The sequence below is a fragment of the Anguilla anguilla genome, chromosome 15 (assembly GCF_013347855.1).
Source record: "Anguilla anguilla isolate fAngAng1 chromosome 15, fAngAng1.pri, whole genome shotgun sequence".
NCBI classification, from domain to species: Eukaryota; Metazoa; Chordata; class Actinopteri; order Anguilliformes; family Anguillidae; genus Anguilla; species Anguilla anguilla.
In genome coordinates, this window is record NC_049215.1 from 33576209 (window position 1) to 33720387 (window position 144179).

General features: G+C 40.4%; 6 protein-coding genes, 1 long non-coding RNA gene, 1 other non-coding gene and 2 pseudogenes across 12 annotated transcripts; 7 read left to right on the forward strand and 3 right to left on the reverse strand.

The window, feature by feature from the left end:
• Positions 1–3815: 3815 nt before the first annotated feature.
• On the reverse strand, positions 3816–14161 carry LOC118214416 (GTPase IMAP family member 9-like). Its single transcript, XM_035394341.1, has 3 exons — positions 14119–14161; positions 11904–12636; positions 3816–4146 (listed from the first exon to the last, which is right to left on the reverse strand). Exons 1-3 carry the CDS (start codon positions 14159–14161, stop codon positions 3816–3818), a joined length of 1107 nt encoding a protein of 368 aa, XP_035250232.1.
• A 4002-nt stretch (positions 14162–18163) lies between these two features.
• On the forward strand, positions 18164–52866 carry LOC118214417 (annotated as a pseudogene).
• An 11420-nt stretch (positions 52867–64286) lies between these two features.
• Positions 64287–75392, forward strand: LOC118214418 (GTPase IMAP family member 9-like). The gene is made up of 3 exons (XM_035394342.1): positions 64287–64997; positions 73221–73249; positions 75071–75392. Exons 1-3 carry the CDS (start codon positions 64287–64289, stop codon positions 75390–75392), a joined length of 1062 nt encoding a protein of 353 aa, XP_035250233.1.
• Positions 75393–78990: 3598 nt separating this feature from the next.
• LOC118214419 (GTPase IMAP family member 9-like) lies at positions 78991–87866 on the forward strand. The gene is made up of 2 exons (XM_035394343.1): positions 78991–79846; positions 87637–87866. Exons 1-2 carry the CDS (start codon positions 79030–79032, stop codon positions 87864–87866), a joined length of 1047 nt encoding a protein of 348 aa, XP_035250234.1. The 5' UTR covers positions 78991–79029.
• Positions 87867–92084: 4218 nt separating this feature from the next.
• Positions 92085–93633, reverse strand: LOC118213816. Its single transcript, XR_004762518.1, has 2 exons — positions 92645–93633; positions 92085–92609 (listed from the first exon to the last, which is right to left on the reverse strand). It is a non-coding gene; the product is annotated as an uncharacterized LOC118213816 (long non-coding RNA).
• A 1857-nt stretch (positions 93634–95490) lies between these two features.
• Positions 95491–142656, reverse strand: LOC118213814 (GTPase IMAP family member 9-like). Of its 5 annotated transcripts, none has more exons than XM_035392992.1 (3): positions 131271–131477; positions 98546–98860; positions 95491–96463 (listed from the first exon to the last, which is right to left on the reverse strand). In XM_035392992.1, exons 2-3 carry the CDS (start codon positions 98550–98552, stop codon positions 95592–95594), a joined length of 879 nt encoding a protein of 292 aa, XP_035248883.1. In that variant the 5' UTR covers positions 98553–98860; positions 131271–131477; the 3' UTR covers positions 95491–95591. The 5 variants fall into 5 exon arrangements, with proteins under 5 accessions (XP_035248883.1, XP_035248882.1, XP_035248879.1 ...); XM_035392991.1 differs by lacking the exon at positions 131271–131477 and adding an exon at positions 99485–99546; XM_035392988.1 differs by lacking the exons at positions 95491–96463; positions 98546–98860; positions 131271–131477 and adding exons at positions 127459–129018; positions 130160–130262; positions 142281–142656.
• On the forward strand, positions 100583–116035 carry LOC118214021. Its single transcript, XM_035393386.1, has 4 exons — positions 100583–100709; positions 101169–102191; positions 114618–115351; positions 116030–116035. Exons 1-4 carry the CDS (start codon positions 100703–100705, stop codon positions 116033–116035), a joined length of 1770 nt encoding a protein of 589 aa, XP_035249277.1. The 5' UTR covers positions 100583–100702.
• LOC118214340 lies at positions 119358–120141 on the forward strand (annotated as a pseudogene).
• Positions 134348–137631, forward strand: LOC118213810 (GTPase IMAP family member 4-like). Its single transcript, XM_035392984.1, has 2 exons — positions 134348–134509; positions 135658–137631. The coding sequence occupies exons 1-2, from the start codon at positions 134491–134493 to the stop codon at positions 136767–136769; spliced, it is 1131 nt and encodes a 376-aa protein (XP_035248875.1). The 5' UTR covers positions 134348–134490; the 3' UTR covers positions 136770–137631.
• On the forward strand, positions 139942–140015 carry trnan-guu. Its single transcript has one exon. It is a non-coding gene; the product is annotated as a tRNA-Asn (tRNA).
• Positions 142657–144179: the final 1523 nt, after the last annotated feature.

Consider the following 144179-nt stretch of genomic DNA (forward strand, 5'->3'; position numbering starts at 1 on the left):
TAGCTATGTAGTTTGCTTTCATAAAGTAATTTCATCGATAATGTTAGCTAGCTAGTTTGCTTTCATAAGGACGTTATAGTTGTGGTTTTATCTTAACTTGGCTGGCTAGCTAGCTAGCTAGCTAGCAAAAATTATTATTGGATATAAGTCAACGTCCTTAGCTGTCGATTCTTGATATACTAAGTTAGCTAGCTTGTGAAAATTCAGTCTCCCAAGATGAGCGCGTATCATGGAGGTAGCTATGGTAAGGGGCACAGTCTGTCAATCATAGTTAACTGACAGTTCTCATTACCACGCCCAGGCAGTTCAGGTAAACTTTTATAGTGGGAAATTTAGGCTTAGAAAAATACGTTTTAAAATAAATTTAAATGACTGAATAATAAAAAAATTATGCATTTGTTTTGTTGTTGCCTAAAGACAACTGGCAAGTGTCACACCACCATGTTACTCCTTTAACATTGTTGCACTTCTTTATAAAATTGAAAGCTATGTACTAGGGGTGTACAGAGACAACACTGTGTATAAGTTCAACCTATAAAATTCTGTATCTGTAATCCAGCACACAACTGGTCCCCTGATATAGTCCACTTGTGTTTATTCATTATTGAAATGCCCACTGTCAGTGAATTGCTTCTTGGAATAATTCACAAGTAATCAAAATGTCATTTGATGTCATGTTTCCGTGGAGAGGTGCACGCCCTAGGCTACACCTCTTTTCTTGAGATACAAAACATATGATGATATACAGTAATGAAAATACTCTCACTATGTTGATTATTGGTTCGGTGGAGGCTTCTGTGCACATGTATTGAACCATTTATTTAATGCATTTGTTAACATCTTGGGAAATTAAAACATTTGTCTGCACAATAAATTACTTTTGGTTTATTGTCTCTTTAATGCTCACTTTTCTACTTTCCACCAAACTACTCCAGACCTGCCAACCTTAGGAAAATATTTTGAGTACCACAATAGTCAGTGTAACGCTTAGTTCACATGCTTTCGCACGTACCACTTCGCTTTGCAGGAAGGCACACTTTACTCTCATGTGTAGTCATCGCCGGTCACAGCACCTAAAACCACCACGATACTAAGCTATTACCTCACCAGCAGTGAACCACTGAACCAAGCGGCAAAGCTTCTTCACTAAGGGCAGGTTCATGCCTCTGCGAGACAGAGAACGTTAAAAACCATCCAGTTTAGTAAATCCTGCTCTTCATATAGCATTTTATGTTATTTTATTTATTTTACTGAATCTCCAATATGATGTGTCTGAATAGGAAGTATTGCATGTTCTATGCATTTTTAAATTGTCTTCATTTTCCCTTCAATACATTTGTGAAAGTCACATTGTCAAAAGAACAATAACCACAAAAATTACATCGAACTGAATTTCATTAATATTTATAAAATGTTTGAAGTATTGTCAAACTAAAAGCTGTTCTGGATTTTGTCTGTTAATTGCATTAATATCCTTTTTCAGGAAATCCACCCAGAGCTTTTGGAAAACAGGCCTTCTTTGCAATCAAACTAAGAGTACAAGCAAATATAAACTCCCAATGTAATGTGAAAATGCTTCACATTCGTTATCTGTATTTTAATTTAGCAACTCTTACATTAAAATATGTTTACAATGAATCTTTGATTTTGATCTATTACCTCCCTCAGGCCTTGATGTTCACCACTAGGTGGTGCAATACATCTATGTGAAACTGACATTTTCCAACACTTACATCACACCACATACAATCTCTGAGAAGTGTTGTGATGCCTGCAGCACACAAGGACAACAGGACGCCCAACACGGGGCTTGAACCCACAAACGTGAGATTCAAACTCATGCGCTACAGACTGAACTAACAGAGAGCTTTTTAAAAACAAGTCATCCTTGCAAATCAATTAAGTGTAAAAGCAAATGTAAACTTCAAATGTAATGTGAAAATGTATAACATCCATTATCTGTATTTTAATTTAGCTGCGCTTACATTAAATTGTGTTGTGTGCTTGTAACAATGAATCTATGCATTTTAGCCCTTACATTTTTCAGGCTTTGATGAAGTTCACCAATAGGTAGTGAAATACATCCATGTGAAATTGACATTTTAATGTGACATTTTCCAACAGTTTGTACGCCGCATGGTGTTTCTAAGACGTTGTTGCCGATGGTTGTTGCTCTGACCTTGGTTCTGGATAAATAATAAATGATCTAACTGACCAAAGGGGTTAGACAAATATAAACAGCACAGGAACTTTGTCTCTGGATCAGGACTCTTCGAGGTCGTCTCCACGGCAACGGCCGTGTCCTCGTCATCAGTATCAGATGGCAGAGACAATGTTGAGACTGTGGTGGAGATGAAGTCCATAGACTTACACACACACGCACATGAAGATAACACACACACCACCTCCTACTCAACGCTTTCTTGGCTCCCACCCCCCCTCCCTCCCCCGTTACAGTGCAGTCTGCTGAGGGTTGATGCGATGCGCCTGAGCGGCTGTGCGCTCCCCCCAGTGTCTGTGCTGCGACACTTCCCCTCCCCGACACCCTACCCCCTACCACATGTGCAAGTCTTTGAGTTTTGTTGTAATGTTTGTAATGTTTTTATGATGTTGCTATGTGCTGAGGTTTTTCTTCGTTTCAATGAAACGAGTGCCCTCTCGTTTCATTGAAAGGACTGTTTTTTTCCTCCTCCTTCCTCCTGTTCTCTCATTTCTCATCTAATAAGTTGGCGCCGCAGATGGCTGCCTCGGTGTGTTGACCAAAACAAATTCCTCGTATGTGTAAATGTACTTGGCAATAAAATACGATTCTGATTCTGAAATAAAATAAATGTATTTCAAATAGAAAAATGTCTGCCTGAAATACTTCATTAGAATAGGTGGCACTTCAAACAGTATGAATAAACTCTCCCTGTGCTGTTAGTGCAGTCTGAAGCTATGGTGTCTGTGTTTGTTATATCTGCACTGTCATGTTTTACCTGGTGGTGGAAAATCAATAAAATTCAAAAGGGAGATATGGCTGGATTTGTTTCTCATGTACTATTTGTCTGATCCATACCATTAACACTGACTGTGCATTTATATTGTCCATTAAGTCCACTTCCTCAATAAATAAGCTCTACAATAATGACCATGTAATGAGAGCTCAGCTCAGCCCTGAGTTGGAAAATCATAGCACAAGAGAGCCCCCAACACTTCCTTATACTTCCCCTCTCTTCAATTTCCTCATTGCCTTGTTGTGGGAAAAACAAACAAAAAAAAAAAAAAAACAACAACAACAACACACAATTACAGACCCTTTGCTGTTGATAAGCTGGGATTTTGTATGACCGTAAATCACAAACAGGTGAATGTCTGCTGTTTCCTCCAATGATGTTGACTCCCCATGTTCAAAGTTGACTCTCAAAGTGACAGTTCAGTGCAAAATGAAAACCAGGTCCTGTTTTATTTCTTCAAGATATTTATTTGACAGTGTGAGAAGGTTCAAGGCATATATCATGGATCCAGGCTGTTGTCTACACCACAGGGCCAGTATCTGAAATGAGTGCAAATTGCGAGTGAAACAACTGAAATATATTTTGCATATCCATGAAACTTAATACATATGGACGCAGTTATTCATGACTATTAACCACCAGGAGGTAGAATGAGCCCATAGTCATATATCCCATTAATTATTGTCTCTTCTGCTACATAAGTTCAGGTAATTTTACTGTAATTCAATTATTCATGTGTGGCGTGGACCGGGGCATGCCCCCACAGTGCCCCTCCCAGCCTTATAGGCATCAGCTAAAACCTGCCACCAGGCCAGCTCTTCAGGACCCGGGACAGCGCCCCACTATGAAGCCCAGCCACAGGACCCTGGAGAGCGGCAAACTGGAAATTCCCCAACTCTCTCCTTTGCAGTCAACACACCTGCAATCAATGAGGCAACACAGCTGCCGCCACTCCAGGGAAATGGCTGGGAGCTTAAAAGGAGGCCTTTTGTCTCCCTTGAGGAGAGGGGGTTTTGGGCTGCAGGAGAGCTGCTGAAAACTGTTGATAACTTTTTCCCTACTTTGCAGAATCTGGTGGAGACGCAGGACCACATCCCTCTTCCTGCTTTGAAGAGGGATCCCCTCAGCGGTCTCCCGGACGCCGTTACTCCTAATTTTGGTTGCTTTACTTTAAGTTAATTCTGACAAGAGACTTTAGTTGTTGAGTTTGGTTTTGGTTTTTTTGTATATAATTTTTGGTAAATAAAAGGCCCTGTTGGGCTATTTTTCCCCAAACCTCCAGTCTGTGTATTTCTGTGCCGCCCCGCCTGCACCGTGACGCCCAGTGCGGTGCCACATATGGAATCCTGTGAAAAAAATGTACTAATAATTTACTATTAGTAATAATAGTCCTAAGTAGAAATTTTGTATGCTGCAGAAATATAATTTAAGCATACAATAGTTTACTTGACAATACTTGTAGTATAATAAAAGTTTATCAAAACTTCAATTATACAGAAGTACACTATTTTGCATTGGACAATGTAATTGATATAATCTTTCATATTCAAATCACTGTTATGATGGAACAGTACATCCACCCCCTCAATTCTTATTTTCTTTTTTCTTTAATCACATTCCCAGCTAATCAATATAAATTACAGAGGTGATTTTGACACGGTTAAATAGGTCAACTGTGAGACAGAGCCATGCATTTACTACTGCAGAAATACACTCAATCTACAGCAATACATTTACATGTGTCTAGAATACCATCTCAAATGGAAAATCATGCACTGTACAGCAGTTATGGCACTTTCTTGGTATAAATGCGTTCAAGAGTTCCTCTTTATTAAACACCCAGCAACACCTCAGTCTCTCAGACCTTGGAATGATTGATTGGTAACATTATGGCACATGGTAGTGAGAGCTTCATCTCTAAGGCTTGGGGGATTAAGAGTTAAACTGCGCAGAGCAGCCAGCTAACAAGCCAATCAGATTGCTCTATTCAGGTGGTGAAGGTTTCTTTATGATAAATCACGTGCGTTTAACAGAAACAGGAAACTGCTTGGGGGAAAAAAAACTGGCTAAGTTTATTTTCATAAAACTTCATGATTAGAGGGGAGGGAAAAGATCTGTAATGTCCTCTTCTGTACTCTCTCTGTCTCACAATGGCCAGAATTCAATCAACATTTCTTCTTCACTTAATAATTAAATAATAATAATAATAATAACAACAACAACAATAATAATTTAAAACTGAAATCATTCACAAACACACATCGGCCAGTTCAGCTAAAACCAACCGTAAATGTATTAAATTGTATCAAAACTATTGCATTCCTTTCTTAAATTAAAAGCCATGTATTAGGGGTGTGCAGAGACAACTCTGTTCAACCAACAAAATTATCTGTATCTGTAATACTGCACACAACTGGTCCCTTGCTATAGTCCAGTTGTATTTATTATTGTCTTTTGCTGTACTAAAAGATTAAAGGAAACATAATGCTGTGACTCTTCTTGTCATGATTACTGAGTAAGTGAAATGTCATCTGATGTCATGTTTCTGTGGGGAGGTGAATGCCCTAGGCTTCCACCCCTTTTCTTTTCTTTCTTATTTTCAGAATCATGAATAGTGCGGATGGCATGAACTGAAATGTACAGTATATAGCCGCGTTTCCACCGCAGGAACTATATCCCGGAACTAGGAACCTTTTGAGGAACTCAGTGCGTTTCCACCGCAGGAACTAGGGTCTAAATTTAGTTCTGGGGGCTTTGTTTTACCCCCCAAAACGTTCCTGCTCGGGGGGTAGTACTTTCCGAAAGTACAGGAACCTTTTGGGTGGAGCTTGCAGCGCTGAACATTTCCGATTGGTCGAGTACTCGTAGCATTTGTGTTGTATTTATTTTCCGCCATTACCCGCCATGTTTGAAAATATGCAGCGGCAAACCAATTTATTTTCATAATAACTTCAAATCAAACTTGTATGTTATGCGGCGCAGTAGCCTACTTTTGGTTATAGCCTGTCAACGTCTTGGAATTATAACGTGTGCTCTTCTGTTCTTTTCTTGCTTTAGTATTCGTTTTATAAAATGCTAAGCATTCGTGCTGGGACAGCATATTACGTAGGCTACCAAAACATTCAAACGGATTAATTCGGTTGCTGAATATTTTCTTCCGGATTTTCTTTGTTAGCCCGTTGTAATTGACTCAAAACGTTTGATACAGTTATGTGAGGTGTGCGGTAGTTCTGCATAATTAACATTGGTGATACAGTACAAGCAAACTGGAAATCACCTTCCGCACTTTTTATCCGGGTAAAATAACAGGTTAATTCTAGTAATCTTCCCTTTAGCTTTTTCAGACTGCCGTAATTTTACTCAATTTTACTGCCATTTTTCAATTTCACGAAAAGACCAGGAAGACTATGGACTCATTTATGGTGCATGGTTCGCATCTGGAGGGCACACTTCGCTGCTCGGCTAGCAGTAACTTCGAAGGAAAGCAAACGGTGGCTGTACCACTACTAATTTACATTTTCACGCAAGTCCGAGTTTTCGTTCTATTCTTGTCATTTTGCGATTAGCCTATATGGAATTGACGACGAGAAAGTAATAAAACAGCAAATTGTTTACAACGTGTGCATGTTTTCTGCTGTTAATGAATGTGTTTGAGAGGATATATGAAAATCAATAAATACAAAAGTAACCATATATAGTCATTGTTGGTAACCCGTTGTATATATGTGGAATAAACCCCTCCGGGCTGTCCCGGTTATTAGAAAATAATGTAGGCTACTTCGGTGGTAGTATGGGGTTACAGAAGAAATCATATGACAGATGGACCGACGACAACGTCAGTGGGCTAATTTGCCTAATCTTCGCGGTACTTTAGACCCCGGTGGAAACGCAGACAACCATTGGCTGAAGGAACCTTTTAGTTCCTGGTAAAGTAGTTCCTGGGACTGAAAGTTCCGGGTAATTTTGGTGGAAACGCGGCTTATGACTGCTAATAGACAAATGATGATATATGATGAATTACTCTTGGTATTGTCTTGCTACTCTTTGTTCCTTACACATTTATTGAACTATTTAGCAAATACATCTGGAAATGTATTAAAACATGTTTTACTCTGCACACAAATTACTCTTGGTTTTTCCCCATTAATGTTCACATTTCTACTTTTTTTTTAACCAATTCTCCAAATATCTTGGCCACCTTTGTGAATAAAAAATATATACTTATTTATTTTTTAATTGGTTTATTTGTAAGGGATAATCACAGAAAACATTTGTGAATACACTGTCTGATTTACTACATCTACATCGAAAAATAAACATAACTGTCAAAATGCCCAACAACATATAATATACAGTACTGTGCAAAAGTCTTAGGCACCCTAGATTTTTAAATAGAATATATAGTATATATTTGGTCTTAGATGTTTATTTTTTGTTTTCTGCATTAGTGTGTCAGTAGAAAAGAGCACATTTGAGATTTCCAAACATGAATTTTCCAAAAAATGAAATTTTACAGATACATTTTTGTATTTTGTTAAATAAAGTAATATTTTAAGTAATAGACTACTTTCCAGATAAAACCTTGATCACCTTGGGTCGCTGGGATTACCTGGACAGCCAGAAGCAAGCAAAACAGCCAAAATCTGCAGAAGAATTGTGGCAAGTTCTCCAAAATGTTTGGAACAACCTACCAGCCAATTTTCTTATAAAACTTCCGGACAGTGTACCTAACAGAATTGATGTAGTTTTAAAGGTGAAGGGTGGTCACACAAAACATTGATTTTATTTTGTTTTTAACTATTTACTGCTCTTTCTATTATTTTTTTTCGATATTTATAACCTTTCATTTCATTATTTTTAAAAGCATCTTAGCTGCACAGCATTTTTTTATAGGTGCCTAAGACTTTTGCACAGTACTGTACATGACTTTTTTATTTGTATTTGAGGAGTCTCTTATGTTTGAGTGAGAGCCACATTACATGTTATCTGATTGAAAAGAACGCATACAGTGCATAAATAAACTTACATCCAGTTTTTTTTTTTCACACAGTTTCCCGTATCTGTTAAACCCCCGTGATTTATCATAAAGAAACCTTCACCACCTGAATGCTGTTTACTGTGCTGCTCCTTTCAGCTCCTGTGTTGCCCAGCGTGACACCCCTGGGAGGGAGACACGGCAGTTCCGGGAATCACCGTTGGTTATCTCATGGAAAAGGAGAGAGAGACAGAGCGCACCCACACAAACATGACATAAAATAAATGATCTTCAGCCTTCTCCCTCATGGGTTCCAGGTAAAAACGAATAAGCTAAAATAACAAAGATAAAAGGAAGTAAAACAGAGTGACCACGTAGCTGGCCTGCTTTCCAGCAGACCAGCTCCTCCTACTTTCACATGGTGGTTTACTTTAGTTTTGTGCCGTTAAACATGTAAACTAAAACTAAACAAAGGAAGGCACTCTCGGTGTGAGCTCCCGGTTTCGGCCCTGAACTCTGGAGAGCAGCACACCTTTAAGCACCTGGGCTGATTAGCGAACACAACCCAGGTGCGTGTGCTCTCTCCACCAGCCAGCGTTGCCGAGACCAATCCGCTTCACTGTCGAACCGAATGCCGCAGTAAACCTTTTTGAAGAAACAATATAAACAAAGCTGTGCACCATGTGTGTGCTAAGAGTGACACCTGCTGGTTGTGCCCTGAAACTACAATGGGCCATGAACATGGTGAAGATGCACTATCACCATGCAGACTTGCTAGTCAGCAAGGTTAAGAATAAATTGTGCAGCAATTGATTTATGAATGTGGTGGAGGGGGAAAGGGGTGGTTAAAGGGGGAGAAGCAAAGCAGGTAAGAGTCTACAAATTAAATATCGGCATGGTGATAATACCTGGGGTACAATTAAGAGGTCCAGTGATCCGTGACATATTTAATTTGTATAAATTAATTTCCAGCACCACCTTGAGCATAAGAACCACAAAGAAAGGGCATTGGTAAATGGACTGCATTTATATAGCGCTTTTATCCAAAGCGCTTTACAATTGATGCCTCTCATTCGCCAGAGCAGTTAGGGGTTAGGTGTCTTGCTCAAGGACACTTCGACATGCCCAGGGCGGGGTTTGAACCGGCAACCCTCCGACTGCCAGACAATCGGTCTTACCTCCTGAGCTATGTCGCCCCTATGTCGCATTGCTCCAGGATTGAAGTGCAGCAACTCAAGACAGACAATTTAAATAAGTAGAAGAGACAGTGAATTGAGCAGAAGAGACACTGAGTGTGAGGGTATATCGGAAGTACTGTATATGTGCGTGTGTGTGCATGCATGTGTGTGCAGATGTATTGAGAAGCTTTGAGAAAGTTCTTTTTCGGTTTCCTTGGCAAACATCAATCCTTGAATCACAAAGGGAAGTTACATAGTTATATAGTTAATAATAATAATAATAACAACATAAAAACCACAATCTCGATTCATACCTCTATGCAATCTCATTCCTAAATGACAATGATTCTGCCCCCTCCTCAAATGAAGGGAGGGGGTCATGAGGTTTGATTATGATTGGCTGAGCAGGAGGTGTTCTTCGTCTGTTTTCCCAGTGAATGTACTGCTTGTTACATCATTTCCATTTTCCAGAACTTTGTGCTTGTGAACTGTTTGTGTAGGACAGCCCTGTTCCTGTAGGTTTTCATTCCAACCCTAGAGATCTCATTGAGCTGCTAATTATCAGGGTCAGGCGTGCCAAATGAGGGTTGCAATGAAAACCTACATGTTGGTACAGTACGTCAGGTCAAAGCGTCTTTGGGTTCATGAAAAGCGCTACATAAAATAAATTATTATTATTAGTAGTATATTTCCAGGGGCAGGGCTGGTTACCACTGGTGTAGGCCAATGCAACTATTAAGGTTGCAGTATTTAAAATGCTTGAACATTCTATTTACCCATGCCTTTATTATTATTGTCACGACTGGAATGCAAATTGACCAATAAGAACAATCGACCAGATATATGATTTTATAAAATGGATATAACTGCACAGTAACAACTGGTGAGCTCAAAATGGACCGGCTGTAAAACTTCCCTTGAAACTGATCATTGGTGTTTTCACTCATTTTTCTTGATTAACCAGTGTGCTAACAATGTGAAAAATTGGCAAGTAAACAGTGTCCTTCTTTACAGCATGTTAGGGAGATTAAACAATAAATTAAATCTAGGAAAAAAAAGTGTTAGTCACCAAGTGCACGAAAACGATACACCACTCTGTTAACACCATGTTAGCTTTCAGCACAACCTACAATAAAGGCCAACCTGCTCTTTAAGATCATTTAAATGACAAGTTCTGCACATTACAAATATGTGCCATGAATATTCTCAGTTTGAATGCTCAAAACAAAGAGCACACATATCCACAATTATAAATGATGTAGATAAAATGCACAAAAAACTGTATTACACCAGTGTTTTTCAACCCTGGTCCTGGGGACCCACTGTCCTACATGAGATGTTTCCCTGCTCCAACACACCTGATTCAAATGAATGGGTCGTTATCAGGCTACTGCAGAGCTTGATGATGGCCCATTCATTTGAATCAGGTTTGTTGGAGCAGGGAAACATCTAAAACATGCAGGGCAGTGGGTCCCCAGGACCAGGGTTGAAAAACACTGTATTACATGACCAATGCCCCATGTTCGATGTGCAATATTAAGTTTATATTATGTTATTTGAAATTTTAAAAGCCAAACCTATCTCTCTCTCTCACTCTGTCTCAAACGTGTGCACATAGTCGCTATCATAATTTCTGTTATTTTTCTGTCTGCATCAAAAGACTATTCTTATTTAAAAATGTCAGTGTCCCAAAGAATCGTGATCTCAATTCTAAGCAAGAAAATTGTGATAGTCATTTTATCTAGAACCATACTGCCCTATTCCATGTGTCAGAATGCAACTGAGGGGAAAAGGGTCAACGATGAACAAGAGTGGACCCACTACTGACCCCTGGGGGACACCATGTGCAACAGGGACATGGCTAGAGTGGTGGTTTTTGAGTGAGATAAACAGCTGTCTGTTTCAGAGGCATGAAGTGAACTAAAGGTGAGCAGTTCCAGTTTTTTCAATTGAAGATACTCTTTGATGGAGGAGGGAGTGAGAGATGTTACCAGAAGCCGTGCTGAGGTCAAGGAGGATGAGGATGGAGAGTAGGCCAGAAAGGTCACTTGTGACTTTAACAAGACACTTTCTAAGGGGTCAAGGGGTTGTCTGAGTCAAGGTGGGAAAAGTATGCACATAGTGCTAGCCACTGAAACGTATGAAAAGGCAGCCAGCAAGATAGTTGGGATTAAGAAGTAAGCAGGTTAACATTTACTGCAAGTAAACTAGCTAGGAACCAGTGCTGTGGTAGCTGTCTAATATGACCAACAAACACTGCAGATTGTGTAGTATTTTTCAAAATTCTATAGGAATTTGCTTTCTTAAGTTGAAATGTCATTCCCTAAATACAATGCACACTCCTAAAGGGATCTATAAAGGTATCTTAACTATTAATATGAGAGGGTAATTCCTGTAGGATTTTAAAAATCGGGCAAGATTCCTGCAGGTCCCCTTCAGTTATGAAGTAGACAATCTTTAAATGACATTAGAGAAAGTAATTCGGTAAATGAAATTTTAAAAAATAAAATCGTATTCTTCTTACTAATAAATCCAAATACTACCACTGGTCAATAAATTATTAGTATTCTGTCTCTGCTTCTTTTCCTGTGACTTACACATCATCAGTATTGGGTTTAGTTGCCTTTTTCCTTCGGCTTTTCAGGGAATAAAATGGGTATAGTTACATATGCCCCAGCACCAAATATTGCCATTAACAGAGCTCCCTTTGCTATGGCCCGACATGTATCATGAGAAATAGTCGTATGTGCGTACCATGCAGTAAGAAATAACAGAACCCCTGCTCCTGTTTTCAAAAACATTTTCATCACATTCTGCACTGGTTTTGCTTGACCCCCAGACTGTGCCTTTTCCACAATTCTGAGCATCTCTTCGGTGTAGTCCTGTCCTCTGTTCTGCTTCATCATCTGATCAATCGTGTTCAGCAGCTTTTTGATTTGAGCAGCGTTGCTTCTCTCATCATTGTGGCCTTCAGTGGGATTGTTCCAGTATTTGTTATCGATGACATAAAACCGGTTTCCACACTTTTGGACAAGTGTTTTCAGGCGTTCATTTTTATTCACACACTGCTCGATGGTCGTGCGGTCGTCGAGCTGGTCTCCGTGGGTAAAGAGGACAATAACATACTTCAGAGCCTCCTCTCCAAAGCAGTCCTCAAACCTCTTCATCACTCGTAACTCCTCTGCTGTTTGCTTGGAAGTTTTCAACACCATAACAAAGGTGTGAGGTCTGGCGGAACATTCTCTGATGCACTCCACTATTTTGGGGTTCAGTGCTTCACCAGGGTTCTTATTATCAAGAAACTCTGGTGTGTCAATCACAGTGATGCTCCTCCCACCAACCGTTTTTGTTTTAGCCTCACATCCTACTGTTTGGGAGTTGGCAGAGCAAGAGGTCTTGAACACCTTCTCTCCCAGAATGCTATTGGCTGTGCTGCTCCTTCCAGCTCCTGTATTGCCCAATAGGACAATCCTCAGATCAGCTGACCCTAGAAAACATGCCAAGGATTGTCATTTTAAATCGGTATAACTTTGTATTGGTTACCATGATGATTATGATTATATTTGTATTTTTACGTTAACACTTTATATTGAGTGTCCAATGCTGACACTCAACTTTAAATCAACAGTTTAGCATCTATTAATAGTAACAACTTGCTGAGAGTCTGTTGATAGTCAACACGTAGACAACCAAGAGATGGTGCTTAACTATGACATTTTGATGATGTCACTTGATGATGAAAACGTGGGTAAATGATATGTTGATAGTCATGCCATGATTAGTTGACTCTTTTTGAAACTGAATTCATATTTACTGAAATGTCCGCAGACAGGCCATTTACAGTAGATAGCAATATTTCATGCTCAATTGATGTCTGCTCACTCAGTGGAGCGTGAGCAGTCTAGAACTTTATTGAGTGTCAATAGATATTTTTTAACAAGACTGAGTGTCAACAGAGTGTTAATTGACACACAAATGATATTCGCTTGATATGAAGTTGACTATCAACACTGGACATTCAAAATAATGTGTCATTATTATTAGACACAACAACAACAGCAACAACAATAACAACAACAACAACAAATATAACTGCAAGTAGCGATTACGGGGGCCAAGCAGCAAGCACAACACGCCATTATGGAAAGTTTGGTGACAAGAGAACAGGAGGTTGCATAGTGTAATCAAATCATACAGGATTAGTAGCATTTGAAGCATTTTTCAAAAAAATCTCATTTGTGGAAGATCTAATGGGTGGAGCTTATGGGTCCTTATGGGAAACGTGTTACGCTTGACGAGTTGCACATATGTCCAAAATTTCATGACTGTAGCTCAAATGGGGCAGGAGATATACTTGTTCAAAACTGTCCAAAAACCACACCTGTTCGCTCATGATAGCACCACCTTATGGCCAATCGCCTTCATATTTGCTCCTGTCCATTTGGAGTGCCCCTATACCAATGTGCCGAGTTTAGAAAAAATCGGCATAGTGGTTATGCCTAAACCGGAAATGAGCTCTCTAGCACTGCCATTTTGTTTGATCGGGCCAACAATGGAGGGTTAGCCTCCACGTATGTGAGCTGATATGCCTACAAAGTTGTGTGGTGTTAGGTCAAACCGTTCAGAAGTTATACACCTTTATGTAAAAAGCCATGCCCTCCTCAGACTACGACAGTTGCCCTCATCAGAGACTATTGGACTTCACTGAGCAATCACAGTTACCTCGGGGTAACAGTGCATTATTTTGACCAACAGTGGGAACTTCGGTCACATGCTTTGACTGTTATGAAGACTGGAGATAGGCATTTTGCTGAAGCGTGCACCAAGCACTTTATGTAAGTAGCCAAACAGTGGAATTTACTTTCCCCATGTGAGGTTGGACACAATTACATTGTGTGATTTCCTTTAGTAGTGCGAGGGATCCAGGGAATGATCTTTGAGTAATGGAAAATTTTGCTGACCAATGTACCTGTTGTACAACGTGTCCGTTGTTGCGATGCATTGAGGTCCATCGTTTTGTGTTAATGCTTAAAAAACGAGATGTTTTAGTGAACCTTTATAAGTGTAAAGTTGGACACACTACATTGTGTGAGTACTCATATTACTAAGTAATGTTAAATTTAGCAGGTCAATATGCCCATCTGTTTTTGCCTGTTGGGCTTGAGTTTGCCTTGTTATGATTTGAGCATTTTTTTTATTTTTATCTTTTTTCTTCGAGATATTTGTTTGACAATGTGAGAAGGTTCAAGACATCTATCATAGATCCAGACTGTCGTCTACACCACAGGGGCAGAATCTGAAATGAGTGCAATTGCGAGTGAAACAACTGAAATATATTTCTCATATCCATGAAACACATATGAATTTATTGAAGTTATTCAAGACAATCACCTGAATTATGGTCCCCATTGTTAAATAGGTTAAGGTAATTTTACTGTAATTCAATTATTCATGAGATCCTATGTGGAAAAAAAAATTGTACCAATAGTTTATTAGTAGTAGTAATAGTCCTAAGTAGAAAAATAGTACGCTGCAGAAATGTAATTTAAACATGCAATACTTTACTTGAGAATACTTTTACTTCTGTCAGGACCACTGTCATCAAGTAGAACTTTATTGACAATAAAGGCAATACAGTTATGTTTGGCGGTATGGCTCTGTTCTGGAGCTCTCCCGCCAACCACACAGCCCGCGTGGATAAAGCCGGGAGGCCAGCAGCCAAACCCCCCTAGAGGGGTACACACAGAACAGATCCAGCAGCAAAGCAGTTTTTAGCACATATGGATGGAGCAATGCAATTTCTTAACGCATAGGGATGGAGCAATACAAATTCTTAACACATAGGAATGGAGAATGCAAATTCTTGACGCATGGGGATGGAGCTGGGGTGGTGGAGGGGATTTACGAAGCAACGTGCAGCGCTTGCATGCAGGAGGAGCAGCCGAATGAGTAGAGGGAGACAGTTTAAATAGACCGCCCTGTTAGTGAATGTACTGTGATAGGTGAATATCACTCAGCTGAGCCATCAGCTGATTCGGCCGGAGCGCTTGACTCTCGTGACCTGCCAGAACTACGCGATGCTCCATTTCTGCATAGTTGAAGTTTAGATAAACTTCAACTATACAGAAGTAAAAGTATGAACACGATTGATCAGACGGTGTCAGAAGCACTACACCAATGAGATGCTCCAGGCTGTGGCACAAGCCATTGAAGAGGAAATGGCAAAGGGAAAATCAAGAGAAAAGGAAAAAGAGAGCGTAATGAAAATGTTTCTAATCCTGTTAGCAGGCATAACAGCAGGATCTCTGTGTAGTGCATTGCTGGGTACTGATGCCGGATCAGCTGCAATTGATATAGCAAAAGTGATTCAATCATGTGATACTGAAGCTATAGCATTAGCCGGAGCGCACACAGCAACTATGCTAGCATCAAAGGTAGGGAAGCAATTGGCACTGGGACCTGGATTTATAGATGAGTAAGTGCCACTGTGGGTGCGATTGCAGGGGGGATAATTGGGGCAAATGCAGTAAGTGAAGTAGAGACTGTAGGAGAAGGCATAAAGAGAGCCATATTTGCTGTAACAGGCACAGCTGAAGGGGAAAACCACAAAAAAATCATTATTAAATCAAAATACATAATTTAATACAAGAACCGAAGGCCATAAACAAAAATTTCTAATGATATAGTGCCGTTCGTGACAATGGCTGGGATTTACTCAGATTTTGTTCTTCACTTTGATTAACAATTAAACTGAATTGTTTAACTGGTGCAGTATCAGCACCTCGCCCCCTTGCCACAGGAGTTCCCCAGGGCTCTGTCCTTGGTCCCCTCCTATTCTCCCTGTACACCCAATCTCTTGGTCCTGTAATCTCTGCCAATGGGTTGTCCTATCATTGTTATGCCGATGACACCCAACTCTTTCTCTCCTTCCCGCCCTCTGACACTCAGGTCTCTGCTCGCATCTCTGCCTGCCTGAGGGACATCCAGAGCTGGATGGATAACCACCATCTTAAGCTGAACCCAGGCAAGACGGAGATGATCTTCATCCCTGCTCCATCCTCTAACCTTCTTGACTTTTCTATTTCCCTGGGGGACACTGTGGTGTCATCATCACCCACCGCAAAAAACCTTGGAGTGGTGATGGACAACAGACTGTCCCTCTCCCAGAACATCACGGCGGTGAGTCGAACGTGCAGGTTCTTCCTGTACAACATCCGGAGAATCCGCCCCTTCCTCACCACCTACGCAACCCAGCTCCTGGTTCAAGCAATGGTCCTGTCCCGCTTGGACTACTGCAACTCGCTACTGGCTGGTCTGCCAGCATCCGCCATCAGACCCCTGCAGCTCATCCAGAATGCTGCAGCGCGTCTGGTCTACAACCTCCCCAGACATTCCCATGTCACCCCCCTGCTCACTGACCTCCACTGGCTGCCTGTTATGGCTCGCATCAAATTTAAGTCCTTGGTGCTTGCATACCAGGCAGCTAAGGGGTCAGCACCAGGGTACATTCAGAGGATCATCAGACCCTACACACCAGCCAGACCTCTCCGTTCTGCCACCTCTGGACGCTTGGCACCTCCCCCTCTTCGCGTCTGCACTTCCCGCTCCCGTCTGCTGTCTGTCCTGGCCCCTCGCTGGTGGAATGACCTCCCCGTGATGGTCAGAACAGCAGAGAATCTCACCACTTTCAAACGCAGACTGAAGACTCATCTCTTCAGGCTGCACCTCTCCCCACCCCTCCCTAGCCTATAGTTCAGCTCATTGTACCTAGCTAGGATAATTTGATTATGTTAGTGTATCTGGCAGGATTGTTTTTGTATGATTAGGTGGGATTCCAGTGCTAGTTTGTACTTGGTAGGATTCTTGCTTGCTGAACAAGCTTACTCTACAGGGTTGGAGTCCTGATCGATGTGGTCACTTCTGGCACTACGATCCTTACTTCACTCTAGTGTTTCTTTTGCGCCTCTACATCATGAAACCTATGCACTTGTTGTACGTCGCTCTGGATAAGAGCGTCTGCTAAATGCCTATAATGTAATGTAATGTAATGAATTGTTTCCAAACACACTTTGGCTGAACCTATCCAAAATGTCATACATTATTTCATTTTCTTTCTTAAATTGAAAGCCATGTATTAGGGGTGTGCAAAGAAAACACTGTGCATCTGTTCAACCAACAAAATGATCTGTACCTTTAACAGGTGGTCCCAGTTGATATAATCCCTGTCCTCGTGGGTTTCCACCAGGTACCACGGTTTCCTCCCACAGTCCAAAGACAAGCAGTAGGCTAACTAGAGTCTGCAAATTGCCTGTAGGTTTGGATGTACGAGTGAATGGTGTGTGGGCCCTACAATAGATTGGCGACCTGTCCAGGGTGTATTCCTGCCTCTTGCCAACTGCATGCTTGCTATTCAATGAAATGATCAAAAACCCACTCTGAGGGGACCAGAAATTCATTTTGCTTTTTTAGTTAACCCCAACAAATATATCAGGGTAAAGCATAAAAATATATCATAAAATATGAACTCAATCAGTTGTGTGATATTTACATAAAAGAAAAGGCCTGGATGCAGTGAAGAAATGAGAGAATCACTGGTCTGGGTGTGTGAGCCCTGCACATGTGCTTCATAAAAATACATAAAAAATGAAAATAAGTTACATTTAAAAAACAAACCATCCATTCTCATATACCAATGGAAGTAAAATAGAAGCAATCTGGCCCTTACACTGTGGGTTACAAAATAAGTGCACAACAACATACACCACCAGAATGTTATGGCATGCACATCTTTGTTATAGTGTTGAAAACTTACAAGCAAACTGCAGAGGAGTTACGAGTGATGAAGAGGTTTGAGGACTGCTTTGGAGAGGAAGCTCTGAAGTAATGTTATTATCCTTTTTACCCACAGAGACCAGTTTGACTGATCAACTATTGTTTCACTTCCTCTGTAATCTGTAAATTCATAGCAGGTACTGTCATTTTTCTGATAAACACGTGATTTACCATAAAGACATCAGACCAGGGTAGTCTGATATGCTGGAATCCACTTGTTACGTGTTTGGCTAAGAAAGCAGGTAATTTCCTCAAAGAGCTACTCTTGACTTGCTAGAACAGAAGGTCTGATCAGAACTGTCCTTTTCCAGTTCTTCAACTGACAAGATATGGGTATGACAGGAAGTAAGCAAGCAGGAGGTAAGCAAGCAGGAGGTAAGCAAGCAGCCATTTTTCCAACCTTTGCTTCGTGTTGTGTTGTGTGTAGAAGATTGATTTCTAGACAGTTATATTAGTGTGTAGATTACATATATCCATGCCTATATTTGTAAATGAAAATCTAATAAAGGTGCAATGATAATCTAAACCTGGTTTCAGATGCTAGCTGTGTAGCACACAAAGGTGTGAAAGTCTTCTTTAAATTGGGCAGTGTTATACACATTGGCCACCTGGTTACATACAATTCATTCAAAGCTTCTGCAGCCTCAGTTATAAATCCCAAATACCTCATGGATTTGGGATTCAAAAAAAAGAAACTTATCATCAAAATATGCGCACATTTACACAAACTACAACCCATGAATGCACACATTTTGTAGACTGTGGGAAACGGTGACTCCAATGGCAAAATAGTGAAATACAAAAAAAAGTCTGACTTGTTTCACTCAATTCCTTTCATTTCATATCGAAGTACACATGATCATATCCCTTGTCAGAGGAACATCTAGGCTTATTTTCGGTCTTCCATGCATAAAATTCAGAGCTTCAGCTTATGCCATCAGAGAAACGGTATACAGTCCCTCAGTAGATGCATACGATTAGAGTACTCTTTTACTGCAGAATGCTGAACGTGAGGTCCCACAACTTGATAGTGAAGGGTTCAATCTGGAAGACATTTTCTTGGATATCTGTTAATATGCATGTTTTGTGTCAATGTATCCGACTTTCACGTTTGCAACTGTCATTTTAAGATGCAAGATAAAGTCCTGCGTAATCAGACAATAAAGTGTTATCATATCACATTGTATACTTTGAATAGTGCCTCATTACAGGCTGATAAGTGCCATAACTTAGTTATTATTAATCACTGGCTATGGCAGTGTAACCTTAGGAAACTGGGGGGGGGGGGGGGGGTGGCAAGAAGTCTATTTTGCTCCCCAGCGAGTTAGGCTTTGCTCCTCGCATAGTGTACATCTTTAACGTAACGTAATTCAGTAGGTGAGAGTATAAGCTTTCTAACCATGTATAACACATCCAATTTTGGTTTTGATATATCATTTTATAGGTCAACTGAAAGTTCTCGTCATCGCATTCACTCTGTGTTAGCAGTCAAAGAAGCTGCACCTGACAAAATGTTGTCAACAATGTTTCGTAATTTCTTGGGAAATGCTATTATTATTGAGGACTTCTGTGTATGCCTAAGCCATGTTTGTTGATATACCTAGCCTATATAGTTTTCATTTGTAATTTTGCATTTGGAATAGTGTTTTTATCGCATTCACTTCTGCATTAAGCTATGACCTGTTGCCTGTGCTATATCATTTCTGGTGGCCACATCGCCAGGAAACCTCAATGTATTTAGATATTTGATAGTGAAATTGGAATTGATGGTGCCTTTGTTACTTTTTTTAATTAAACCGAATTTGTATTTATACCATAGTTTTCACTCATACATACAGTATGTTAGGACTGTGAACAAGTTAGTTTGACTACTGTATTTTTGTCATGTCAGCAACCCCTGACAAACATAACCATACTAAATAATAGTACTTTTTACTTTAGGTATTTTTAAAAGTAGGTAACTTTTGTACTTTGACTCAAGTAGAAATTTAAATTGAAGAGTTCTACTTTTAGTGGAGTAAAATATAACAAGGGTATCTGTACTTTCACTCAAGTACAGGATTTGCATACTTCGTCCACCACTGGAGTTAACAGGGTGGGATACAAGGCTTGTGTGCATATGCAAAATGTCAAGTTCATTTTGATTTATAAAAAGAAACTTGCATGCAAGTGAGCATACGGATGGTTTTAGGCTATTCAGGATATTTTTGACCGTACACATTTCTTCTTTCGTGCATTCTCAAACAAAGTTTTATAAATGAGGCCCCAGGAGTATGCTCTCCTGTGTATTCTATAAATACGACATTTTCTTATTGTAATGTCATCTTTCCTAGGGTCAGCTGATCTGAGGATTGTTCTGTTGGGTAAGACAGGAGCTGGGAAGAGCAGCACAGCCAACACCATTCTCGGAAAGAAGCTGCTCAAATCGTCATGTCGTGCAAACTCAGTTACAGCTACATGTCAGGCTGCAACCAACACTGTTGATGGGAGGAAAATCACTGTGGTTGACACACCAGGGTATTTTTCTACTGGGTGCACTGATGAAAAGCTAAAACCTGAGATAGCCAAGTGCATCATAGAGTGTTCCCCTGGACCTCACGCTTTTCTTATCGTGCTGCCTGTGAGGAGAAACAAAGAGGAGGAGAATAAAGCAGTGGAAGAGATTCTGAATATGTTTGGGGAGGGGGCTCTGAAGTACGCTGTTGTCCTGTTTACTCACGGAGACCAGCTTGACGATGACATGACCATCCAGCGGTTTGTGGGTGATAATGACCATCTGAAAAGACTTGTCCAAAACTGTGGAAACCGGCTTCATGTCATTGATAACAAATACTGGAACAATCCAACTGAAGGCCCCGATGATGAGAGAAGCAACGCTGTTCAAATCAAAAAGCTTCTGAACACAATTGATCAGATGGTGACACAGAACAGAGGGAAGCACTACACCAGTGAGATGCTCCAGGCTGTGGTACAAGCCACTGAAGAGGAAATGGCAAAGGAAAATACCAGAGAAAAGGCAAAACACAGTGAAATGCAAAAGTGTTTAATCAAGACAGTAGGCATAACAGTAGGGTTCATGTATGGTGCATTTGTGGGTTTTATACGATCAGCTCCAGTTAAACGTGCTGCTGAAGGTACAGCAGCAACCAGACCACAGACAAAGGGAAAGGGATATGCAGCAAGGGCCCAAGAGTGTGCGATTGCAGGGGCGATTGCAGGGGCTAGGGCAGGAAGGGAAGCACAGACTGTAAGAGAAGCCGTAGAGAGAACTACAGCTGCTGTAGATGAGATAGCTATAGCTGCAATGGGGACCAATAAAACGTTAACCAACAAAAGTTAATTTAATGAAAAAAACCTAAGGCAGACAAAAATTAACATTTCTAATGATATATAGGATTTTATCAAATGTTGTTGATAACTTTGACTAACAATTAAAAGAAAGAATTTTTTCCAAACACACTTTGGCCAGTTCAGCTAAAACTAATCATAAGTGCCTTCCATTATTTCATTTCTTTCTTAAATTGAAAGCCATACACAAGGGATGTGCAGAGAAAACACTATGTGCATCTGTTCAGCCAACAAAATGATCTGTATCTATAAGTTATCACACAGGTGGTCCCAGTTGATATAATCCAGTTGTATTTGATTGTCTAAATGCACATTGTCTGTTGCTGAGCTAAAACACAAAAAAAGACATAATTAAAGTGATAATTAAAATGATCTGACTTTTTGTGTATTGTGATGTTAGATGTTCAGTGAAATTCTACGACTCTTCTTGTAATAATTTGTGAGTAATAAAAATGTCATCTGATTTCATGTTTCTGTTCTGAGGTGAAAGCCCTAGGTAACATCACTTTTCTAGAGACACATATATATGATATACAGTGGTGAAAATTATCTTGCTGTTTTGATCATCCCTCAGTGGAGGCTTCTGTACACATGTATTGAACCATTTAATAAATGTATCTGTTAACATGTTGGGAAATAAAAACATACTAGTTATTTTGGGGTTCTCAGACTGTGAGGCTTATTTAGATGATTTAATCATCCACTCTACTTTGTGGGACTAGCACACTGGGTCAAGTTTGGACTCTTTTTAAATGTTTGGCCAGTCCTAAGTTGACACTGAATCTGGCCATGTGTGAGTTTGGTCACCTACCCTTTTGGGCGAGGACAAGTTCGGCTGCTGGGTTCTAAAATCGAGACCATCAGTCAGTTCCCTGTCCCGACAACACAATGTGAATTATGTTGGTTCCTGGGAATGGTTGAGTACTACAGGGGTCTTTGTAAAAATTTCTCAGCTGTCACTTCTCCCTTAACTGGCCTATTAGTCATAAGATCAGCTTTATGTGGTCTTCTGTCAGTAAGCTTTTGAGTGAATGAAAGCTCTCCTTGTTCCCTCTTTGGTTTTGTCTGCTCCCAATTTTGCTGTACCTTTCAAAATTGATGTGAAAGCAAGTGATGCAGGTGCTGATGCAGTCCTTCTTCAAGAAGACGTTCAAGGCATAGATCATCCCGTTGTTATTTCTCTAGTAAATTTGATAAACATCAACAGGTTTAACCTACTATTGAAAAGGAGGCACTCACCCTCATCCTCGCTCTGCAGCACTTTGAACTGTACGTTGGGTGTGCTCCCGATCTGGTGGCGGTTCACACTGATGACTCCGGATGAAAAACACCAATCAAAGTCTTATGCGTTGGCGTTTGATACTCTAATAATATAATTTGCATATATGTCACATCTGTGACAATTACTGTATTTATAGTAGACATCTGCTTATCTGAACACTGATTTACTGGTTTACTTTTAAGTCAATTGAGTTTCAGAACAAACTAAACAAGCCTGGAACCTTTTAAATGACTCATGTGACGAACCGGCTCGTAGGTCCGACACATGAAATCACGCGACAACCGAGTGAAGGAATAACAAGAATTTATTACACAAAAACAAAAAGTTACCAACAAAGAACTGGCTGGAAATGCCAGAATGTGCAGCGCAGTGAGTTGGCAAATTGACAAGCTGGCTAGCTACTACGCAGGTGAGTCAAAAAGGCAAGCGGGTGAAAATGAGAAGAGAGAGCTCCCGCTGGTAGAACTCGCAGCCTTTTTAAAAAGCATGATCCCAGCTGACCACGGTTAAGCAATCCGCGGCCTCGTCTCCCAGCTGGAAGCAATTAAAGGTAATCGCTGGCTTCCACGAATGGCGTCCATAGATTACCTACTCAAATGAATATAAGAAAAAAGGTGAAAAAACACAGGGCGGGCGCCAGGCGTGACACGCTCCCCCCAAAAGACGTCACCAATAGGTGGAGGCACGGCCAAATCATATTTTACACAATTCATACAATTCATTTTTTTACACAACAACAAGTTTTATTAACTGTTCCCTCCACCATCAGGCCCATCATACCTCCTCACTCATCATGTCACCTTCTGTTCAGCACCTCCTTTAGCTCCGGCTTTCTTCCACCCTGTGGTGCCCGCCCCCACAGGATAAAGACAACAAGATACATACAGAGACACAGAGAGAAAAGACAACAGGCGGAGAGGCAAAGCGAGCTATAGGCCCACTATACAGGTGCACGGCTAAGAGCATCTGCAATTAGGTTTTCTTTTCCTTTAATATGTTTAACTTCTAGGTCGAAGGGTTGAAGAAATAAGGACCATCGCATTAAACGGCGATTGTGATTAACCATAGAACGTAAATATGTAAGGGGATTGTGGTCTGTATGCACCACTAACGGTCCTGGCACCGAGCCGACATACACTTCAAAGTGGCGGAGCGCTAAAATGAGAGCTAAGGTTTCCTGTTCTATGACCGAGTACCGGATTTGACAAGGGGTGAATTTTCGTGAGAAATAACCAACCGGATGCTCTACGCCCACATCGTCTGCTTGTAGCAAAGCAGCACCAGCACCTACCCCACTAGCATCCACTTGTAACACAAATGGACGATCGAAACGAGGAGCAGCAAGTACTGGCGCACTGCAAAGCAAGGCTTTTGCCGATTTAAAAGCCATTTCACATTGGTCCGTCCAGTGGAAGGAAACTTTGCCAGGCAATAAGTTTGTGAGCGGAGCTACCACTGTGGAAAAATTCTCACAAAACCCCCGATAGTACCCGATCATCCCCAGGAAACGCATTAGCTCTTTTTTTGAAGACGGTACAGGGAAGTTGGTATGGCAGCAACCTTACTTGATACCGGCCAAACTTCCCCTTGCCCCACGACCTTACCCAGGTAAGTCACCGTCCCTTTAGCAAATTCGCACTTTGCTAAGTTGATGGTTAACAAGGCCTGTGCCAGGCGGTCAAACAAGGCCTCCAACCTTGTCATGTGTTGTGGCCAGGTGTCGGAACATACCACCACATCATCCATATAGGCCGCACAGCCTTCCAAGCCCTGCAACACCCGATTCATTAGCCGTTGAAATGTGCTAGGCGCATTTTTTAAACCGAATGGCATTACCAAATAGGAAAATAACCCATTATGGGTAATAAATGAGGAGATCTCCTGAGCACGCGGCGTAAGAGGCACTTGCCAAAATCCCCTGAGCAGATCTATTTTAGAAACAAATTTAGCTGACCCGACCTGATCTACACAATCTTCCATTCTTGGTAAAGGAAAACTATCGGTTTTAGTGACAGCGTTCACTTTACGGAAGTCGGTACAAAAACGATATGTCCCGTCAGGTTTTCCTACCAAAATACAGGGAGAAGACCACTCGGAAAACGAAGGTTTAGCAATACCGTTTTTAATCAAATAATCTATCTCCGTGACCAAGTACCTTTGCTTGGGTAACGGGACTCTATAAAAATGCTGTTTTATGGGAATTGCGGAGCCCACATCAATATCATGAGTTAAAACATTCGTACCACTAGGGCCATCAGGAAATAAACAAAGGTATTTTTGAACCAGGTAGTCCAGGTCAGCACGCTGTTCATTTGGCATGTATCTAAAATAATCCTCCAAAGACTGCAGGTACTCAGAATTTTTTAACTTTCCTCCGAAAACACCTTCTGCCACGATGTCTTCCCCTTCATCACTGGTCGGGGACATTTCAAGACTGGCTAAGTCACGGCCCTCTGCAATCTGGGACAACAGAACAGACTGAACCGGAAGGGCAGGCTTGGAAGACTGTGCAGGCTCAAATAATTCCCCCGAATGGTAAGGTTTAAGGAGATTAATATGACACAATTGTACTTTTTTCCTACGGTCAGGCGTAGAAATTAAATAATTCATTAAATAAAACACTGCGGCCAGTATACGAGTCCGCAGAGAAAGGTAAAACGTTAGCCAATATTAAACTTTGGGAAGATCCCGTAACTCGCAAAATATTCATTGGCTTCTTATCATTTTTCAATGAAACTACTCCACTGGAAATGAAAGGAGTGTAATCAGAGGCTTCGCCTCAAATCAATGACTTGTCTTTTTGATCAATTGAGCGAGGAGGAGAAATTAGCTGAGAACTTGACTTTACCATAAGACCTACATATTTAGGGTCTTTACGGTTTTTACTAGGACATTCGTTTATCCAATGTCCTTTTTCGTGACACCCATGACAGGAGCGAGTGAGGATCAATTTCCCATCAGTGTCAGCTACTTCTTTCGCCTGGGATGAACTGCCTCTCTTGGAGGTAGACTGACTAAAACCAGACTCGGAAGACTGCGAACAAGAACCAGAACCCCCTTGGAAATCCCCCCCAAGAGGAACCACCCTGGCGGGAACCACCACGGAAGCCTCGATTTGCAAAACTACCTTTCCTAATAAGAACGAATTCATCGGCTAATACTGCCGCTTCAGTTGCGGCACAGGCTTTACACTCAGTTACGTAGGTGGCAACATCCTCTGAAACAGAATTTTTAAACTGTTCCAAGGTTATTAAATCACGCAGTTTCTCATAAGTATCGGCTCCAGTTGCATTACACCACCGTGTGAAATGGAGTAGCATTTCACGGGTAAACTCTACATGGGTGTTACCCTCTCCACGCCTCCATTTTCAAAACTTTAAATGGTATGCCTCAGGCACCATCTCATAACTATTCAGAATGACTTCCTTAACGGCATCATATGACAATGTTTGTTCCTCACTAAGAGCAGAATACGCCTCTTGAGCTTTACCGACCAAGACAGGCTGCGGCAACTATTTGATTATAGGCCATTTACAAGTTTTAGCAAGTCGCTCAAATAAAACAAAAAAAGTGTTCGGATCTTTCTCTGAAATTTCCGGAAAGAGTCTTAAATTACTGGCTATGTCAGCGTGATTACCCATGGTCGGATTCAAAGAATGTCTCCGAGAGCTTTGCTCTTGTTATCGGTCATGCTCTAAGGTCAGATTAGCTTGTATGCGGACTTCTTCAAGCCTCAGTTTCTCCAATTCAATTTCTTTCTCTCCTCGTTACATTTCCATTTCTCTCTTTTTCTTTCACTCTCATTTTTAATTCTAGTTCTCTTTCTTCTTGTTTCATTTTTAATTCTAGTTCTCTTTCTTCTTGTTTCATTTTTAATTCTTGTTTTTTCATTTCGAAATCATATTTCATTTTTTTCAGCGAAGTCTGTTCCTGAACTTTACTAAAGGTCAAAAACACTGTATCTGAAGGTTCTTGAATAAAATTTTTAACCTTCTCACTCTTGACTTTTGTAATTTCCTGCGCCATTATGAAATTTTAACAGTTTTCACCGCTTTGAAAAAATGAACACTCTAAATGCAACACACGCCACCAGCACAAGGGGGAGAGAAACACCATTCAAGGCAAACTAGCCTTAACCGAGCGGCCCAGCTAACTAAGCTTCGCCTGTACGTGCGACTTTACGGGAGGATTTAAGCCAACCAAACAAACATTAGACACCCCTTATTGGTGTCGATGGGTCCAGCCATTCCCAAGTAGCCTAACTGCGTATTGCCGGGGGGGCTCTGTGTCACAAAGCTCGTGTTGATAGTGAGGGAATGTGCGCAGCAGAAAAGCCAGCTAGTTCTCCTAACAACTTGCCATCGTGCTATGAAATGTATTTGTAATAATGGCGGATCAAAGAAAAGGTTTTTATAACTGTGACAGTATTTGAAGTGCTTGAAAAAGAGGATCTCAATTAGAAGCTTCATTTTCATGTTTATAGTGGAAGTTTGATCAACGGTGGGGACCTAGACAAAGTTCACTAAAAAAGGGAGTTCAGTGTTCTCCTTATTTCTTCTTATTCCACATCAACCTTCTGCACGCCACTCATCCAACATCTTTTCAGCAAGACCACCTAGACTACCAAGTTTTGCTAGTAGTTCACCTAGTTGCATGTGCTCTTTGCAAATAGCGCAGATATTTTTTTCAGATGTTTACGATTTCACACAGGATAATTTCCCATCGATTAACATGTTTAGAATGTAAACAACAAACTTGCAGATGCAAGCCACAGTCAGACGCAGCCGCTGCCATAGGCACAGACCGTCTCTCTCTCTCTTTTGCAAAGCTTCCAATGGACGAGTTCTCTGGGAATAGGTAAAGCACATTCAACCCAAACTAATATTAGTTTTCAGTTATAATTCATGCCAGCTAACGCACGTATTTCAGCATTGAACATAATGTTAAATCTTTTAAGATATTGACACTTTTTAGAATTGATTCTCCTCTATTATCTGTTCAAAATATGTGATTTTGAGTGAAGAAAATTTGTTTTTTTCATGTAGATTATGTGTTCAAAACATCCAAAGTGTGCAATTTGGAGATGTTTTGGGACTTGGTAAAACCCTTGCAAAATTTCACTGCTTTTAGTTATCAACACAATTTATTTTGCTGTGATGGGAAAGGTTGGAGGTTTTATAATAATTTTGATTCTAGGGGCGACATAGCTCAGGCGGTAAGACCGATTGTCTGGCAGTCGGAGGGTTGCCGGTTCAAACCCCGCCCTGGGCATATCGAAGTGTCCTTGAGCAAGACACCTAACCCCTAACTGCTCTGGCGAATGAGAGGCATCAATTGTAAAGCGCTTTGGATAAAAGCGCTATATAAATGCAGTCCATTTACCATGCTAGCTTGTGAATTTTGTGAAATAAAAATTTGTTGCATTTTTGTGTACATATTGCATATACCATTAATAATTCTTCACATTTCCTAAATTTTGATATGAAGTTCTGGTGGCACACATGTGACCAGGCATGGACTGGGCCTATATTCTACCGGGCAAATGCCCGGTGGGCCGACCTACTTTTGGGCCAGTGGGCCTTTTGTTCATACTGACACTGACCTGGCCCAATTTCAGTGGCCCATTGGTTCGTTTTCTATACTGACACTGGGCTGGCCCAATCACATGTCTAGGCCCCACCCCTCGCTGTCCGTTTCTGCCCTTGAGACTCGGAGTCGACATCACCTCAGCCTCGTAGTCCGTGCGGTGTGCGATGGAGAAAGGAAAGCGTAAAAGTGGTGCTGAGAAATTGCGGGAGAAAAAAATAAGAAAGCTGGCGGAGGATGCCTCAAAATGTGTCAAAATAACTTAAATGTTTGCTGGAACGACTGTGGGGGCTCCTGCAGTGCCTGCTGCTGGCAGTCAGCACCAGCAACAGGTGTTTAAAATCAGAGATGTGAAGGTCCAAGATGAGGCAGACAGCGAGACAGCTCTGATAGTGAGTTCTGAGCAGGATGAACCCGAAAGGGCAGACGAGGGACAGTCACAAAATGAGCAGGATAATGAAGCTGAAGTGGTAAGCAGCAGCATGTGGTTAGTCTAGTGTCAAGCAAAACTATAAGCTAGTAATGACGTTAGCATGGTTTGGCCGCAAGCTAGCGTTATCATTATCAGTGTTGGGGAGACACTATGCACTGTCGTTAGCTTAGCTCTCTTGTGTTTTTCTTGATGAGCTAAAAATATTGTACTGTGGTTCTTCTGCCTCTGATAATACCATTGCCTAAAACACATTTAATTCCGCTCTGCAGATCAGTCTGGTCACTCAGGCTAGTATTAAATGGATTTCTCTCGTCCTGAGATATGGCGGGCCAGTCACAACCGTTTGTCTAATATGGGGCGGGTTTAATAAGATTCATACATAAACAAGTCGATCAAAAATGCTTTTGGGCTTTTTCTTTTCTCTGAATATTTTAACAGAATGAACAATGTGTTCTCAAATTCTTATGGCAAAAACGGAAACACTCGGGACACATCACTACTACACTATCAGAGGTGTGAGCAGAGGAGCGAGAGAGAGGTGCACGTCGAGACTAGTCAGCGCGAGCGAGGTAGTCTACGAATGAGGAGGCAGGAGAAGTAGCTAAATTTGCAAGGATATAATAAATAATTGTATGGACTAGGGCTGCACAATTCGTTAAAAAAATCACGATCATACATCAATGCGATCTCATTTCTAAATGACGACGATTCTGATGCATTTGCGTTAAATGGAGAAAACTAAACCAAGGGAAAGCGAAGTTGCCTTAGCATTTAGCATGTTCCATTGTACGTTGTCTACTGTAGAGAGTCTGTATTGTAGGCTATTTGTTTTATTTAAGACCTTTATTCTTTGCCTTTGAATGGCAATCAATGTACAGTGAATGTGTTTTTTTTTTTTTTTTTTTACATAAAATTGTATTAAATCATTTGAATTATTCATACAACAGAGTTTTTCTTTAATAATTACTTTTTGAGTATGGGTATTGTTTACTCCACAGCCACCTCTGATCACCAGGGTCAAGAGTGAGTGAGTACACTGCTCCACTTGCATTGGTATACTTGACTTGTCCATAACACTCCGCTCTGTAGGGGCTTTGGCAAATGGTTAGATATATATCATATACATATTGAACGGTCTGCGAGGATGTTGTTCTGATGGGCGGTGTCCGACCGATTGCGGTGGGCCCGGTCTGAGCCAAAAATGGCAGGGCCTATTTTTTGTCCCAGTCCAGCCCTGCATGTGACCATCAAATAATGCCACAGCTCTCTGCTGTGTGTTAGCTTTATTAGAGAGTAGTACATTCAGGTGAAAAGGGAGAAAGAGTTAAGCAAAATATGCATTTTTTTCTGGCAGAATAACTAGGACAAGAAGAGAGTATACATGAGGATATTACAGATCTGTCCCCATCCCTTTAATTATGTAGTTTTACTGCATAGAGTTTATTCAGTTTCTGTTAAGTCCACGTGATTTACCATAAAGAAACCTTCACCGCTTGTATAGAGCAAACTGATTGATGGTCAGCTGGCTACACTGCAGTTTAACCCTAAAACCTTCAAGGCTTAGAGAGCGCTCACTACCATGTGCCATGTCACCATTCAGTCATTCCAAGGTCTGAGAGGCTGAGGTGCCGCTGGCTGATTAATAGAGGAACTCTAGAACCGTCCACTTATCTATACCAGCAAGTGCCATATCTACTATAGTGCATGATTTTCCATTTGAGATGGTATTCTAGGCTCATGTACATTTATTGCTGTAGACCAAGAGTACTTCTGCTGAAGTAGGAACATGCTAATGTCTCACAGCAGACCTACAAAAAGCCCTTCAGTAATTTGTATTGATTATCTAGCGATGTGACCATGACCGATGTTGATCATGTTTCTTGAACTAGTCGAGTAGCACAGCCTGTATTGTCTGTGCATCGATTTCCCATTTTGTCAAATAAATTATAATTCATTGAAAAAAAGAGAAAAAAACCAAGAAGAACTGCGGAGGTAGATGTACTATCTTCCGTATTAGCAGTGATTTGAATTTGACTATATCATACTTTGTTGATATATTGCTGATTATTGATGATTAAATAAACATGAAATATACTTTAACTATTCTCTATTTTTTTATTTTAATTTTATTTTAACTATTTTTTATTTTTGTTCAGTGTACGTATGTGGGCTGACATTCTATTGAACAAAAGATGTGTTATGCAATGGGTGAAACACGTGATAAAGAACTAACGGTGATTCTAGCATAGGAAACAACTGCATTAAATATAAATTATTGCTCAAAATCAAGTGTTCTATTTTTACATGTGCACCCACACCTGCATTCTTACCACACGGGCACTATTGCACAGATTCCATCCTGACTGTAACAGTGGCCCAGGAGTTGTCTTTAGCTGTAATTTTACATTTCATAGCGGAAATTTAGATGATTAACATGCAAAAATGTTCGTGTCTCATACAGTGCAATGTAGCTCTGTTTATTAGATTTAAATATCAACTTTTTCTCCTAGGGTCAGTTGAGCTGAGGATTATTCTTTGACCTGCCATAGTCAAATGCATTGTAGAGTGTGTTCCTGGACCTCACGCTTTTCTAATCGTGCTGCTTGTGAGGAGACATACAGAGGAGGAGAAGAAAGCAGAGATTCTGAAAATGTTTGGGGAGGGGGCTCTGAAGTACGCTGTTGTCCTGTTTACCCACGGAGACCAGCTTGACGATGACATGACCATCCAGCAGTTTGTGGATGAAAATGACCGCCTGAAAACAGTTGTCCAAAAGTTTGGAAACTGCTTTCATGTCCACCATAACAAATACTGGAAGAATCCCATTGAAGGCCCCGATGATGAGAGAAGCAATGCTGCTCAAATCAATAAGATTATAAACACGATTAATCAGATGGTGAGAGAACGGAGGGAAGCACTACACCAGTGAGCAATTGGCACTGGGACCTGGATTTGTAGATGGAGTAAGTGCCAGTGTGGGTGCGACTGCAGGGGGGATAATTGGGGCAAATGCAGTAAGTGAAGTAGAGACTGTAGGAGAAGGCGTAAAGAGAGCCATATTTGCTGTAACAGGCACAGCTGAAGGGGAATACCACCCAATTAACAATTAAATTGAACTGTTTCCAAACACACTTTGGCTAAACTAATCCAAAATGTCATACATTATTTCATTTTCTTTCTTAAATTGAAAGCCATGTATTAGAGGTGTGCAAAGAAAACACTGTGCATCTATTCAACCAACAAAATGATCTGTACCTTTAACAGGTATCAAACAGGTGGTCCCAGTTGATATAATCCAGTTGTCTAAATGGGCTGAGTGAAAACATCAAAGACATAACTAAAGTGATAATTCAAATGATCTGAGTTTTTGTGTATTGTGATGTTATAGATTCTGTGAAATTCTGCGACTATCCTTGTGATAATTCACAAGTAATCAAAATTTAATCTGATGTCATGTTTCTGTGAAGAGGTGAAAGTCCTAGGAAACACTACTTTTCTAGAGACGAAAATATATATCATATACAGTAATGAAAAGAATCTTTCTATTTTGATCATTCCTCAGTGGAGGCTTCTGTACACATGTATTGAACCATTTAATGAATGTATCTGTTAACATGTTGGGAAATTAAAACATATTATTCTGAACATGCCTGTAATGAACAATAAATTACCTTTGGTTTATTGTCTCTTTAATGCTCACTATTCTACTTTCCACCAAACTAATCTTCCAAACATCTTTGGTGAAAGTCAGATGCCAGCGTGACACCCCTGGAAGGGAGATGTGGCAGCTCTGGCATCACTAAGGCTGGTGACACCCGGTGCGGTCGATCGTTGGGGTCACCCGCTGTTGTCGACCAGGGGGGTGCTGGTGGGTGTGGGCGCAAGGAATTGTGTGTTATGCATTCAAACGACAAAGCACTTCTCGCCACATTAATACCGCTAATTCAATCAACCGGCAGTAAACTGCAACGGAGAAATTAGCTGTTTCAACTCGTCGCTACACAAAATATTGCACACAAAAATTGTGCCAGTCATTTCGGTGTCACCCCCCTCTGATGGTGTCACCTGGTGCGGTCCGCACCCCCCGCACCACCCTAGTGACGCCTCTGACACCGTTGGTTACCTCATGGAAAGAGAGAGAGAGAGAGCACACCCACACAAACACAACATAAAATAAATGAACATCTTCAAGCCTTTGTAAGAGAGAAGTTAAACTGGGACCCAGAAAAGGCTGGAATTCATATCCAGCTTAAAACTGGCCTGAAACGGATCAGTAGCATTCTGGTTACTCTCCGTTCGTAAACGGGGCTATGCTGTCGTCAGAGATATATCCGATCTGTCGCCGGACTGTCAATATCCTAATGGGAGCATCAGAAAATTCACAAATGCGCGGAACAACACAACAGATATATCCATGACCACAGCAAGAAAGCGTAACAGTTACTATGTTTTACTCTCGTATTAATCTGACTCCATTTTACATGATAATTTAAAATTTGGCTTTAACTATACGTGGAACTTGGGAGTGGTTACACTCGACTCTATCTTGTGCCATCATTCCTCAATATATGCTCCCGGGCTTTAGCATTATTGTTAAATCTCAGTTCGGCGAGGAATCCAGAGGGTAGGAGGCTGACCACCATAATACATGCCTTCCATGCCTGGCTTACATGGATAGTGCATCGACAGTTATGAGCCCAGGACGGTGCGTATCTATCGGGCTCCTTAAGGCGAATTTGACAAGAACCGGCGTACTACGCCCATGGGTTCTCTTAAGCCAAAACACCAGAACCAATACCACCAATCCCTTAACAGGCAGATCGTGGTCACCTATCTAACTTGAAGACCCCACTACAGACGTTTACTGTACTAGACCCCTGATCAGTAGGTCCTAGTCAGAATTGCCCCCCTGAGTATTTAATCGGAATTTCGGCTGAAAAGAAGATAAAATGGATTAGAGTCATGAAGACCACGCAAGTTAAAAATAAGAATTTATTGAACAGGAAGGTAGGTTATTATCTTCAATTCCAAATCAATTATAAGGGTTAAAAACATAAATACAGAGTAAAAGAGTTCTTACCCAGCCTGTTTAGCTACACACAGAACACAGAGTATGCGCAGTGCGGGAAGTCGATTGCGATCTTCCATGGCTATCTACACACAGCGCACATAGTATGTGCACGGTGGGAAGTCGATTACGATCTTCCTCGATTGCTTTGTCTCCCTTCCTTTTAAGCCAAATCCCGCGTTTGGTCTAGGCGGCATTGCCATAAATTAACCTGTCCGAATCATAAATCTCTAATTCCGGCCCCCACCATTTGGAGAAGGTTGTTAAAACAATTGGTGGGGAAATGGGGAAAAGGAGATGATTACCAGAGAGGACATTCCATTGTGTTAGGTTTTTCCTGAGTTATTGAAACTATGTTTTTTCAAATTCTATTTGGTATGAAACATATTTCATTCAATGGCTTGATTATTGTGAACATGTACATACCAAACATTCCAAGTGGATGTAATATTATGGTGCAGTTGTCATGAAAATACCCTTCTGTTTAACCATTGTACACGCAATCCATGTTATTATTACATAAGGCATAATACAATAATACAATGAACACATGTGCATGGTTTGTAAGGTTTTCCGGGATTTGTAAATAAGATATACAGATGGTTTATAGTCCAGATCCAGAAAAGAAATACAAAGTGTAATGTCAGAGGGGTCCATATGTGGGCAGTGTGGTACTGTCCCGTGTGGTGCCCCCACCAGGTGCCGGTCGCTTCACCCTTTACGACCCCAAAACACCCACACCCACAACCACAGACAAAGAGACTAGTTCCCCTTATCTTGGTTGTGTCCAGGTGGTAACATTCCAGAGAGCCAAATGGCCTGCCCATTCAGAGGAAGTCCGAGTGACTTATTGTTTTACCACAAGGCTCTCGGGTCCTTTGAAGTACACGCTGCGTCCCAGCATGCTGGCTCGTTCAAATGTCAGCCTTTTCTGGGTCCCAGTTTAATTCCCCTCTTACAAAGTGTTATCATATCACATTGTGTACTTTGAATAGTGCCTCATTACAGGCTGATAAGTGCCATAACTTAGTTATTATTAATCGCTGGCTATGGCAGTCTAACCTTATGAAATTTGGGGGGGGGGGGGGGCAAGAGGTCTATTTTGCTCCCCAGTGAGTTAGGCTTTGCTCATCACACAATGTGCATCTTTGCATCCACTTTAATGTCTGACAACTTCTAAATTTCCAAAATGTTCTTTCATTAGTTATGCCAGAGCTATTTCCACCAAACATTATAGCCTCTTCCTCTGTACCGAGCGTCTTGTCACAGTTCGTGAAGTTTCTCTTCTTCGTTTTGCAGACTGATTTCCCCATTCTCTGGGATAATTCAGTGGAATGATAAACTGATTTATATGCATATCAATATTCACAATGGGCATTCCATATTATGGTTAGTTGTGAGAGTTAACAGGGTGGGATACAAGGCTTGTGTGCATATGCAAAATTTCAAGTTAATTTTGATCTATAAAGAGAAAATTGAATGAAAGTGAGCATATGGATGGTTTTAGGCCATTCAGGATATTTTTGACCGTACGCATTTCTTCTTCTGTGCATACTTAAACTTTTCATGTAGAACCTCTACAAAGCTTTATAAATGAGGCCCCAGGAGGGTGCTCTCCTGTGTATTTTATAAATATGACTTTTTTTTATTAGAATGTCATCTTTTCTAGGGTCAGCTGAACTGAGGATTGTCCTGTTGGGTAAGACAGGAGCTGGGAAGAGCAGCACAGGCAACACCATTCTCGGAAAGAAGCCGTTCAAAACTTCTTGTCGTGCAAAATCTAAAACCAATAAATGTGAGGCTAAAACAGAGACTGTTGATGGGAGGAAAATCACTGTGGTTGACACACCAGGGTATTTTTGTACTGAGCACCCTGATGAAGAGCTAAAACCTGAAATAATCAGGTGCATCATAGATTGTTCCCCCGGGCCTCACGCTTTTCTTATCCTGCTACCTATAAGTAGACACACAGAGGAGAAGAAAGCAGTGGAAGAAATTCTGAAAATGTTTGGGGAGGAGGCTCTGAAGTGCGCTGTTGTCCTGTTTACCCACGGAAATGAGCTCGAAGATGGCATGACCATCCAGCAGTTTGTGGATGATAATGACCATCTGAAAACACTTGTCCAAAAGTGTGGAAACCGGCTTCATGTCATCGATAACAAACGCAGGAAGAATCCCACTGAAGGCCCCTATGATGGGAGAAGCAACGCCGCTCAAATCAAAAAGCTGCTGAACACGATTGATCAGATGGTGGAACAGAACGTAGGCCAGCACTACACCAACAACATGCTCCAAGCTGTGGCACAGGCCATTGAAGAGGAAGTGGAGAACACAAGGAAAGAAACTCGAGGACAGTTATTTGTGAGCACTGTCAAAAATATGGCAAAAGAGAAAGTAATGAAAAGGTTTTTAATCCAGGCAGCAGGTGTGTCAACAGGGGTTCTGATGGGTGCGTTACTCGGTGCTTTAGCATGTGTTGGTGTAGTTGCGGCATTACTGGCAGGTGTTATAGCAAAGGTGTGCACTTCACCTGGTGCTGCTGGTGCTGCAGCTGCAGCGGTGGCCGGAGCAGAGGGTGTAGCTGCAGCAGCCGCAGGGATAGGATTGGGAGCAGCAGCTGGTGCTGCAGCTGGAGTAATAGCTGGAGCAGGGGCCTGTGTGGGTGCGATTGCAGGGGGGATAACAGGGGCAAGAGCAGCAAATGAAGCACAGTCTCCCGGAGAGGCTTCAGAGAAAGCCTTCCTTGCTGTAACAGAACCAGCAGTGAATTATGTTAAGAACAAAATTGAAGATAAAATGCCAAAGGGTTGCAAAAAAGTGGGCTAATCTCTTATGTAATGCTACAATACTGTTTGCAAGCAATAACGGCTGAGATTCATTCAACAAGAAGCAAGAAATCCCCCACCCCCCTTATCCTGCGACTCCTTGACAGGAGGGGAAAGGGGAGAGGGGGGGGAGAGAGAGAGAGAAAGTACAGAAGACGACATTGGAGATCTGTAGATCTGTCCACCCACCCCTACCCAGATTGCATCCTTTCACTTCATAGCCACTTCCTTTATTCAGTTTCCTGTTCATGTTAAACCCATGTGATTTACCATAATGAGCAAAGCAATCTGATTGGCTCATCAGCTTCCCGCACTGCAGTTTAACCCTGAAGCGCTCAAATTTTGAGAGAAAGCTCTCACTACCATTAACATTGTTGCTCTTCTTTCTAGAATTGAAAGCTATGCACTAAGGGTGTGCAGAGACAACACTGTGTATATGTTCAACCAATAAAATCTGGATCTGTAATCCAGCACACAACTGGTCCCCTGATATAGTCCACTTGTGTTTATTCATTATTGAAATTCCCAGTGTCGGTGAACTGCTTCTTGTAATAATTCACAAGTAATCAAAATGTCATTTGATGTCATGTTTCTGTGGAGAGGTGAACGCCCTAGGCTACACCTCTTTTCTTGAGATACAAAACATATGATGATATACAGTAATGAAAATACTCTCACTATGTTGATCACTGGTTCGGTGGAGACTTCTGCACACATGTATTGAACCATTTATTTAATGCATTTGTTAACATGTTGGGAAATTAAAACGTGTCTGCACAATAAATTACTTTCGGTTTATTGTCTCTTTAATGCTCACTTTTCTACTTTCCACCAAACTACTCCAGACCTGCCAACCTTAGGGAAATATTTTGAGTACCACAATAGTCAGTGTAATGCTTAGTTCACATGCTTTCGCACGTACCACTTCGCTTTTCACACACACGCACACACAAGCCTTTCTTCATAATTCTAGTTTTGACTGTTGAAGTGATCAGGCAAAATTGTATATTTTGACCTGATTCTAAAATATCACTTGCACTGCACTGGGCTATATTATGATATACTTGCAAGTCAAACATTTGAGTACACCTGCTTAAAACAATTTTTTTCAAGATTAATATTTCATTATATGATGTGTGCTTATATAAACAGATAACCATAAGTGAATTGCATAGCAGTAGCAAGAGTAGTAGTAGCAGTAGTAGTAGCAGCAGCAAGAGCAGTAGCAGCAGTAGCAGGAGCAGCAGTAACAGTAAGAACAGCCAATCTTAATGGAGCTTATAACAACAGTCATAATTCAGTCAATAAAGTTCTCATATCATTTGACTTTTACAAAACAGTCACATGTACATCACAACTAAGCAGTAGGAGCAAAAAAAAGGAGAAGGCTGGCTCACGATTTTCTCACTGAGTGATAAATTACATTTGCAAACAACATTTAAATCCAGAGGCATATTCAAAAATCATGTCTTCAGTTATGTGAAAATAAAATTGATCATGGCAGGACAAAAGTAGATGGTTAAAACTTTCCCTCATTAGCAGATTTCTCCGATACATACCACTCTTGTCACCGGTGTTTCCCGGTCTGCCCAGATCTTGGTTCCGGCCATTTTGGGTGGGATTTGAGAGACCATTGGCTAGAAATATTTCTGATCTGTCAATACTGCCTGTCAGGGGACCAGCAGTACCAGCATTTCTACAGCTACCACAATTTGTTATTGTTTTATATCTAAGTAAAACATTATTGTTTATAAAAGATTATTGTGGTAGTAGATACTGCAATACTTTCATTTTCAGTATTTGAAAATGAAGATGAAATGCAGGCAAATCTTGAAGCATGGTTCTATGCTGGGTTTTTTTTTCTTCTTTTGACTTCCTCAGATGAATCTCCCACTTGAACATTCAGACATCGTTTTCCGTACTTGCAAGCTTTTTTTTTTTTTTTTTTTTTAAATCTGACTATGGGTTTTTTATGTCAGTGAGTGCATATATGTAAGAGGGAAATTAAACTGGGACCCAGAAAAGGCTGACATTTGAACGAGCCAGCATGCTGGGACGCAGCGTGTACTTCAAAGGACCCGAGAGCCTTGTGGTAAAACAATAAGTCACTCGGACTTCCTCTGAATGGGCAGGCCATTTGGCTCTCTGGAATGTTACCACCTGGACACAACCAAGATAAGAGGAACTAGTCTCTTTGTCTGTGGTTGTGGGTGTGGGTGTTTTGGGGTCGTAAAGGGTGAAGCGACCGGCACCTGGTGGGGGCACTACACGGGACAGTACCACACTGCCCACATATGGACCCCTCTGACATTACACTTTGTATTTCTTTTCTGGATCTGGACTATAAACCATCTGTATATCTTATTTACAAATCCCGGAAAACCTTACAAACCATGCACATGTGTTCATTGTATTATTGTATTATGCCTTATGTAATAATAACATGGATTGCGTGTACAATGGTTAAACAGAAGGGTATTTTCATGACAACTGCACCATAATATTACATCCACTTGGCATGTTTGGTATGTACATGTTCACAATAATTCGAGCAATTGAATGAAATATGTTTCATACCAAATAGAATTTGAAAAAACATAGTTTCAATAACTCAGGAAAAACCTAACACAATGGAATGTCCTCTCTGGTAATCATCTCCTTTTCCCCATTTCCCCACCAATTGTTTTAACAACCTCCTCCAAATGGTGGGGGCCGGAATTAGAGATTTATGATTCGGACAGGTTAATTTATGGCAATGCCGCCTAGACCAAACGCGGGATTTGGCTTAAAAGGAAGGGAGACAAAGCAATCGAGGAAGATCGTAATCGACTTCCCACCGTGCACATACTATGTGCGCTGTGTGTAGACAGACAAGGAAGATCGCAATCGACTTCCCGCACTGCGCATACTCGATGTTCTGTGTGTAGCTAAACAGGCTGGTAAGAACTCTTTTCCTCTGTATTTATGTTTTTTAAACCTTATAATTGATTTGAATTTAAAGATAATAACCTACCTGCCTGTTAAATAAATTCTTCTGATTTTAACTTGCGTGGTCTTCATGACTCTAATCCATTTTATCTTCTTTTCAGCCGAAATTCCGTTTAAATACTCAGGGGGGCAATTATGACTAGGACCTACTGATCAGGGGTCTAGTACAGTAAACGTCTTTAGTGGGGTCTTCAAGTTAGATAGGTGACCACGATCTGCCTGTTAAGGGATTGGTGGTATTGGTTCTGGTGTTTTGGCTTAAGAGAACCCATGGGCGTAGTACGCCGGTTCTTGTCAAATTCGCCTTAAGGAGCCCGATAGATACGCACCGTCCTGGGCTCATAACTCTATGCTATATCTATGTCTATGCACTATCCATGTAAGCCAGGCATGGAAGGCATGTATTATGGTGGTCAGCCTCCTACCCTCTGGATTCTTCACCAAACTGAGATTTAACAATAATGCTAAAGCCCGGGAGCATATATTGAGGAATGATGGCACAAGATAGAGTCGAGTGTAACCACTCCCAAGTTCCACGTATAGTAAAACCCAAATTTTAAATTATCATGTAAAATGGAGTCAGATTAACACGAGAGTAAAACATAGTAACTGTTACGCTTTCTTGCTGTGGTCATTGATATATTTGATGTGTTGTTCCGCGCATTTGTGAATATTCTGATGCTCCCATTGGAATATTGACAGTCCGGCGACAGATCGGATATATCTCTGATGACAGCATAGCCCCGTTTACGAACGGAGAGTAACCTGAATGCTACTGATCCGTTTCAGGCCAGTTTAAGCGGGATATGAAGCAGCGCCTTCATATCTAACCCGTGGAAACGGAACCAGTGCATTCTTAATTATAATTGTGCCCTGTTCTTACGAACAGAGGAAAAATAACTAACATCTCCGGTTTTGAATCACACCAGCCAAGGGAGAACACGCGATACCTTCCCCTCCAGCTACAAACCCTCATTGGTCTAGCTGTGAGGTGTTTACATATACACTGCTTTTTTGTGAATATACTACAGTCCACAGAAATACAGCTCTGAAAAAGATGCATACTGTAAGCTAGCCATCCAATTCACTAATGACAGCATGGTGGATTGTTTTAGTAAATCTGTTATTATTATGAGATCTGTTTTTCTTTCTCTCCTTGCCCCCTCAATCCTGGTGGCCCTCGGCTGATTGCTGACTGATCTCAAGCCACCGTCAGGCACAGAATGAGAGCCTAAACTGAGTTCTGTCTGGAACCATGCCCATCACCTACCCCTCCCCTGCTCACCTCCAGAATATTTACCGGTCTCTTGGTCTCACTATCGTGACCCTGCTACCTAGGGTCACAGTGCAGGACCAGTCGCCATCAGGTTTCTCTTCATCGCATCATTAGCCGCCATTGCTTCCCCACTTCCTGCTTAATTGCGTATTTGGCTCTGCGAGGGCTAAACACAAAAGAGACAAAATCAGACTAACCCAGCGATAATTCCAGCGATGCGGCTGGATTATTTAAAAAAAAAAAAATTTCTAAATATTTTTTGGGGCTTTTTTCAACTTTATTTGGACAGAACAGTGTAGAGAGACAGGATGAATTGGGAGGAGGAGAGAGAGGGAGAGACGAGCGACAAAGGTGCACGCGGCTCGCATCGAGCATGTGGATAGCGCTCTACGGACTGCCCCACTAGAGGCCCCATGCAGCCGGATTATTACTGGGAATGGGAGAGTCATAATTCCAAACTATATTCCTGGAGGACAAAGGGGAGACCGTGGGCACAAGACCAGTGAAGTCCAAAATTGAAACACACTCATGACACGACGCACACGTGCAAGCGATGCTTTGTCGTCATCCTGGATACTGACCAGGACATGCTGAGCGATCCCTGCTCAACGGACCGGTCCAGTCCAATCATCTCTCTGTCATGTGACTGACTGACCGGTCTATGAATGACCATGTGTGTGAGCCGTTTTGGGGGAAATTTGCAAGCTTAGAATTTTCACATTTCGCTTCACTGATTTGCTCTCCAACGGCACGTCAACAAACCCTCTCCGATTTTCTGTGGGACGTTTATTTGTAGGGCTCCCTCGCCGCCTGCGCCAGGCTCGTGTCGAAAGTTACAGGAGTGTGCGTCACGGGGGGGGGGGGGGAAGACCCATATCCGCACGCGCGCCTGTTCAAAATGGCTTCCACGCCTTCAAGACCAACAGAGTGTGAACAGGAGCACCTTCACTGAGGAGGATCAGACAGGAAACAAAAATGAAAAAAGAGTGACACTGGGCTGGAGCTCCAGAGCAAAGCTGCAGGCATAAACACTCCATGCAGTCATTTAGGGCCCCAGACATCCCCGGGCCACGCGATTCGGTGGGCCTGATTTATGCTGGAGCGTTTTGTTTTTTGCTCAGGACCGCCGAACCCCCAGGGCTGGCTCCGCAGAGTTGGCTGGCGCAAGCTTTCACATTTCCTTTTATTTCATACAAGTTTGTGCTATCTCGGCCCTCTCATTTATCAAAAAAATCACAGTATACATGAAGCACATGACTGTTGCATCATTACAACTTAAGATTTAATCAGTTAGGAGATGCTTTTAGCCAAAGTAACTTAAAAAAAGTACATTTCACATGGCACACAACTAGATTTTGCTGTTGTTGTTGTTTATTTATTAATCTCAACATCTTTATTTTAGGCATTTAGCAAATTCTCTTATTCTGAGCCACTTACACAGCTTACATTCTTTCACATACAATCCATTTATACAGCAGAATATTTATTTTGAAGAAATTCCGGTTAAGACCATAATCAGTGTTTGTGCGCTAACTGGTGCAGGATTTGGTGCAAAAAGGCCAGTACAGGTAGTGACCCTGCCACACCACTAACTGACCTGAGGTCTGTGACCCTGCCACACTGCTAACTGACCTGAGGTCTGTACTATCTGGGAAAGACTGTGACCCTGCCACACTGCTAACTGACCTGAAGTCTGTACTATCTGGGAAAGACTGTGACCCTGCCACACCGCTAACTGACCTGAGGTCTGTGACCCTGCCACACCGCTAACTGACCTGAGGTCTGTGCTGCCTGGGAAAGTCTCAAATTAAAGCTGACAGTCTGCACTTCAATCTCAACCTCATATTGATTGTTTTATTTAACAAAAACACAAAAATGTTGTCGTCGCTGTCCCAATACTTTTGCACATACGCTTGGACACACAATCATATGCACACACACACACACACACACTTGAAAATCATGCTTATCAATTTTGCCTGTAGAGAGATTCCTCAGAAGTTGATAGCATTTTTGGCTTTACTCAAATGACTCAGCTTTTCCAAGAGGGTACAAGTAACAAAAACTGAAATGAAAACATGACTATGGAATAAATATTGTAAGAGTCACTGCTATCAATTTTCCAGAGTCATTCAACTGCAACAGTTTCATAGCAAGTCCAAGTTCCAAGTTCTCTCCATGTAGACCTTGGCACACGTGCCCTCTGCACCATGTGTGCGCTAAGAGTGACACCTGCTGGTTGTGCCCTGAAACTACAACGGGCCATGAACATGGTGAACATGCAGTGCACTATCACCATGCAGACTTGCTAGTCAGCAAAGTTAAGAATAAATCATGCAGCAATTGATTTATGAATGTGGTGGAGGGGGAAATGGGTGGTTAAAGGGGGAGAAGCAAAGCAGGTAAGAGCCTACAAATTAAATATCGGCATGGTGATAATACCTGGGGTACAATTAAGAGGTCCAGTGATCCATGACATATTTAATTTGTATAAATTAATTTCCAGCATAAGAACCACAAAGAAAAGGCATTACTCCAGGATTGAATTGCAGCAACTCAAGACAGAAAATTTAAATAAGTAGAAGAGACAGAGAATTGTGCAGACGAGACACTGAGTGTGTGGGTATATCGGAAGTACTGTATATGTGTGTGTGTGTGTGCGTGAATGTGTGTGCAGATGTATTGAGAAGTATTGAGAAAGTTTTTTCGGTTTCCTTGGCAAACATCAATCCTTGAATCACAAAGGGAAGTTATATAGTTATATATAAAATAATAATAATAATAATAATAATAATATAAAAACCACAATCTCGATGCATACCTCTATGTTTGCAGTATTTAAAATGCTTGAACATTCTATTTACCCATGCATTTATTATTATTGTCACAACTGGACAAATGTAAATTGACCAATAGGAACAATCAATCAGATATATCAATTTTATAAAATCATATAACTGCACAGTAACAACAGGTGAGCTGAAAATGGACAGGCTGTAAAACTTCCCTTGAAACTGATTGGTGTTTTCATTCATTTTCCTTGATTAACCAGTGTGCTAACAATGTGAATAATTGGCAAGTAAACACACAGCATCCTTCTTTACAACATGTTAGGGAGATTAAACAATGAATTAAATCTAGAAAAAACTGTTTTAGCACACATAATGAAAAAAAGATACACCACTCTGTTAACACCACGTTAGCTTTCAGCACAACCTGCAATAAAGGCCAACCTGCACTTCAAGATCATTTACACATTACAATGACATTTCAATGACAAGATCTGAACATTGCAAATCTGTGCCATGAATATTCTCAGTGAGTGCTGAAAATGAAAAGCACATGTATGCACAATTTTAAATAATATTGATAAAATACACAAATAAAGTGTATTACACAACCAATGCCCCATGTTTAATCAATGTGCAATATTTCATCTCTATGTTATTCAAACCTACCTCTCTCTCACTCAAACACGCGTGCATACACATGTATGTGCGCACACACATAAACATACACACACACACACACACACACACACACACAATCGCTATCATAATTTCTGTTATATTTCTGTCTGCATCAAAAGAGTGTGCAATAAATGTTCTTATATAAAAATGTGTCCCCCAAAGAATCATGATCTCATTCCCCAAATACAATGCAGATTCCTAAAGGGATCTATCCAATTATTAATACAAGAGGGCAATTTCCTGTAGAATTTTAAAAATCGGACAAGATTTCTACAGGTCCCCTTCAGTTATGATGAAGTAGACAATCTTTAAATGACATTCGAGAAAGTAATTTGGTAAATGAAATTTAAAAAATCCCATTCTTCTTACTAATCAACCCAAATATTACCACTGGCCAATAAATTCTTAGTGTTCTGTCTCTGCTTCTTTTCCCTGTGTCTTACATGCGTCATCAGTATTGGGTTCAGTTGCCTTATTTTCTTCTTGGGCATGTGTAGTTGCAAACACCAAAGCATAATTTATTGCTATAGCCAAAAATCTAGATGCACGTGTGCGACATTCATAAAGAACGCCTGCTCCTGTTTTCGGATACGTTTTCTGCACTAGTTTTGCTTGACCCGCGGACTGAGGCTTTTCCACAACTCTGAGCATCTCTTTGGTGTAGTCCTGTCCTCTGTTCTGCTTCATCATCTGATCAATCGTGTTCAGCAGCTTTTTGATTTGAACAGCGTTGCTTCTCTCATCACCGTGGACTACTGTGGAATTGTTCCAGTATTTGTTGTCAATGACATGAAGTCGGCCTCTGCACTTCCTGACAAACAATTTCAATTGCTCGTTTTTATTCACAAACTGCTCAATGGTTGTGTGGCCGTCGAGCTGGTCTCCGTAGGTAAAAAGGACAACAACATACTTCAGAGCCTCCTCTCCAAAGCAGTCCTCAAACCTCTTCATCACTCGTAACTCCTCTGCTGTTTGCTTGTAAGCTTTCAACACCATAACAAAGGTGTGAGGTCTGGCGGAACATTCTCTCATGCACTCCACTATTTTGGGGTTCAGTGTGTCAGCCGGGTTCTCATTATCAAGAAACCCTGGTGTGTCAATCACAGTGATGCTCCTCCCACCAACCGTTTTTGTTTTAGCCTCACATTCTGCTGTTTGGGAGTTGGCAGAGCACGAGGTCTTGAACAGCTTCTCTCCCAGAATGCTATTGGCTGTGCTGCTCCTTCCAGCTCCTGTATTGCCCAATAGGACAATCCTCAGATCAGCTGGCCCTAGAAAACATGCCAAGGATTGTCATTTTAAATCGGTATAACCTTGTATTGATTACCATGATGATGATGATTATATTTGTATTTTTACGTTAACACTTTATATTGAGTGTCCAATGCTGACACTCAACTTTAAATCAACAGTTTAGTATCTATTAATAGTAACAACTTGCTGAGAGTCTGTTGATAGTCAACACGTAGACAACCAATAGGTGGCGCTTAACTATGACATTTTGATGATGTCACTTGAAGATGAAAACGTGGGTAAATGATATGTTGATAGTCATGCCATGATTAGTTGACTCTTTTTGAAACTGAGTTAATATTTACTGAAATGTCCGCAGACAGGCCATTTACTTGTAGTAGATAGTAATATTTCATGCTCAATTGATGTCTGCTCACTCAGTGGAGCGTGAGCAGTCTACAACTTTATTGAGTGTCAATAGATATTTTTTGACAAGACTGAGTGTCAACAGAGTGTTAATTGACACACAAATGATATTCACTTGATATGAAGTTGACTGTCAACACTGGACATTCAAAATAAATCATTGTGTCATTATTATTATTATTATTATTAGACATATAATTATAATTATTAACAATAACAAAAACAATAATAAAAAGAACAACAACAACAACAACAACAATAATAATAATAATAATAATAAATATAGCTGCAAATAACGATTACGGGGGCCAAGCAGCAAGCACAACACGCCATTATGGAAAGTTTGGTGACAAGAGAGCGGGCGGTTGAGTAGTGCTTTCAAATCATATAGGATTAGTAGCATTTGAAGCATTTTGCAAAAAAGTCTAATTTGCGGAAGATCTAATGGGTGGAGCTTATGGGTCCTTATGGGAGATGTGTTACGCTTGACGAGTTGCACATATGTCCAAAATGTCATGACTGTAGCTCAAATGGGGCAGGAGATATGCTTGTTCAAAGTTGTCCAAAAACCACACCTATTAGCTCATGAGAACGCCACCTTATGGCCAATCGGCTTCTTATTTGCTCTCTGTCCATTTGGAGTGCCCCTATACCAATGTGCCGAGTTTAGAAAAAATCGGCATAGTGGTTATGCCTAAACCGGAAATGAGCTCTCTAGCACTGCCATTTTGTTTGAGCGGGCCAACAATGGAGGGTTAGCCTCCACTTATGTGAGCTGATATGCCTACGAAGTTTTCTGGTGTTAGGTCAAACCGTTCAGAAGTTACACACATTTATGTGAAAAGCCATGCCCTCTGCAGTATTCATTGGCTCACAGTGGCATTGTTTTTTATCTTTTCAAAAATCTGAGATGTTTATTAGTAGACATTGCTTCTTAGATCGGTGAAAAATCCTAGGAGGAGTTCGATCGTTTATAGTTTTGCATAAAATTCAAAATGGCGGAAAATCTAAGTAACCGGAAGTATGGGTCTTTGAGACAAATTTGTTCCTCATGAGGAGTGGCATATGTGTGCAAAAGTTCATGATTCGAGGTCAAACGGGGCATGAGATAAGCCTATTCAAAGTTTGCAATTTCAATCACTTTCTATAGCGCCTCCATCTGGCCAAGCAATGTAAAATTTGTTTCATGGCCTGTCGGCAAGATCCTCGACCATTCTGCAAGGTTTTGTAAAAACCGACCAGTCGGTTATAGGGGCTGCCATAGACTTCCTGTTAGCTCATGATAGTGCCACCTTATGGCTAATCGCCTTCATATTTTCTCCCTGTCCATTTGGAGTGCCCCTATACCAATGTGCCAAGGTTCGAAAAAATCGGCATAGTGGTTATGCCTAAACCGGAAATGAGCTCTCTAGCGCCGCCATTTTGTTTGAGCGGGCCAACAATGGAGGGTTAGCCTCCACTTATGTAAGCTGATATGCCTACAAAGTTTTGTGGTGTTAGGTCAAACCGTTCAGAAGTTACACACCTTTATGTGAAAAGCCATGCCCTCCTCAGACTACGACGGTTGCGCTCATCAGAGACTATTGGACTTCACTGAGCAATCACAGTTACCTCGGGGTAACAGTGCATTATTTTGACCAACAGTGGGAACTTCGGTCACATGCTTTGACTGTTATGAAGACAGAAGAGAGGCATTTTGCTGAAGCGTGCACCAAGCACTTTATGTAAGTAGCCAAATAGTGGAATTTATTTTCCCCATGTGAGGTTGAACACAATTACATTGTGTGATTTCCTTTAGTAGTGCGAGGGATCCAGGGAATGATCTTTGAGTAATGGAAAATTAAGCTGACCAATGTACCTGTTGTACAATGTGTCCGTTGTTGCGATGCATTGAGGTCCATCGTTTTGTGTTAATGCTTAAAAAAACGAGATGTTTTAGTGAACCTTTATAAGCGTAAAGTTGGACACACTACATTGTGTGAGTACTCATATTACATGTTAAATTTAGCAGGTCAATATGCCCATCTGTTTTTGCCTGTTGGGCTTGAGTTTGCCTCGTTATGATTTGAGCATATTTTTCTATGCTAAATGCAGTACCTTTGAGGGTTTCTGGACAATATTTGTCATTGTTTTGGGTTGTTAATTGATGTCCAATAATAAATAAACGCAGCATATTTGCATATAGCATATTTGTCCACTCCCATGTTGATAAGAGTATTAAACATTTAAAAAATATCCCTTTAAGGTACATTTTGAACAGATAAAAAATGTGCAATTAATTTGCGATCAATCGCGATTAACTATGGACAATCATGTGATTAATCGCGATTAAATATTTTAATCGATTGACAGCCCTAATAATAATAATAATAATAATAAAAATAATAATAATAGGGTGCCATCGCACCTTCGGTGCTTGGCCCCCTAAAAATAATAATAATAATAATAATAATAATAATAATAATAATAATAAAGCAATCATAGAACATGACACTATAAGAGGACCAACAGAGAAAAGATTTATATGGCTAACTTAGCTACACTGCACTGTACAAGAACATTTTTGTGTTGCTCATTATCTGAACTTCATTGTCACTGTTTGCCATGATACAAAATTACAGCTAAAGACAATCCCCGGGCCACTGTTACAGTCAGGCAGGTGTGGTAAGAATGCAGGTGTGGGTATACACATTTAAAAATGATACGCAATAAACATATTTATTGCCAGTTTTTTCCTCCTATGCTAGAATCACCATTGGCTCTTTATCTCTCGTTTCACCCATTACATAACACATCTTCTGTTCAATAGAATTTCAGCCGACATATGTACACTGAATTAAAAACAAGTTTAGTTGAAACTGTAATCTGGTAAAACACAACATTTTGAAAAGCACTGATGAATTTTCTTACCTGCCATTCCACTGCACTGTATCAGACAAACCTGAAGGAGATACTGCTGAAGAGTAGCTGGTGTTAATGAATGTCTGTTTTTGATAAACTGAGATCTTATATGACCATAATCACAGAGGTGATTGGCTGCTCCTTCCTCCAATGACGTTGACTCCGCGTGTTCAAAGTTTCCTCTTAAAGTTACAGTTCAGTGCAAAATGAAAACCGGGTCCTGTTTTTTTTATTTTTCTTCAAGATATTTGTTTGACAATGTGAGAAGGTTCAAGACATCTATCATAGATCCAGACTGTCGTCTGCACCACAGGGGCAGAATCTGAAATTAGTGCGATTGCGAGTGAAACAACTGAACTATATTTATCATATCCATGAAACACATATGAATGCAGTTATTCAAGACAATCACCTGAATTATGGTCCCCATTGTTAAATAGGTTAAGGTAATTTTACTGTAATTCAATTATTCATGAGATCCTATGTGGAAAAAAAATTGTAGCAATAGTTTATTAATAGTAGTAATAGTCCTAAGTAGAAAAATAGCACGCTGCAGAAATATAATTTAAACACGCAATACTTTACTTGAGAATACTTTTACTTCTGTATAGTTGAAGTTTATCTAAACTTCAACTCTACAGAAGTAAACTATTCTTGCATCGGGCAAAGTAATGATATAATCTTTCATATTCAAATCACTGTCAAGATGGAATAAATCTACCTCCTCAATTCTTATTTCCTTTTCTCTTTTTTCACATTCCCAGCTAATCACCATAAATTTCTGAGGTGATTTTGACACGGTTTCGTAGGTCAACTGAGACAGAGCCATGTGCTTACTACTGCAGAAACACACTCTGTCTACAGCAATACATTTAGAGTACCATCTCAAATGGAAAATCATGCACTGTACAGTAGTTATGGCACTTACTGCTATAAATGACTTCCAGAGTTCCTCTTTATTAAACAGCCAGCAGCACCTCAGTCTCTCAGCCCCGCAGGGAGTTTGCCAAAAGGCACCTAAAGGACTCTCAGACTATAAGAAACAAGATTCTCTGGTCTGATGAAACCAAGATTGAACTCTTTGGCCACAATGCCAAGTGTCACGTCTGGAGGAAACCAGGCACCGCTCATCACCTGGCCAATACCAACCCTATGGTGAAGCATGGTGGTGGCAGCATCATGCTGTGAAGGTGTTTTCAGCAGGTAGGATCGAAGAAACTAGTCAGGATGGAGGGAGAGCAAAGTATGGAGGGATCCTTGATGAAAAACCTGAGCTCTCTGGTGCAGGTTATGTAAAAAATAAAAAAAAAACTCAGATCCTGTTTTTTTTCCCCCACACATGCAGTTTCCTGTTTCTGTTAAACCCACGCAATTTACTGTAAAGAAACCTTCATCACCTTCTTGTATAGAGCAATCTGATTGGTTAGTTAGCTGCCTGCACTGCAGAGTTTAACCCTTAAGCCCTCAAACTTTAGCGAGAACTCTCACTACCATGTGCCATGATGTCACCAATCAATCATTCCAAGGTCTGAGAGACTGAGACTGAGGTGTTGCTGGCTGATAATAACTGTGTCCATATGTATTACATTTCATAAATATGAGAAATATATTTCAATAGTTTCACTCGCATTTTTCACTAATTTCTGATTCTGGCCCTGTGGTGTAGACAACAGCTGATCTGAGGATTGTTCTGGTAGGTAAGAGAGGAGCTGGGAAGAGCAGCACAGCCAACACCATTCTCGGAAAGAAGCTGCTCAAATCGTCATGCCGTGCAAACTCAGATACAGCTACATGTGAGGCTGCAACCAACACTGTTGATGGGAGGAAAATCACTGTGGTTGACACACCAGGGTATTTTTCTACTGAGTGCACTGATGAAGTGCTAAAACCTGACATAGTCAAATGCATCGTAGAGTGATCCCCTGGACCTCACGCTTTTCTTATCCTGCTGCCTGTGAGGAGACACACAAAGAAGGCGTAAACACCTCACAGCTAGACCAATGAGAGTTTGTAGTTGGAGGGGAAGGCACCGCGTGTTCTCCCTTGGCTGGTGTGATTCAAAACCGGAGATGTTAGTTATTTTTCCTCTGTTCGTAAGAACAGGGCACAATTATAATTAAGAATGCACTGGTTCCGTTGCCACGGGTTAGATCCCGCTTAAAACTGGCCCGAAACGGATCAGTAGCATTCAGGTTACTCTCCGTTCGCAAACGGGGCTATGCTGTCATCAGAGATATATCCGATCTGTCGCCGGACTGTCAATATCCCAATGGGAGCATCAGAATATTCACAAATGCGCGGAACAACACATCAAATATATCCATGACCACAGCAAGAAAGCGTAACAGTTACTAGGTTTTATCCTCGTGATAATCTGACTCCATATTAATTAATAAGTTATGTTCCAAATTAGAATTTAGGCTTGATTTAGAATGGAACTCAGTTCGTCTGAAGTTCTACACCGAGGGTCAACGCAGTTTCACCCGGTACGCACCGCGGATGTGCCCGTAACGACAATTTAACTAGCTGTTTGCAGACGACACAGCGGTTGTGAGATTTCCCTCATGGGGAGTATAACCTAATTAGGGTTCAGGGACTCCGAAAGGGCCAATATTGGTCATCCCAGGATCAACTTGGTTCTGCTGACGGTCCCGCCTTAACTGAAAACTTGGTGCTCAAACAAGTCCAACGGGCAGTTCCCTAGTCATAATTGGGGGAAACTGACTTAGAGGGCTGTTACAAGAACGAAACATTGACCAAGACCACACAAATCAAGTCATTAACAGTTTTAATGTCAGGTAGGTTATACACTTAAAATAGTCAATTTGTAGTTACAGAATTTAGAAAATAGTCTAACAATCAAAGATAAAGATGAGCATACCTGACAGCAGTCTACACACAGAAAGAGTCTTGTGGGGGAAGTCTGATTGCAGACTCCCAGAGGGCCCTGTTCCTCTCCTATAAGAACCCAGCGCAGGCAGGTGGATGTCGCCACAAAAGGGTCATAAAACCATAAATTTACTTGGAGGGGGAAGATTGGAATTTGGTTCAGACAGGATCAGACAGATGGATTTACTAGGAGGAGTGTCCCAAAAATACAGTTTACTTACAAATTTATTAAAATAGATTTTCTATAGGTTTGCTGGTTTTAAAACCTAAACCAGAGCATCACTCGCACAGAGACCATAAAAACCATACCAAATATGAATATTTGTTCTTGTGATTGTCATGAAAACTCTGAAAAACATTAAATAACTGTACAATCTCTTACATGAACCAACTGCCAACTCTCAATGTCTTTCCACAGTGTATCAAGATTGCATAGTGTAGTGTAGCAATGTATTCAACCCAAATCTGGATTTATTTCCTAACAAAAAGTGTGCTTGAGTAAATTTCTTTCCTTATGAAGGTAGGGAGACAAGTTACCCAGTGACACCAGGTGAGGGCACTTTGGCTGTCCCTCAACTGTCCTGAGCAATTTGCCCCATTTCTATCATGTGATTTTATTATTTGCAATCTGAAACCTCCAGGACGTTGGGGTAATTTTAGAATTGCTTTCCCGTAGAAAAGAGGTGTCACCTGTTAACTGTCGCAAAACCAGATGCCAAGGTCTTACGGGCCACTCTGTCTCGACAATATCAGACTCTGCACCTGGCGAATTGCTTTACGACAGTCAGAGAGGAAATTCCACTCTATGCCTGTTCCTGTGGGCCTTACAAAGGAGAATAAAGTAGTGGAAGAGATTCAGAAAATGTTTGGGGAGGAGATTTCAAAGTACGCTGTTGTCCTGTTTACCCACGGAGACCAGCTTGACGATGACATGACCATCCAGCAGTTTGTGGATGATAATGACCATCTGAAAACACCCACAAAAGTTTGGACACCGGTTTCATGTCATTGATAACAAATACTGGAAGAATCCAACTGAAGGCCCCGATGATGAGAGAAGCAACGCTGTTCAAATCAAAAAGCTTATGAACACGATTGATCAGATGGTGAAGCAGAATGGAGGGAAGCGTGGCACAGTGGGTAAGGAACTACGCTTGTAAACGAAAGGTCGCAGGTTCGATTCCCGGGTAAGGACACCGCCATTGTACCCTTGAGCAAGGTACTTAACCTGCATTGCTTCAGTATATATCCAGCTGTATAAATGGATACAATGTAAAGTGCTATGTAAAAAGTTGTGTAAGTCGTTCTGGATAAGAGCGTCTGCTAAATGCCTGTAATGTAATGTAATGTAATGGAAGCACTACACCAATGAGATGCTCCAGGCTGTGGTACAAGCCACTGAAGAGGAAATGGCAAAGGAAAATACGAGAGAAAAGGCAAAACACAACGAAATGAAAAAGTGTTTAATCAAGACAATAGGCATAACAGTAGGGTTTCTGTATGGTGCATTTGTGGGTCTTGTACCATCAGCTGCAGTTAAACGTGCTGCCGAAGGTACAGCAGCAACCAGACCACAGACAAAGGGAAAGGGATATGCCCAAGGGTGTGCGATTGCAGGGGCTAGGGCAGGAAGGGAAGCACAGACTGTAAAAGAAGCCGTAGAGAGAGCTACAGCTGCTGTAGGTGAGATAGCTACAGCTGCAATGGGGACCATTAAAAAACATAATAGTTAATTTAATGAAAAAACCAAAGGCAGACAAAAATTAACATTTCTAATGATATATAGGATTTTATCAAATTTTGTTGATAACTTTGACTAACAATTAAAAGAAAGAATTTTTTCCAAACACACTTTGGCCAGTTCAGCTAAAACTAATCATAAGTGCCTTCCATTATTTCATTTCTTTCTTAAATTGAAAGCCATACACAAGGGATGTGCAGAGAAAACACTATGTGCATCTGTTCAGCCAACAAAATGATCTGTATCTATAAGTTATCACACAGGTGGTCCCAGTTGATATAATCCAGTTGTATTTGATTGTCTAAATGCACATTGTCTGTTGCTGAGCTAAAACACAAAAAAAGACATAATTAAAGTGATCTGACTTTTTGTGTATTGTGATGTTAGATGTTCAGTGAAATTCTACGACTCTTCTTGTAATAATTTGTGAGTAATAAAAATGTCATCTGATTTCATGTTTCTGTTCTGAGGTGAAAGCCCTAGGTAACATCACTTTTCTAGAGACACATATATATGATATACAGTGGTGAAAATTATCTTGCTGTTTTGATCATCCCTCAGTGGAGGCTTCTGTACACATGTATTGAACCATTTAATAAATGTATCTGTTAACATGTTGGGAAATAAAAACATACTAGTTATTTTGGGGTTCTCAGACTGTGAGGCTTATTTAGATGATTTAATCACACACTCTACTTTGTGGGACTAGCACACTCGGTCAAGTTTGGACTCTTTTTAAATGTTTGGCCAGTCCTAAGTTGACACTGAATCTGGCCATGTGTGAGTTTGGTCACCTACCTCAGAAAAGGTTTTTGGGCGAGGACAAGTTCGGCTGCTGGGTTCTAAAATCGAGACCATCAGTCAGTTCCCTGTCCCGACAACACAATGTGAATTATGTTGGTTCCTGGGAATGGTTGAGTACTACAGAGGTCTTTGTAAAAATTTCTCAGCTGTCACTTCTCCCTTAACTGGCCTATTAGTCATAAGATCAGCTTTATGTGGTCTTCTGTCAGTAAGCTTTTGAGTGAATGAAAGCTCTCCTTGTTCCCTCTTTGGTTTTGTCTGCTCCCAATTTTGCTGTACCTTTCAAAATTGATGTGAAAGCAAGTGATGCAGGTGCTGATGCAGTCCTTCTTCAAGAAGACGTTCAAGGCATAGATCATCCCGTTGTTATTTCTCTAGTAAATTTGATAAACATCAACAGGTTTAACCTACTATTGAAAAGGAGGCACTCACCCTCATCCTCGCTCTGCAGCACTTTGAACTGTACGTTGGGTGTGCTCCCGATCTGGTGGCGGTTCACACTGATGACTCCGGATGAAAAACACCAATCAAAGTCTTATGCGTTGGCGTTTGATACTCTAATAATATAATTTGCATATGTCACATCTGTGACAATTACTGTATTTATAGTAGACATCTGCTTATCTGAACACTGATTTACTGGTTTACTTTTAAGTCAATTGAGTTTCAGAACAAACTAAACAAGCCTGGAACCTTTTAAATGACTCATGTGACGAACCGGCTCGTAGGTCCGACACATGAAATCACGCGACAACCGAGTGAAGGAATAACAAGAATTTATTACACAAAAACAAAAAGTTACCAACAAAGAACTGGCTGGAAATGCCAGAATGTGCAGCGCAGTGAGTTGGCAAATTGACAAGCTGGCTAGCTACTATGCAGGTGAGTCAAAAAGGCAAGCGGGTGAAAATGAGAAGAGAGAGCTCCCGCTGGTAGAACTCGCAGCCTTTTTAAGAAGCATGATCCCAGCTGACCACGGTTAAGCAATCCGCGGCCTCGTCTCCCAGCTGGAAGCAATTAAAGGTAATCGCTGGCTTCCACGAATGGCGTCCATAGATTACCTACTCAAATGAATATAAGTGAAAAAACACAGGGCGGGCGCCAGGCGTGACACGCTCCCCCCAAAAGACGTCACCAATAGGTGGCGGCACGGCCAAATCATATTTTACACAATTCATACAATTCATTTTTTTACACAAGTTTTATTAATTGTTCCCTCCACCATCAGGCCCACTATACCGCCTCACTCATCATGTCACCTTCTGGTCAGCACCTCCTTTAGCTCCGGCTTTCTTCCACCCTGTGGTGCGCGCCCCCACAGGATAAAGACGACAAGATACATACAGAGATATAGAGAGAAAAGACAACAGGCGGAGAGGCAAAGCGAGCTATAGGCCCACTATACAGGTGCACGGCTAAGAGCATCTGCAATTAGGTTTTCTTTTCCTTTAATATGTTTAACTTCTAGGTCGAAGGGTTGAAGAAATAAGGACCATCGTATTAAACGGCGATTGTGATTAACCATAGAATGTAAATATGTAAGGGGATTGTGGTCTGTATGCACCACTAACGGTCCTGGCACCGAGCCGACATACACTTCAAAGTGGCGGAGCGCTAAAATGAGAGCTAAGGTTTCCTGTTCTATGACCGAGTACCGGATTTGACAAGGAGTGAATTTTCGTGAGAAATAACCAACCGGTTATTTCTCACGCCCACATCGTCTGCTTGTAGCAAAGCAGCACCAGCACCTACCCCACTAGCATCCACTTGTAACACAAATGGACGATCGAAACGAGGAGCAGCAAGTACTGGCGCACTGCAAAGCAAGGCTTTTGCCGATTTAAAAGCCATTTCACATTGGTCCGTCCAGTGGAAGGAAACTTTGCCAGGCAATAAGTTTGTGAGCGGAGCTACAACTGTGGAAAAATTCTCACAAAACCCCCGATAGTACCCGATCATCCCCAGGAAACGCATTAGCTCTTTTTTTGAAGACGGTACAGGGAAGTTGGTATGGCAGCAACCTTACTTGATACCGGCCAAACTTCCCCTTGCCCCACGACCTTACCCAGGTAAGTCACCGTCCCTTTAGCAAATTCGCACTTTGCTAAGTTGATGGTTAACAAGGCCTGTGCCAGGCGGTCAAACAAGGCCTCCAACCTTGTCATGTGTTGTGGCCAGGTGTCGGAACATACCACCACATCATCCATATAGGCCGCACAGCCTTCCAAGCCCTGCAACACCCGATTCATTAGCCATTGGAATGTGCTAGGGGCATTTTTTAAACAGAATGGCATTACCAAATAGGAAAATAACCCATTATGGGTAATAAATGAGGAGATCTCCTGAGCACGCGGCGTAAGAGGCACTTGCCAAAATCCCCTGAGCAGATCTATTTTAGAAACAAATTTAGCTGACCCGACCTGATCTACACAATCTTCCATTCTTGGTAAAGGAAAACTATCGGTTTTAGTGACAGCGTTCACTTTACGGAAGTCGGTACAAAAACGATATGTCCCGTCAGGTTTTCCTACCAAAATACAGGGAGAAGACCACTCAGAAAACGAAGGTTTAGCAATACCGTTTTTAATCAAATAATCTATCTCCGTGACCAAGTACCTTTGCTTGGGTAACGGGACTCTATAAAAATGCTGTTTTATGGGAATTGCGGAGCCCACATCAATATCATGAGTTAAAACTTTCGTACCACTAGGGCCATCAGGAAATAAACAAAGGTATTTTTGAACCAGGTAGTCCAGGTCAGCACGCTGTTCATTTGGCATGTATCTAAAATAATCCTCTGCAGACTGCAGGTACTCAGAATTTTTTAACTTTCCTCCGAAAACACCTTCTGCCACAATGTCTTCCCCTTCATCACTGGTCGGGGACATTTCAAGACTGGCTAAGTCACGGCCCTCTGCAATCTGGGACAACAGAACAGACTGAACCGGAAGGGCAGGCTTGGAAGACTGTGCAGGCTCAAATAATTCCCCCGAATGGTAAGGTTTAAGGAGATTAATATGACACAATTGTACTTTTTTCCTACGGTCAGGCGTAGAAATTAAATAATTCATTAAATAAAACACTGCGGCCAGTATACGAGTCCGCAGAGAAAGGTAAAACGTTAGCCAATATTAAACTTTGGGAAGATCCCGTAACTCGCAAAATATTCATTGGCTTCTTATCATTTTTCAATGAAACTACTCCACTGGAAATTAAAGGAGTGTAATCAGAGGCTTCGCCTCAAATCAATGACTTGTCTTTTTGATCAATTGAGCGAGGAGGAGAAATTAGCTGAGAACTTGACTTTACCATAAGACCTACATATTTAGGGTCTTTACGGTTTTTACTAGGACATTCGTTTATCCAATGTCCTTTTTCGTGACACCCATGACAGGAGCGAGTGAGGATCAATTTCCCATCAGTGTCAGCTACTTCTTTCGCCTGGGATGAACTGCCTCTCTTGGAGGTAGACTGACTAAAACCAGACTCGGAAGACTGCGAACAAGAACCAGAACCCCCTTGGAAATCCCCCCCAAGAGGAACCACCCTGGCGGGAACCACCACGGAAGCCTCGATTTGCAAAACTACCTTTCCTAATAAGAACGAATTCATCGGCTAATACTGCCGCTTCAGTTGCGGCACAGGCTTTACACTCAGTTACGTAGGTGGCAACATCCTCTGAAACAGAATTTTTAAACTGTTCCAAGGTTATTAAATCACGCAGTTTCTCATAAGTATCGGCTCCAGTTGCATTACACCACCGTGTGAAATGGAGTAGCATTTCACGGGTAAACTCTACATGGGTGTTACCCTCTCCACGCCTCCATTTTCAAAACTTTAAATGGTATGCCTCAGGCACCATCTCATAACTATTCAGAATGACTTCCTTAACGGCATCATATGACAATGTTTGTTCCTCACTAAGAGCAGAATACGCCTCTTGAGCTTTACCGACCAAGACAGGCTGCGGCAACTATTTGATTATAGGCCATTTACAAGTTTTAGCAAGTCGCTCAAATAAAACAAAAAAAGTGTTCGGATCTTTCTCTGAAATTTCCGGAAAGAGTCTTAAATTACTGGCTATGTCAGCGTGATTACCCACGGTCGGATTCAAAGAATGTCTCCGAGAGCTTTGCTCTTGTTATCGGTCATGCTCTAAGGTCAGATTAGCTTGTATGCGGACTTCTTCAAGCCTCAGTTTCTCCAATTCAATTTCTTTCTCTCCTCGTTACATTTCCATTTCTCTCTTTTTCTTTCACTCTCATTTTTAATTCTAGTTCTTTCTTCTTGTTTCATTTTTAATTCTAGTTCTCTTTCTTCTTGTTTCATTTTTAATTCTTGTTTTTTCATTTCGAAATCATATTTCATTTTTTTCAGCGAAGTCTGTTCCTGAACTTTACTAAAGGTCAAAAACACTGTATCTGAAGGTTCTTGAATAAAATTTTTAACCTTCTCACTCTCGACTTTTGTAATTTCCTGCGCCATTATGAAATTTTAACAGTTTTCACCGCTTTGAAAAATGAAAACTCTAAATGCAACACACGCCACCGGCACACGGGGGAGAGAAACACCATTCAAGGCAAACTAGCCTTAACCGAGTGGCCCAGCTAACTAAGCTTCGCCTGTACGTGCGACTTTACGGGAGGATTTAAGCCAACCAAACAAACATTAGACACCCCTTATTGGTGTCGATGGGTCCAGCCATTCCCAAGTAGCCTAACTGCGTATTGCCGAGGGGGCTCTGTGTCACAAAGCTCGTGTTGATAGTGAGGGAATGTGCGCAGCGGAAAAGCCAGCTAGTTCTCCAACAACTTGCCATCGTGCTATGAAACGTATTTGTAATTATGGCGGATCGAAGAAAAGGTTTTTAACTGTGACAGTATCTCTCTCTCTCTTTTGCAAAGCTTCCAATGGACGAATTCTCTGGCAATAGGTAAAGCGCATTCAACCCAAACTAATATCAGTTTTCACTTATAATTCATGCCAGCTAACGCACATATTTCATCATTGAACATGATGTTAAATCCTTTAAGATATTGATACTTTTTAGAATTGATTATACTCAAAATGTGATTTTGAGTGAAGAAAATTTGTTTTTTTTGGTGTAGATTATGTGTTCAAAACATTATCCAAAATGTGCAATTTGGAGATGTTTTGGGACTTGGTAAAACCCTTGCAAAATTTCACCACTTTTAGTTATCAACACAATTTATTTTGCAGTGATGGGAAAGGTTGGAGGTTTTATAATAATTTTGATGCTAGCTTGTGAATTTTGTGAAATAAAAATTAGTTGCATTTTTGTGTACATATTGCATATACCATCAATAATTCTTCACATTTCCTAAATTTTGATATGAAGTTCTGGTGGCACACATGTGCCCATCAAATAATGCCACAGCTCTCTGCTGTGTGTTAGCTTTATTAGAGAGTAGTACACGCAGGTGAAAAGGGAGAAAGAGTTAAGCAAAACATGCATTTTTTCTGGCAGAATAACTAGGACAAGAAGAGAGTATACTTGAGCATATTACAGATCTGTCCCCATCCCTTTAATTACGTAGTTTTACCTCAGAGTTTATTTATTCCGTTTCTGTTAAGTCCATGTGATTTACCATAAAGAAACCTTCACCACTTGTATAGAGCAAACTGATTGATGGTCAACTGGCTACACTGCAGTTTAACCCTAAAACCTTCAAGGCTTAGAGAGCCCTCACTACCATGTGCCATGTCACCATTCAGTCATTCCAAGGTCTGAGAGGCTGAGGTGCCACTGGCTGATTAATAGAGGAACTCTAGAACCATCCACTCATCTATACCAGCAAGTGCCATATCTACTATAGTGCATGATTTTCCATTTGAGATGGTATTCTAGGCTCATGTACATTTATTGCTGTAGACCAAGAGTACTTCTGCAGAAGTAGGAACATGCTAAGGTCTCACAGCGGACCTATAAAAAGCCCTTCAGTAATTTGTATTGATTATCTAGCGATGTGACCATGACCGATGTTGATCATGTTTCTTGAACTAGACGAGTAGCACAGCCTGTATTGTCTGTGCATCGATTTGCCATTTTGTCAAATAAATTATAATTCATTGAAAAAAAGAGAAAAAAACCAAGAAGAACTGCAGAGGTAGATGTACTATCTTCCGTATTAGCAGTGATTTGAATTTGACTATATCATACTTTGTTGATATATTGCTGATTATTGATGATTAAATAAACATGAAATATACTTTAACTATTCTCTATTTTTTTATTTTAATTTTTTTTAAACTATTTTTTATTTTTGTTCAGTGTACGTATGTGGGCTGAAATTCTATTGAACAGAAGATGTGTTATGCAATGGGTGAAACACGTGATAAAGAACTAACGGTGATTCTAGCATAGGAAACAACTTGCATTAAATACATTTATTGCTCAAATAGCATATCAAGTGTTCTATTTTTACATGTGCACTCACACCTGCATTCTTACCACACGTGCACTATTGCACAGATTCCATCCTGACTGTAACAGTGGCCCAGAAGTTGTCTTTAGCTGTAATTTTACATTTCATAGCGGAAATTTAGATGATTAACAAGCAAAAATGTTCGTGTCTAGTACAGTGCAATGTAGCTCTGTTTATTTGATTTAAATACCTTTAAGCACCGGGGCTGATTAGCGAACGCAACCCAGGTGCGTGTGCTCTCTCCACCAGCCAGCGTTGCCGAGACCAATCCGCTTCACCGTCGGACCGAATGACACAGTAACCTTTTGGGAAGAAAAAATATAAACAAAGTTGTGTATTTAAAGGGTTTTGGTTCAGATACACTCCTACCATATACAGTGCCCTCCAGTATTACTGACACCCTCAATTAACATAAACAAAAAATGCCGGATAAAATTAACTTTGTTTATCAAATTATTTATATGCTCATCAATATGCAAAAATTATATTTTCCTATTGTGATACCATTGTTCAGTGGAGAAAAATTATTTAAAAGGAAATAACTTCAGGTCAGCACAATGGAGCAGTGAATAGCACCTCACTGCAAGAAGGTACCGAGTTTTAATCCTGACCAAGGGCCTTTCTGTGTGGAGTTTGCATGTTCTCTCCCTGTCCTCGTGGGTTTCCACCAGGTACTACGGTTTCCTCCCACAATCCAAAGACAAGCAGTAGGCTAACTAGAGTCTGCAAATTGCGCGTAGGTTTGGATGTACGAGTGAATGGTGTGTGGGCCCTACAATAGATTGGCGACCTGTCCAGGGTGTATTACTGCCTCTTGCCAACTGCATGCCTGCTATTCAAAGAAATGATCATCAAAAACCGACTCTGTGGGGACCAGAAACAATTTACCTTTTTTAGTTAACCCCAACAAATAGGCTATATCAGGGTAAAGTATAAAAATATATCATAAAATATGAACTCAATCAGTTGTGTGATATTTACATAAAAGAAAAGGCCTGGATGCAGTGAAGAAATGAGAGAATCACTGGTCTGGGTGTGTGAGCCCTGCACATGTGCTTCATAAAAATACATAAAAAATGAAAATAAGTTACATTTTAAAAACAAACCATCCATTCTCATATAACAACGGAAGTAAAATAGAAGCAATCTTGCCCTTACACAGTGGGTTACAAAATATGTGCACAACTACATACACCACCAGAATGTTATGGCATGCACATCTTTGTTATAGTGTTGAAAACCTACAAGCAAACTGCAGAGGAGTTACGAGTGATGAAGAGGTTTGAGGACTGCTTTGGAGAGGAAGCTCTGAAGTAATGTTATTATCCTTTTTACCCACAGAGACCAGTTTGACTGATCAACTCTTGTTTCACTTCTTCTGTAATCTGTAAATGCATAGCAGCTACTGTCATTTTTCTGCTAAACACGTGATTTACCATAAAGACATCAGACCAGGGTAGTCTGATATGCTGGAATCCACTTGTTACATGTTTGGTTAAGAAAGCAGGTAATTTCCTCAAAGAGCTACTCTTGACTTGCATGCTAGAACAGAAGGTCTGATCAGAACTGTCCTTTTCCAGTTCTTCAACTGACAAGATATGGGTAAGACAGGAAGTAAGCAAGCAGGAGGTAAGCAAGCAGCCATTTTTCCAACCTTTGCTTCGTGTTGTGTTGTGTGTAGAAGATTGATTTCTAGACAGTTATATTAGTGTGTAGATTACATATATCCATGCCTATATTTGTAAATGAAAATCTAATAAAGGTGCAATGATAATCTAAACCTGGTTTCAGATGCTAGCTGTGTAGCACACAAAGGTGTGAAAGTCTTCTTTAAATTGGGCAGTGTTATACACATTGGCCACCTGGTTACATACAATTCATTCAAAGCTTCTGCAGCCTCAGTTATAAATCCCAAATACCTCATGGATTTGGGATTCAAAAAAAAGAAACTTATCATCAAAATATGCGCACATTTACACAAACTACGACCCATGAATGCACACATTTTGTAGACTGTGGGAAACGGTGACTCCGATGGCAAAATAGTGAAATACAAAAAAAAGTCTGACTTGTTTCACTCAATTCCTTTCATTTCATATCGAAGTACACATGATCATATCCCTTGTCAGAGGAACATCTAGGCTTATTTTTGGTCTTCCATGCATAAAATTCAGAGCTTCAGCTTATGCCATCAGAGAAACGGTATACAGTCCCTCAGTAGATGCATACGATTAGAGTACTCTTTTACTGGAGAATCCATTCGAATGCTGAACGTGAGGTCCCACAACTTGATAGTGAAGGGTTCAATCTGGGAGACATTTTCTTGGATATCTGTTAATATGCATGTTTTGTGTCAATGTATCCGACTTTCACGTTTGCAACTGTCATTTTAAGATGCAAGATAAAGTCCTGCGTAATCAGACAATAAAGTGTTATCATATCACATTGTATACTTTGAATAGTGCCACATTACAGGCTGATAAGTGCCATAACTTAGTTATTATTAATCGCTGGCTATGGCAGTGTAACCATGAAACTTGGGGGGGGGGGGGGGCAAGAAGTCTATTTTGCTCCCCAGTGAGTTAGGCTTTGCTCCTCGCACAATGTACATCTTTAACGTAACGTAATTCAGTAGGTGAGAGTATAAGCTTTCTAACCATGTATAACACGTCTAATTTTGGTTTTGATATATCATTTTATAGGTCAACTGAAAGTTCTCGTCATCGCATTCACTCTGTGTTAGCAGTCAAAGACACTGCACCTGACGAAACGTTGTCAACAATGTTTCGTAATTTCTTGGGAAATGCTATTACTATTGACGACTTCTGTGTATACCTAAGCCATGTTTGTTGATATACCTAGCTGGTATAGTTTCCATTTGTAATTTTGCATTTGGAATAGTGTTTTTATCGCATTCACTTCCGCATTAAGCTATGACCTGTTGCCTGTGCTATATAATTTCTGGTGGCTAAGTCGCCAGGAAACCTCAATGTATTTAGATATTTGATATTGAAATATTGGAACTGATGGTGCCTTTGTTTCATTTTTTTTTTTATTAAACCGAATTTGTATTTATACCATAGTTTTCACTCATACATACAGTATGTTAGGACTGTGAACAAGTTAGTTTGACTACTGTATTTTTGTCATGTCAGCAACCCCTGACAAACATAACCATACTAAATAATAGTACTTTTTACTTTTGATACTTAAGTATTTTTAAAAGCAGGTAACTATTGTACTTTGACTCGAGTAGAAATTTAAATTGAAGACTTCTACTTTTAGCGGAGTAAAATTTAACAAGGGTATCTGTACTTTTACTCAAGTACAGGATTTGCGTACTTCGTCCACCACTGGAGTTAACAGGGTGGGATACAAGGCTTGTGTGCATATGCAAAATGTCAAGTTAATTTTGATCTATAAAGAGAAAATTGCATGCAAGTGAGCATATGGATGGTTTTAGGCTATTCAGGATATTTTTGACCGTACACATTTCTTCTTTTGTGCATACTTACACAAAGTTTTATAAATGAGGCCCCAGGAGTATGCTCTCCTGTGTATTCTATAAATATGACATTTTCTTATTGTAATGTCATCTTTCCTAGGGTCAACTGATCTGAGGATTGTTCTGGTGGGTAAGACAGGAGCTGGGAAGAGCAGCACAGGCAACACCATTCTCAGAAAGAAGCTGTTCAAATCGTCATGTCGTGCAAACTCTGATACAGCTATATGTAAGGCTGCAACCAACACTGTTGATGGGAGGAAAATCACTGTGGTTGACACACCAGGGTATTTTTCTACTGAGTGCACTAATGAAGAGCTAAAACTTGCCATAGTCAAATGCCTCGTAGAGTGTTCCCCTGGACCTCACGCTTTTCTTATCGCGCTGCCTGTGAGGAGATACACAGAGGAGGAGAAGAAAACAGTGGAAGAAATTCTGGAAACATTTACGAAGGAGGCTCTGACGTACGCTGTTGTCCTGTTTACCCACGGTGACCAGCTTGACGATGACATGACCATCCAGAAGTTTGTGGATGATAATGACCATCTGAAAACACTTGTCCAAAAGTGTGGAAACCGGCTTCATGTCATCGATAACAAATACTGGGACAATCCCACTAAAGGCCACAATGATGAGAGAAGCAACGCCACTCAAATCAAAAAGCTTCTGAACACGATTGATCAGATGGTGGAACGGAACGGAGGCAAGCACTACACCAACGAGGTGTTCCAGGATATTGAAAACGACATTAAAGAGAACATGGCAAAGGGAAATACCAGAGAAAAGGCAAAAAAGAATGTAATGAAAATGTTCAATCAATGTTTAATCAAGACAGTAAGCATAACAGTAGGGTTTCTGTATGGTGCATTTGTGGGTCTTGTACCATCAGCTGCAATTAAACGTGCTGCTGAAGGTACAGCAGCAACCAGACCACTGACAAAAAGAAAGGGATTTTCAGCAAGGGCCCGTAGGTGTGCGATTGCAGGGGCGATGGCAGGGGCTAGGGCAGCAAGTGAAGCACAGAATGTAAAAGAAGCCGTAGGGATAACTAGAGCTGCTGTAGATCAGATAGCTACAGCTGCAATTGGGACCAATACAAAACAATCTGGTGAAGCTCTCGAACCCAGAGGGTTAATGAAAAAACCAAAGGCAGACAAAAATTAACATTTCTAATGATATATAGGATTTTATCAAATTTTGTTGATAACTTTGACTAACAATTAAAAGAAAGAATTTTTTCCAACACACTTTGGCCAGTTCAGCTAAAACTAATCCTAAGTGTCTTCCATTATTTCATTTCTTTCTTAAATTGAAAGCCATACACAAGGGATGTCCAGAGAAAGCACTATGTGCATCTGTTCAGCCAACAAAATGATCTGTATCTATAAGTTATCACACAGGTGGTCCCAGTTGATATAATCCAGTTGTATTTGATTGTCTAAATGCACATTGTCTGTTGCTGAGCTAAAACACAAAAAAAGACATAATTAAAGTGATAATTAAAATGATCTGACTTTTTGTGTATTGTGATGTTAGATGTTCAGTGAAATTCTACGACTCTTCTTGTAATAATTTGTGAGTAATAAAAATGTCATCTGATTTCATGTTTCTGTTCTGAGGTGAAAGCCCTAGGTAACATCACTTTTCTAGAGACACATATATATGATATACAGTGGTGAAAATTATCTTGCTGTTTTGATCATCCCTCAGTGGAGGCTTCTGTACACATGTATTGAACCATTTAATAAATGTATCTGTTAACATGTTGGGAAATAAAAACATACTAGTTATTTTGGGGTTCTCAGACTGTGAGGCTTATTTAGATGATTTAATCACACACTCTACTTTGTGGGACTAGCACACTCGGTCAAGTTTGGACTCTTTTTAAATGTTTGGCCAGTCCTAAGTTGACACTGAATCTGGCCATGTGTGAGTTCGGTCACCTACCTCAGAAAAGGTTTTTGGGCGAGGACAAGTTCGGCTGCTGGGTTCTAAAATCGAGACCATCAGTCAGTTCCCTGTCCCGACAACACAATGTGAATTATGTTGGTTCCTCGGAATGGTTGAGTACTACAGGGGTCTTTGTAAAAATTTCTCAGCTGTCACTTCTCCCTTAACTGGCCTATTAGTCATAAGATCAGCTTTATGTGGTCTTCTGTCAGTAAGCTTTTGAGTGAATGAAAGCTCTCCTTGTTCCCTCTTTGGTTTTGTCTGCTCCCAATTTTGCTGTACCTTTCAAAATTACCGTGAAAGCAAGTGATGCAGGTGCTTGTGCAGTCCTTCTTCAAGAAGACATTCAAGGCATAGATCATCCCGTTGTTATTTCTCTAGTAAATTTGATAAACATCAACAAGTTTAACCTACTATTGAAAAGGAGGCACTCGCCCTCATCCTCGCTCTGCAGCACTTTGAACTGTACGTTGGGTGTGCTCCCGATCTGGTGGCGGTTCACACTGATGACACCGGATGAAAAACACCAATCAAAGTCTTATGCGTTGGCGTTTGATACTCTAATAATATAATTTGCATATGTCACATCTGTGACAATTACTGTATTTATAATAGACATCTGCTTATCTGAACAGTGATAGGTTTACTTTTAAGTCAATTGAGTTTCAGAACAAACTAAACAAGGACTAAACTGGAACCTTTTAAATGACTCGTGACGAACCGGCTCGTAGGTCCGACACATGAAATCACGCGACAACCGAGTGAAGGAATAACAAGAATTTATTACACAAAAACAAAAAGTAAGCAACAAAGAACTGGCTGGAAATGCCAAGATGTGCAGCGCAGTGAGTTGGCAAATTGACAAGCTAGCTAGCTACTATGCAGGTGAGTCAAAAAGGCAAGCGGGTGAAAATGAGAAGAGAGAGCTCCCGCTGGTAGAACTCGCAGCCTTTTTAAGAAGCATGATCCCAGCTGACCACGGTTAAGCAATCCCCGGCTTCGCCTCCCAGCTGGAAGCAAAAGGTAATCGCTGGCTTCCACGAATGACGTCCATAGATTACCTACTCAAATGAATATAAGAAAAAAGGTGAAAAAACACAGGGCGGGCGCCAGGCGTGACACGCTCCCCCCAAAAGACGTCACCAATAGGTGGCGGCACGGCCAAATCATATTTTACACAATTCATACAATTCATGTTTTTACACAACAACAAGTTTTATTAATTGTTCCCTCCACCATCAGGCCCACTATACCGCCTCACTCATCATGTCACCTTCTGTTCAGCACCTCCTTTAGCTCCGGCTTTCTTCCACCCTGTGGTGCCCGCCCCCACAGGATAAAGACGACAAGACACATACAGAGACACAGAGAGAAAAGACAACAGGCGGAGAGGCAAAACGAGCTATAGGCCCACTATACAGGTGCACGGCTAAGAGCATCTGCAATTAGGTTTTCTTTTCCTTTAATATGTTTAACTTCTAGGTCGAAGGGTTGAGGAAATAAGGACCATCGCATTAAACGGCGATTGTGATTAACCATAGAACGTAAATATGTAAGGGGATTGTGGTCTGTATGCACCACTAACGGTCCTGGCACCGAGCTGACACACTTCAAAGTGGCGGAGCGCTAAAATGAGAGCTAAGGTTTCCTGTTCTATGACCGAGTACCGGATTTGACAAGGGGTGAATTTTCGTGAGAAATAACCAACCGGATGCTACGCCCACGTCGTCTGCTTGTAGCAAAGCAGCGCCAGCACCTACCCCACTAGCATCCACTTGTAACACAAATGGACGATCGAAACGAGGAGCAGCAAGTACTGGCGCACTGCAAAGCAAGGCTTTTGCCGATTTAAAAGCCATTTCACATTGGTCCGTCCAGTGGAAGGAAACTTTGCCAGCAATAAGTTTGTGAGCAGAGCTACAACTGTGGAAAAATTCTCACAAAACCCCCGACTGTACCCGATCATCCCCAGGAAACGCATTAGCTCTTTTTTTGAAGACGGTACAGGGAAGTTGGCTATTGCAGCAACCTTACTTGATACCGGCCAAACTTCCCCTTGCCCCACGACCGTACCCAGGTAAGTCACCGTCCCTTTAGCTAAGTTGATGGTTAACAAGACCTTTGCCAGGTGGTCAAACAAGGCCTCCAACCGTGTCATGTGTTGTGGCCAGGTGTCGGAACATACCACCACATCATCCATATAGGCCGCACAGCCTTCCAAACCCTGCATCACCCGATTCATTAGCCGTTGGAACGTGCTAGGTGCATTTTTTAAACCGAATGGCATTACCGAATAGGAAAATAACCCATTATGGGTAATAAAGGAGGAGATCTCCTGAGCACGCGGCGTAAGAGGCACTTGCCAAAATCCCTTGAGCAGATCTATTTTAGAGACAAATTTAGCTGACCCGACCTGATCTACACAATCTTCCATTCTTGGTAAAGGAAAACGGTTTTAGTGACAGTGTTCACTTTACGGAAGTCGCTACAAAAACGATATGTCCCGTCAGGTTTTCCTACCAAAATACAGGGAGAAGACCACTCACAAAACGAAGGTTTAGCAATACCGTTTTTAATCATATAATCTATCTCCGTGACCAAGTACCTTTGCTTGGGTAATGGGACTCTATAAAAACGCTGTTTTATGGGAATTGCGGAGCCCACATCAATATCATGAGTTAAAACATTTGTACGACTAGGGCCATCAGGAAATAAACAAAGGTATTTTTGAACCAGGTGGTCCAGGTCAGCACGCTGTTCATTTGGCATGTATCTAAAATAATCCTCCAAAGACTGCAGGTACTCAGAATTTTTTAACTTTCCTCCGAAAACACCTTCTGCCACAATGTCTTCCCCTTCATCACTGGTCGGGGACATATCAAGACTGGTTAAGTCACGGCCCTCTGCAATCTGGGACAACAGAACAGACTGAACCGGAAGGGCAGGCTTGGAAGACTGTGCAGGCTCAAATAATTCCACCGAATGGTAAGGTTTAAGGAGAAATATGACACAATTGTACTTTTTTCCTACGGTCAGGCGTAGAAATTAAATAATTCAAATCAGAAACACATTTTTCTACTTTATAAGGACCCACAAATTTGGCGTGAAAGGGATTATTAGGCATAGGTAATAACGCCAGTACGTAATCCCCAGGGTTAAAACTGCGAAGCTTGGCCTTGCGATTAAACAAACGTTTAATTTTTGTTTGTGCCTCTCCCAGCGCCTTTTGGGCCGCAGCACAGGCGTGATACAGTCGGTATCGCCACTGTAATAATTTCAAATATTTTCAGGAGGTTTTGCTGTTTTCCATTCATCGGCTAACACAGCTGTAGGACCCCAAACCTCATGTCCGAAAACCAGTTCGTTAGGGCTGAACCCTAGACTTTCTTGAGCAACTTCTCTTATGGCTAACAGAAGCCAAGGAAGACCTTCTTCCCAATCTGCTCCCAATTCGGTACAATAAGAGCGCAAGAGAGATTTCAAGGTTGAGTGAAATCGCTCTAAAGTTCCCTGACTCTGTGGGTGATAAGCAGTGGAGATGTTATGTTGCACTTTTAGTTGTTTCAACGTTTTATGGAACTGTTTGGACATAAAGTTTGACCCTTGATCGGTTTGGATAATCGAAGGGATACCAAAAGTTGACATAAAAGTGGTTAATGCCCTTTGAATGGATTTAGTGGTGATGGAGCGAAGCGGATAACCTTCAGGATAGCGAGTACTCTGACACATTACTGTCAGCAGATAACTATGTCCTGCCTGGGAACGAGGCAGCGGACCAACACAATCAACCAAAAGATATTGGAAAGGCTTAGACACCGCTGGAATGGGACACAAAGGGGCCACTGGTAAGCTTTGGTTCGGTGATCTGACAGGTGTGACAAGTTCTAATATAGTCAGCAACATTTTTCTTAAGTTTTGACCAAAAGAATCTTCGCATCACCCGGTTATAAGTTTTTCTAACGCCAGTATGGCCTGCTGTTTCGCTACGGGAAAGACATAACACAGCCTCTCTGAACATAGACGAAACAACGATTTGGACCACGTGGTCGCCAACAAATGTGTCTGTCCTCAAACCCCATTTACGGCACAATAATCCTTTATCTAAAAAACAGCCTGCATGTCCTTAATTTATCTTCTGAAACCACTTTATCAAACAAATCTTTTAAAGTAGGGTCGTTCGCTTGTTCTTTAATTAGTGTCTCGCGAGAGACCCCGAAAAGTGAGACCGGAAGAGCGTCCCCTTGTGCGCCCCCACTGGAAAACACGCCTTCCTTGACAACCGCATCAGACACATCTTTAACAGAATCAGTTTCGACTTTTATTTTATCATCACCGTTAAAATCAGTACATATGTCAACAGCAGGAACTTCAGAGTCAAACTTTTCAACTGCAACAGCTTCGGTTTCCCTGACAGAAGAACTTTCTCGCTGTTCATTTAATTCAACAGCGGGGGTAGGCATAGCAATGTCTGGCATAGACCTTACTGCTGCAAGCTCTTGGGATTCCAAATCACCAAAGACAGTGTCCCCGAGACTATACAACAAGGTATCATTTTTATTTTCCACCGCACATTTGCGAGTCATAGAACGTGTAACGGCGCATGAAGTAAAAACTTTCCGGAATTGCTTACCCACTTTGTCTTCACACTTGTGCGGATTGTGTGTTACCACAGGGAAGAGTGCGCCACCTACCGCATGACCAGCTAGGTCATTCCCGAGCACAACAGACACACCTGGTACTGGAATCTCAGGACAAACTCCCATCACGACCTCTCCGTTCACCAGTTCTGAAGACAAAGTAAGCATATGTAATGGAACAGTTGTACATCCTACCACAGTCTGAATAATAACACTGCGGCCAGTATACAAGTCCGCAGAGAAAGGTAAAATGTTAGCCAATATTAAACTTTGGGAAGATCCCGTATCTCGCAAAATATTCATTGGCTTCTTATCATTTTTCAATGAAACTACTCCACTGGAAATGAAAGGAGTGTAATCAGAGGCTTTGCCTCGAATCAATGACTTGTCTTTTTGATCAATTGAGCGAGGAGGAGAAATTATCTGAGAATTTGACTTTACCATAAGACCTACATATTTAGGGTCTTTACGGTTTTTACTAGGACATTTGTTTATCCAATGTCCTTTTTTGTGATACCCATGACAGGTGCGAGTGAGGATCAATTCCCCATCAGTGTCAGCTACTTCTTTCGCCTGGGATGAACTGCCTCTCTTGGAGGTAGACTGACTAAAACCAGACCCGGAAGACTGCGAACAAGAACCAGAACCCCCTTGGAAATCCCCCCCAAGAGGAACCACCCTGGCGGGAACCACCACGGAAGCCTCGATTTGCAAAACTACCTTTCCTAATAAGAACAAATTCATTGGCTAATACTGCCGCTTCAGTTGCGGTACAGGCTTTATGCTCAGTTACGTAGATGGCAACATCCTCTGAAACAAAATTTTTACACTGTTCCAAGGTTATTAAATCACGCAGTTTCTCATAAGTATCGGCTCCAGTTGCATTACACCACCGTGTGAAATGGAGTAACATTTCACGGGTAAACTCTACATGGGTGTTACCCTCTCCACGCCTCCATTTTCAAAACTTTAAATGGTATGCCTCAGGCACCATCTCATAACTATTCAGAATGGCTTCCTTAACGGCATCATATGACAATGTTTGTTCCTCACTAAGAGCAGAATACGCTTCTTGAGCTTTACCGACCAAGACAGACTGCAGCAGAACTATTTGATTATTTTCAGGCCATTTACAAGTTTTAGCAAGTCGCTCAAATAAAACAAAAAAAGTGTCCAGTACCAGGTGTGTCAGCGTGATTACCCGCGGTCGGATTCAAAGAATGTCTCAGAGAGCTTTGCTCTTGTAATCGGTCACGTTCTAAGGTCAGATTAGCTTGTATGCGGACTTCTTCAAGCCTCAGTTTCTCCAATTCAATTTCTTTCTCTCCTCGTTTCATTTCCATTTCTCTCTTTTTCTTTTGCTCTCATTTTTAATTCTAGTTCTCTTTCTTCTTGTTTCATTTTTAATTCTAGTTCTCTTTCTTCTTGTTTCATTTTTAATTCTAGTTTTTTCATTTCAAAATCATATTTCATTTTTTTCAACGAAGTCTGTTCCTGAACTCCTCTTTCTTTTGTGTAGATGTGGGAGTACCACATCCCAAATACTACCAGTTGTTTTAACTCTGCTTTACTATAGGTCAAAAACACTGTATCTGAAGGTTCTTGAATAAAATTTTTAACCTTCTCACTCTCGACTTTTGTAATTTCCTGCGCCATTATGAAATTTTAACAGTTTTCACCGCTTTGAAAAAACAAACACTCTAAATGCAACACACGCCACCAGCACAAGGGGGAGAGAAACACCATTCAAGGCAAACTAGCCTTAACCGAGCGGCCCAGCTAACTAAGCTTCGCCTGTACGTGCGACTTTACGGGAGGATTTAAGCCAACCAAACAAACATTAGACACCCCTTATTGGTGTCGATGGGTCCAGCCATTCCCAAGTAGCCTAACTGCGTATTGCCGGGGGGGCGCTGTGTCACAAAGCTCGTGTTGATAGTGAGGGAATGTGCGCAGCAGAAAAGTCAGCTAGTTCTCCTAACAACTTGCCATTGTGCTATGAAATGTATTTGTAATAATGGCGGATCGAAGAAAAGGTTTTTAACTGTGACAGTATTTGAAGTGCTTGAAAAAGAGGATCTCAATTAGAAGCTTCATTTTCATGTTTATAGTGGAAGTGGAAGTTCACTAAAAAAGGGAGTTCAGTGATCTCCTTATTTCTTCTTATTCCACATCAACCTTCTGCACGCCACTCATCCAACAGCTTTTCAGCAAGACCACCTAGACTACCAAGTTTTGCTAGTAGTTCACCTAGTTGCATGTGCTCTTTTGCAAATAGCGCAGATATTTTTTTCAGATGTTTACGATTTCACACAGGATCATTTCCCATCGATTAACATGTTTAGAATGTAAACAACAAACTTGCTGATGCAAGCCACAGTCAGACTCTGCCGCTGCCATAGGCACAGACCGTCTCTCTCTCTCTTTTGCAAAGCTTCCAATGGACGAGTTCTCTGGGAATAGGTAAAGCACATTCAACCCAAACTAATATTTGTTTTCAGTTATAATTCATGCCAGCTAACGCATGCATTTCAGCATTGAACATAATGTTAAATCTTTTAAGATATTGACACTTTTTAGAATTGATTCTCCTCTCTTATCTGTTCAAAATATGTGATTTTGAGTGAAGAAAATTTGTTTTTTTTCGTGTAGATTATGTGTTCAAAACATCCAAAATGTGCAATTTGGAGATGTTTTGGGACTTGGTAAAACCCTTGCAAAATTTCACTGCTTTTGTTATCAACACAATTTATTTTGCCGTGATGGGAAAGGTTGGAGGTTTTATAATAATTTTGATGCCAGCTTGTGAATTTTGTGAAATAAAAATTAGTTGCATTTTTGTGTACATATTGCATATACCATTAATAATTCTTCACATTTCCTAAATTTTGATATGAAGTTCTGGTGGCACACATGTGACCATCAAATAATGCCACAGCTCTCTGCTGTGTGTTAGCTTTATTAGAGAGTAGTACACCCAAGTGAAAAGGGAGAAAGAGTTAAGCAAAATATGCATTTTTTTCTGGCAGAATAACTAGGACAAGAAGAGAGTATACATGAGGATATTACAGATCTGTCCCCATCCCTTTAATTATGTAGTTTTACCGCATAGAGTTTATTCAGTTTCTGTTAAATCCACGTGATTTACCATAAAGAAACCTTCACCGCTTGTATAGAGCAAACTGATTGATGGTCAGCTGGCTACACTGCAGTTTAACCCTAAAACCTTCAAGGCTTAGAGAGCGCTCACTACCATGTGCCATGTCACCATTCAGTCATTCCAAGGTCTTGGAGGCTGAGGTGCCACTGGCTGATTAATAGAGGAACTCTAGAACCATCCACTCATCTATACCAGCAAGTGCCATATCTACTATAGTGCATGATTTTCCATTTGAGATGGTATTCTAGGCTCATGTACATTTATTGCTGTAGACCAAGAGTACTTCTGCTGAAGTAGGAACATGCTAATGTCTCACAGCAGACCTATAAAAAGCCCTTCAGTAATTTGTATTGATTATCTAGCGATGTGACCATGACCGATGTTGATCATGTTTCTTGAACTAGTCGAGTAGCACAGCCTGTATTGTCTGTGCATCGATTTCCCATTTTGTCAAATAAATTATAATTCATTGAAAAAAAGAGAAAAAAACCAAGAAGAACTGCGGAGGTAGATGTACTATCTTCCGTATTAGCAGTGATTTGAATTTGACTATATCACACTTTGTTGATATATTGCTGATTAAATAAACATGAAATATACTTTAACTATTCTCTATTTTTTTATTTTAATTTTATTTTAACAATTTTTTATTTTTGTTCAGTGTACGTATGTGGGCTGACATTCTATTGAACAAAAGATGTGTTATGCAATGGGTGAAACACGTGATAAAGAACTAACGGTGATTCTAGCATAGGAAACAACTTGCATTAAATACATTTATTGCTCAAATAGCATATCAAGTGTTCTATTTTTACATGTGCACCCACACCTGCATTCTTACCACACGTGCACTATTGCACAGATTCCATCCTGACTGTAACAGTGGCCCAGGAGTTGTCTTTAGCTGTAATTTTACATTTCATAGCGGAAATTTAGATGATTAACAAGCAAAAATGTTCGTGTCTCATACAGTGCAATGTAGCTCTGTTTATTTGATTTAAATATCAACCTTTTCTCCTAGGGTCAGTTGATCTGAGGATTATTCTTTGACCTGCCATAGTCAAATGCATTGTAGAGTGTGTTCCTGGACCTCACGCTTTTCTCATCGTGCTGCCTGTGAGGAGACACACAGAGGAGGAGAACAAAGCAGTGGAAGAGATTCTGAAAATGTTTGGGGAGGGGGCTCTGAAGTACGCTGTTGTCCTGTTTACCCACGGAGACCAGCTTGACGATGACATGACCATCCAGCAATTTGTGGATGAAAATGACCACCTGAAAACACTAGTCCAAAAGTTTGGAAACTGCTTTCATGTCATCCATAACAAATACTGGAAGAATCCCACTGAAGGCCCCGATGATGAGAGAAGCAACGCTGCTCAAATCAAAAAGCTTATGAACACGATTTATCAGATGGTGAGAGAACAGAGGGAAGCACTACACCAGTGAGATACTCCAGGCTGTGGAACAAGCCATTGAAGAGGAAATGGCAAAGGGAAAAACAAGAGAAAAGGCAAAAGAGAGCGTAATGAAAATGTTTCTAATCCTGTTAGCAGGCATAACAGCAGGATCTCTGTGTGGTGCATTGTTGGGTACTGATGCAGGATCAGCTGCAATTGATATAGCAAAAGCGATTCAATCATGTGATACTGAAGCTATAGTATTAGCCGGAGCGCACACAGCGACTATGCTAGCATCAAAGGTAGGGAAGCAATTGGCACTGGGACCTTCTGTACACATGTATTGAACCATTTAATGAATGCATCTGTTAACATGTTGGGAAATTAAAACATATTATTCTGAACAATAAATTACCTTTGGTTTATTGTCTCTTTAATGCTCACTATTCTACTTTCCACCAAACTAATCTTCCAAACATCTTTGGTAAATGTCAGATGCCAGCGTGACACCCCTGGGAGGGAGATGTGGCTGCCCTGGCATCACTAAGGCTGGTGACCCCCGGTGCGGTCGATTGTTGGAGTCACCCGCTGTTGTCGACCAGGGGAGTGCTGGTGGTTGTGGGCGCAAGGAATTGCGTGTTATGCATTCAAACGACAAAGCACTTCTCGCCACATTAATATCGCTAATTCAATCAACCGGCAGTAAACTGCAACGGAGAAATTAGTTGTTTCAACTCGTCGCTACACAAAACATTGCACACAAAAATTTAGTGCCAGTCATTTCTGATGATGTCACCTGGTGCGGTCCGCACCCCCCGCACCACCCTAGTGACGCCTCTGACACCGTTGGTTACCTCATGGAAAGAGAGAGAGAGAGCACACCCACACAAACACAACATAAATAAATGAACATCTTCAAGCCTTCCCCCTCTCACGGGTTCCAGGTGAAAACAATAATCTAAAATAACAAAGACAAAAAAAAGTCAAACGGAGCAACCAGCTCCTCCTACTTTCACCTTATGGCTTATTTTAGTTTTGTGCTGTTAAACATGTAAACTAAAACTAAACAAAGGAAGGCACTCTCGGTGTGAGCTCCTGGTCTCGGCCCTGAACTGTTGAGAGCAACACACGTTTAAGCACCTGGGCTGATTAGAGAAAGCAACCCAGGTGTGTGCGCTCTCTAGACCAGCCAGCGTTGCCGAGACCAATCCGCATCACCGCCGAACCGAATGACACAGTAACCTTTTGGGAAGAAAAAATATAAACAAAGCTGTGTGTTTAAAGGGTTTTGGTTCAGATACACTCCTACCATATACAGTGCCCTCCAGCATTACTGACACCCTCAATTAACATAAACAAAAAATGCTGGATAAAATTAACTTTGTTTATCAAATGATTTCTATGCTCACCAATATGCAAAAACTATATCTTCTTATTGTGATACCATTGTTCAGTGGAGAAAAATTATTTAAAAGGAAATAACTTCAGGTCAGCACAATAGAGCAGTGAATAGCACCTCCCTGCAAGAAGGTACCGAGTTTTAATCCTGACCAAGGGCCTTCCTGTGTGGAGTTTGCATGTTCTCTCCCTGTCCTCGTGGGTTTCCACCAGGTACTACGGTTTCCTCCCACAATCCAAAGACAAGCAGTAGGCTAACTAGAGTCTGCAAATTGCGCGTAGGTTTGGATGTACGAGTGAATGGTGTGTGGGCCCTACAATAGATTGGCGACCTGTCCAGGGTGTATTACTGCCTCTTGCCAACTGCATGCCTGCTATTCAAAGAAATGATCATCAAAAACCGACTCTGTGGGGACCAGAAACAATTTACCTTTTTTAGTTAACCCCAACAAATAGGCTATATCAGGGTAAAGTATAAAAATATATCATAAAATATGAACTCAATCAGTTGTGTGATATTTACATAAAAGAAAAGGCCTGGATGCAGTGAAGAAATGAGAGAATCACTGGTCTGGGTGTGTGAGCCCTGCACATGTGCTTCATAAAAATACATAAAAAATGAAAATAAGTTACATTTTAAAAACAAACCATCCATTCTCATATAACAACGGAAGTAAAATAGAAGCAATCTTGCCCTTACACAGTGGGTTACAAAATATGTGCACAACTACATACACCACCAGAATGTTATGGCATGCACATCTTTGTTATAGTGTTGAAAACCTACAAGCAAACTGCAGAGGAGTTACGAGTGATGAAGAGGTTTGAGGACTGCTTTGGAGAGGAAGCTCTGAAGTAATGTTATTATCCTTTTTACCCACAGAGACCAGTTTGACTGATCAACTCTTGTTTCACTTCTTCTGTAATCTGTAAATGCATAGCAGCTACTGTCATTTTTCTGCTAAACACGTGATTTACCATAAAGACATCAGACCAGGGTAGTCTGATATGCTGGAATCCACTTGTTACATGTTTGGTTAAGAAAGCAGGTAATTTCCTCAAAGAGCTACTCTTGACTTGCATGCTAGAACAGAAGGTCTGATCAGAACTGTCCTTTTCCAGTTCTTCAACTGACAAGATATGGGTAAGACAGGAAGTAAGCAAGCAGGAGGTAAGCAAGCAGCCATTTTTCCAACCTTTGCTTCGTGTTGTGTTGTGTGTAGAAGATTGATTTCTAGACAGTTATATTAGTGTATAGATTACATATATCCATGCCTATATTTGTAAATGAAAATCTAATAAAGGTGCAATGATAATCTAAACCTGGTTTCAGATGCTAGCTGTGTAGCACACAAAGGTGTGAAAGTCTTCTTTAAATTGGGCAGTGTTATACACATTGGCCACCTGGTTACATACAATTCATTCAAAGCTTCTGCAGCCTCAGTTATAAATCCCAAATACCTCATGGATTTGGGATTCACAAACAATTTCTTGGGAAATGCTATTATTATTGAGGACTTCTGTGTATGCCTAAGCCATGTTTGTTGATATACCTAGCTGATATAGTTTTCATTTGTAATTTTGCATTTGGAATAGAGTTTTTATCGCATTCACTTCCGCATTAAGCTATGACCCGTTGCCTGTGCTATATCATTTCTGGTGGCTAAGTCGCCAGGAAACCTCAATGTATTTAGATATTTGATAGTGATATATTGGAAATGATGGTGCCTTTGTTCCATTTTTTTTTTTTTTTATTAAACCAAATTTGTATTTATACCATAGTTTTCACTCATACATACAGTATGTTAGGACTGTGAACAAGTTAGTTTGCCTACTGTATTTTTGTCATGTCAGCAACCCCTGACAAACATAACCATACTAAATAATAGTACTTTTTACTTTTGATACTTAAGTATTTTTAAAAGCAGGTAACTTTTGTACTTTGACTCGAGTAGAAATTTAAATTGAAGACTTCTACTTTTAGCGGAGTAAAATTTAACAAGGGTATCTGTACTTTTACTCAAGTACAGAATTTGCGTACTTCGTCCACCACTGGAGTTAACAGGGTGGGATACAAGGCTTGTGTGCATATGCAAAATGTCAAGTTAATTTTGATCTATAAAGAGAAAATTGCATGCAAGTGAGCATATGGATGGTTTTAGGCTATTCAGGATATTTTTGACCGTACACATTTCTTCTTTTGTGCATTCTCAAACAAAGTTTTATAAATGAGGCCCCAGGAGTATGCTCTCCTGTGTATTCTATAAATACGACATTTTCTTATTGTAATGTCATCTTTCCTAGGGTCAGCTGATCTGAGGATTGTTCTGTTGGGTAAGACAGGAGCTGGGAAGAGCAGCACAGGCAACAGCATTCTCAGAAAGAAGCTGCTCAAATCGTCATGTCGTGCAAACTCAAATACAGCTATATGTGAGGCTGCAACCAACACTGTTGATGGGAGGAAAATCACTGTGGTTGACACACCAGGGTATTTTTCTACTGAGTGCACTAATGAAGAGCTAAAACCTGCCATAGTCAAATGCCTCGTAGAGTGTGCCCCTGGACCTCACGCTTTTCTTATAGTGCTAGCTGTGGGGAGGCAAACAGCAGAGGAGAAGGTAACAGTGGAAGAAATTCTGAAAACGTTTGGGGAGGAGGCTCTGAAGTACGCTGTTGTCCTGTTTACCCACGGAGACCAGCTTGACGACGACGTGACCATCCAGCAGTTTGTGGATGAAAATGACCGCCTGAAAACACTTGTCCAAAAGTGTGGACACCGGTTTCATGTCATCGATAACAAATACTGGAAGAATCCCACTGAAGGCCCCGATGATGAGAGAAGCAACGCTGTTCAAATCAAAAAGCTTATGAACACGATTGATCAGATGGTGGAACAGAACGAAGGCAAGCACTATACTAATGAGATGCTCCAGGATATTGAAAATGCCATTGAAGAGGACATGGCAAAGGGAAATACCAGAGAAAAGGCAAAACAGAATGTAATGGATATGTTTTTAATCAAGACAGTAAGCATAACAGTAGGGTTTCTGTATGGTGCATTTGTGGGTCTTGTACCATCAGCTGCAGTTAAACTTGCTGCTGAAGGTACAGCAGAAACCAGATCACTGACAATGGGAAAGGGATTTGCAGCAACCAGACAACTGACAATGGGAAACGGATTTGCATCAAGGGCCTGTGGGTATGCGATTGCAGGGGCGATGGCAGGGGGTAGGGAAGCAAGTGAAGCACAGAATGTAAAAGAAGCCGTAGGGAGAACTAAATCTGCTGTAGGTCAGATAGTTATAGCTTATATTGGGACCAATAAAAAAGATACTGGTGAAGCTCTCGACACCAAAGGGTTAATGAAAATACCAAAGGCAGACAAAAATTAACATTTCTAATGATATATAGGATTTTATCAAATGTTGTTGATAACTTTGACTAACAATTAAAAGAAAGAATTTTTTCCAAACACACTTTGGCCAGTTCAGCTAAAACTAATCCTAAATGTCTTCCATTATTTCATTTTTCTTAAATTGAAAGCCATACATAAGGGATGTGCAGAGGAAACACTATGTGCATCTGTTCAGCCAACAAAATGATCTGTATCTATAAGTTATCACACAGGTGGTCCCAGTTGATATAATCCAGTTGTATTTGATTGTCTAAATGCACATTGTCTGTTGCTGAGCTAAAACACAAAAAAAGACATAATTAAAGTGATAATTAAAATGACTTTTTGTGTATTGTGACGTTAGATGTTCAGTGAAATTCTACGACTCTTCTTGTAATAATTCATGAGTAATAAAAATGCCATCTGATTTCATGTTTCTGTTCTGAGGTGAAAGCCCTAGGTAACATCACTTTTCTAGAGACAAATATATATATGATACAGTAATGAATATTCTCTCGCTGTTTTGATCATCCTTCAGTGGAGGCTTCTGTACACATGTCTTCAACCATTTAATAAATGTATCTGTTAACATGTTGGGAAATAAAAACATACTAGTTATTTTGGGGTTCTCAGACTGTGGGGCTTATTTAGATGATTTAGTCATCCACTCTACTTTGTGGGACTAGCACACTGGGTCAAGTTTGGACTCTTATTAAATGTTTGGCCAGTCCTAAGTTGACACTGAATCTGGCCATGTGTGAGTTCAGTCACCTACCTCAGAAAAGGTTTTTGGGCGAGGACAAGTTCGGCTGCTGGGTTCTAAAATCGAGACCATCAGTCAGTTCCCTGTCCCGACAACACAATGTGAATTATGTTGGTTCCTGGGAATGGTTGAGTACTACAGAGGTCTTTGTAAAAATTTCTCAGCCGTCACTTCTCCCTTAACTAACCTATTAGTCATAAGATCAGCTTTATGTGGTCTTCTGTCAGCTGGCTTTCGCTGGAATGAAAACTCTCCTTGTTCCCTCTTTGGTTTTGTCTGCTCCCAATTTTGCTGTACCTTTCAAAATTGATGTGAAAGCAAGTGATGCAGGTGCTGATGCAGTCCTTCTTCAAGAAGACGTTCAAGGCATAGATCATCCCGTTGTTATTTCTCTAGTAAATTTAATAAACATCAACAGGTTTAACCTACTATTGAAAAGGAGGCACTCACCCTCATCCTCGCTCTGCAGCACTTTGAACTGTACGTTGGGTGTGCTCCCGATCTGGTGGCGGTTCACACTGATGACTCCGGATGAAAAACACCAATCAAAGTCTTATGCGTTGGCGTTTGATACTCTAATAATATAATTTGCATATATGTCACATCTGTGACAATTACTGTATTTATAGTAGACATCTGCTTATCTGAACACTGATTTACTGGTTTACTTTTAAGTCAATTGAGTTTCAGAACAAACTAAACAAGCCTGGAACCTTTTAAATGACTCATGTGACGAACCGGCTCGTAGGTCCGACACATGAAATCACGCGACAACCGAGTGAAGGAATAACAAGAATTTATTACACAAAAACAAAAAGTTTGCAACAAAGAACTGGCTGGAAATGCCAAAATGTGCAGCGCAGTGAGTTGGCAAATTGACAAGCTAGCAAGCTACTATGCAGGTGAGTCAAAAAGGCAAGCTGGTGAAAATGAGAAGAGAGAGCTCCCGCTGGTAGAACTCGCAGCCTTTTTAAAAAGCATGATCCCAGCTGACCACGGTTAAGCAATCAGCGGCCTCGCCTCCCAGATGGAAGCAATTAAAGGTACTCGCTGGCTTCCACGAATGGCGTCCATAGATTACCTACTCAAATGAATATAAGTGAAAAAACACAGGGCGGGCGCCAGGCATGACACGCTCCCCCCAAAAGACGTCACCAATAGGTGGCGGCACGGCCAAATCATATTTTACACAATTCATACAATTCATTTTTTTACACAACAACAAGTTTTATTAACTGTTCCCTTCACCATCAGGCCCATCATACCGCCTCACTCATCATGTCGCCTTCTGTTCAGCACCTCCTTTAGCTCCGGCTTTCTTCCACCCTGTGGTGCCCGCCCCCACAGGATAAAGACGACAAGACACATACAGAGACACAGAGAGAAAAGACAACAGGCGGAGAGGCAAAACGAGCTATAGGCCCACTATACAGGTGCACGGCTAAGAGCATCTACAATTAGGTTTTCTTTTCCTTTAATATGTTTAACTTCTAGGTCGAAGGGTTGAAGAAATAAGGACCATCGCATTAAACGGCGATTGTGATTAACCATAGAACGTAAATATGTAAGGGGATTGTGGTCTGTATGCACCAATAACAGTCCTGGCACCGAGCCGACATACACTTCAAAGTGGCGGAGCGCTAATATGAGAGCTAAGGTTTCCTGTTCTATGACCGAGTACCGGGTTTGACAAGGGGTGAATTTTCGTGAGAAATAACCAACCAGATGCTCTACGCCCACATCGTCTGCTTGTAGCAAAGCAGCACCAGCACCTACCAGACTAGCATCCACTTGTAACACAAATGGACGATCGAAACGAGGAGCAGCAAGTACTGGCGCACTGCAAAGCAAGGCTTTTGCCGATTTAAAAGCCATTTCACATTGGTCCGTCCAGTGGAAGGAAACTTTGCCAGCAATAAGTTTGTGAGCGGAGCTACCACTGTGGAAAAATTCTCACAAAACCCCCAACAGTACTCGATCATCCCCAGGAAACGCATTAGCTCTTTTTTTGAAGACGGTACAGGGAAGTTTGTATTGCAGCAACCTTACTTGATACCGGCCAAACTTCCCCTTGCCCCACGACCTTACCCAGGTAAGTCACCATCCCTTTAGCAAATTCGCACTTTGCTAAGTTGATGGTTAACAAGGCCTGTGCCAGGCGGTCAAACAAGGCCTCCAACCTTGTCATGTGTTGTGGCCAGGTGTCGGAACATACCACCACATCATCCATATAGGCCGCACAGCCTTCCAAGCCCTGCAACACCCGATTCATTAGCCGTTGGAACGTGCTAGGCGCATTTTTTAAACCGAATGGCATTACCGAATAGGAAAATAACCCATTATGGGTAATAAAGGAGGAGATCTCCTGAGCACGCGGCGTAAGAGGCACTTGCCAAAATCCCTTGAGCAGATCTATTTTAGAGACAAATTTAGCTGACCCGACCTGATCTACACAATCTTCCATTCTTGGTAAAGGAAAACGGTTTTAGTGACAGCGTTCACTTTACGGAAGTCGCTACAAAAACGATATGTCCCGTCAGGTTTTCCTACCAAAATACAGGGAGAAGACCACTCAGAAAACGAAGGTTTAGCAATACCGTTTTTAATCATATAATCTACCTCCGCGACCAAGTACCGTTGCTTGGGTAACGGGACTCTATAAAAACGCTGTTTTATGGGAATTGCGGAGCCCACATCAATATCATGAGTTAAAGCATTCGTACCACTAGGGCCATCAGGAAATAAACAAAGGTATTTTTGAACCAGGTGGTCCAGGTCAGCACGCTGTTCATTTGGCATGTATCTAAAATAATCCTCCAAAGACTGCAGGTACTCAGAATTTTTTAACTTTCCTCCGAAAACACCTTCTGCCACAATGTCTTCCCCTTCATCACTGGTCGGGGACATATCAAGACTGGTTAAGTCACGGCCCTCTGCAATCTGGGACAACAGAACAGACTGAACCGGAAGGGCAGGCTTGGAAGACTGTGCAGGCTCAAATAATTCCACCGAATGGTAAGGTTTAAGGAGAAATATGACACAATTGTACTTTTTTCCTACGGTCAGGCGCAGAAATTAAATAATTCAAATCAGAAACACATTTTTCTACTTTATAAGGACCCACAAATTTGGCGTGAAAGGGATTATTAGGCATACGTAATAACGCCAGTACGTAATCCCCAGGGTTAAAACTGCGAAGCTTGGCCTTGCGATTAAACAAACGTTTCATTTTTGTTTGTGCCTCTCCTAGCGCCTTTTGGGCCACAGCACAGGCGTGATACAGTCGGTATCGCCACTGTAATAATTTCAAATATTTTCAGGAGGTTTTGCTGTTTTCCATTCATCGGCTAACACAGCTGTAGGACCCCAAACCTCATGTCCGAAAACCAGTTCGTTAGGACTGAACCCTAGACTTTCTTGCGCAACTTCTCTTATGGCTAACAGAAGCAAAGGAAGACCTTCTTCCCAATCTGCTCCCAATTCGGTACAATAAGAGCGCAAGAGAGATTTCAAGGTTGAGTGAAATCGCTCTAAAGTTCCCTGACTCTGTGGGTGATAAGCAGTGGAGATGTTATGTTGCACTTTTAGTTGTTTCAATGCTTGTGATCGGTCACGTTCTAAGGTCAGATTAGCTTGTATGCGGACTTCTTCAAGCCTCAGTTTCTCCAATTCAGTTTCTTTTTCTCCTTGTTTAATTTCCATTTCTCTCTTTTTCTTTCGCTCTCATTTTTAATTCTAGTTCTCTTTCTTCTTGTTTCATTTTTAATTCTAGTTTTTTCATTGCGAAATCATATTTCATTTTTTTCAACGAAGTCTGTTCCTGAACTCCTCTTTCTTTTGTGTAGATGTGAGAGTACCACCCCAAAAAACTACCAGTTGTTTTAACTCTGTATCTGAAGGTTCTTGAATAAAATTTTTAACCTTCTCACTCTCGACTTTTGTAATTTCCTGCGCCATTATGAAATTTTAACAGTTTTCACCGCTTTGAAAAAACAAACACTCTAAATGCAACACACGCCACCAGCACAAGGGGGAGAGAAACACCATTCAAGGCAAACTAGCCTTAACCGAGCGGCCCAGCTAACTAAGCTTCGCCTGTACGTGCGACTTTACGGGAGGATTTAAGCCAACCAAACAAACATTAGACACCCCTTATTGGTGTCGATGGGTCCAGCCATTCCCAAGTAGCCTAACTGCGTATTGCCGGGGGGGCTCTGTGTCACAAAGCTTGCGTTGATAGTGAGGGAATGTGCGCAGCGGAAAAGCCAGCTAGTTCTCCAAACAACTTGCCATCGTGCTATGAAATGTATTTGTAATTATGGCGGATCGAAGAAAAAAAACTGTGACAGTATTTGAAGTGCTTGAAAAAGAGGATCTCAATTATAAGCTTCATTTTCATGTTTATAGTGGAAGTTTGATCAACGGTGGGGACCTAGACAAAGTTCACTAAAAAAGGGAGTTCAGCGTTCTTCTTATTTCTTCTTATACCACATCAACCTTCTGCACGCCACTCATCCAACAGCTTTTCAGCACGACCACCTAGACTACCAAGTTTTGCTAGTAGTTCACCTAGTTGCATGTGCTCTTTTGCAAATAGCACAGATATTTTTTTCAGATGTTTACGATTTCACACAGGATAATTTCCCATTGATTAACATGTTTAGAATGTAAACAGCAAACTTGCTGATGCAAGCCACAGTCAGACGCTACCGCTGCCATAGGCACAGACCGTCTCTCTCTCTCTTTTGCAAAGCTTCCAATGGACGAGTTCTCTGGGAATAGGTAAAGCACATTCAACCCAAACTAATATTAGTTTTCAGTTATAATTCATGCCAGCTAACGCACGTATTTCAGCATTGAACATAATGTTAAATCTTTTAAGATATTGACACTTTTTAGAATTGATTATACTCAAAATGTGATTTTGAGTGAAGAAAATTTGTTTTTTGGTGTAGATTATGTGTTCAAAACATATTTTATAATAATTTTGATGCTAGCTCGTGAATTTTGTGAAATAAAAATTAGTTGCATTTTTGTGTACATATTGCATATACCATTAATAATTCTTCACATTTCCTAAATTTTGATATGAAATTCTGGTGGCACACATGTGCCCATCAAATAATGCCACAGCTCTCTGCTGTGTGTTAGCTTTATTAGAGAGTAGTACACGCAGGTGAAAAGGGAGAAAGAGTTAAGCAAAATATGCATTTTTTTCTGGTAGAATAACTAGGACACGAAGAGAGTATACATGAGGATATTACAGATCTGTCCCCATCCCTTTAATTACGTAGTTTTACCTCAGAGTTTATTTATTCCGTTTCTGTTAAGTCCACGTGATTTACCATAAAGCAACCTTCACCGCTTGTATAGAGCAAACTGATTGGCTTGCCAGCTGGCTACACTGCAGTTTAACCCTAAAACCTTCAAGGCTTAGAGAGCGCTCACTACCATATGCCATGTCACCATTCAGTCATTCCAAGGTCTTGGAGGCTGAGGTGCCACTGGCTGATTAATAGAGTAACTCTAGAACCGTCCAAAAGTCCAAAAACACGTGGGAAACAGAACCTGGGCAGGAACATATGGGTCAGGAACATGAGAAGAGGCATGAACAAACCAACCACCAACAACCAAGGATCCAGCACCTGAGTCCGGGAGACGGGAACTTAAATAGACAAGACACTGACGAGACACAGGAGGGCACCATGAACAATCAGGCCACAGAGAGGGCAGGGAAAACGAGACAACCAAAAACCAATAGTTGAACAATTGAAAACAATAATACAAATAAACATGGTACACGCGGGACACAAAACAGAAGTGCCGCCATCTGGCGGCCCAACAAGGGAAACCCAGACAGGAACACAGAACCATGACATGATTTTCCATTTGAGATGGTATTCTAGGCTCATGTACATTTATTGCTGTAGACCAAGAGTACTTCTGCAGAAGTAGGAACATGCTAATGTCTGACAGCGGACCTATAAAAAGCCCTTCAGTAATTTGTATTGATTATCTAGCGATGTGACCATGACCGATTTTGATCATGTTTCTTGAACTAGTCGAGTAGCACAGCCTGTATTGTCTGTGCATCGATTTCCCATTTTGTCAAATAAATTATAATTCATTGAAAAAAAGAGAAAAAAACCAAGAACTGCGGAGGTAGATGTACTAGCTTCCGTATTAGCAGTGATTTGAATTTGACTATATATTGATATATATGTGGATATATATGTTGATATATTGCTGATTATTGATGATTAAATAAACATGAAATATACTTTAACTATTCTCTGTTTTTTTATTTTAATTTTATTTTAACTATTTTTTATTTTTGTTCAGTGTACGTATGTGGGCTGAAATTCTATTGAACAGATGTGTTATGCAATGGGTGAAACACGTGATAAAGAACTAACGGTGATTCTAGCATAGGAAACAACTTGCATGAAATACATTTATTGCTCAAATAGCATATCAAGTGTTCTGTTTTTACATGTGCACCCACACCTGCATTCTTACCACACGTGCACTATTGCACAGATTCCATCCTGACTGTAACAGTAGCCCAGGAGTTGTCTTTAGCTGTAATTTTACATTTCATAGCGGAAATTTAGATGATTAACAAGCAAAAATGTTTGTGTCTCATACAGTGCAATGTAGCTCTGTTTATTTGATTTAAATATCAACCTTTTCTCCTAGGGTCAGTTGATCTGAGGATTATTCTTTGACCTGCCATAGTCAAATGCATTGTAGAGTGTGTTCCTGGACCTCACGCTTTTCTCATCGTGCTGCCTGTGAGGAGACACACAGAGGAGGAGAAGAAAACAGTGGAAGAGATTCTGAAAATGTTTGGGGAGGAGGCTCTGAAGTACGCTGTTGTCCTGTTTACCCACGGAGACCAGCTTGACGATGACATGACCGCCCTGCAGTTTGTGGATGAAAATGACCGCCTGAAAACGCTTGTCTAAAAGTTTGGACACCGGTTTCATGTCATCGATAACAAATACTGGAAGAATCCCACTGAAGGCCCCGATGATGAGAGAAGCAACGGTGCTCAAATCAATAAGCTTATGAACACGATTGATCAGATGGTGAGGCAGAACGGAGGGAAGCACTATACTAATGAGGTGTTCCAGGCTGTGGAACAAGCCACTGAAGAGGAAATGGCAAAGGGAAAAACAAGAGAAAAGGCAAAAGAGAACGTAATGAAAATGTTTCTAATCTTATTAGCAGGCATAACAGCAGGATCTCTGTGTGGTGCATTGCTGGGTACTGATGCAGGATCAGCTGCAATTGATATAGCATGTGATAAATCATGTGATACTGAAGCTATAGTAATAGCCGGAGCGCACACAGCAACTATGCTAGCATCAAAGGTAGGGAAGCAATTGGCACTGGGACCTGGATTTGTAGATGGAGTAAGTGCCACTGTGGGTGCGATTGCAGGGGGGATAATTGGGGCAAATGCAGTAAGTGAAGTAGAGACTGTAGGAGAAGGCGTAAAGAGAGCCATATTTGCTGTAACAGGCACAGCTGAAGGGGAAAACCACTAAAAAACCATTATTAAATCAAAATACATAATTTAATACAAGAACCGAAGGCCATAAACAAAAATTTCTAATGATATAGTGCCGTTCGTGACAATGGCTGGGATTTACTCAGACTTTGTTCTTCACTTTGATTAACAATTAAACTGAACTGTTTCCAAACACACTTTGCCTGAACTAATCCAAAATGTCATACATTATTTCATTTTCTTTCTTAAATTGAAAGCCATGTATTAGAGGTGTGCAAAGAAAACACTGTGCATCTATTCAACCAACAAAATGATCTGTACCTTTAACAGGTGGTCCCACTTGATATAGTCCAGTTGTCTAAATGGGCTGAGCCAAAACATTAAAGACATAATTAAAGTGATAATTCAAATGATCTGAGTTTTTGTGTATTGTGATGTTAGAGATTCTGTGAAATTCTGCGACTCTTGTAATAATTCACAAGTAATCAAAATGTCATTTGATGTCATGTTTCTATGGAGAGGTGCACGCCCTAGGCTACACCTCTTTTCTTGAAATACAAAACATATGATGATATACAGTAATGAAAATACTCTCATTATGTTGATCACTGGTTCGGTGGAGGCTTCTGCACACATGTATTGAACCATTTATTTAAAGCATTTGTTAACATGTTGGGAAATTAAAACATGTGTCTGCACAATAAATTACTTTTGGTTTATTGTCTCCTTAATGCTCACTTTTATTCTTTCCACCAAACTACTCCAGACCTGCCAACCTTAGGAAAATATTTTGAGTACCACAATAGTCAGTGTACCGCTTAGTTCACATGCTTTCGCACGTACCACTTCGCTTTGCACGCACACACGCACACACGCACACACGCACACACAAGCCTTTCTTCACAATTCTAGTTTTGACTGTTGAAGTGATCAGGCAAAATTGTATAATTTGACCTGATTCTAAAATATCACTTGCACTGCACTGGGCTATACTATGATATACTTGCAAGTCAAACATTTGAGTACACCGGCTTAAAACAATTTTTTTCATGATTAATATTTCATTATATGATGTGTGCTTATACAAACAGATAACCATAAGTGAATTGCATAGCAGTAGCAAGAGTAGTTGCAGCAGTAGCAGCAGCAGTAGCAGTAGCAAGATTAGTAGTAGCAGTAGCAGTAGCAGTAGCAAGAGTAGTAGTAGCAGTAGCAGCAGCAGTAGCAAGAGTAGTAGTAGCAGTAGCAAGAGCAGTAGCAAGAGTAGTAGTAGCAGCAGTAGTAGCAGTAGCAAGAGCAGTAGCAGCAGTAGCAGGAGCAGCAGTAACAGTAAGAACGGCCAGCCTTAATGGAGCTTATAACAACAGTCATAGTTGAGTCAATAAAGTTCTCATATCATTTGACTTTTACAAAACAGTCACATGTACATCACAACTGAGCAGTAGGAGCAAAAAAAAAGAACAAAAGGAGAAGGTTGGCTCACGATTTTCTCACCGAGTGATAAATTACATTTTCAAACACGTGAACAACATTTAAATCCATAGGCATTTTCAATCATCCCGTCTTCAGTTATATGAAAATAAAATTGATCATGGCAGGACAAAAGTAGATGGTTTAATACTTTCCCTCATTAGCAGATTTCTCCGATACATACCACTCTTGTCACCGGTGTTTCCAGGCCTGCCCAGATCTTGGTTCCGGCCATTTTGGGTGGGATTTGAGAGCCCATTGGCCGGAAATATTTCTGATCTGTCAATACTGCCTGTCAGGGGACCAGCAGTACCAGCAAACTGAGGTTCATTTACAGCCAAATCATTCGTTTTTTTTTTTTTTTTGGCATTTCTACAGCTACCACAATTTGTTATTGTTTTATATCTAAGTAAAACACAAAGATTATCGTGGTAGTAGATACTGCAATACTTTCATTTTCAGTATTTGAAAATGAAGATGAAATGCAGGCAAATCCTGAAGCACAGTTCTATGCTGTGTTTTTTTTTTCTTCTTTTGGCTTCCTCAGATGAATCTCCCACTTGAACATTCAGACATCGTTTTCCGTACTTGAAAGCTTTTTTTTTTTTCTTTTTTTAAATCTGACTATGGATTTTTTATGTCAGTGAGTGCATATACACTGCTTTTTTGTGAATATACTACAGTCCCCAGAAATACAGCTCTGAAAAAGATGCATACTGTAAGCTAGCCATCCAATTCACTAATGACAGCATGGTGAATTGTTTTAGTAGATCTTTAGTCTGTTATTATTATGAGATCTGTTTTTCTTTCTCTCCTTGCCCCCTCACTCCTGGCGGCCCTCGGCTGATTGCTGACTGATCTCAAGCCACCGTCAGGCACAGAATGAGAGCCTAAACTGAGGTCTGTCTGGAACGCTGCCCATCACCTACCCCTTCCCCGCTCACCTCCGGAATATTTACCAGTCTCTTGGCCTCACTATCGTGGCCCTGCTACCTAGGGTCACAGTGCAGGACCAGTCGCCCTCAGGTTTCTCTTCATCGCGTCATTAGCCGCCATTGCTTCCCCACTTCCTGCTTAATTGCGTATTTGGCTCTGCGAGGGCTAAACACAGAACAGACAGAATCAGACTAACCCAGCGATAATCCCAGCAGTGCGGCTGGATTATTTTTTTTTTAAAAAGAAAAAAATTTTAATAAATATTTTTTGGGGCTTTTTTCATCTTTATTCGGACAGAACAGTGTGGAGAGACAGGAATAATTAGGAGGAGGAGAGAGAGGGAGAGACGAGCGACAAAGGTGCACGCGGCTCGCATCGAGCATGTGGATAGCGCTCTACGGACTGCCCCACTAGAGGCCCCACGCAGCCGGATTATTACTGGGAATAAGAGAGCTATAATTCCAAACTATAGTCTTCCTGGAAGACAAAGGGGAGACCGTGGGCACAAGACCAGTGAAGTCCAAAATTGAAACACACTCATGACACGACGCACACGCGCAAGCGATGCTTTGTCGTCATCCTGGATACTGACCAGGACAAGCTGCGAGATCCCTGCTCAACGGGCCGGTCCAGTCCAATCATCTCTCTGTCATGTGACTGACTGACCGGTCTGTGAATGACCGTGTGTGTGAGCCTTTTTGGGGGAAATTTGCAAGCTTAGAATTTTCACATTTCGCTTCACTGTTTTGCTCTCCAACGGCACGTCAACAAACCCTCTCCGATTTTCTGTGGGACGTTTCTTTGTAGTGCTCCCTCGCCGCCTGCGCCAGGCTCGTGTCGAAAGTTACAGCGGGGGGTTGGGGGGGAGGGGGTGAGACCCGTATCCGCGCGCGCGCCTGTTCAAAATGGCTTCCACGCCTTCAAGACCAACAGAGAGCAAACAGGAGCACCTTCACTGAGGAGGATCAGACAGGAAACAAAAATGAAAAAAGAGTGACACTGGGCTGGAGCTCCAGAGCAAAGCTGAAGGCATAAACACACTCCATGCAGTCATTTAGGGCCCCAGCCGTCCCCGGGCCACGCGATTCGGTGCGCCTGATTTATGCTGGAGCGTTTTGTTTTTTGCTCAGGACCGCCGAACCCCCAGGGCTGGCTCCGCAGAGCACTGCCTCGCTGGTGCAAGCTTTCACATTTCCTTTTATTTCATACAAGTTTGCGCTATCTTGGCCCTCTCATTCATCAAAAAAATCACAGTATACATGAAGCACATGACTGTTGCATCATTACAACTTAAGATTTAATCAGTTAGGAGATGCTTTTAGCCAAAGTAACTTCCAAAAGTACATTTCACATGGCACACAACTAGATTTTGCTGTTGTTGTTGTTTATTTATTAATCTCAACATCTTTATTTTAGGCATTTAGCAGATTCTCTTATTCTGAGCCACTTACACAGCTTAAATTCTTTCACGTACAACCCATTTATACAGCAGAATATTTATTTTGAAGAAATTCAGGTTAAGAACATAATCAGTGTTTGTGCGCTAACTGGAGCAGGATTTGGTGCAAAAAGGCCAGGACAAGTAGTGACCCTGCCACACCACTAACTGACCTGAGGTCTGTACTATTTGGGAAAGACTGTGACCCTGCCACACCACTAACTGACCTGAGGTCTGTACTATCTGGGAAAGACTGTGACCCTGCCACACCGCTAACTGGCCTGAGGTCTGTGACTCTGCCACACCGCCAACTGACCTGAGGTCTGTGACCCTGCCACACCGCCAACTGACCTGAGGTCTGTGACCCTGCCACACCGCTAACTGACCTGAGGTCTGTGCTGCCTGGGAAAGTCTCAAATTAAAGCTGACTGTCTGCGCTACAATCTCAACCTCATATTGACTGTTTTGTTTAACAAAAACACAAAAATGTTGTCGCTGTCCCAATACTTTTGCACACACTCATGAACACACAATCATATGCACACACACACACTTGAAAATCATGCTTATCAATTTTGCCTGCAGAGATTCCTCAGCAGTTGATAGCATTTTTGGCTTTACTCAAATGACTCAGCTTTTCCAAGAGGGTACAAGTAACAAGAATTGAAATGATCACATGACTATGGAATAAATATTGTATGAGTCACTGCTATCAATTATCCAGAGTCATTCAACTGCAACAGTTTCATAGCAAGTCCAAGTTCGAAGTTTTCTCCATGTAGAGCTTGGCACCCTCGCCCTCTGCACCATGTGTGTGCTAAGAGTGACACCTGCTGGTTGTGCCCTGAAACTACAACGGGCCATGAACATGGTGAAGATGCAGTGCACTATCACCATGCAGACTTGCTAGTCAGCAAAGTTAAGAATAAATTGTGCAGCAATTGATTTATGAATGTGGTGGAGGGGAAACGGGTGATTAAAGGGGGAGAAGCAAAGCAGGTAAGAGCCTACAAATTAAATATCGGCATGGTGATAATACCTGGGGTACAATTAAGAGGTCCAGTGATCCGTGACATATTTAATTTGTATAAATGAATTACCAGCACCACCTTGAGCATAAGAACCACAAAGAAAAGGCATTGCTCCAGGATTGACGTGCAGCAACTCAAGACAGACAATTTAAATAAGTGGAAGAGACAGAGAATTGCGCAGACGAGACACTGAGGGTATATTGGAAGTACTGTATATGTGTGTGTGTGTGCGTGCATGTGTGTGCAGATGTATTGAGAAGTATTGAGAAAGTTCTTTTTTGGTTTCCTTGGCAAACATCAATCCTTGAATCACAAAGGGAAGTTACATAGTTATTATTATTATTATTAGTAGTAGTAGTAGTAGTAGTAGTAGTAGATTTCCAGGGGCAGGGTTGGTTACCACTGGTGTACGCCAATGCAACCATTAAGTAAATGCTTAAACATTCTATTTACCCATGCCTTTATTATTATTGTCACAACTGGAATGCAAATTGACCAATAAGAACAATCGACCAGATATATGATTTTATAAAATGGATATAACTGCACAGTAACAACTGGTGAGCTCAAAATGGACAGGCTGTAAAACTTCCCTTGAAAATGATCATTGGTGTTTTCACTCATTTTTCTTGATTAACCAGTGTGCTAACAATGTGAAAAATTGGCAAGTAAACACAGTGTCCTTCTTTACAGCATGTTAGGGAGATTAAACAATACATTAAATTTAGAAAAAAAAAGTGTTAGTCACCAAGTGCACTTAATCTAAAACAATACACCACTCTGTTAACACCACGTTAGCTTTCAGCACAACCTACAATAAAGGCCAACATGCACTTAAAGATAATTTAAATGACAAGTTCTGCACATTACAAATATGTGCCATGAATATTCTCAGTTTGAATGCTCAAAACAAAGAGCACACGTATCCACAATTATAAATGATGTAGATAAAATGCACAAAAAACTGTATTACATCAGTGTTTTTCAACCCTGGTCCTGGGGACCCACTGTCCTACATGAGATGTCTCCCTGCTCCAACACACCTGATTCAAATGAATGGGTCATTATCAGGCTTCTGCAGAGCTTGATGATGGCCCATTCATTTGAATCAGGTGTGTTGGAGCAGGGAAACATCTAAAACATGCAGGGCAGAGGGTCCCGAGGATCAGGGTTGAAAAACACTGTATTACATGACCAATGCCCCATGTTCGATGTGCAATATTAAGTCCATATTATGTTATTTACATTTTAAAAGCCAAACCTATCTCTCTCTCTCACTCTTTGTCTCAAACGTGTGCACACACATATAGTCGCTATCATAATTTCTGTTATATTTATGTCTGCATCAAAAGACTATTCTTATTTTAAAATGTCAGCGTCCCAAAGAATTGTGATCTCAATTCTAAGCAAGAAAATTGTGATAGTCATTTTATCTAGAACCATACTGCCCTATTCCACGTGTCAGAATGCAACTGAGGGGAAAAGGGTCAACGATGAACAAGAGTGGACCCACTACTGACCCCTGGGGGACACCATGTGCAACAGGGACATGGCTAGATTGGTGGTTTTTGAGTGAGATAAAAAGCTGTCTGTTTCAGAGGCATGAAGTGAACCAAAGGTGAGCAGTGCCAGTTTTTTCCAATTGAAGATAGTCTTTGATGGAGGAGGGAGTGAGAGATGTTACTAGAAGCCGTGCTGAGGTCAAGGAAGATGAGGATGGAGAGTAGGCCAGAAAGGTCACTTGTGACTTTAACAAGGCACTTTCTAAGGGGTCAAGGTGGGAAAAGTATGCACATAGTGCTAGCCACTGAAACGTATGAAAAGGCAGCCAGCAAGACAGTTGGGATTAAGAAGTAAGCAGGTTAACATTTACTGCAAGTAAACTAGCTAGGAACCAGTGCTGTGGTAGCTGTCTAATATGACCAACAAACACTGCAGATTGTGTAGGATTTTTCAAAATTCTGTAGGAACTTGCTTTCTTGAGTTGAAATGTCATTCCCTAAATACAATGCACACTCCTAAAGGGATCTATAAAGGTATCTTAACTATTAATATGAGAGGGTAACTCCTGTAGGATTTTAAAAATCGGACAAGATTCCTGCAGGTCCCCTTCAGTTATGAAGTAGACAATCTTTAAATGACATTAGAGAAAGTAATTCGGTAAATTTTAAATTTTTGAAATTTTAAAAAATTTAATCGTATTCTTCTTACTAATAAATCCAAATATTACCACTGGTCAATAAATTCTTAGTATTCTGTCTCTGCTTCTTTTCCTGTGACTTACACATCATCAGTATTGGGTTTAGTTGCCTTTTTCCTTCGGCTTTTCAGGGAATAAAATGGGTATAGTTACATATGCCCCAGCACCAAATATTGCCATTAACAGAGCTCCCTTTGCTATGGCCCGACATGTATCATGAGAAATAGTCGTATGTGCGTACCATGCAGTAAGAAATAACAGAACCCCTGCTCCTGTTTTCAAAAACATTTTCATCACATTCTGCACTGGTTTTGCTTGACCCCCAGACTGAGCCTTTTCCACAATTCTGAGCATCTCTTTGGTGTAGTCCTGTCCTCTGTTCTGCTTCATCATCTGATCAATCGTGTTCAGCAGCTTTTTGATTTGAGCAGCGTTGCTTCTCTCATCATTGTGGCCTTCAGTGGGATTGTTCCAGTATTTGTTATCGATGACATAAAACCGGTTTCCACACTTTTGGACAAGTGTTTTCAGGCGTTCATTTTTATTCACAAACTGCTTGATGGTCGTGCGGTCGTCGAGCTGGTCTCCGTGGGTAAAAAGGACAACAACATACTTCAGAGCCTCCTCTCCAAAGCAGTCCTCAAACTTCTTCATCACTCGTAACTCCTCTGCTGTTTGCTTGGAAGTTTTCAACACCATAACAAAGGTGTGAGGTCTGGCGGAACATTTTCTGATGCACTCCACTATTTTGGGGTTCAGTGCTTCACCAGGGTTCTTATTATCAAGAAACCCTGGTGTGTCAATCACAGTGATGCTCCTCCCACCAACAGGTTTTGTTTTAGCCTCACATTCTACTGTTTGGGAGTTGGCAGAGCAAGAGGTCTTGAACAGCTTCTCTCCCAGAATGCTATTGGCTGTGCTGCTCCTTCCAGCTCCTGTATTGCCCAATAGGACAATCCTCAGATCAGCTGACCCTAGAAAACATGCCAGGGATTGTCATTTAAAATCGGTATAACCTTGTATTGATGACCATGATGATGATGATGATAGTTGTATTTTTACGTTAACACTTCATATTGAGTGTCCAAAGCTGACACTCAACTTTAAATCAACAATAGTATCTATTAATAGTAACAACTTGCTGAGAGTCTGTTGATAGTCAACATGTTGGCAACCAATAGACGGCTCTTAACTATGACATTTTGATGATGTCACTTGAAGATGAAAATGTGGGTAAATGACAATATGTTGATAGTCATGTCATTATATTCATGAGACTAACTTAATCTTTATTGAAATGTCCACACACAGGCCATTTACTTGTAGTAGATAGTAATATTTCAGGCTGAAATGATGTCTGCTCACTCAGTGGAGTGAACTTTATCGAGTGTCAATAGGTGTTTTTTTGACAAGAGTGAGTAACAACAGTGTTAATTGACACACAAATGATATTCACTTGATATGAAGTTGACTATCAACACTGGACACTCAAAATAAAGTGTCATTATTATTATTAGATATATAATATAATTATTAACGATAACAAAAACAATAATAAATATAGCCGCAAGCGGCGATTCCAGGGTTCAAGCCAACGCGGGCCGTTAGAAGGTAAAAGCTGCAAAGTGCAATAAGTAGTCAAATAAATAGTCAGAATCAGAGTAATTGCAACAATCCAGTACATTTATACATACAAGGAATTTGACTTGACACTATGTTCATTCTCAATGAATGAATGAATGAATGAATAGGTTTAATTGTACAACAAACTAACAGTAGCATATGACCATCATCATCATCATGTCATACAAGAACCATAAGAAATAGTCATCATATCATACAAGAACTAAATAAAAAATAAATGACGGTTTGATTGTGTCTGCATGAAAACTATTTAATGATAGGTATTGGGTTTGGGAAAAGGGAGCCTTCAACACAATTATTAATAATTATTAATTATTACAATTAATGGATATATTTTTCTGTTTGTAATTGTTATTTATTTTACTGGTACACTCGAGGTGCCACATAATACCAGGATATACCCAAATATACTCATTCGACCTAAATCCAGTTCCAATTTACATTCTTCAATGGTCATTTTTAGATGTGAAGCACCTTTATGACCAGCAATGTCACTAACTCACTCAGTCAGCAACTCACTCAGTAATTCAGTCAGTTAATTAATGGTTCTTGAGGCAAATTTGTAGAGTGAGGATAGATAGATGTCTTTAGCAAGTTTTGAGTAAATCAGACTCACGGCATAAGAGTTAAATTTTTTCAAAGTTCAAAATTTTGATCATTAATTATAGCGCCCCCATCAGGCCATTTGGGGTTATATTTCTTGGGCAGCACTTGCACACAACTTCTAATCAATGGGCAGAATTTCATGTCTCTCCCATTTACCATCTCATGGGAATTTACACAAACATTTCTGAAGAAGATTAATAATAAATCAGCACAAAAGCAATAAAAAATAGGGTATCAGCCTTTCGGGCTTGAACCCCTAACAAGAACAACAACAATAATAATAATAAAAAAACAAAAAAAAAAAAATAATAATAATAATGAAAAATAAATAAATAAATAATAATAATGCAAGCATAGAACATGACACAATAAGAGGACCAATAGAAAAAAGAATCATATGGCTAACTTAGCTACACTGAATTGTTCAAGAACATTTTTCTGTTGTTCATTATCTAAACTATATTGTCACTGTCTGCATGCCATGATACAAAATTACATTTGAAGACAATTCCCGGGCCACTGTTACAGTCAGGATTGAATCGGTGCAAGAGAGCAGGTGTGGTAAGAATGCAGGTGTGGGTACACACATGTACAAATAGATAGACTTGATACGCAATAAACATATTTAATGCCAGTTTTTTTCTATGCTAGAATCACCATTGGTTCTTTATCACTCATTTAACTAACACATCTTCTGTTCAATAGAATTTCAGCCGACATGTGTACACTGAACTAAAAACAAGTTTAGTTGAAACTGTAATCTGGTAAAACACAACATTTTGAAAAGCACTGATGAATTTTCTTACCTTCCATTCCACTGCACCGTATCAGACAAACCTGAAGGAGATACTGCTGAAGAGTAGCTGGTGTTAATGAATGTCTGTTTTTGATAAACTGAGATCTTATATGACCATAATCACAGAGGTGAGTGGCTGCTCCTTCCTCCAATGACGTTGACTCCGTGTGTTCAAAGTTGCCTCTTAAAGTGACAGGTCAGTGCAAAATGAAAACCGGGTCCTGTTTTTTTTTCTTTTTTCTTCAAGATATTTGTTTGACAATGTGAGAAGGTTCAAGACATCTATCATAGATCCAGACTGTCGTCTACACCACAGGGGCAGAATCTGAAATGAGTGCAATTGCGAGTGAAATATTTCTCACATACATGAAACACATATGCATGCAGTTATTCAAGACAATCACCTGAATTATGGTCCCCATTGTTAAATAAGTTAAGGCAATTTTACTGTAATTCAATTATTCATGAGATCCTACGTGGAAAAAAAAATTGTACCAATAGTTTATTAGTAGTAGTAATAGTCCTAAGTAGAAAAATAGTACGCTGCAGAAATATAATTTAAACACGCAATACGTTACTTGAGAATACTTTTACTTCTGTATAGTTGAAGTTTATCTAAACTTCAACTCCACAGAAGTAAACTATTTTTGCATTGGGCAAAGTAATGATATAATCTTTTTTGTGAAAAAATCTGAAATTGATGCACAGACAATACAGGCTGCTGTATGTCTAGTTAAAAGAAGGCAAACAGCACCTGGGGTGTTCACATTCCCAGCTAATCACCATAAATTTCTGAGGTGATTTTGACACGGTTTCGTAGGTCAACTGAGACAGAGCCATGTGCTTACTACTGCAGAAATACACTCTGTCTACAGCAATAAATTTACATGTGCCTAGAGTACCATCTCAAATGGAAAATCATGCACTGTACAGTAGTTATGGCACTTACTGGTATAAATGACTTCCAGAGTTCCTCTTTATTAAACAGCCAGCAGCACCTCAGTCTCTTGGAGTTTGCCAAATGGCACCTAAAGGACTCCCAGACTATAAGAAACACGATTCTCTGGTCTGTTGAAACCAAGATTGAACTCTTTGGCCACAATGCCAAGCCTCACGTCTGGAGGAAACCAGACACCGCTCATCACCTGGCCAATACCATCCCTACGGTGAAGCATGGTGGTGGCAGCATCATGCTGTAAAGATGTTTTTTAGCGGCAGGATCGAAGAGACTAGTCAGGATGGAGGGGAAGATGAATGGAGAAAAGTACAGAGAGATCCTTGATGAAAACCTGCGCCAGAGCACTCATGTTAATGTAAATAAACTCAGAGCCTGTTTTTTTTTTTCCCCACACGCAGTTTCCTGTTTCTGTTAAGCCCACATGATTTACCATAAAGAAACCATCACCGCCTTCTTGAATAGAGCAACCTGATTAACCCTTAAGCCCTCAAACTTTAGAGAGAGCTCTCACTACCATGTGCCATGATGTCACCAATCAATCATTCCAAGGTCTGAGAGACTGAGGTGTTGCGGGCTGATAACTGTGTCCATATGTATTATGTTTCATGGATATGAGAAATATATTTCAATTGTTTCACTCGCAATTGCACTAATTTCTGATTCTGGCCCAGTGGTGTAGACAACAGCCTGGATCCATGACAGATGCTTTAAACTAGAGCCCGACCGATGCCAGATTTTTGGGTCCGATGCCGATCCCGATTTTGGAGAGTCCTAGCCCGACGATTACCGATGTTTTGATCGATATTTCGTCAAAAAGTGCAACATTTTCAAATCAATTTGAAAAACGTATATTTTATATAAGTTTCTATATTTAAGAACATTTAACTTATAAGCAAACAAATAAAAATAAAAATAAACACACATACATCGGTCGGGCTCTACTTTAAACCTTCTCACACTGTCAAAGAAATATCTTGAAGAAAAGAAATAGGACCCGGTTTACATTTTGCACTGAACTGTCACTTTAAGAGGCAACATTGAACATGGGGAGTCAACGTCATTGGAGGAAAGAGCAGGCATTCACCTGTATGTGATTACGTTCATATAAGATCTCAGTTTATCAAAAGCGAACATTCATTTACACCAGCTACTCCCCAGCAGTATCTCCTTCAGGTTTGTCTAGTCATACGGTGTTACCATTACAGGGGAATGGAAGGTAAGAAAACTCATCAGTGCTTTTCAATGTTGTCACAAGTTCTACCAGACTACAATTTCAACTAAACTTGTTTTTCCCTCACTACACTGTGAAAATGTAACCAGCAGCATACATATGTGGGCTGAAATTCTATTGAACAGAAGAGGTGTTATTTAATGGATGAAACGGGTGATAAAGAACAGAGACTCTAGCGTAGGCAAAAAAACTTACTTAGCTCACTTAGCATATCAAGTGTTCTATTCTTACATGTGTGTACCCACATCTGCATTCTTATCACACCTGCACAATTGCACAGATTCCATTCTGACTGTAACAGTGGCCCAGAAAATGTCTTTAGCTATAATTTTGTATTTCATGATGGAAATTTAGATGTCAATTTAAATGTCTCGAACAGTGCAATGTAGCTAAGGTTTGCTCTGTGTATTTAATTTTAATATTATCTTTTTCTCCGTGGGTCAGCTCATCTGAGGATTATCATGTTGGGTAAGACAGGAGTTGGGAAGAGCAGCACAGCCAACACCATTCTGGGTGAGAACCTGTTCACAACGTCATGTCTTGCAAACTCTGATACCGCTACATGTAAGGCTGCAACCAACACTGTTGATGGGAGGAAAATTACTGTGGTTGACACACCAGGGTGTTTTTCTACTGAGTGCCCTGATGAAAAGCTAAAACCTGAAATAACCAGGTGCATCGTAGAGTGTTCCCCTGGACCACACGCTTTTCTTATCGTGCTGCCTGTGAGGAGATACACAGAAGAGGAGAAGAAAGCAGTGGATGAGATTGTGAAAATGTTTGGGAAGGAGGCTCTGAAATACGCTGTTGTCCTGTTTACCAATGGAGCCCAACTTGACAACAATGTGACCATCCGCAAGTTTGTGGATGAAAATGACCACCTGAAAACACTTGTCCAAAAGTGTGGAAACCGGTTTCATGTCATAGATAACAAACACTGGAGCAATCCAACTGAAGGCCCCGATGATGAGAGAAGCAACGCTGTTCAAATCAAAAAGCTACTGAATACGATTGATCAGATGGTGAAACAGAATGGAGGAAAGCACTATACTAATGAGATGCTCCAAGCTGTGGCACAGGCCATTGAAGAGGAAATGGCAGAGGGAAAAACAAGAGTAAAGGCAAAAGAGAGTGTAATGATCCTGTTAGCAGGCGTAACAGCAGGAACTCTGTGTGGTGCATTGCTGGGTACTGCTGCAGGATCAGCTGTAATTAATATAGCAAAAGCGATTAAATCAGGTGATACTGAAGCTATAGCATTAGCCGGAGTGCAAACAGTAACTATGCTAACATCACAGTTAGGGAAGAAATTGGCAGTGGGACCTGGACTTGCAGAAGGACTAAGTGTCGGTGCGGGTGCGATTGCAGGGGGGATAATTGGGGCAAGCGCAGTAAGTGAAGCAGAGACTGTAGAAGAAGGCGTAAAGAGAGCCATATCTGCTGTAACAGGCGCAGCAAAAGGGGGAAACAATTAAAAAAACATTATTAAATCAAAATATATGATTTAATACAAAAACCGAAGGCCATAAGCAAAAAATTCTAATGATATAGTGCTCTTCGTGACAATGGCTGGGATTTAATCAAATTTTGTTCTTCACTTTGATTAACAATTAAATTGAACTGTTTCCAAACACACTTTGGCTAAACTAATCAAAAATGTCATACATTATTTCATTTCTTTCTTCTATTGAAAGCCATGTACTAGGGATGTGCAAAGAAAACACTGTGCATCTGTTCAACCAACAAAATGATCTGGGCTGCGTTTCCCAGAGTCTCCTTAGCACTACGTGCGTCGTAAGGTATACCTTAAGGTCTTCCTTAAGGTCTCGAGCTGTTTCCCAGCGCCTCCTTAGCTAAGGTATACCTTCTGAAAGGTATACCTTTAAAGGAGTAACATGGTGGTTGAATATGATACTTGCCAGTAGTCTTTAGGCAACAAGACAAATGTGGATAATTATTTTTATTATTCAGTCATTTAAATGTATTTTAAAACGTATTTTTCTAAGCCTAAATTTCCCACTATAAAAGTTCACCCAAACTGTCTGGGCGTGGTAATGAGAACTGTCAGTTAGCTATGATTGACAGACCATGCCCCGTTACCATAGCTACCTCCATGATACGTGCTCACCTTGGGAGACTGAATTTTCACAAGCTAGCTAACTTAGTATATCAAGTATCGATAGCTAAGCACATTGACATATATCCAATAATAATTTTTGCTAGCTAGCTGGCCCAGTTAAGATTAAACCACAACTATAACCTCTTTATGAAAGCAAACTAGCTAGCTAACGTTATCGATAACATTACATTATGGAAGCAAACTACACAGCTAGCTAACCTTAGCCAGCTACCTATAAATGAATATAACCAACCAGAGAGTCTAATAGTCCTTAAAAGGCGCTCTAATAAGTGAACCTAACGTTAGTCAAATATTTGCATTGTCTTGTCTGTCAGCCAGCGGCACAAACTATGGGTCACGAGTTATCCATGGGTCCTCAAATATGTTTTAGAATTAGCTATCACAGAAATCTGACTGACAGTAGGGAGGGCAAAACAGAGCTTTAGAATGTCGCCAGCAGTGCATGCGCGTGAGCTCGACAATACATTTCTCACAGAAAAGGTAGTTTGTCACCTTTTTTAGTTCTTTACAGTGATGATAGAAGTGACAATTAAGTAGTGCTGTGCTGTTTGCCTTTACTAATCGCCGTACAAGGTTAATGTGAAGTAGCTAGCACAATCGGACAGCACTAACACATAAAAATGTACTTTGAATGATACTTGCTCAATCGAACGGTAAATCTGAAAAACACTCGATTAGAGTCAGCGGCACCAAAGTTTTCTTTCACACCCTCAATAAACGGCAAAAGTCCCAGTAGAAGATTGAATTAAACCTTTTAAAGGTATATATTTTCTGAAACATTATCGATTCCGCTTGGCCATAGTGAGTGAAACTAGGTGATTTGAGCGTATAGTTTCTATGTAAATTATGTCAGAAGGATTCAGCCTTGTTGTTTGCTACTTAAACTTCACAGCAGTGACAGCACACCTGTAGCAGGACAGTGTGTCCAGTCAGATTTCTTTACGGGGCGTGGAAAGGGGAGTGTTTACTGTACTTGTGACGCACTAAGTCGATAACATTCTCAACCGGTTGAAAATAGGACAATAAATTTAAAACGCATATTTCTCCAAAAATAAAGAACGGACATATTTAATACTTTACTCATCGTGTTTCTATAATGCCTCTTGTGCAAATAGCACATAAAACCGAGAAAGTGTAGAAATAACCATGTTACTCCTTTAAAAAGGTGGTCTGAGGCACTCCTAAGCTGTCCCTTAGCGATGCGCTCTGCTCATCCTATCACAGTTTTAGCCTTATGCCAACATTTTGCTTTTCAAATCGACAGTTGTACTACAGTGCGCATCTAGTAGCACATCTGCATGCAAAAATTACATAGACAGTTTAATATTAACCTTACAAAATTAATTATCCAATCAACGTTTCTGTGCATAGCACGTCATGAGAATGTTGTCGTTTCACCTGTCTATTCCCATCATGATGGTAATTAAGTATAGGGCCTATCCATAATACTAATCCAATGTGTGGGGAAGAAAAAAGGTTTTTAAATTTATACGTAGTGGAGCTAACAGAGGATATGGCTTTTCTGACTGCATACCCTGTAGAAATTAGTTAGTTTGTGTGTGAGTCAATCACTAATCACACTGACTTGGAACAAACCGCTGGTTTATTAAGAATATAAAATCCGTGTGAGCACAGCCGACGTTGAGCGAGGGAACTACAGCACGTTGATTGGCCTAGCCATAACAAACATAAAGGTATGGTGGCTGATGATGAACAAACATGGCCAAATGATCTACATCCACTTCCTTTAGCTCACACCTCCTATATAAAACAAAATAGCACTGGTAAATATCAACATTACAGAACATTTCTTTCTTACCATGTTGTTTTACGATTTTCGGTAAACAACCCAATAATGATATTGTTGGTTAAACTTAAGACTATCCAACAGCAACCAAGATGGATGAACATATCACTTTAACAGGTAGGCCTATTCATTAGGCATACCCGTTATATAATTAATCATGATCAATTTACTTTACACTCGTAAAAAAGCTGTTTCCCTTTTAAAGCTATACCTCAGAAACCTTCGTAAAACGCTAAGGTATATCGAAACTTGGAAACACAGCCCTGTACTTTTAACAGGTATCAGACAGGTGGTCCCAGTTGATATAATCCAGTTGTATTTGATTGTCTAAATGCGCTGAGCTAAAACCTTAGAGAAGACATAATTAAAGTGATAATTCAAATGATCTGACTTTTTGTGTATTGTGACGTTAGATGTTCTGTGAAATGCTACAACTCTTCTTGTATTAATTCACGAGTAATAAAAATGTCATCTGATTTCATGTTTCTGTTTAGAGGTGAAAGCCCTAGGTAACATAACTTTTCTAGAGACAATAATATGCATGATATACGGTAATGAAAATACTCTCGCTATTCTGATCATCCCTCAGTAGAGGCTTCTGTATGTATTGAACCATGTAATGAATGTATCTGTTAACATGTTGGGAAATTAAAACATATTATTCTGCACAATAAATTACCTTTGGTTTATAGTCTCTTTAATGCTCACTTTTCTACTTCCCACCAAACTAGTCTTCCAAACATCTTTGGTAACTGTCAAACGCCAGCGTGACACCCTGGGAGGGAAATGCGGCAGTTCTGGGAAACACTGTTGGTTGTCTCATGGAAAGCACACCCACACAAACATGTCATAAAATAAATGAACATCTTCAGCCTTCCCCCTCTCACGGGTTCCAGGTGAAAACAATAAGCTAAATAACAAAGACAAAAAAAAGTAAAACGGAGCAACCAGCTCCTCCTACTTTCACATGGTGGTTTACTTTAGTTTTGTGCTCTGTTAAACACGTAAGCTAAAACTAAACAAAGAAACGCACTCTCGTGTGAGCTCCCGGTTTCGGCCCTGAACTCTGGAGAGCAGCACACCTTTAAGCACCTGGGCTGATTAGCGAACGCAACCCAGGTGCGTGTGCTCTCTCCACCAGCCAGCGTTGCCGAGACCAATCCGCTTCACCGTCGAACCGAATGCCGCAGTAAACCTTTTTGAAGAAAAAATATAAACAAAGCTGTGTATTTAAAGGGTTTTGGTTCAGATACACTATATACAGTATACTACCATATACAGTGCCCTCCAGTATTACTAACACCCTCAATTAACATAAACAAAAAATGCTGGATAAAATTAACTTTGTTTATCAAATGATTTCTATGCTCACCAATATGCAAAAATTATATCTTATTGTGATACCATTGTTCAGTGGAGAAAAATTATATCCCTTGACAGAGGGATAAATAGTTTCTGTCTTTTTCATTTTAGTCTGAAAATCTATTTAATCATCCATACTGTCTCAGAAATTATATCACTGGTGACACCTTCCATGCGTAAAATTCAGAGCTTTAGTTTATGCCGTCAGAGAAACGGTATACAGTCCCTCAGTAGATGCATACGATTAGAGTGCTCTATAATCGCAGGTCCATTTGAATGCTGAACGTGAGGTCCCACAACGTGACTTCAACTTGATAGTGAAGGGTTCTATCCGGGAGACATTTACTTGGATATCTGTTAATATATGAAAGTTTTGTGTCAATTTATTCGACTTCAATGTTTGCAACTGTCATTTTAAGATGCAAGATAAAGTTCTATGTAATCAAACAAAGTACTACCTTATGCCATACCATTTATGAATAATGTCTCATCATGGGCTGATAAGTGCCATAACTACGCTATTATTCATTGCTGGCAATGGTAGTGGTATGATACGGTAGAAACTGGGGGTGGGGGGTGGGGGGTGGGGGAGGGGGTAAAGGTGTCCATTTTGCCCCCCAGTGAGTTAGGCTTTACTGAGCATGCAATGTGCTTTGCATCTACTTTAATGTCAGACCACTTCTTTTAAATTTCTTTCATTGGCTATTCCAGAACTATTTCCACCAAACATTATAGCCTACTTGGCCTCTTCCTCTGCAATGAGTGTCTTGATGTTACATCATGTGAAGTTTCTCTTCTTTTTTGGGGTCTGACTTCTCCATTATCTGCAACAATTCAGTGGAATGATAAGCTGCTATAGCTGATATAAATGATATACGCGTATTCGGATGGGAGGCATGTCATCCCACCAAGTTACAGTTTAGTGGGGTGGCATGCCCCATACCTATACAACGCAGAGTTTGGCTCTTTTCAGGGTTCCCAACAGAAATAGCCACAATAACTCTCAGTACTTAAAAACATTCATTTCTGTACCTTCTGACCCCATTTCAACCAACAGAATTCACAAACAACTTCACACATCCACATAAAGCCCCAAACTTTGAGGATTTTGTGTTTCTTTTACTTCTTTTTCCTGCTGATTACATCACCACAAATGCTCCAGGCCCACAAAGATTATGTCTCCCCATTGGACATTAAGGTACATCAGCCAAGAAAAACATTGGATACACACACAAAATCGACATATCAAAACTTTGCCACCACAATGTCTACTTTCTTCGTAGCCACTGGCTAGCGCGTTTGCCAATGGAACTTTTTGGACGACACTGGTTCAAATCGCCCCTTAGACTCAAGCAAACCTCTCACTCATTACACTGACTTGCTGGCTAACTAAAAATAAAACATTAAAACCATTACTTTTGCATCTGTGAAAATTTTGCAGGAAACAAATGTATATTTCTGAAATCCAAACAAAATACACCTACACTTCAAACAGTTCCGCTTTTGTCATTTTCACTGAGTTCAACGTTACCCACCTTGCTAACGAGACAACAGTCCGAGTGCATAATGTAAGTAGCCTACAAACGCCTCTGAAATTAAGCACTAAAATGTGCAATGCAATTCGGTCCAGGAGGTAACATTAACTGGCACAAGATAATGACTTCATGCCAATTACATCGCTTTTCCTTAACTCAAAAAAGGTTCATATTCACCACAGCACCTGAACTGACTACTTTTTAACAAGTCTACTGTAGTTACCCTGCAACACTGCATTTCTAAATGAATATTAGCTAGCCCTATAGATTGCCAACCAATATACAAACAATTAGGTTTGTTGTGAGCCCATTAAAAACACTTCCATTTAAATATATGACATTTTTTTGACATTCATGGTAAAGGAAAAATTATTGAATCCATGCCTATGCATTTCTTTCGGCTAGGCATGGATAGCATGCATTTATGTTTATGCATGTCTCTCATAGCCTACATTTATAAGAATTAGTATTATCAGTTACTCGTAACAAACAGCATAAAAAGAATCTGATATCTGATTAAAAACATGTCTTCAACGAGCAAAAATCCCACGTTGCTCACACACTGTCATGAATTCAAACTGGAAAAATCTAGGAGTTACTGGTCAGTTTGTGCGTTTCACTTGCCCATTACCCACTCATGACCCTTATCATTTATCCTGTTACAGTCCGACCCAAGGCCAGGTCGTAATGCTAAGCCTCTGTGCGTATGCAAAATTTCAAGTAAATTTTGATTTATAGAGAGAAAATTGTGTGCAGGTGAGTGTATGGATGGTCTTGTAAATCAGAATATTTTTGACGGTATGCATTTTTTTTCTTTTGTGCATACTTACTTTTACTATAGAACTTCCACAAAGTTCTATAAATGATGTCCCAGGTGTATGCCCTCCTGTGTATTTTCTAAATATGACAAATTTTGTTTGAATGTCATCATCTTTCCTAGGGTCAGCTGATCGGAGGATTGTCCTGTTGGGTAAGACAGGATCTGGGAAGAGCAGCGTCGGCAACACCATTCTGGGCGAGAAGCTGTTCAAAACTTCTTGTCAGGTAAACTCTAAAACCTCTAAATGTGAGGCTAAAACAGAGACTGCTGATGGGAGGAGCATCACTGTGATTGACACATCAGGGTATTGTTGTACTGAGTGCCCTGATGAAAAACTAAAACCTGAAATAACCAGGTGCATCATAGAGTGTTCCCCTGGACCTCACGCTTTTCTTATCCTGCTACGTGCTACCTATAAGGAGACACACAGAGGAAGAGATGAAAGCAGTGGAAGAAATTCCAAAAATGTTTGGGGAGGAGGCTCTGAAGTACGCTGTTGTCCTGTTTACCCACGGAAATGAGCTTGAAGATGACATGACCATCCAGCAGTTTGTGGATGATAATGACCATCTGAAAACACTTGCCCTAAAGTGTGGAAATCGGCTTCATGTCATCGATAACAAATACTGGAAGAATCTCTCTGAAGGCCACGATGATGAGAGATGCAACGCTGTTCAAATCAAAAAGCTGCTGAGCACAATTGATGAGATGGTGCAACAGAATGGAGGAAAGCACTATACTAATGAGATGCTCCAGGCTGTGGAACAAGCCATTAAAGCGGAAATGGCAAAGGGAAAAACAAGAGAAAAGGCAAAACAGAGTGTAATGAAAAGGATTTTAATCCTGACAGCAGGCATAACAGCAGGGTCTGTGTATGGTGCATTGCTGGGTCTTGCTACAAGTGCAGGTGCTGTTATGGTAGCAGCATTCGCTCTTACAGCAGCAGCGATTACATCTGCTCATGGGTGTACAGTAGGAAATGGAGTAAAGACTGCTGCAGTAGCATCAATGGTAGGGATGGGATTGGCAGTTGTAGCTGAAGTAGGGGTCAGTGCTTGTGCGATCGGAGGGGGGATAATTGGGGGAAGGGCAGCAAGTGAAGCAGAGGCTGTAGGAGAAGCCGTAGAGAGTGCCACAGCTGCTGTAAATGACGCAGCTGCAACGAAAACCATTACAAACAAAATGCATGATTTAATTAAAGAACCTCAGGCAGACAAAAACGAACATTTCTAATGATATAGTGGTTTTTTATAATGGCCAGGATTTTATCAAATATTGTACATAACTTTGACTAACAATTAAAATCATTTTTTCCAAACACACTTTGGCCAGTTCAGCTAAAACTAATCCTAAATGTCTTCCATTATCTAATTTCTTTCATAAATTGAAAGCCATATACAAGGGATGTGCAAAGAAAACACTATGTGCATCTGTTCAGCCAACAAAATGATCTGTATCTAGAAGCTATCACACAGGTGGTCCCAGTTGATATAATCCAGTTGTATTTGATTGTCTAAATGCACATTGTCTTTGGCTGAGCTAAAACTTTTTATGTATTGTGACGTTAGATGTTCTGTGAAATGCTACAACTCTTCTTGTATTAATTCACGAGTAATAAAAATGTCATCTGATTTCATGTTTCTGTTTAGAGGTGAAAGCCCATCACTTTTCCAGAGACAAAAATATATAGCCTATGATATACAGTAATGAAAAGAATCTTTCTATTTTGATCATTCCTCAGTGGAGGCTTCTGTACACATCCATTGAATCATTTAATTAATGCATCTGTTAACATGTTGGGAAATTAAAACATATTATTCTGAACAATAAATTACCTTTGGTTTACTGTTTCTTTAATGCTCACTATTCTACTTTCCACCAAACTAATCTTCCAAACACCTTTGATAAATGTCAGATGCCAGCGTGACACCCCTGGGAGGGAGATGTGGCAGCTCTGGCATCACTAAGGCTGGTGACACCCGGTGCGGTCGATATTTGGAGTCACCCAGGGGGGTGCTGGCGGGTGTGAGCGCAAGGAATTGCGTGTTATGCATTCAAACGACAAAGCACTTCTCGCCACATTAATACCGCTAATTCAATCAACTGGCAGTGAACTGCAACAGAGAAATTAGCTGTTTCAACGCGTCGCTACACAAAACATTGCACACAAAAATTTAGTGCCAGTCATTTTGGTGTCACCCCCCTCTGATGATGTCACCTGGTGCGGTTGGCACCCCTGCACCACCCTAGTGACGCCTCTGACACTGTTGGTTACCTCATGGAAAGAGAGACAGAGAGCACACCCACACAAACACAACATAAAATAAATGAACATCTTCAGCCTTCACCCTCTCACGGGTTCCAGGCGAGAACAATAAGCTAAAATAACAAAGACAAAAAAAGTAAAACGGAGCGACCAGCTCCTCCTACTTTCACATGGTGGTTTACTTTAGTTTTGTGCTGTTAAACATGTAAACAAAAACTAAACAAAGAAACGCACTCTCGTGTGAGCTCCCGGTTTCGGCCCTGAACTCTGGAGAGCAGCACACCTTTAAGCACCTGGGCTGATTAGCGAACGCAACCCAGGTGCGTGTGCTCTCTCCACCAGCCAGCTCAGCCTAGACCAATCCGCTTCACTGATGGACCGAATGACACAGTAACCTTTTTGAAGAAAAAATATAAACAAAGCTGTGTATTTAAAGGGTTTTAGTTCAGATACACTCCTACCATATACAGTGCCCTCCAGTATTACTGACACCCTCAATTAACATAAACAAAAAATGCTGGATAAAATTAACTTTGTTTATCAAATGATTTCTATGCTCACCAATATGCAAAAATTATATCTTCTTATTGTGATACCATTATTCAGTGGAAAAAAATTATTTAAAAGGAAATAACTTCAGGTCAGCACAATGGATCAGTGAATAGCACCTCACTGCAAGAAGGTACCGAGTTTGAATCCTAACCAAGGGCCTTTCTGTGTGGAGTTTGCATGTTCTCTCCCTGTCCTTGTGGGTTTCCACCAGGTACTACGGTTTCCTCCCACAGTCCAAAGACAAGCAGTAGGCTACCTAGAGTCTGCAAATTGCCCATAGGTTTGGATGTACGAGTGAATGGTGTGTGGGCCCTACAATAGATTGGCGACCTGTCCAGGATGTATTTCTGCCTCTTGCCAACTGCATGCCTGCTGTTCAAAGAAATGATCATCAAAAACCCACTCTGAGGGGACCAGAACATAATTTACCTTTTTTAGTTAACCCCAACAAATATATCAGGGTAAAGCATAAAAATATATCATAAAATGGATGCAGTGAAGAAATGAGAGAATCACTGTTCTGAGTTTGTGAGCCCTGCACATGTGCTTCATAAAAATACATAAAAAATGAAAATAAGTTACATTTTAAAAACAAACCATCCATTCTCGTATACCAATGGCAGTAAAATAGAAGCAATCTGGCCCTTAGACAGTGGGTTACAAAATATGTGCACAACTACATACACAACCAGAATGTTATGGCATGCACATCTTTGTTATAGTGTTGAAAACTTACAAGCAAACTGCAGAGGAGTTGCTAGTGATGAAGAGGTTTGAGGACTGCTTAAGAGAGGAGGCTCTGAAGTAATGTTATTGTCCTTTTTACCCACAGACACCAGTTTGACTGATCAACTCGTTTCACTTCCTCTGTAATCTGCAAATGCATAGCAGGTACTGTCATTTTTCTGCTAAACATGTGATTTACCACAAAGACATCAGACCAGGGTAATCTGATATGCTGGAATCCACTTGTTACGTGTTTGGCTAAGAAAGCAGGCCATTTCCTCAAAGAGCTACTCTTGACTTGTATGCTAGAACAGAAGGTCTGATCAGAACTGTCCTTTTCCAGTTCTTCAACTGACAAGACAATGGCGGGTATGACGGGAGGTAAGTAAGCAGCGTTTTTGCCAACCTTTGCTTCGTGTTGTGTTGTGTGTAGAAGATTGATTTCTACTTATATTAGTGTGTAGATGACATATCCTTGCCTGTATTTCTAAATGAAAGTCTAATAAAGGTGCAAAAGGCCTCAGAAGTCGTGTCGTCATTCCCTTTGGATTCGTTAGCATTTTCGAGACTTCCGGTTCAAAAAATACGGCCCTAAGGGACAAATGAATTCCTTTAAAATAAATTATGACATTTGGACGTTTTTTTTGTATATGAAAAAATAATGCTTTTCACCCATTTTTATAATCAAAAAAAATTCTGTGTCATTTTAAAAAGTCAATTGCTAACGGCTAAGTGGTTAGCCACCCGAGATGACCCATCGCACAATTACATAACACACAGAGCTGTTTCGATACATGCATGAAAACCGTTTTGTTCCCGTTGTTTCCCGTTATTGTAATAAATTCTACATTCATCTATTTTTTACAGCTGTATTGTTGTAAACATCTTAATATAACTAGGCTACTAGCACTTCACTCAAGTGTTTCCATTTTGGGAGACTTTTTACTTTCACTCCACTACATTTCAAAAGAAATATCCTACTTTTTACTCCACTTCTTTTGTGCGATATCTGTCAGTTACTCATTACTTTGATGCTGAGAAAATGGATTGTCTAAAAGAATAATAATATGACATCACTTTCATACTGAAGCCTACCAATCAGGTCACAGCGCGCATTTCGATCGGATCATGACACTTTGAACCAAAGACGTTAGCTAGGTGGGGAAGGCGAGTAGAGACAGGCAATTTGGAACGAAGAGAGAGCAGGCAAGTACATCTAAAAACAGTAAATCAGCTCGGTCTATCAGCAAACATATGCCTCAGCCACGCTCAGAATTTCTCGAGGATAATAGTATTTTCCAAGAAACGACGAAAGTCATCGATAAGATTTTGCCACGCGCAGTGTCTTTGATCTACGAGTTGGGGTAATAAAGCGTTGCTTTCACTGATACCACAGACTGAATGCGTAATGCAGCTATAATGAGTGGTACTGATTATCTAGCGATGTGAACATGACCAATGTTGATCAAGTTTCTTGAACTAGACGTGTAGAGCAGCCTGTATGGTCTATGGTCTTCCCATTTAAAAAAAAATGTAATTCATGGAAAAAAAGAGAAAAAACCAAGAAGAACTGCAGCGGTAGATGTTCCATCTTCCGTCTTAGCAGTGATTTGAATTTCACTATATCATACTTTGTCCCATGCTGATTATTGATTAGATAAACAGAAAATATACGTTAACTATTCTCAAGTAAACTATTGTATACTTAAATTATTTCTTAAAAATATTTTTTTCACACAGGATCTTATTAATAACATAACTGCAGTAAAATTACCTGAACTTATGTAACAGAAGAGACCACAATTAATGGGATATATGACTATGGGCTTATTCTACTTCCAGATGATAATTGTCATAACTGCATTAATATGTGCTATGTTTCATGGATATGATAAATATAGTTCAGTTGTTTCACTCGCAATCGCACTAATTTCAGATTCTGCCCCTGTGGTGTAGACGACAGCCTGGATCCATGGTAGATGTCTTATAGATATCACATTGTCAAACAAATATCTTGAAGAAAAAACAGGACCCAGTTTTCATTTTGCAGGGTACTGTCACTTTAAGAGGCAACTCCGAACACAGGGAATTAACGTCATTGGAAGAAAGAGCAGGCATTCAGCTGTATGTGGTTTAGGGTCATACAAAATCTCAGCTTATCAACAGCAAACATTCAGTTACACCAGCTCCTGCCCAGCAGTATTTCCTTCAGGTCTGTCTAGTCATACGGTGTTACCGGTGCAGTGGAATGGAAGGTAAGAAAACTCAACGTTTCTCCAAATGTTTTCATGTGTTTAAACAGATTACAGTTTCAACTAAACTAGATTTTTTATTTTAGTTCAGTGTACTTTTGTGGGCTGAAATTCTGTTGAACAGAAGATGTGTTATGTAATGGGTGAACAGGTGATAAAGAACTACTGGTGATTCTACCATAGAAAACAACTTTCATTAAATACATTTATTGCTCAAATAGCATATCAAGTGTTCTGTTCTTATATGTGCGTACACACCTGCATTCTTACCACACCTGCACTATTGCACAGATTCCATCTTGACTGAACAGTGGCCCAGGAATTGTCTTTAGCCGTAATTTTACCTTTTAAGGCGAAAATTTGTTTGGCTCGTACAGTGTAATTTCGCTAAGTTTTTCCTCTGTTTATTTTAAGTAACATCTTTTTCTCCTAGGGTCAGGTGATCTGCGGATTGTCCTGTTGGGTAAAACAGGAGCTGGGAAGAGCAGCACAGCCAACAGCATTCTGGGCAAGAACCTGCTCAGAACATCATGTCGTGCAAACTCTGATACAGCTACATGTGAGGCTGCAACCAACACTGTTGATGGGAGGAAAATCACTGTGGTTGACACACCAGGGTATTTTTCTACTGAGTGCACTGATGAAAATCTGAAACCTGAAATATCCAAGTGCATCGTAGAGTGTTCTCCTGGACCTCACGCCTTTCTTATCATGCTGCCTGTGACGAGATACACAGAGGAGGAGAATAAAACAGTGGCAGAGATTCTGAAAATGTTTGGGGAGGAGGCTCTGAAGTACGCTGTTGTCCTGTTTACCCACGGAGACCAGCTTGACGACGGCATGACCATCCAGCAGTTTGTGGATTCAAATGACCACCTAAAAACACTTGTCCAAAAGTGTGGAAACCGGCTTCATGTCATCGATAACAAATACTGGAAGAATCCCTCTGAAGGCCACGATGATGAGAGATGCAACGCTGTTCAAATCAAAAAGCTGCTGAGCACAATTGATGAGATGGTGCAACAGAATGGAGGAAAGCACTATACTAATGAGATGCTCCAGGCTGTGGAACAAGCCATTAAAGAGGAAATGGCAGAGGGAAAAACAAGAGAAAAGGCAAAACAGAGTGTAATGAAAATGATTTTAATCGTGATAGCCAAAATATCAGTAGGGTCTTTGTGTGGTGCATTGATGGGTCTTGCAACAGGTGCTGTAAAGTTAGATATATTCACTCTTAGAACAGCAGTGATCGCAGGGGGGAACATTGGGGCTAACGCAGTAAGTGAAGCAGAGGCTGTAGGAGAAGCCGTAGAGAGAGCCACAGCTTCTGTAAATGACGCAGATGCAGCGAAAACCATTACAAACACAATGCATGATTTAATGAAAGAGCCTCAGGCAGACAAAAACGAGCATTTCTAATGATATAGTGCTGTTCATAACAGACAATGGCCAGGATTTTATCAAATATTGTACATAACTTTGACTAACAATTAAAATCATTTTTTCCAAACACACTTTGGCCAGTTCAGCTAAAACTAATCCTAAATGTCTTCCATTATCTAATTTCTTTCATAAATTGAAAGCCATATACAAGGGATGTGCAAAGAAAACACTATGTGCATCTGTTCAGCCAACAAAATGATCTGTATCTAGAAGCTATCACACAGGTGGTCCCTCCCAGTTGATATAATCCAGTTGTATTTGATTGTCTAAATGCACATTGTCTTTGGCTGAGCTAAAACTTTTTGTGTATTGTGACGTTAGATGTTCTGTGAAATGCTACAACTCTTCTTGTAATAATTCACGAGTAATAAAAATGTCATCTGATTTCATGTTTCTGTTTAGAGGTGAAAGCCCTAAGTAACATCACTTTTCTAGAGACAATAATATGTATGATATACAGTAATGAAAATACTCTCGCTATTCTGATCATTCCTCAGTAGAGGCTTCTGTATGTATTGAACCATTTAATGAATGTATCTGTTAACATGTTGGGAAATTAAAACATATTATTCTGCACAATAAATTACCTTTGGTTTATAGTCTCTTTAATGCTCACTTTTCCAAACATCTTTGGTAACTGTCACACGCCAGCGTGACACCCTGGGAGGGAAATGCAGCAGTTCTGGGAAACACTGTTGGTTGCCTCATGGAAAGAGAGAGAGAGCACACCCACACAAACATGTCATAAAATAAATGAACATCTTCAGCCTTCCCCCTCTCACGGGTTCCAGGTGAAAACAATAAGCTAAATAACAAAGACAAAAAAAAAAGTAAAACGGAGCAACCAGCTCCTCCTACTTTCACATGGTGGTTTACTTTAGTTTTGTGCTCTGTTAAACATGTAAGCTAAAACTAAACAAAGAAACGCACTCTCGTGTGAGCTCCTGGTTTCGGCCCTGAACTCTGGAGAGCAGCACACCTTTAAGCACCTGGGCTGATTAGCGAACGCAACCCAGGTGCGTGTGCTCTCTCCACCAGCCAGCGTTGCCGAGACCAATCCGCTTCACCGTCGAACCGAATGCCGCAGTAAACCTTTTTGAAGAAAAAATATAAACAAAGCTGTGTATTTAAAGGGTTTTGGTTCAGATACACTATATACAGTATACTACCATATACAGTGCCCTCCAGTATTACTAACACCCTCAATTAACATAAACAAAAAATGTTGGATAAAATTAACTTTGTTTATCAAATGATTTCTATGCTCACCAATATGCAAAAATTATATCTTCTTATTGTGATACCATTGTTCAGTGGAGAAAAATTATATCCCTTGACAGAGGAACATCTAGGCCTAAATAGTTTCTGTCTTTTTAATTTTAGTCTGAAAATCTATTTAATCATCCAGACTGTCTCAGAAATTACATCACTGGTGACACCTTCCATGCGTAAAATTCAGAGCTTTAGTTTATGCCGTCAGAGAAACGGTATACAGTCCCTCAGTAGATGCATACGATTAGAGTGCTCTATAATCGCAGGATCCATTCGAATGCTGAACGTGAGGTCCCACAACGTGATTTCAACTTGATAGTGAAGGGTTCTATCCGGGAGACATTTACTTGGATATCTGTTAATATATGAAAGTTTTGTGTCAATTTATTCGACTTCAATGTTTGCAACTGTCATTTTAAGATGCAAGATAAAGTTCTATGTAATCAAACAAAGTACTACCTTATGCCATACCATTTATGAATAATGTCTCATCATGGGCTGATAAGTGCCATAACTACGCTATTATTAATTGCTGGCAATGGTAGTGGTATGATACGGTAGAAACTGGGGGTGGGGGGTGGGGGAGGGGGTAAAGGTGTCCATTTTGCCCCCCAGTGAGTTAGGTTTTACTGCGCATGCAATGTGCTTTGCATCTACTTTAATGTCAGACCACTTCTTTTAAATTTCTTTCATTGGCTATTCCAGAACTATTTCCACCAAACATTATAGCCTACTTGGCCTCTTCCTCTGCAATGAGTGTCTTGATGTTACATCATGTGAAGTTTCTCTTCTTTTTTGGGGTCTGACTTCTCCATTATCTAAAACAACTCAGTGGAATGATAAGCAGCTATAGCTGATATAAATGATATACGCATATTCGGATGGCAGGCATGTCATCCCACCAAGTTACAGCTTGGTGGGGTGGCATGCCCCATACCTATACAACGCAGAGTTTGGCTCTTTTCAGGGTTCCCAACAGAAATAGCCACAATAACTCTCAGGACTTAAAAACATTCATTTATGTACCTTCTGACCCCATTTCAACCAACAGAATTCACAAACAACTTCACACATCCACATAATAAAGCCCCAAACTTTGAGGATTTTGTGTTTCTTTTACTTCTTTTTCCTGCTGATTACATCACCACAAATGCTCCAGGCCCACAAAGATTATGTCTCCCCATTGGACATTAAGGTACATCAGCCAAGAAAAACATTGGATACACACACAAAATCGACATATCAAAACTTTGCCACCACAATGTCTACTTTCTTCGTAGCCACTGGCTAGCGCGTTTTGCCAATGGAACTTTTTGGACGACACTGGCTCAAATCGCCCCTTAGACTCAAGCAAACCTCTCACTCATTACACTGACTTGCTGGCTAACTAAAAATAAAACATTAAAACCATTACTTTTGCATCTGTGAAAATTTTGCAGGAAACAAATTTATATTTCTGAAATCCAAACAAAATACACCTACACTTCAAACAGTTCCGCTTTTGTCATTTTCACTGAGTTTAACGTTACCCACCTTGCTAACGAGACAACAGTCTGAGTGCATAATGTAAGTAGCCTACAAACGCCTCCGAAATTAAGCACTAAAATGTGCAATGCAATTCAGTCCAGTAGGTAACATTAACTGGCACAAGATAATGACTTCATGCCAATTACATCGCTTTTCTTTAACTCAAAAACGGTTCATATTCACCACAGCACCTGAACTGACTACTTTTTAACAAGGCTACTGTAGTTACCCTGCAACACTGCATTTCTAAATGAATATTAGCTAGCCCTATAGATTGCCAACCAATATACAAACAATTAGGTTTGTTGTGAGCCCATTAAAAACACTTCCATTTAAATATATGACACTTTGATTTTTTTGACATTCATGGTAAAGGAAAAATTATTGAATCCATGCCTATGCATTTCTTTCGGCTAGGCATGGATAGCATGCATTTATGTTTATGCATGTCTCTCATAGCCTACATTTATAAGAATTAGTATTATCAGTTACTCGTAACAAACAGCATAAAAAGAATCTGATATCTGATGAAAAACGTCTTCAACGTACAAAAATCCCACGTTGCTCACACACTGTCATGAATTCAAACTGGAAAAATCTAGGAGTTACTGGTCAGTTTGTGCGTTTCACTTGCCCATTACCCACTCATGACCCTTATCATTCATCCTGTTACAGTCCGACCCAAGGCCAGGTCGTAATGCTAAGCCTCTGTGCGTATGCAAAATTTCAAGTTAATTTTGATTTATAGAGAGAAAATTGTGTGCAGGTGAGTGTATGGATGGTCTTGTAAATCAGAATATTTTTGACGGTATGCATTTTTTTTCTTTTGTGCATACTTACTTTTACTATAGAACCTCCACAAAGTTCTATAAATGATATCCCAGGTGTATGCCCTCCTGTGTATTTTCTAAATATGACAAATTTTGTTTGAATGTCATCATCTTTCCTAGGGTCAGCTGATCGGAGGATTGTCCTGTTGGGCAAGACAGGAGCTGGGAAGAGCAGCGTCAGCAACACCATTCTGGGCGAGAAGCTGTTTAAAACTTCTCGTCAAGCAAACTCTAAAACCTCTAAATGTGAGGCTAAAACAGAGACTGCTGATGGGAGGAGCATCACTGTGATTGACACATCAGGGTATTGTTGTACTGAGTGCCCTGATGAAAAACTAAAACCTGAAATAACCAGGTGCATCATAGAGTGTTCCCCTGGACCTCACGCTTTTCTTATCCTGCTACGTGCTACCTATAAGGAGACACACAGAGGAAGAGATGAAAGCAGTGGAAGAAATTCCAAAAATGTTTGGGGAGGAGGCTCTGAAGTACGCTGTTGTCCTGTTTACCCATGGAAATTAGCTTGAAGATGACATGACCATCCAGCAGTTTGTGGATGATAATGACCATCTGAAAACACTTGCCCTAAAGTGTGGAAATCGGCTTCATGTCATCGATAACAAATACTGGAAGAATCCCTCTGAAGGCCACGATGATGAGAGATGCAACGCTGTTCAAATCAAAAAGCTGCTGAGCACAATTGATGAGATGGTGCAACAGAATGGAGGAAAGCACTATACTAATGAGATGCTCCAGGCTGTGGAACAAGCCATTAAAGAGGAAATGGCCAAGGGAAAAACAAGAGAAAAGGCAAAACAGAGTGTAATGAAAAAGATTTTAATAGTGATAGCCAGAATAGCAGCAGGGTGTCTGGTGCATTGCTAGGTCTTGCTACATGTGCAGGTTCTGTAATGGTAGCAGCATTCACTCTTACAGCAGCAGCGATCGCAGGGGGGGAACATTGGGGCTAACGCAGTAAGTGAAGCAGAGACTGTAGGAGAAGCCGTAGAGAGTGCCACAGCTGCTGTAAATGACGCAGCTGCAACGAAAACCATTACAAACAAAATGCATGATTTAATTAAAGAACCTCAGGCAGACAAAAACGAACATTTCTAATGATATAGTGCTGTTCATAACAGACAATGGGCAGGATTTTATCAAATATTGTACATAACTTTGACTAACAATTAAAATCATTTTTTCCAAACACACTTTGGCCAGTTTAGCTAAAACTAATCCTAAATGTCTTCCATTATCTAATTTCTTTCATAAATTGAAAGCCATATACAAGGGATGTGCAAAGAAAACACTATGTGCATCTGTTCAGCCAACAAAATGATCTGTATCTAGAAGCTATCACACAGGTGGTCCCAGTTGATATAATCCAGTTGTATTTGATTGTCTAAATGCACATTGTCTTTGGCTGAGCTAAAACTTTTTATGTATTGTGACGTTAGATGTTCTGTGAAATGCTACAACTCTTCTTGTATTAATTCACGAGTAATAAAAATGTCATCTGATTTCATGTTTCTGTTTAGAGGTGAAAGCCCTAGGTAACATCACTTTTCTAGAGACAATAATATGTATGATATACAGTAATGAAAATACTCTCGCTATTCTGATCATTCCTCAGTAGAGGCTTCTGTATGTATTGAACCATTTAATGAATGTATCTGTTAACATGTTGGGAAATTAAAACATATTATTCTGCACAATAAATTACCTTTGGTTTATAGTCTCTTTAATGCTCACTTTTCCAAACATCTTTGGTAACTGTCACACGCCAGCGTGACACCCTGGGAGGGAAATGCAGCAGTTCTGGGAAACACTGTTGGTTGCCTCATGGAAAGAGAGAGAGAGCACACCCACACAAACATGTCATAAAATAAATGAACATCTTCAGCCTTCCCCCTCTCACGGGTTCCAGGTGAAAACAATAAGCTAAATAACAAAGACAAAAAAAAAAGTAAAACGGAGCAACCAGCTCCTCCAACTTTCACATGGTGGTTTACTTTAGTTTTGTGCTCTGTTAAACATGTAAGCTAAAACTAAACAAAGAAACGCACTCTCGTGTGAGCTCCCGGTTTCGGCCCTGAACTCTGGAGAGCAGCACACCTTTAAGCACCTGGGCTGATTAGCGAACGCAACCCAGGTGCGTGTGCTCTCTCCACCAGCCAGCGTTGCCGAGACCAATCCGCTTCACCGTCGAACCGAATGCCGCAGTAAACCTTTTTGAAGGAAAAATATAAACAAAGCTGTGTATTTAAAGGGTTTTGGTTCAGATACACTATATACAGTATACTACCATGTACAGTGCCCTCCAGTATTACTGACACCCTCAATTAACATGAACAAAAAATGCTGGATAAAATTAACTTTGTTTATCAAATTATTTCTGTGCTCACCAATATGCAAAAATTATATCTTCTTATTGTGATACCATTACTCAGTGGAAAAAAAAAATATTTAAAAGGAAATAACTTCAGGTCAGCACAATGGAGCAGTGAATAGCACCTCACTGCAAGAAGGTACCGAGTTTGAATCTTGACCATGGACTTTCTGTGTGGAGTTTGCATGTTCTCTCCCTGTCCTCGTGGGTTTCCACCAGGTACTACGGTTTCCTCCCACAGTCCAAAGACAAGCAGTAGGCTAACTAGAGTCTGCAAATTGCCCATAGGTTTGGATGTACGAGTGAATGGTGTGTGGGCCCTACAATAGATTGGCGACCTGTCCAGGGTGTATTCCTCTTGCCAACTGCATGCTTGCTATTCAATGAAATGATCAAAACCCCACTCTGCGGGGACCAGAAATTCATTTTGCTTTTTTAGTTAACCCCAGTAAATATATCAGAGTAAAGCATAAAAATATATCATAAACTATGAACTCAATCAGTTGTGTGATATTTACATAAAAGAAAAGGCCTGGATGCAGTGAAGAAATGAGAGAATCACTGGTCTGGGTGTGTGAGCCCTGCACATGTGCTTCATAAAAATACATAAAAAATGAAAATAAGTTACATTTTAAAAACAAACCATCCATTCTCATATACCAATGGCAGTAAAATAGAAGCAATCTGGCCCTTACACTGTGGGTTACAAAATAACTACATACACCGCCAGAATGTTATGGCATGCACATCTTTGTTATGGTGTTGAAAACTTACAAGCAAACTGTAGAGGAGTTGCTAGTGATGAAGAGGTTTGAGGACTGCTTAGGAGAGGAGGCTCTGAAGTAATGTTACCCACGGAGACCAGTTTGACCGATCAACTCGTTTCACTTTCTTGGTAATCTCCAAATGTATAGCAGGTCATTTCCTCAAAGACCTACTCTTGACTTGCATGCTAAAACAGAAGGTCTGATCAGAACTGCAGACCTGCCAGAAAATATTTTGAGTACCACAAGTCAGTGTAACGTTTAGTTCTGGCACAACCATGCTGTTTGGCTATCTTACTGCTGGGAAACATCTTTCTTGTGGTCCTAGGGACTGAATCTGTAACAGCCATAATTTTAAAATGTTTTTTCCCCTCCACGTGGCGTTGAAGTCTGCAAGAGACACACACACACACACAAGCTTTTCCTCATAATTCTAGTTTTGACTGTTAAAGTGATCAGGCAAAATTGTATATTTGACCTGATTCTAAAATATCACTTGCACTGCATTGGGCTATATTATGATATACTTGCAAGTCGAAAGTTTGAGTAGCCTACACCTGCTTAAAACCATTTTTTTCATGATTAATATTTCATTATATGATATGTGCGCTTAGACAAACTGATAACCATAAGTGAATTGCATTCAATTATTTAATAAAAACGGAAATAATTTCTTTTGTATATTGTAACATGTTTTCATTTTCAAGTATTTACAGAAACTTATGTTGTAATGTAAAAAAAAATGTAAAAACTTATGTTTCGATGTAAAACACTGTCAATTATGAATAAAACCAAGTTTCTGTTCATGATTTCCATTTTTAATTAATTAAATAATTGAATCAGCTTATATAGGCACACATCATATAGGCCTAATGAAAAAAAATGTACTCAATTGAAAAATTATCTAGGAATGTAGGCCTCTGTAACTAGAGGTTTAGCTAAATTATTACCTGATGCTCCTTGGTGGTTAATGTAAAAATCATAATTGCACAATGTGCACCATGACATAGCTATGCAATGCGTGAAATATCACTAGCAAACCTGTCCGTGGTTTTAAAGAAGAACACAGGCCAGTAAGCACAGAAGAGCTCCCGTTGAATCCATACGGCTTTGCAATATTGTAGCCGGTTAACAACTGAACGTACAGACGGTAAGTCATAATGCAGTGTATACGTTCAATGAACGGCGGGTAGATCTGGTGCAAAAGCAATAATTGAGGAGTAGTAGACAATTATTAGTGAGGGTAAAAGCAGGTTAAAGAAACGTGTCTGTAGCTGGGCTTGAACCTAACACTCCAGGTTCCCAAGACTGTAACCTTACCCACTAGGTCACAGGCAGACTAGCTGTTTAGACTGGAAATGTTTCAGAGGAAAAAAGTATGGGTATTTTGTGTGTGTATGCGAGTTTTTGATTGGGTCCTGAGGGTGAGGATTTGGCTGATGTCGATGGGATCATGACACTTTGAACCAAAGACGTTAGCTAGGCGGGGAAGACGAGTAGAGACACGCGATTTGGAAAGAAGAGAGGCAGCTTAACAGTCCAAGTACATCTAAAAACAGTAAATCAGCTCGGTCTATCAGCAAACATATGCCTCAGCCACGCTCAGAATTTCTCGAGGACAACAGTATTTTCAAAGAAACGACGAAAGTCATCGATAAAATTTTGCCAGGTGCAGTGTCTTTTATCTACGAGTTGGGGTGATAAAGCGTTGCTTTCACTTGCTCAGGACCACCGAACCCCCAGGGCTGGCTCCACAGAGCACTGCCTCACTGGCCCAAGCTTTCACATTTCCTTTTATTTCATACAAGTTTGTGCTATCTTGGCCCTCTCATTCATCAAAAAGAATCACAGTATACATGAAGCACATGACTGCAGCATTATTACAACTTAAGATTTAATCAGTTAGGAGATGCTTTTAGCCAAAGCAATTTACAGAAGTACATTTCACATGGCACACAACTAGATTTTGCTGCTGTTGTTGTTTATTTATTAATCTCAACATCTTTATTTTAGGCATTTAGCAGATTCTCTTATTCTGAGCCACTTACACAGCTTACATTCTTTCACATACAATCCATTTATACAGCAGAATATTTATTTAGAAGAAATTCAGGTTATGAACATAATCAGTGTTTGTGCGCTAACTGGTGCAGGCTTTGGTGCAAAAAGGCCAGGACAGGTAGTGACCCTGCGACACCACTAACTGACCTGAGGTCTGTACTATCTGGGAAAGACTGTGACCCTGCCACACCGCCAACTGACCTGAGGTCTGTGACTCTGCCACACCGCCAACTGACCTGAGGTCTGTGCTGCCTGGGAAAGTCTCAAATTAAAGCAGACAGTCTGCACTACAATCTCAACCTCATATTGACTGTTTTGTTTAACAAAAACACAAAAATGTTGTCGCTGTCCCAATACTTTTGCACACACGCATGGACACACAATCACATGCACACACACATGCACACACACACACACACTTGAAAATCATGCTTTTCAATTTTGCCTGCAGAGATTCCTCAGCAGTTGATAGCATTTTTGGCTTTGCTCAAATGACTAAGCTTTTCCAAGAGCATACAAGTAACAAGAACTGAAATGATCACATGACTATGGAATAAATATTGTATGAGTCACTGCTATCAATTTTCCAGAGTCATTCAACTGCAACAGTTTCATAGGAAGTCCAAGTTCGAAGTTCTCTCCATGTAGAGCTTGGCATCCTCGCCCTCTGCACCATGTGTGTGCTAAGAGTGACACCTGCTGGTTGTGCCCTGAAACTACAACAGGCCATGAACATGGTGAAGATGCAGTGCACTATCACCATGCAGACTTGCTAGTCAGCAAAGTTAAGAATAAATCGTGCAGCAATTGATTTATGAATGTGGTGGAGGGGAAAGGGGTGGTTAAAGGGGGAGAAGCAAAGCAGGTAAGAGTCTACAAATTAAATATCGGCATGGTGATAATACCTGGGGTACAATGAAGAGGTCCAGTGATCCATGACATATTTAATTTGTATAAATTAATTTCCAGCACCACCTTGAGCATAAGAACCACACAGAAAAGGCATTGCTCCAGGATTGAAGTGCAGCAACTCAAGACAGACAATTTAAATAAGTAGAAGAGACAGAGAATTGAGCAGAGGAGACACTGAGTGTGCGGGTATATCGGAAGTACTGTATATGTGCGTGTATATGTGTGTGTGTGTGTGTACGTGCATGTGTGTGCAGATGTATTGAGAAGTATTGAGAAAGTTATTTTTCGGTTTCCTTGGCAAACATCAGTCCTTGAATCACAAAGGGAAGTTACATAGTTATATAGTTAATAATAATAATAATAATAATAATAATAATAATAACATAAAAACCGCAATCTCGATTCATACCTCTATGCAATCTCATTCCTAAATGACAATGATTCTGCCCCCTCCTCAAATGAAGGGAGGGGGTCATGAGGTTTGATTATGATTGGCTGAGCAGGAGGTGTTCTTCGTCTGTTTTCCCAGTGAATGTACTGCTCGTTACATCATTTCCATTTTCCAGAACTTTGTGCTTGTGAACTGTTTGTGTAGGACAGCCCTGTTCCTGGAGTTCTACCATCCTGTAGGTTTTCATTCCAACCCTAACAAAGCACACCGCATTCAATAGCTAGAGATCTCATTGAGCTGCTAATTATCAGGGCCAGGTGTGCCAAATGAGGGTTGCAATGAAAACCTACATATTGGTACAGTACGTCAGGTCAAAGCGTCTTTGGGTTCATGAAAAGCGCTACATAAAATAAATTATTATTATTATTATTATTAGTATATTTCCAGGGGCAGGGCTGGTTACCACTGGTGTAGACCAAAGCAACTATTAAGGTTGCAGTATTTAAAATGCTTGAACATTCTATTTACCCATGCCTTTATTATTATTGTCACGACTGGAATGCAAATTGACCAATAAGAACAATCGACCAGATATATGATTTTATAAAATGGATATAACTGCACAGTAACAACTGGTGAGCTCAAAATGGACCGGCTGTAAAACTTCCCTTGAAACTGATCATTGGTGTTTTCACTCATTTTTCTTGATTAACCAGTGTGCTAACAATGTGAAAAATTGGCAAGTAAACAGTGTCCTTCTTTACAGCATGTTAGGGAGATTAAACAATAAATTAAATCTAGGGAAAAAAAGTGTTAGTCACCAAGTGCACTTAATCGAAAATGATACACCACTCTGTTAACACCATGTTAGCTTTCAGCACAACCTACAATAAAGGCCAACCTGCTCTTCAAGATCATTTAAATGACAAGTTCTGCACATTACAAATATGTGCCATGAATATTCTCAGTTTGAATGCTCAAAACAAAGAGCACACGTATCCACAATTATAAATGATGTAGATAAAATGCACAAAAAACTGTATTACACCAATGTTTTTCAACCCTGGTCCTGGGGACCCACTGTCCTACATGAGATGTCTCCCTGCTCCAACACACCTGATTCAAATGAATGGGTCGTTATCAGGCTACTGCAGAGCTTGATGATGGCCCATTCATTTGAATCAGGTGTGTTGGAGCAGGGAAACATCTAAAACATGCAGGGCAGTGGGTCCCCAGGACCAGGGTTGAAAAACACTGTATTACATGACCAATGCCCCATGTTCGATGTGCAATATTAAGTTTATATTATGTTATTTGAAATTTTAAAAGCCAAACCTATCTCTCTCTCTCACTCTGTCTCAAACGTGTGCACATAGTCGCTATCATAATTTCTGTTATATTTCTGTCTGCATCAAAAGACTATTCTTATTTAAAAATGTCAGTGTCCCAAAGAATCGTGATCTCAATTCTAAGCAAGAAAATTGTGATAGTCATTTTATCTAGAACCATACTGCCCTATTCCATGTGTCAGAATGCAACTGAGGGGAAAAGGGTCAACGATGAACAAGAGTGGACCCACTACTGACCCCTGGGGGACACCATGTGCAACAGGGACATGGCTAGAGTGGTGGTTTTTGAGTGAGATAAACAGCTGTCTGTTTCAGAGGCATGAAGTGAACTAAAGGTGAGCAGTTCCAGTTTTTTCAATTGAAGATAGTCTTTGATGGAGGAGGGAGTGAGAGATGTTACCAGAAGCCGTGCTGAGGTGAAGGAGGATGAGGATGGAGAGTAGGCCAGAAAGGTCACTTGTGACTTTAACAAGACACTTTCTAAGGGGTCAAGGGGTTGTCTGAGTCAAGGTGAGAAAAGTATGCACATAGTGCTAGCCACTGAAACGTATGAAAAGGCAGCCAGCAAGATAGTTGGGATTAAGAAGTAAGCAGGTTAACATTTACTGCAAGTAAACTAGCTAGGAACCAGTGCTGTGGTAGCTGTCTAATATGACCAACAAACACTGCAGATTGTGTAGTATTTTTCAAAATTCTATAGGAACTTGCTTTCTTAAGTTGAAATGTCATTCCCTAAATACAATGCACACTCCTAAAGGGATCTATAAAGGTATCTTAACTATTAATATGAGAGGGTAATTCCTGTAGGATTTTAAAAATCGGACAAGATTCCTGCAGGTCCCCTTCAGTTATGAAGTAGACAATCTTTAAATGACATTAGAGAAAGTAATTCGGTAAATGAAATTTTAAAAAATAAAATCGTATTCTTCTTACTAATAAATCCAAATATTACCACTGGTCAATAAATTCTTAGTATTCTGTCTCTGCTTCTTTTCCTGTGACTTACACATCATCAGTATTGGGTTTAGTTGCCTTTTTCCTTCGGCTTTTCAGGGAATAAAATGGGTATAGTTACATATGCCCCAGCACCAAATATTGCCATTAACAGAGCTCCCTTTGCTATGGCCCGACATGTATCATGAGAAATAGTCGTATGTGCGTACCATACAGTAAGAAATAACAGAACCCCTGCTCCTGTTTTCAAAAACATTTTCATCACATTCTGCACTGGTTTTGCTTGACCCCCAGACTGAGCCTTTTCCACAATTCTGAGCATCTCTTTGGTGTAGTCCTGTCCTCTGTTCTGCTTCATCATCTGATCAATCGTGTTCAGCAGCTTTTTGATTTGAGCAGCGTTGCTTCTCTCATCATTGTGGCCTTCAGTGGGATTGTTCCAGTATTTGTTATCGATGACATAAAACCGGTTTCCACACTTTTGGACAAGTGTTTTCAGGCGTTCATTTTTATTCACAAACTGCTTGATGGTCGTGCGGTCGTCGAGCTGGTCTCCGTGGGTAAACAGGACAACAACATACTTCAGAGCCTCCTCTCCAAAGCAGTCCTCAAACCTCTTCATCACTCGTAACTCCTCTGCTGTTTGCTTGGAAGTTTTCAACACCATAACAAAGGTGTGAGGTCTGGCGGAACATTCTCTGATGCACTCCACTATTTTGGGGTTCAGTGCTTCACCAGGGTTCTTATCATCAAGAAAGCCTGGTGTGTCAATCACAGTGATGCTCCTCCCACCAACAGTTTTTGTTTTAGCCTCACATTCTACTGTTTGGGGGTTGGCAGAGCAAGAGGTCTTGAACAGCTTCTCTCCCAGAATGCTATTGGCTGCGCTGCTCCTTCCAGCTCCTGTATTGCCCAATAGGACAATCCTCAGATCAGCTGACCCTAGAAAACATGCCAGGGATTGTCATTTAAGATCGGTATTACCTTGTATTGATCACCATGATGATGTTGATGATTATATTAGTATTTTTAAGTTAACACTTTATATTGAGTGACCAATGCTGACACTCAACTTTAAATCAACAGTTTGGTATCTATTAATAGTAACAACTTGCTGAGAGTCTGTTGATAGTCAACATGTTGACAACCAATAGATGGCACTTAACTATGACATTTTGATGATGTCACTTGAAGATGAAAACATGGGTAAATGAAAATATGTTGATAGTCATGCCAGGATTAGTTGACTCGTTTTGAAACTGACTTAATTTTTATTGAAATGTTCACAGACAGGCCATTTACTTGTAGTAGATAGTAATATTTAATTCTGAATTGATGTCTGCTCACTCAGTGGAGGGCAAGCAAACAGTCTAGAATTTTATCGAGTGTCAATAGATGTTTTTTGACAAGAGTGTCAATTGACATAAATGATATTCACTTGATATGAAGTTCACTGTCAACACTGGACACTCAAAATAACGTTTTATTATTATTATAAATTATATAGTTATATATATATATATATATATATATATATATATATACATATATTATTAAAAACAATAACCACAACAACAATAATAATAATAATAATAATAATAATAATAATAATAGAATCACAGAACATGACACAAGAGGACCAACAGAGAAATGAATCATATGGCTAACTTAGCTACACTACACTGTACAAGAACATTTTTGTGTTGTTCATTATCTAAACTTCATTGTCACTGTCTGCCATGATACAAAATTACAGCAATTCCTGGGCCACTGTTACAGTCAGGATTGAATCGGTGCAAGAGAGCAGGTGTAGTAAGAATGCAGGTGTGGGTACACACATGTAAAAATAGATAGACTTGATATGCAATAAACGTATTTAATGCCAGTTTTTTCCTCCAATTCTAGAAACACCATTGGTAAATGGACTGCATTTATATAGCGCTTTTATCCAAAGCGCTTTACAATTGATGCCTCTCATTCGCCAGAGCAGTTAGGGGTTAGGTGTCTTGCTCAAGGACACTTCGACACGGCCAGGGTGGGGTTTGAATCGGCAACCCTCCGACTGCCAGACAATCGCTCTTACCTCCTGAGCTATGTCGCCCCACCCATTGGTTCTTTATCATTCGTTTCACCCATTACATAACACTTCTGTTCAATAGAATTTCAGCCCACATAGGTATGCTGAACTAAAAAAAAATAAAATTAAAAAAAAATAAAAAAAATAAAAAACAAGTTTAGCTGAAACTGTAATCTGATAAAACACGACCACATTTTGAAAAGCACTGATGAGTTTGCTTACCTTCCATTCCACTGCACCGGTAACACCGTATGACTAGACAAACCTGAACGAGATACTACGGGGAAGCAGCTGGTGTTAATGACTGTTCGCTTTTGATAAACTGATATTTTATATGAACGTAATCACATACAGCTGAATGCCTGCTCTTTCTTCCGATGACGTTGACTCCCCATGTTCAATGTTGCCTCTTAAAGTGACAGTTCACTGTGAAATGAAAATTGGGTCCTGTTTTTTTTTTCCTTCAAGATATTTGTTTGACAATGTCAGAAGGCTCAAGACATCTATCATAGATTCAGACTGTCGTCTACACCACAGGGGCAGAATTAATCACCTGGAGGTAGAATGAGTACATAGTCATATATTCCATTAATTATGGTCTTTACTGTAAAATAAGTTAACGTAATTTTACTGTAATTCAATTATTTACTAATAGTCCTAAGTAGAAAACTACTACACTGCAGAAATATAATTTAAGCACACAATAGTTTACTTGATAATACTTCAAGCATAATTAAAAGTTTATCTAAACTTCAATTATACAGAAGTATAGGCTACTATTTTTGCATCTGACATTTTTTCAAGTAATTGATACAATCTTTCATATTCAAATCACTGTTAAGATGGAACAGTACATCTACCTCCTCAATTCTTATTTTATTTTCCCTTTTTTGGGGGAATTAGAAATTAGAAATTAATGCACAGACAATGCAGGCTGCGTGAACAACACCTGGCGTGTTCACATTCCCGGCTAATCACCATAAGTTAGGTCAACTGAGACAGAGCCATGTGCTTACTACCGCAGAAATAGACTCTGTCTACAGCAATAAATTTACATGCACCTAGAATGCCATCTCAAATGGAAAATGATGCACTATGCAGTAGTTATGGCACTTACTGGTATAAATGAGTTCCAGAGTTCCTCTTTATTAAACAGCCAGCAGCACCTCACTCTCTCAGACCTTAGAATGATTGATTAGTGACATTATGGCACATGGGAGTGACAGCTTTCTCTCTAAGGCTTGGGGGATTAAGGGTTAAAATGTGAGCAAAAGAGCAGCCAGCTAACAAGCCAATCAGATTGCTCTATTCAAGAAGGTGCTGAAGGTTTCTTTATGGTAAATCAGGTGGGTGTAACAGAAACAGGAAACAGGGTGGGGGGGAAAAAAACATTTGCAAAAAATTCTAAAAACCTGTTTTCGCTTTGTCATTATGGGGTATTGTGTGTAGATTGAATTTAACCAATTTTAGAATAAGGCTGTAATGTAACAAAATGTGGAAAAAAGGAAGGGGTCCGAATACTTTCCGAAGGCACTGTATAATGAATTACTCTTGCTATCATCTTGCTACTTTTTATTCCTTACACATTTATTGAACTATTAAGTGGTTATTTTATTGGTTAACTTGTCAGGAAATGTATTAAACCCACACAAATTACACTTGTTTTTTTCCCTTTAATGTTCACTTTTCAACTTTTTTCTTTTTGTTTTTTTTTTACTAATCCTTCAAACATATTGGCCAACTTTGGGAAGAAAAAAAATATATACTTATTTATTTTATTAATTTGTTTATTTGTCGGAGACAAGCACAGAAAACATTTGGAAATACACAGTCCGATGCACTGTGCATGTGTACATCAAAGAAAACAAATAACTGTCAAAATGCCCAGCAACATATAACATATATGACTTTATCAATTTGTCATTGAGAAGACTCTTAGGTCTGAGTGAGGGCCACATTATATGTTATCTGATTGAGAAGAACACATACAGTATATTTTCCTGTCCTCTTCAAATAGCTAAATCCGTAGTATCAATTTTCACGTTAATTTCTACAGATTTATCTATATTCCTGCAGCTGAACAATGAAAGGGGTGAGCATAAATGTTTTCAATTCAGTTAAATATTCTGGAAACATGCATATATGCATGTTATATACAGTAAGCTCCATAATGTTCTATTTTTTTTTTGATTTCACTCTGTACTCCACAATTTAAAAATTGTAATGGTTGAAGTGCAGATTCCCAGTTGTTCTCTACAAGTATACATAACGTTTAAACACTTTACTTGAAGTGGATCTAATTCAGAATTCATAGCCCACCCTTTGAAGTCCCTGGTCTGGCTGTATTTTTTATTTTTATTTATTTTAATTGCGTGGGATAACCAGGAATTCTTCATTAAAGATCTGTTCCGCCCCACTAATTATGTAGTTTTACATAAACTTATATCCAGTTTCTGTTTTCACACAGTTTCCTGTATCTGTTAAACCCACGTGATTTATCATAAAGAAACCTACACCACCTGAATGCTGTTTACTGTGCTGCTCCTTTCAGCTCCTGTGTGACAGCATGACACCCCTGGGAGGGAGACACGGCAGTTCTGGGAATCACCGTTGGTTGTCTCATGGAAAGGGAGAGAGAGACAGAGCGCACCCACACATTCATGACATAAAATAAATGATCTTCAGCCTGCTCCCTCATGGGTTCCAGGTAAAAACAATAAGCTAAAATAACAAGGTAAAATAACAAAGATAAAAGAAAGTAAAACGGAGAGACCACGTAGCTGGCCTGCTTTCCAGCGGACCAGCTCCTCCTGCTTTCACATGGTGGTTTACTTTAGTTTTGTGCTGTTAAACATGTAAACCACAACTAAACAAAGGAAGGCACTCTCGGTGTGAGCTCCCGGTCTCGGCCCTGAACTCTGGAGAGCAGCACACCTTTAAGCACCTGGGCTGATTAGCGAACGCAACCCAGGTGCGTGTGCTCTCTCCACCAGCCAGCGTTGCCGAGACCAATCCGCATCACTGTCGGACTGAATGCCGCAGTAAACCTTTTTGAAGAAAAAATATAAACAAAGCTGTGTATTTAAAGGGTTTTGGTTCAGATACACTATATACAGTATACTACCATATACAGTGCCCTCCAGTATTACTGACACCCTCAATTAACATGAACAAAAACGCTGGGTAAAATTAACTTTGTTTATCAAATGCTTTCTATGCTCACCAATATGCAAAAATTAGATTTTCCTATTATGATACCATTACTCAGTAGAAAAAAAAATTATTTAAAAGGAAATAACTTCAGGTCAGCACAATAGAGCAGTGAATAGCACCTCACTGCAAGAAGGTACCGAGTTTGAATCCTGGCCAAGGGCCTTTCTGTGTGGAGTTTGCATGTTCTCTCCCTGTCCTCGTGGGTTTCCACCAGGTACTACGGTTTCCTCCCACAGTCCAAAGACAAGCAGTAGGCTAACCAGAGTCTGCAAATTGCCCATAGATTTGGATGGACGAGTGAATGGTGTGTGGGCTCTACAATAGATTGGCGACCAATCCAGGGTGTATTCCTGCCTCTTGCCAACTGCATGGCTCCTATTCAAAGAAATGATAATCAAAAACCCAGTCTGTGGGGACCAGAAACTTAATTTACCTTTTTTAGTTAACCCAGACAAATATATCACAGGGTAAAGCATAAAAATATATCATAAAATATGAACTCAATCAGTTGTGATTTTACATAAAAGAAAAGGCCTGGATGCAGTGAAGAAATGAGAGAATCACTGGTCTGGGTGTGTGAGCCCTGCACATGTGCTTCATAAAAATACATAAAAAATGAAAATAAGTTACATTTTAAAAACAAACCATCCATTCTCATATACCAATGGAAGTAAAATAGAAGCAATCTGGCCCTTACGCTGTGGGTTACAAATTAAGTGCACAACTACATACACCACCAGAATGTTATGGCATGCACATCTTTGTTATAGTGTTGAAAACTTACAAGCAAACTGTAGAGGAGTTGCTAGTGGTGAAGAGGTTTGAGGACTGCTTAGGAGAGGAGGCTCTGAAGTAATGTTACCCACGGAGACCAGTTTGACCAATCAACTCGTTTCACTTTCTCGGTAATCTCCAAATGTATAGCAGCTACTGTCATTTTTCTGCTAAACACATGATTTACCACAAAGACATCAGACCAGGGTAATCTGATATGCTGGAATCCACTTGTTACATGTTTGGCTAAGAAAGTAGGTCATTTCCTCAAGGAGCTACTCTCGACTTGCATTCTAGAACAGAAGGTCTGATCAGAACTGTCCTTTTCCAGTTCTTCAACTGACAAGACAATGGCGGGTATGACGGGAGGTAAGTAAGCAGCATTTTTGCCAACCTTTGCTTTGTGTTGTGTTGTGTGTAGAAGATTGATGTCTAGACAGTTATATTAGTGTGTAGATGACATATCCATGCCTATATTTGTAAATGAAAATCTAATAAAGGTGCAATGATAATCTAAACCTGGTTTCAGATGCTAGCTGTGTAGCACACAAAGGTGTGAAAGCCTTCTTTAAATTGGGCAGTGTTATACACATTGGCCACCTGATTACATACAATTCATTCAAAGTTTCTACCTCATGGATTTGGGATTTTAAAAAAACAAACTTGACATCAAAATATGCGCACATTTACACAAACTATGACCCATGAATGCGCACATTTTGGAGACTGTGGGAAACGGTGACTCCGATGGCAAAGTAGTGAAATACAAAAAAAAAAGAAAGTCAGACAGACTTGTTTCACTCAATTCCTTTCATTTCATATCGAAGTACACATAATCATATCCCTTGTCAGAGGAACATCTAGGCCTAAGTATTTTCGGTCTTCCATGCATAAAATTCGGAGCTTCAGCTTATGCCATCAGAGAAACGGTATACAGTCCCTCAGTAGATGCATACGATTAGAGTGCTCTATAATCGCAGGATCCATTCGAATGCTGAACGTGAGGTCCCACAACGTGACTTCAACTTGATAGTGAAGGGTTCTATCCGGGAGACATTTACTTGGATATCTGTTAATGTGCATGTTTTGTGTCAATGTATCCGACTTTCATGTTTGCAACTGTCATTTTAAGATGCAAGATTAAGTCCTGCGTAATCAGACAATAAAGTGTTATCATATCACATTGTGAATATTGATATGCATATAAATCAATACAATGAGCATTCCATATTATGGGGTTAGTTGTGAGAGTTAACAGGGTGGGATACAAGGCTTGTGTGCATATGCAAAATTTCAAGTTAATTTTGATCTATAAAGAGAAAATTGCATGCAAGTGAGCATATGGATGGTTTTAGGCCATTCAGGATATTTTTGACCGTATGCATTTCTTCTTCTGTGCATACTTAAACTTTTCATGTAGAACCTCCACAAAGGTTTATAAATGAGGCCCCAGGAGTATGCTCTCCTGTGTATTTTATAAATATGACATTTTTTTATTAGAATGTCATCTTTCCTAGGGTCAGCTGAACTGAGGATTGTCCTGTTGGGTAAGACAGGAGCTGGGAAGAGCAGCACAGGCAACACGATTCTGAGAGAAAAGCTGTTCACAACTTCTTGTTATGGAAACTCTGATACAGCTACATGTAAGGCTGCAACCAAGACTGTTGATGGAAGGAAAATTACTGTGATTGACACACCAGGGTATTTTTGTACTGAGTGCCCTGATGAAGAGCTAAAACCTGAAATAGTCAAAAGCATCACAGAGTGTTCCCCTGGACCTCACGCTTTTCTTATAGTGCTAGCTGTGGGGAGGCAAACACCAGAGGAGAAGAAAACAGTGGAAGAAATTCTGAAAACGTTTGGGGAGGAGGCTCTGGAGTACGCTGTTGTCCTGTTTACCCACGGAGACCAGCTTGATGACAATGTGACCATCCAGCAGTTTGTGGATAAAAATAGCTACCTGAAAACACTTGTCCAAAAGTGTGGAAACCGGTTTCACGTCATCGATAACAAATGCTGGAACAATCCAACTGAAGGCCCCGATGATGAAAGAAGCAACGCTGCTCAAATCAAAAAGCTTATGAACACAATTGATCAGATGGTGGAACGGAACGGAGGCAAGCACTACACCAATGCGATGCTCCAGGCTGTGGCACAGGCCATTGAAGAGGAAATGGCAAAGGGAAAAAAAAGAGAAGAGGCAAAACGGAGTGTAATAAAAAGGTTTTTAATCCAGGCAGCAGGTGTGTCAACAGGGGTTCTGGTGGGTGCATTACTCGGTGCTTTAGCATGTGTTGGTTTGGCTGCGGTATTACTTGTAAATCTTACAGTAAAAGTGTGTATGGCAGGTGGTGGTGCTACAGCTGCAGCGGTGGCCGGAGCAGAGTGTTTAGCTGCAGTATCAGCAGCCACAGGGATAGGATTGGGAGCAACAGTTGGAGTAATAGTTGGAGCAGGGGCCTGTGTGGGTGCGATTGCAGGGGGGATAGCAGGGGCAAGAGCAGCAAATGAAGCAGAGTCTCTCATAGATGCTGCAGAGAGAGCCTTCCTTGCTGTAAAAGAACCAGTAGTGAATTATGTTAAGAACAAAACTGAAGATACAATGCCAAAGGGTTGCAAAAAATGGTGAGCTATTCTCGTTTGAGTACAGAAGACAACATTTGAGATATGTAGATCAATACTGTTTACAAGAGATAACGGCCGAGATTCATTCAACAAGAAGCAAGAAATACCCCACCCCCCTTATCCTGCCACTTTTTGACAAGAGGGGAAAGGGGGGAGGGAGGGAGAGAGGGGGACAGAGAGAGAGACAGAACAGAAGACGACATTGGAGATCTGTAGATCAGTCCACCCACACCCACCCCGAATATATCCTTTCACCTCTGAGCCACTTCCTTTATTCAGTTTCCTGTTTTCGTTAAACCCATGTGATTTACCATAATGAAACCTTCACCACCTGAGCAAAGCAATCTGATTGGCTCGTCAGCTTCCCGCACTGCAGTGTAACCCTGAAGCCCTCAAATTTTGAGAGAAAGCTCTCACTACCATTAACATTGTTGCTCTTCTTTCTAGAATTGAAAGCTATGTACTAAGGGTGTGCAGAGACAACACTGTGTATATGTTCAACCAATAAAATTATCTGTATCTGTAATCCAGCACTGGATCCCCTGATATAGTCCACTTGTGTTTATTCATTATTGAAATTCCCACTGTCGGTGAACTGCTTCTTGTAATAATTCACAAGTAGCCTAATCAAAATGTCATTTGATGTCATGTTTCTGTGGAGAGGTGCACGCCCTAGGCTACACCTCTTTTCTTGATACAAAACATATGATGATATACAGTAATGAAAATACTCTCACTATGTTGATCATTGGTTCAGTGGAGGCTTCTGTGCACATATAATGAACCATTCATTTAATGCATCTGTTAACATGTTGGGAAATTAAAACATTTGTCTGCACAATAAATTACTTTTGGTTTATTGTCTCCTTAATGCTCACTTTTCTTCTTCCCATCAAACTACTCCAGACCTGCCAACCTTAGGAAAATATTTAGAGTACCACAACAGTCAGTGTAACGCTTAGTTCACATGCTTTCGCACGTACCACTTCGCTTTGCACGCACACACGCACACACGCACACACAAGCCTTCGTTCATAATTCTAGTTTTGACTGTTGAAGTGATCAGGCAAAATTGTATAATTTGACCTGATTCTAAAATATCACTTGCACTGCACTGGGCTATACTATGATATACTTGCAAGTCAAACATTTGAGTACAACTGCTTAAAACAATTTTTTTCATGATTAATATTTCATTATATATGTGTGCTTATACAAACAGATAACCGTAAGTGAATTGCATTCAATTATTTAATAACAATAGAAATAATTCATTTTGTATATTGTAACATGTTTTCATTTTTAAGTATTTACAGAAACTTACATAGTAATGTAAAAAAATAAAAAAATAATAAAAAAACCTATGTTGCGATGTAAAACACTGATCTTCAATAATTCACCATATTATATGAAACTGCTACATCAAAACACATGCAGAAGAATCCTAAACTCATTCAATTGTTCTTTCTTCTTTTTTCTCTCATTCCGCCCCCCTCATTTTTCTCCCGTACCTTCCCTCCATTTTCCATTGTCCCTCCCCTGACCCAGACTATTATTCACCAGTTCTGACGCAATTGGTCAGGGCGTTCCGCCGTTAACCCAAAGGATTGTGGTTCGAGCCACCCCGGGAAGGCACACTTTACTCTCATTTGTAGTCATCGCAGTTCACAGCACCTAAAACCACCGTGATTCTAAGCTATTACCTCACCAGCAGTGAACCACTGAACCAAGCGGCAAAGCTCCTTCACTAAGGGCATGTTCATGCCTCTGCGAGACAGAGAATGTTAAAAACCATCCAGTTTAGTAAATCCTACTCTTCATATAGCCTAGGCCTACCATTTAATGTTATTTTACTGAATCTCGAATATGATGTGTTTGAATAGGAAGTATTGCATGTTTCATGCATTTTTAAATTGTCTTAATTTTCCCTTCAGTACATTTGTGAAAGTCACATTGTCAAAAATACGATAACCACAGAAAATTAGGCTACATTGAACTGAATTTCATTAATATTTAGAAAATGTCTGAAGTATTGTCAAACTAAAAGCTGTTCTAGATTTTGTCTGTTAATTGCATTAATATCCTTTTTCAGGAAATCCACCCAGAGCTTTTGGAAAAAAGGTCTTCTTTGCAATCAAACTAAGAGTAAAAGCAAATAGAAACTCCCAATGTAATGTGAAAATGCATCACATCCGTTATCTGTATTTTAATTTAGCAGCTCTTACATTGAAATGCATTTACATTTAAACTTGTAACAATAAATCTTTGATTTTGATCTATTACCTTCCTCAGGCCTTGATGAAGTTCACCACTAGGTGGTGCAATACATCCATGTGAAACTGACATTTTCCAAAACTTGCATCACACCACATACTATCTCTGAGAAGTGTTGTGATGCCTGCAGCACACAAGGAAAACAGGACACCCAACACAGGGCTTGAACCCACAAACCTGAGATTAAAACTCATGCGCTACAGACTGAACTAACAACTGAGCTAGCCAGGCTATGGACTTTTTTATGGTTCAAATAAAACACCAGGCTGCCTTTCAACCTCTCCCTGACTTTGCAGAAGCAAGCTGTGAAAAACCAGGATTTCTCTTCTAGCATGTGGCAGGGGAAGTAACGATTTTTGGGCTTCTCAGCACAAATAATGACATCATGAACCTACAACCTCGTAGGACTGTGCTGTAATATTTGAAGAATAAGCTCCCTAAAAATCCTCAAACTCCGATGGAGGTTTGATGGATGGAAAGTGAGAAACTATCATCCACACTACACATTACACAAGTTATTTTGAGAATATGAGGAACAGCCTACATCAAAATGTCATAATGATTTTGCATTCTAACCTCAATGCTGTAATCAAACAAATTCTACAGAGCAGCTACTACAAGGAGTAGATATTTTGTAACACAAACTGGAGAATAGGAGCCTGTGCAATCTTGTGTATTCCCAAAATCCATTGCAGGACTTTGAGGCCGATCATGAAGTGATGCAATAGGCCTCCCCTCTTGCCCACTGAAAATAGCAGCGTCCCATCATCCATTCATATATCGTTAATGAGAAACAGGACAGGGCGATTCAGTTGTTTTGGTTAGTTAACCCATCCTCCCATACAGAGCACCTCTAATCACTTGCAGAGAAAGTTCTGCGCCATAATGCATTCCCTGAGCAGGTCTCTGTGGCGCAATCGGCCAGCGTGTTCGGCCGTTAACCGAAAGGATAGTGGTTCGAGCCCACCCAGGGACGGCAGGCTTTTTTTTCTCTTGTTCGTTGTCATCTCAGCACGTCAAACCACCGCAGTTCTGAACGATCATGCCATCAGCAATGAGCCTCATTCCCACAGAACTAAGAGACTAAGTCCAGCTTTCTGTGGAAACGTTGGTAGTCATTTCAGCGTGCTTTCACGTGCCTTTGAGAAAAGAACCCATTGTTAGCTAAGTAGTGCTAGACAGCTCACAAAGGGATAAGGAAAATAATAATGATAAATTACCCATTACATTACATTACAGGCATTTAGCAGACGCTCTTATCCAGAGCGACTTACACAACTTTTACATAGCATTTTTACATCGTATCCATTTATACAGCTGGATATATACTGAAGCAATTTCGGTTAAGTACGTTGCTCAAGGGTACAACGGCAGTGTCCTTACCCGGGAATCGAACCTGCGACCTTTCGGTTACAAGCCCAGTTCCTTACCCACTGTGCTACACTCCATTACGGTATTTAGTGGACAAACTTCCTATAGTGTCTAATATGCAACTCAATTTATCCAATTTAATGAACTCTGACTAATACAATTTCAGAGCAAAGCTTGTTCTAGGTTTTTTTTTTGTAGTTGTACTGTAGCAACTTGCGAGGTTGTTATGGCATTGCCACTTTTCGACGCTGCATCAGTGCAAGCAGGTTGGCAGGCTCCTGCTGGGAGGGCCCAGTTTAAATCCAGAGAAAACTCCCCTCAGCCACATCATCACACACCAACCAGGAGCCCCTTATCACCAGCACAAGCCTTTTAACACCAACACCAATATGCTGCCACACCTTCTGTCAATAACAGAGCACTCATTCTAGCTACCCAACTTACCTCAGAGTATGTATGTTTGTTTGAAGCAAATGGGTGGCACTGTTCTTGCAAAGACCATCTCTCACTGTTAAATCAAATGTAATCAGAGCTGTACTCACAGACTGGGCTGACAGGGATAGATCAGCACATGCTCCTATTTCTCTGGCTTATCCAACCAAAGGGTAATTTTACACAATGTATCCTACGTAGCTAAGCTGTTAGCACCATTTTCACCATTTAATGATACAAATATTTTAGTTATGGAGCCCTCTTAAATGTTACCCACCACTGTTCCAGTTCAAAAAATCCCAACCGGATGTCCCAACCGGATGAGGTCTCACTCTCAGATGCTAATCCATCGGGAATTAGGTTGAGAAATGTAAGATCGCTATGTGAAGGCCATGTACCTTCTTCCTGGTACAATCATTAATCAATCATGCTTGAGTCCCCCCCCCCCCCCCCCAAATAATAATTCACATATCGTGCTCTGTATATTTGTTTGAGAAAAACACCAAAAGCAGTACGCAATATAAACACAGCATGGAAATAACATTTCATTTCAAACGTACCTAGAACAGAAATATATCAATAGTACCGTACAATTTGCTAGAATATAGCTATTCAGCTCGCCATTGGACGGTGTTCAGTTGTGTTTAGCTACCCGGTTGACCAGTTGCGGGAAGCCCATTCATTCTCTATGTAGCTAGGCGACGTCCAGCAACTAAGCAACTCAGCAACCAAAGTTTCCCGAAATATGTTGCCCATGGTTCAAATGTTCGCGGGCATTGCCCGTCAACAGCCAATCAGAGTTTCGGGATTCCTATTTTTCAAACCGATGATACCATTTTGTGAGAAGACATAGATCGCTGGCTGGGCAGCCACATATGGAAATCACTAGCCAGCAAGCAAGTGAGACGGACATGTCTAATGAGATAGCAGTAACAAATAATATTTATCAGTGTTCTGACATACAGAAACTACATGGGATGATATGTGGCTAAATATACGCTTTTCATGATTCCGTTATTTCTCCTCAAAAATATGTAGGTGCTCGAGACCACTAAGAGGATACAACGGGAAGCTCCAGCCCCTCCCACAGCGTAGTATGCCTACAGTTGAGCAACCCATCAACCGAGTTGCTCGCTGCGTGAACGCAGCCGTAGAGGGACAGACAATAGCAAAAAATGTGCTTAATCTCCGACAGTAACACCATTTAAGTTTACTTCATGTTTACATAACCACTGTGTGTTTAAAGTTGAACGCGACCTTGCAATATTTTAGCAACCGCAGCTAGCTGTTAGCTACGTCTAGGCAACTCTAAATACAACAGTATTCCTACTGCAGTGATTTCGTTACAAAGCGGGAAAGTTTTGCTAAAGCCTTCAGCGGAATTTAATTCTAACTGTTTTAAGATGTGTAGTGATACGTATTAGAAAATCATCCTTACATTCTGGTTTAATTTCCGTGGAAATGCTGGGACAGCAATGGTCTGTATCAAATCTCCTTACAAACTTGAATGCAGCTATTAGCAAATCCGTCGTTGAACGCCTCTTTCTGATTGACTTTACCACACCCAGTGACCTGGCTATGAGATTAAAATTGACTCCGCCCCAAATTCTCAATCAGCTGCGATACAGTGGACGTTGAACTCCGGGTTTCAGGTTAAAAACTTTCCTGTTTAGTAAATTCTTCTCTTTGCATTGCATTTGATATATATTTAGCTAGCATTTTTCTGTCAACTTTGTCTTAATTTTCCCTTTCATACGTTTGTGAAGGTCACGTTGTAAAAACCACCATATCCACATAAAATTGAATTGAATGGAATTTCGTAGTATTTTGAAAATGTTTGACGTTTTGTGAAACTAAAATCTGTTCTGGCCTGTGTGTGTTAATTGAATTAATATACTTTTACATGAAAGTTGTCCTCTTTTTCCCAGAGCTTTTTAAAAACAAGTCATCCTTGCAAATCAATTAAGTGTAAAAGCAAATGTAAACTTCAAATGTAATGTGAAAATGTATAACATCTATTATCTGTATTTTAATTTAGCTGCGCTTACATTAAATTGTGTTGTTTGCTTGTAACAATTAATCTATTTGAATTTTAGCCCTTACATTTTTCAGGCTTTGATGAAGTTCACCACTAGGTGGTGCAATACATCCATGTGAAAATGACATTTTAACGTGACATTTCCCAACAGTTTGTACGCCGCATGGTGTTTCTAAGAAGTTGTTGCCGATGGTTTTTGCTCTGACCTTGGTTCTGGATAAATAATAAATAATCTAACTAACCAAAGGTGTTAGACAAATATAAACAGCACTGAAATAAAATAAATGTATTTCAAATAGAGAAATTTCTGCCTGAAATACTTCATTAGACTAGATGACACTTCAAACACAGTATGGATAAACTCTCCCTGTGCTGTTAGTGCAGTCTGGAGCTAAGGTGTCTGTGTTTGTTACATCTGCACTGTCATGTTTTACCTGGTGGTGGAAAATCAATAAAATTCAAAAGGGAGATATGACTGAATTTGTTGCTCATATACTATTTGTCTGATCCATACCATTAACACTGACTGTGCATTTATATTGTCCATTAAGTCCACTTCCTCAATAAATAAGCTCTACAATAATGACCATGTAATGAAAGCTCAGCTCAGCCCTGAGTTGGAAAATCATAGCACAAGAGAGCCCCCAACACTCCCTTATACTTCCCCTCTCTTCAATTTCCTCATTGCCTTGTTGTGGAAAAAACAAACAAACAAACCAAAAAAAAAACCCCACAATTACAGCACCTGGGGTGTCCTGTGCTGGTGACCAGCAAGGAATAATTCCAGGGTGGGTCGAAGCACAGATGCTCCCTAGAACCTTGTTTCCAATTAAATCTACTTTGTGAAGAGGGAGGGAAATGATAATAGGGACTAAACTGTGAACACCGTGCAGTACATTTGATGCTGAAGTGAAGCGGTACCCATCTAAAGGCACCTGCATTTATTTTAGTACAGACATGATAGAAATGATCAGCCATATACAGTACGTTTCATAGTCCAGCGGGTGAAAGGAACTCAGCGGCACCCAGTAGAATTTTGTGTCGTAATTTCTCAGACCTACAACTGCAGAGTGGGAAGAGTTATTTTTAAAAAATAATAATTTGCAGCATTACTTTGGGGTGGATAGATTTGGAGGGGGTCCAGGGGCATCCAACCGAACGTGTCCCTCTGCTTGATTAAAGATGTCATAATTATTGCAGGGTGCATCCACGGCTGTAGGAAATGTCTTCACTCACGTCCTGTGGCTGGGGGATAATTTCCAGCTTCATCCATACGAGTCCCTTTCTGAAGCAGAAAAC

Excerpts from the sequence above, each read along its gene's own strand:
- LOC118214416 (XM_035394341.1), bottom strand. The coding sequence starts at position 14,161 with ATGGACCTCAATGCATCGCAACAACGGACACGTTGTACAACAG. Across the intron at positions 12,637-14,118 it reads ACGGACACGTTGTACAACAG|GGTCAGCTGATCTGAGGATT; the intron begins GTACATTGGTCA and ends CATGTTTTCTAG. Across the intron at positions 4,147-11,903 it reads CTGTTATTTCTTACTGCATG|GAGTAACGGCGTCCGGGAGA; the intron begins GTACGCACATAC and ends AACCAAAATTAG.
- LOC118214418 (XM_035394342.1), top strand. The coding sequence starts at position 64,287 with ATGTCATCTTTCCTAGGGTCAACTGATCTGAGGATTGTTCTGGTGGGT. Across the intron at positions 64,998-73,220 it reads GAGAAAAGGCAAAAAAGAAT|CTTCCAATGGACGAGTTCTC; the intron begins GTAATGAAAATG and ends TCTTTTGCAAAG. Across the intron at positions 73,250-75,070 it reads GACGAGTTCTCTGGGAATAG|ACACACAGAGGAGGAGAACA; the intron begins GTAAAGCACATT and ends GCCTGTGAGGAG.
- LOC118214419 (XM_035394343.1), top strand. The coding sequence starts at position 79,030 with ATGTCATCTTTCCTAGGGTCAGCTGATCTGAGGATTGTTCTGTTGGGT. Across the intron at positions 79,847-87,636 it reads AGTTAAACTTGCTGCTGAAG|TCAAATGCATTGTAGAGTGT; the intron begins GTACAGCAGAAA and ends GACCTGCCATAG.
- LOC118214021 (XM_035393386.1), top strand. Across the intron at positions 102,192-114,617 it reads AGGCGCAGCAAAAGGGGGAA|GGTCAGGTGATCTGCGGATT; the intron begins ACAATTAAAAAA and ends TTTTTCTCCTAG.
- LOC118213814 (XM_035392988.1), bottom strand. The coding sequence starts at position 130,199 with ATGATAAAGAACCAATGGGTGGGGCGACATAGCTCAGGAG. Across the intron at positions 129,019-130,159 it reads GGGGCGACATAGCTCAGGAG|GGTCAGCTGATCTGAGGATT; the intron begins GTAAGAGCGATT and ends CATGTTTTCTAG.